The sequence below is a fragment of the Phodopus roborovskii genome, unplaced genomic scaffold (genome assembly GCF_943737965.1).
Source record: "Phodopus roborovskii unplaced genomic scaffold, PHOROB, whole genome shotgun sequence".
Taxonomy (NCBI): domain Eukaryota; kingdom Metazoa; phylum Chordata; class Mammalia; order Rodentia; family Cricetidae; genus Phodopus; species Phodopus roborovskii.
The window spans coordinates 1-122647 of NW_026126198.1; the positions used below are offsets into that span (position 1 = coordinate 1).

At 43.2% G+C, this 122647-nt stretch overlaps 2 protein-coding genes, 3 non-coding genes and 1 pseudogene across 6 annotated transcripts; 3 read left to right on the top strand and 3 right to left on the bottom strand.

Annotated features, from left to right (window-relative positions):
* Nucleotides 1–26141: 26141 nt before the first annotated feature.
* Nucleotides 26142–26217, bottom strand: Trnak-cuu (transfer RNA lysine (anticodon CUU)). Its single transcript has one exon. It is a non-coding gene; the product is annotated as a tRNA-Lys (tRNA).
* Nucleotides 26218–42485: 16268 nt separating this feature from the next.
* Fgd1 (FYVE, RhoGEF and PH domain containing 1) lies at nt 42486–84082 on the top strand. The gene is made up of 18 exons (XM_051179608.1): nt 42486–42958; nt 61240–61413; nt 61977–62154; nt 62281–62722; nt 64171–64260; nt 64912–65060; nt 67437–67593; nt 67694–67832; nt 74332–74390; nt 74537–74683; nt 75053–75145; nt 75300–75379; nt 80112–80142; nt 80613–80714; nt 81044–81169; nt 81344–81505; nt 82542–82685; nt 83175–84082. The coding sequence occupies exons 1-18, from the start codon at nt 42652–42654 to the stop codon at nt 83478–83480; spliced, it is 2886 nt and encodes a 961-aa protein (XP_051035565.1). The 5' UTR covers nt 42486–42651; the 3' UTR covers nt 83481–84082.
* LOC127218601 (U6 spliceosomal RNA) lies at nt 47467–47573 on the top strand. Its single transcript, XR_007834209.1, has one exon. It is a non-coding gene; the product is annotated as a U6 spliceosomal RNA (small nuclear RNA).
* Nucleotides 81701–90177, bottom strand: Tsr2 (TSR2 ribosome maturation factor). Of its 2 annotated transcripts, none has more exons than XM_051179610.1 (5): nt 90012–90177; nt 89754–89844; nt 86240–86331; nt 85198–85371; nt 81701–84989 (listed from the first exon to the last, which is right to left on the bottom strand). In XM_051179610.1, the coding sequence occupies exons 1-5, from the start codon at nt 90093–90095 to the stop codon at nt 84855–84857; spliced, it is 576 nt and encodes a 191-aa protein (XP_051035567.1). In that variant the 5' UTR covers nt 90096–90177; the 3' UTR covers nt 81701–84854. The 2 variants fall into 2 exon arrangements, with proteins under 2 accessions (XP_051035567.1, XP_051035566.1); XM_051179609.1 differs by having other exon boundaries at nt 85189–85371.
* Nucleotides 90178–100574: 10397 nt separating this feature from the next.
* On the top strand, nt 100575–100679 carry LOC127218600 (U6 spliceosomal RNA). The gene has a single exon (XR_007834208.1). It is a non-coding gene; the product is annotated as a U6 spliceosomal RNA (small nuclear RNA).
* An 18978-nt stretch (nt 100680–119657) lies between these two features.
* LOC127218599 (ATP synthase F(0) complex subunit C2, mitochondrial-like) lies at nt 119658–120086 on the bottom strand (annotated as a pseudogene).
* Nucleotides 120087–122647: the final 2561 nt, after the last annotated feature.

The window sequence follows — 122647 nt, forward strand, 5'->3', positions numbered from 1 at the left end:
AAGTCCCTAAACATTTGGATATGAAGGCTGACTGTGTTGCTCAGTTTACTCTGCAGAAAAAGGGTGGACACTGAAAGGGCAAGTCTCTCCATCAAGAGCTCTTTTCCTCTAGGTAATATACATTTCTGAGCTCCTTTATACCAGTATGGAAGTAGACAAGGAGATGCCTCGATGAAGATCTGTGCCTTAATAAGCCAGAAGTCTGTACTGTTCAGCCTTATATTGTAAATTATTTTCTTATATGGCAGGGATGATGTCACCCCCACCGGTTGTCAATGCAAATATAAACGTAATAGATCTGCTCCTACATGGAAGGGGGCGTCTGTCTAGAGGCAGTAATGCGAAATGACGCCAACTATCCTGAAAGGCGGAAGGCAGCCGACATTTTGTCTCACGCATGTGCCTCTCTACATGTCCAGGGTGCATCTTAGTAGTCTCTCTCTGGGGTCGCCAGAATGCAGTTCAGCACATCTCCACACGTGGAGCTATCTGTATCCCTCTTCCGGGCCCTTCTACCCGAGAAGCAAGCCAGCTGTTCACCTCTGTATTCCAGGATGACAAGCAACTCTGGTTTCACCTTTAAAAAACGATCCTCACTGCACTGCTGGCTAAGTAAGCGCTCGCCACTAAAAAAAAAAAAAAGGACAGTAGTCTCTTACCTACACTTCCGGCAGAGACCTCCGAGAGCTGCTAGAAGCACAACCACACGGACAGAAGGGAACCGCGCAGCTAGGCTCCGCCCGGACTTCCGGATCCCCGCCCAGATAGTTGCTCCGCCTGCTTTGCGTACTGCGCAGGGGCGGTGTTTTGAGGTAATAGCTGCTCCGCGCAGTCCCACCGGCTCCCACGTTGGCCCCGCCTCCTGGCTGCCCGCCCATAAAGAAATAGCGAAGAGGGGGCGATGGTGAAGGCGGGGTGTGTGTGTGGGGGGGGGTGTGTTTGTGTGTGGGTGTGTGTGTATGTGTACTCGTATTCTTGTGGCCACAAAAGCTATTTGCAAAACGAACTCTTTTGTGCGGCTTCCTGGCTAGAGTTAACATACATGTTCTCCAGTCTCAGTCATCAAAGTAATCACTGACGGCATTAGAAGAGGGTAGGGGGCAATCGTTTGTACTCCTGGAAGATGGCGATGGTGACAAGCCGGGTGCGAGAAAATGGCCGCCGGGATCACGTGTCTGTCTGCATGAGTGTTTCCCACCTGAAGTGAGTTAACTGTTCTCAGCAGCCTTCCAGTCTCACAGAGCCCTGAAGCATAGCAAGGATCCCCCCCCCCAAAAAAAAAAAGCAGGAACCGAAACTATTGGAATTTTCATTAACCGATTTACCCTCTCCCTCGTGTGTGATTTCTGTGTCTGCAGAAAATAATTTATAAAGCGAGGGTAGGTAAGTATGCATTTTAAAAGCGTTTCAAGAGACTCCTGACTTGACTGGGGAGTGAGATGTCCCTCCAAAAAGCGTTATTAATTTAAATATTTCCTGATCATTTAATTGCAGTCTTTTCTCCTCAAAGCTAAACCTTAGGGGTGGGGTTAGGTTAGGTAAGGCAACACCCTAAAGGAGTGTTTCTTCACTTTCAACACATCTCGGCTGAAAGTAACCCCTTTTGCCTTCCTTCTCCTTACCATATAGGATTCACTGCTATCCTTTCCCTAGACGTCAATTCCTCTGGACCCCCAAAGTAGTCACAACATTTGCAGGTTCTATTCTCTACAACCTAACTCTTGTCACTTAGATGATGTTTCTATACAATTGTTTTTATGACACTTTCCCCTGATTCCCAGTTGAGTAAGAATCACAACAGTCCTTGCCTTTACCTGTCTGGGATTTATAACAATACTACACTATAGTAATCTTTTATTAAAGTTTTTTATAGATTTGTTTTACAGATTTGTGTGTGTTTTGCCTTTATGTATGTATGTGTACCACATACATGCCTGAGGAGATAAGAAAGCATTTGATTCCCTGAAGCTGGAGTTGCAGATGGTTGTGAGCCACCATATGAATGCTTAGAATTGAACCCAGGTCCTCAGAGCAAGAAGTGCTCCAAACCACTAAGCCATCTTTCCAGTCCCTATACTGTAATCCTTAATGTGGTTTCATCACTACAGGGGAGAGGACTCCTCAGACCAGAGACAATTTGTCTTTGAACTCTCTAAGAGACCCAATACAACACTGGCTTCAAGCAAATTCGTTAAGTGAATTAAGACCTGCATCACAAATCTGTGGGGATTGAACAATTTAGTAGATAGCATTGGAAAAACTGGATCAAGATAAAGAGAAAAATAAATGCCAGGTATGTTAGTGCATACCTGTAATCCCAAAGGCTACAGTGTCTAAGACAGGAGGACCAGGAATTCAAGATCAGCCTGTTTTGCAGTCAGAAGATCTTCAAACAGAAATTCTTGATTTTGAGACAGAATATCTTGTAGCCCAGGATGGCCTCAGAATCTGTGTAGCAAGGATGACCTTGAACTCTTGATCCTTCTCCATGCACCTCTGAAGTAATAAGATTATGAACATGTACCACCATACTCAATTTAACTTTGTGTAAGCACTCTGTCATCTGAAATACATCTCTACTTCATCAAGTATCTTGAATGGTTGTCCCTAAGAGGAACATGAAAAGTGCAGAGTCCAGATGAAAGTGAGTTTATGATACAACAAAACCTGTACAGTAATACATGTTTCTCAGGTACATGAAAAACACAGAAACTTAAGGATACATTTTGCAAAAAAAAAAAAAAGAAAAAATAAATCTCATGTTTTTCCATTAGCAGTTATCAAAATGTGGTACTTGGACTGTGAGAAGACGTGATCATTTGGGAACTTGTTGGAAATGTAAATTTGTGAGTCAAACCTAATTTTCTTAACTAAAATTCTGGCCATAGGGCCCTACAATTAATATTATAATAAGCCAGCCTGATTACTCTGATGCTAGGCAAAATTAGAAAGCTTTTTGTCTGGCTGGTTTTAATTTTGTGGAGGGTTTGGTTGGTTGGTTGGTTTGGGATTTTTGTCAACTTGACACAAGCTGGAGTAGTCTGAAATGAGGGAACCACAGTTGAAAAAAATGCCTCCACAAGATTGGCCTGTGGGTGTGTGGGAGGGGGTATTTCTAATTAGTGATTGTTGTGGAGAACTCAGCCCATTGTGAGTGGTGCCACTCCTGGACAGATGATACAAGGTTTGCTTGGGTAGGAATAATAAGAAAAAAGGCTGAGCAAGCAAGCCAGTGAACAAGCCAGTAAGCATCACTCGATCCTACTTGGTCTGTGCTTCAGCAGCTGCCACCAGGTTCCTGCCCTATTTGAGTTCCTGCCCTGACTTTCCTCAGTGATAGACTGTTACTTGAAAGTGTAACCTGAAATAAACCCTTTCAGTTTATAACTTAGTTTTGGTTATGGTGTTTTATCATAGCAATAGAAACCCTAACTAGCCAGGCAGTGGTGGCCCATGCCTTTAATCCCAGCATTCCAGAGGCAGAGGCAGGTGGATCTATGTGAGTTTGAAGCCAGCCTGGTCCATAGAGTGAGTTCCAGGACAGTCAAGGCTACAAAGAGAAATGCTATCTTGAAACCTCCCCTCCAAAAAATCCCTCATAAGCTACTACAGATAAATTTAATTATTGGGTTAGAGATTGCTCAGCCAGTAAAGGCTAGGCTCACAACCAAAAATATAAATCTATTATTAATACTTTGTTGTATATGTTTGTCTTTTAAAACTTATAAATAAAAATATGAATTATTTAAGGCCAAACCACTGAAAATGTATAGCAAGTACCCACATATTTATTATCCAGTTTATAAGATAAAATATGAGACAAAAAAATTAAACTTCCTGTGTATTTCTAGAAATAATCAACATCCTGTGTTTGTTCTCTCCTGACTTTTTGGGCTTTTTTTTTTTTGAGACAGGGTTTCCCTGTGTAGCTTTTGAGCCATTCCTGGTACTCATTCTGTAGACCAGGCTGGCCTTGAATTCACAGAGATCCACCTGCTTCTGCCTCCCAAGTGCTGGGATTAAAGGCGTGCCCCACCACCGCCCAGCCTCTCCTGATTTTTTTAAACAGGCTACTATTACTGTGATGAGTCACCATGACTAAATGCAAGTTAGGGGAGAAAAGGGTTTATTTGGCTTACACTTCCATATCACAGTTTATCACTGAAGAAAGTCAGGACAGGACAGGATCCTGAAGGCAGGATGCAGAGGTCATGGAGGGGTTCTGCTTATTGGCTTGCTCCCCATGGCTTGCTCAGCTTGCTTTCCTATGGAACCCAGGACCACCAGCTCAGGGATGGCATCACCACAATGGACTGGGCCCTCCCACATCAATCATTAATTAAGAAAATGACCTAGAGGCTTGCCTAAATCCTGATGTATTGTTTTGTTTTGTTTTTCAAGACAGGGTTTCTCTGTATAGTTTTGGTGCCTGTCTTGGAACTGGATCAGTAGACCAGGCTGACCTCTAACTCACAGAGATCTACCTGCCTCTACCTCCCGAGTGGTGGGATTAAAGGCGTGTGCCGCCACTGTCGACACCACCGGGCCCTACAGTCTGATATAAGGGGCGTTTATTCTTTTTTTCTTTTCTTTTTACTGTTTTTTGGTTTTGGTTTCTGACTTTTTTTTTTTTTTTTTTTTTTTTTTTTTTTGAGACAGGGTTTAATAGTCCTTGCTGTCCTGGAACGCTCTCTGTGGACCAGGCTAGCCTTGAACTCAGAGTTCAGCCCGCCTCTGCCTCTCAAGTGCTAGATTTAAAGAGTGCTAGGTTAAAGACGTGTGTCACCACACCCGGATTGAGGCATTTTCTTAATTGATGTTCCCTCCTACTAGATAGATGACTTCAGCTTATGTCAAATTGACATAAACTAGCCACCATTTTTTATGTTGCCCAGGCTGGCCTCTTGCTTGATCACCCTTGACTCAGCCTTTTGAGTGCTGGGATTGCAAGTAGATGACATTATGCCTGGCTGGAGGTTCTTCTTTAAAGATATATATATATATATATCATGTTATGTTTTCTAGATTTTTAAATTATACATTGAGGCACAAAGATTGCCATGAGTTTAAAGCTAGCTATATAGTGACCAGCCTGTGCTACAGTGAGACCTTGTTTCAAAAAAGTTCTCATATTTCATATATCCTTTTACAACTTGTACTATTTAATTTTATTGTTTTAAATTTTTTTTTTTTTTTTTTTTTTTTTTTGGTTTTTCAGGACAGGATTTCTCTATGTAACAACCTGGCTGTCCCATTACTCACTTTGTTGACCAGACTGGCCTCGAACTCACAGAGATCCACCTACTTCTACCTTGTAAATGCTGGGTACACTACCACTAGCCAGCTTATTTTAAATTTTTTAATTGAAATACAATTATATCACATTCCTCCTTCCTTTCCTCCCTCCAGCCCCTCTCAGCTACCTTGCCTCAAAACTATCCCATTTTCCCCAACTTTCAAGTTGAGATCCCCTTTCTCTTTGATAATTATTGTTACATATATGTTTGTATTATAAATATAGTCAGCTGAGTCCATTTTTATTTTTTGTGTATATATGGTTTCAGGCCTGACCACTGTGCATTGGACAATCAGTGAGAGAGCTCAACCCTGGGAGAGACTAATTCTTCTCCTAGAATTAGCTACCTATACTTCTTTGTTCAGGGTGGGACCCTGAGAAATATCCCCCCTTCCATGTTAACATGTCCATTGATGAATTCCTGTTGTTATGGTCTTGTTTATGCAGCCATTTCTAGGAGAGACTGTCTCGTAGCAGACTTCATGGTATTCTGGCTCTCACAAACCTTCTGCCCAACTTCTGCAATGTTCCTTGAACCATAAATGCTGGAGCTGTGTATCCAATGGGTCTAGGTTCTCCACAATCTATTGGTCTCCACATTGTGTCCAATTGTGGTTTTGTGTGATGGTCTCAATTTGCTGTAGAGAGAGGCTTCTTTGATGAGGGGTGGTGGCTACATTTATCTGTGGGTTTAGGATAAGATTCAGAATGTAGTAAGGGATTATGGTGGTCTAACAAGGTAGCAGTAATAGATTCTTTTCTAAGGTCCATGACCTCACTAACCTGGGATGCTGTCTGTGTTTCTAGTGCCATACATGATTTCCCTCCTGTTGAATGGGTCTTAGACAGCTGTTGGTTGCCACCAACATTTAAGTGCCACATATGCATGACTTGTCATGCTGTCAAGTGTGATACATATATGTAATGCTATTCAGCTGTAAAGAAAAATGAAATCAGCTAGGTGTTGGTGGCACATGCCTTTAATCCCAGCACTCCACTCGGGAGGCAGAGGCAGGTGGATCTCTGTGAGTTTGAGGCCAGCCTGGTCTATAAGAGCTAGTTCCAGGACAGTCTCCAAAGCCACAGAAAAACCCTGTCTTGAAAAAGAAAACAAAACAAAAAAGAAAGGAAGGAAGGAAAGAAAGAAAAGAGAAAAATGAAATCATGAATTTTTCAGGTAAATTGATCGATGTAGAAAAGATTATATTTCATGAAATGGCATAGACCTGGACAAATGCTGTATTTTTCTCTCACTGTTGGTTCCTAGATCCAAAGCCTGAGATGTATACAACATGGAGCAAGAAACCAAGAAAGTATAAAAGGACCAAGGGTAGGCATGGAGATGGGCTTGGGAGGGTAAAAGCAGGAAGCAGATGATACAAAGTGAGGAAAGGAAGAAAGGGAAGGGACTGCTCCTGGGGATGGAAGAGGGAAGTCAATACAGGAGAAGAAGGACAATGGACAAGGTTATTTGATAAAGCATCCAGGAGTTATTGTTTTATAATTACCTAAAATTACTATATATATAATCTTAAACGAAATTAAGCCACTTAAGCTGACAATGCTTCCCACAAAAACCATAGACTAACAAAACCCCAGTGCCATCCCAAACACATGAAAACTACTTTCAAATTATTGGCCAGGGTAGTACAAATGAGTCTGAAAACAATAAAGATTGTTGATGTAGCTCTGGGTTGCCTCTCAGAACTTGAGGATAAGCCCCTATTACTGAAGACACTGTACACTTTGGACATACTCATATGGTTCGAGCTGGGTCTGAACTGAAATCCTCTTTCCTATGGTCTAGCTTCCATGCTTCCAGAAAATACTAAATAAGCTACCAAGAGAGGGAAGCAATTAAACAGCTCTACCCAGCTGCAACACCTATGAGCCACTATAATTACCAGTATTTTTAATTGTATTTATTTGTGTGTGTGTGTGTGTGTGTGTGTGTGTGTGTGTGTGTGTGTATGTATAGGTGTTTTCTTTTTGTTTTTGTTTTTGTTTTGTTTTTGTTTTTTGGAGGGGTTGGTTTTGTGAGACATGATTTCTTTGTGTAACAGTCCTGGCTGTCCTGGAACTTGGTTTGTAGACCAGGCTGGCCTCAAATTCACAGAAATCTGTATACACCATCATTCCTAGATGCTTTTCTTTTCTTTCTTTTCCTTTTTTCTTTTCTTTCTTTTTTTTGGGGGTTGCCTTAGTGTATGTTTGTGTACCATGTGTGTACCTAGTGTCCAAAGAAGCCAGAAGAGGGGGTCAATTCCCCTGAAACTTGAGTTATTCAGTTGTAAGCCACCTTATGAGTACAGGAAATTGAACCTGAATCCTCTAAAAAAAATTACCAGTAATCTTAACTGGTGAGCTAAATCTGGTCCCTTGTACTATTGGTTCATAAATAGACCTTAATGCATGTTTACAAGCAATCTACCACTAAGCTAACTTCACCCCTAGTCCTGCAGTGGGAGCTACAGAGTGAGTTCAAGACCACACTGGGCAACTGAATGAGACCCTGTCTCAAATATATAAAAAAAAAAAAAAGTTAAAAAGCAGGCTGATGGCAGAACTCTGTAAAAGAGTACTTGTCTAGCATAGGTAGGCCTAGAGTCCAATCCCTAATACTATAGATAACCCACTAATTTACACTTAAATATGGTCCAGAACTGGGTTATAACTCAGTGGCAGAATATTTACCTACCATGCACAAATGCTGCCCCAAAAAAGTTAATTCAAATTAATGTATGTATCTAATGCATGGATAGATTCTCATCATACACATATATGTATGTCACATTCTCAGATTACCCAGTTATCCTCCAAATGGTTTTGTTGTTGTTTTGAGTCAGGGTTTCTCTGTGTAGGTTTGGAGTCTGTCCTGGTACTCATTCTGTAGAACAGGCTGGCCTTGAACTCACAGAGATCCACCTGCCTCTGCCTCCTGAGTGCTGGGATTAAAGGCGTGTGCACCACCACCACCACCACCACCACCACCACCGCCACCACCACATGGCTTGAACTCCTGATTCTTCTGCCTCTACCTCCTAACTACTGAAATTACAGATATGTCTCACCATTCTCAGTTGTTGTTTTGAATATATTGATAGTTTTGAAGAGTCCAGACTACTTGTTTTACAGAATGTTCCAAATTTAGAGGTATATTCCTGTTCTATGTGATTATATTAAGATTAAATATTTTCAGCAAGATAGTACATAGGAGCATATAGGGAATATCCTTTGCATCTAACTGCTGTTGGCAACTACAGTGACCCTTCACTGCATTTTCTTTGCAGATTTAATTGGAAATTTTATTTTTAAAGTAGTTCCCTTGTAAGTTGCAAAGGTATTCTCCTTTTTTTCTGTTAACATGGTTTTAATGGTTAAATTTATATTTCTATGTATGTGGGATCCACATTTTTGTTTTGAGATAAGGTCTCACTATGGAGTTCTCTGTCCCGAGTAGCTCGGAACGCAGAAAGATCCACCTGCCTCTACTTCCTAAGTCCTGGGATTAAAAGCCTGTGCCACTATTCCTATTATGTTAGAATCCAATCTTATAAGTAGTAATAGGTAGGAATACAGTTTTCTTCCTTTTCATTAATGATCCAGATTTCCTGCCATCAAATATAAAATGATTTCTCCTTTTTCCATTAACTTACCATACCATATTTACCATTCATATATACATATACTATGTTATGTAGGTATACATATATATGTTTATGTGTATGCATTCATAATATATACATACATACATACTTATGTATAGTGACACACACATAGAGGTCTATGTTCTACTAATGTCACTTTGATTTTAAGGTTTTATATTGTAACTTAGTTTCTGATGGGGCAGGTCCTTCTCTCTTGTCTCTTTAAAGATGATTTTATGTAATAGCATATAAATTTCAAAACTCCAGTAGGGGTTTTTCGGGGAGTTTTGCTGAATGTATGAATTATTTTCAGAGTATTGAAGGCTGAAGAAATGACTCAGTTGGTTGCTGTGTAAGTATAAAGACCTGAGTCTAGATCCCTAGCTGTGCCTATAACCCTCTGGGGCTCATCAGCCAGCCAGCCTAACTGACTCTGTGAGCTCAAGCCTCATTAGAAGACCCTGTCTCAAAAAATAAGGTGGGGGCCAAGCATTAGTGGTGCACGCCTTTAATCCCAGCATGTGGGAGGCAGAGACAGACAGATTTCTGTGAGTTCAAGGACACCTTGATCTATAGAGAGTTCCATGACAGGCTACAAAGTAAACCTGTCTTGAAAAACAAACAAATTTATTAATTAATTAAAGTGGGGAGAAATAGAGGAAGTCTCCTGATGTTGACCTCTGGTACACACACACACACACCAACCATATACCAAAAAACAAAAACAAACTACTCAACATCATTGTAACAACTCACTCCATCTAAGAGCAATGACTATGAACTGTTCAATACACCTTTAACCAACTCTGTTCTTTATTAGACTTTAACATTTCTCTATAGATTAGTTCAGCCACTAATTTGTATGAAAACCACTATGGAGCTGGGCATGGTAGTGCACACCCTTTTATTTTCTTTTTGGTTTTTCAAGACAGGGTTTCTCTATGTAGTTCTGGCTGTCCTGGAACTCACTCTGTAGACCAAGCTTGGCCTCAAAACTCACAGAGATCTGATTGCTTCTGCCTCTTGAGTGCCAGAATTAAAGGCAGGTGCCACTACCTCATGGCATGAGACTGGAAATTCTTAAAGAGACCATGGGGAAAAGAGCATAATGTACTTCATGTTCATCCAGTGTTTCTAGTAAGGCATCCAGTAAGGCAGGATCTTACTGGTTAGCCCTGGCTGGCCTGATTCTCACTATGTAGCCCAGGGTGGCCTCAAACACACATTGAGTCTTCCCAAACTCTAATTTTTTAAAATAGCTTTGGTATTTAAAGAAGTATGTTATACATAAAGGATAAAGTACAACAATGATGAAAACTAATGAAATTATAAATCATTATACAAGAGTTCTTTTTTTTTTTCTGAGACAGGGTTCAGTCTGTAGTCCAGGCTGGCCATGACTATTGCTGCACTAAATAGGCATGTACAGGTACCTCTGTACTGTGCCAATTTAAATTCATGTGGCATCGGTGGTGCAGCCTTTAATCCCAGCACTTGTAAGGCAGAGGCAGGTAGATGTCTGTGAGTTCAAAGCCAGCCTGATCTTCAGAACAAGTTCCAGGATATCCAGGGTTACACAGAGAAACCCTGTCTCAAAAAAAGAGAAAAAGAAAAAAAAAAGGAAATAAAATTGGTATGGTAGTTCATCAAAACAAACAAACAAACAAACAACAACAACAAAACTAAAAAACTAAAACTACATCTGGGCAGAGGTAGAGAATCCCTTTAATCCTAGTACTTGTGAGGCAGAGGCATGCAGATCTCAATGAATTCAAGGCCAACCTGGTCTACCAAGTGAGTTCCAGGACAATTGCACAGAGAAACCCAGTCTCAGAGTCTCAGAAAACTAACAAATTTAAAATAAAAAAACTAGCCAGTGGTGGGGGGAATGCTTTTAATCCCAGTACTTGGTGGATTTCTGTGAATTTGAGTCCAGTGTGGTCTACAAAGCAAGTTCCAGGACATCCAAGGCTGTTACACAGAGAAACTGTCTTGAAAAAGAAAAAAAAAAAAAAGTAAAACTAAAATTTATCCAAAGCTACACAGAGAAACCATGTCTCAAAAGAAAACATAACCAAAAGTAAAATAAAATGCAACTACCATAAAGTCTACTATACCACTCCTGGAAATACACCAAAGGTATCTAAGTTGGCACAGTATTTGCACATCCATGTTTAGTTTAGTGCAGCAATAGTCATGGCCAGCTTGGGCTACAGAACCTGTCTCAAAAGAAAAAATTCCCTCTTATATAATGATTTATAGTTGCATTAAAGTTTTCATAATTGTTGTACTTTCTTCTTTATGTATAACATACATCTTTAGCCAGGTGCTGGTGGCACACACCTTTAATCCCAGCACTCAGGAAGCAGAGGCAGGCAGATCTCTGTGTTCAAGGCCATCCTGGGCTACATATTGAGAATCAGGCCAGCCAAGGCTACACAGTGAGATCCTGCCTCACTGGATGCCTCACTAGAAACACTGGATGAACATGAAGTACATTATGCTCCTTTCCTCATGATCTCCTTTGTCATTGTTATAGCATGCATAGTATGTGTGTGCGTATACATATATGATCCTAAATACAACCTGCTTAGTCTGTCTAACAATACTTACATGTATGTTTTCAGGACTGACCATTTGGTATTAGATAACCAATTGTTGTGCCCTTCCCTGGGGAAGACTATTTCTCCCACTCTCAGAATTCCTTAGTTGCCTGCAGTTCTTTGTGTAGGCTTGAGACCTTGTGGTTTTTCCCATCGACTTTGGTATGTCTATTACTGTTGTCCTTGTTCAGCTCATGCTTAGGCAGTCATATTGCTGATAAAAAAATCACTTCTTAAATTTAATTTTGTTGGCCATTCTGGTCTTAAACTTCAGGATTTAGGCAATGCCTCCATAGCCTCCAGATTAGCAGGGACTATAGGCATGTACTACTGAGCTTGGCTTCTGTATTAACTCAGTGTAAGTCTGTTAGAATACCAATTTGGGGCCAGTGAGATAGCTTAGCAGGCAAAAATACTTACTTGCCTTGAAAGCCTGGTGACTTGAACAGGGTCCCCAGAACCAACAAAAAAATAGGAGGACAGGAAATGGCTCCACAGATTAGTTCTCTGGCCCCTCGCATGACCCATGGCATACATATGGCTTCATTTTCACACCCAAAATAATAAATAAAAGTTAATAATCTATCTTTAAAAAGAGAGATACCAATCTGTCTTTTTCTGAAAGCAAGCAGACAAGCTAACCCTAAATTCGTATGGAAAACAAGAAAGTGCAGGCAGAATGAGTCAGAAAAGAATGAAAAAGTGATTCCTGTCACTATAATACTTTGTAAAAATCTGAAATAAGTCTGGGGGCCCATGAGTCCTTTTGTGCACCAGGGATACATCCTGGTTCCACTATCAGAAGTCCCTTAGACTGCCCAGGCATTCTAAATTCTAACTCAGGGTGTCTGAGTAAGTCCGATGCTGGTTTCCCAGCTGTCAGTCTGGGGATCCATGAGCTCCCCCTCGTTCAGGTCAGCTGTCTCTGTGGGTTTATCCAGCCTGGTCTTGACCCCTTTTGTTATCACTCCTCCCTCTCTGCAACTGGATTCCAGGGGTTCAGCTCAGTGTTTAGCTGTGGGTGTCTGCTTCTGTTTCCATCAGCTACTGGATGAAGGCTCTAGGATGGCAGATAAATTAGTTATCAATCTCATTTTCAGGGACAGGCATTTAAGGTAGCCTTTCTACTATTGCTCAGATTGCTAGTCGGGGTCATCCTTGTAGGTCTCTGGTCATTTCTCTAGTGCCAGATTTCTCTTCAAACCAATAATGGCTCCCTTTCTTATGGTATCTCTCTCTTTTTTACCTCTTGTCTATTCGTCCCCCAACTCAATCTTTCTAGTCCCACATGATCTCCTCTCCTCCCCTTCTTTTAATCCTAACTCCCTCTCCACTCACAGCCCTCCTACCCACTCCCAATATGCTCAGGAGATCTTGCTCCTTTCCCCTTCTGTGAGAGACCTTGCATGAATCTCTTAGGTTCCTCCTTGTATCCTAGTTGCTCTGGTGGTGTGAATTATAGGCTATTGATCCTTTCCTCTATGTCTAAAATCCATATATGAGTGAATACATACTATGTTCCTCTTTTTGTGACTGGGTCACCTCACTCAAGATAGTTTCTTCAAGTTCCATCCATTTGCCTGCAAATTTCAAGATTTCATTGTTTTTTGGACTGACTCAGACCCCCTGAACATGGGTCTCAGAAGGCCTGAGCAATCTAAGGGACCTCTGACAGTGGAACCAGGATGTATCCCTGGTGCATGAAAGGACTTTGGGAGCACATTTCCCATGGAGGGATACTCCCTTAGCCTAGAGGCAGGAGGGAGGGCCTAGTCCCTCTCCAAATGACTTGACAGAGTTTGATGATCCCTCCTGGAGGGCATAACCCTCCCTATGGAGTGGGTGGGTGAGTGAAGTGGGAGGGGGGTCAGGGGCATGAGAGGGAACTGGGATCAATATGTAAAATAAGAAAAATTATACATATCTATATATACATATACATACATACATACATACACACATACATACATACATATATATATTTCTGAAATAAGGGCAGAAGAAATGGCTTTGCAGTTAAAAGTGCATACACTTATTGCAGGCGACCAGACTTCAATTCTCAGCACCCATGAAGTGTCTCAACAACTACCTGTAACTCCAACCCCAGGAAATCCAATGTCTGTGGCCTCTGCAGGTCCTAGCACTTATGTGCACATACCCCGAAACAGAGACCCACCCTCATACACATAGTTAAAAATAAAACTTAAAAAAGTTAAAGGAAGAGCTGTGCAGTGGTGGCACACCTTTAATTCCAGCACTTGGGAGAGAAAGGCAGGTGGATCTCTACATTGAAGATCAGCCTGGTCTATAGAAAGAGTTTCAGGATAGTCAGGTCTATATAGAAAAAAAATCTATCTCAAATAAACAAATAAGTAAATAAAAATAAGCTGAAATGAATATTTATGTATCAAACTTAGCGTCTGGGTCAGTGAGAAGTTTCTATGCATTGAATCAGGCTCTGCTCATTTCAACTGGGCTAACTCATGTTTGTACTCCATTGGCTGTGCTACAGATTGGGTCTTGTAGAACACATAAACTGGGATGTCTACACTTTCTATTATCCTATAGTGGTCTAGCCTGGGTATAGCCTCACAGCTTTGGCTGATGTCCAAAAGAGAAAGGAAAATATCCAAAAGCTTTTTGAAATTTCTTTTTTAAAGATTTATTTATGTATTTTATGTATATGAGTGCTCTACTTGCATGTCTGCCTGCATGACAGAAGAAGGCACCAGATCTCATTACAGATGGTTGTGAGGCACCATGTGGTTGCTGGGCATTGACCACAGAACTTCTGGAAGAGCAACCAGTGCTCTTAACCACTGAGCAATCTCCCAAGCTCTGAAATTTCTTTTTATATTAAGTTTTCTACTAGTATTCTATTGGTAGAGCAAATCACATGGCTAAACTCAGTCAGTGTTAGAGGGTATTACCAAGCATTGTGAATACATAGATAGATGGGAAATGGGGGTCATTCATGAAAGCAGGGAGGGGGTGTCTTAGTTACTTTCCAATTTCTATAACAAAACACCATGACCAAGGCAACTAGAAAGCATTTGTTAGAGGCTAACAGTTCCAGAAAGTGAGTCCATGACCATCATGGTAGGGAGCATGGCAGCAGGCAAGCAGGCATGATGGTAGAGCAGTAGTTGAGAGCTTACAAGCATGAAGCATAAAGAGCTAACTGGGAGTGGTATCTCCTTTTAAAAAGTCCACTCCCAACGTCTCACCTCCTTCAAGAATACCACACTCCCAATCCCTAACAATTCTAATAACTGGGGAACAAGTATTCACATATATGAACCTTTGGGAGACATTCTCATTCAAACCATCCACAAGGGGCTACTGGAGAAAGTAAAGGAATTGGCAAGGAGCTGGGCAGTGGTGGTGCACGCCTTTAATCCCAGCACTTGGGAGGCAGAGGCAGGTAGATCTCTGAGTTTAAAGCCAACCTGGTCTACAGAGTGAGTTCCAGGACAGCCAGAGCTATAACAAAGAAAACCTGTCTTGGAAAAAAAAAATGATTGCAAACAGTCATTAGCAAAGGAAAAAGAAAATGACAACCAAAAAGTATGGGCACCAGTAAGCACAGCATTTGGGAGGTAGAGGCAGGAGCATGAGGAGTTCAAGGTGACCCTTAGCTACCTAGGAAGTTCCAGGACAGCCTGAGTACATATACACAACTCTACCTCAAAAAATAAAACCAAAATTTACAACTATGATCACTGACAAGTGTTTTCTTTCTAGGTATTTAGAAGTGAAAGAAAAGCCAACGACTCCAACAGAAAAAGGGAAAGAAGATAGTTAATTCAAGGACAAAGATGAGTTCTTTCTACATTTTTTTTTGATTCACACAATCTATTTTGATCATTTGGCATTTGTGTTTTGTTTTGGTTTATTCATGTTTATTTTTGTTTTGTTTTGCTTTTTTGAGACAGGGTTTCCCTGTAGCTTTGGAGCCTGTCCTGGAACTTGCTCTGTAGACCAGGCTGGCCTCAAACTCACAGATGTCTGCTGGGATTAAAGGCGTGTGCCACCACCGCCTGGCTCACATGGCATTCTTATAATCGTGAGTCTCCTTGTCTAAGCACATGGGACACCTTTCTGTTTGTTACTTTGGGGTGTTAAATGAATGTTTCTCATAAAGATTTTGGGCATTTATTTTTAAAGTTTGTTTCTAGATTTTTTTTGTTTGTATTGCCATAATAAATGTAGCCTTCTCTTCGATATATCTCCTAACTGAATAGTTTACATAATTTGTCATACCTTACCAGGTTTTCTGATTTTAATAGTCTATTGATTTGGTCATATTTTCTGACTATATAATCTTATGATCTATAAATAGTGATAGCTTTACTTTCTGTATTCCAATTGAAAATTTTTACTTTTCTTCTTTCTTGTTCATTTTTTATTCTTTTTAATATTTACTATTTTTCAGTGTGTGTGTGTGCATGCGAGTGCATGTGGTTATATGCACATGATTGCAGGTCCTGCAGATGCAGAGGCATGAATTCCTTGAAGCAGAAATTATAGGTGGTGGTGAGCAATCTGACATGGGTTCAGGAAATCAAAACCAGGTCTTTTGCAAAAGCAAAAAGTATTCTTTTTTATTTTTTAATTTAATTTATTATTTTACATGTCGATCCCAGTTCCCTCTCCCTCTCTCCCTCCTTCTCCCCTCTCTCCCTTTTACCCTCTCTGCCCCCTCAATGCAACCTGACTACCCTCACCTCCCATCCCCCCACCCCAATTCCACATGTAGGGCAATGACATCCAGGTGGGGTCATGTAGATCTGTCAGGTCATTTGAAGTAGGAATTAGGACTTCTCTCCTATCTCTAGGTTAAGGCAGTATCCCTCCATGAGGGATGTGTTCGCAAGGTCCTTTTGTGCACCAGGAATACATCCTGGCTCCACTGTCTGAGGTCCCTTAGACTGCTCAGTCCTTCTGGCTGAGACCCATATTCAGGGAGGCCTGAGTCAGTCCCATGCTGGATTCCCAGCTATCAGTCTGGGGGCCTGTTAGCTCCTCCTTGTTCAGGTCAACTGTCTCTATGTGTTTCTGCAACCTGGTATTGTCCTCTCCGTATGCATCTGGGTTCTAGTTCGACTCAGTGTTTAGGTATGGGTGTTTGCTTCTGTTTCCAACTGGTATTAGATGAGGGCTCCATGGATAAGTTAGTTGTTGATCTCACTATCCAGGAAGGGCATTTATGGTAGCCTTTCCACGGATGCTCAAATTGTTAGTTGGCAGCAGTCTTGTAGGTCTCTAGACCTTTCTTTAGGTTCAGTTTTCCCCTCAAACCAATATTGGCTCCCTCTTTTATGTTATCTATCTATCTATCAATCTATCTATCTATCTATCCTGACTTCTATTCCTACCCTGACTCAATCTTCCTAGTCGCACGTGCTTTCCTCTCCTCCCCCTCTCTTTCTCCTACTTCTCTCTCCATTCACTGCCCCCCCCACTTCCCCTGAGCTCTGGGGGACTTGTCCCTTCCCGGTTCTGTGAGGGACTTTATATGAATCTCTTAGAATACACCTTGTATCCTAGTTCCTCTGGTGGTGTGAATTATAGGCTGGTGATCCTTTGATCTAGGTCTAAAATCCATATATGAGTGAGTACATACCATGTTCCTCTTTTGTGACTGGGTTACCTCATTCAGGATGGTTTCTTCAAGTGCCATCTATTTGCCTGCAAATTTCAAGATTCCATTATTTTTTTCTGCAGAGTAGTATTCCATTGTGTAGAAGTGCCACATCTTCTTTATCCATACTTCAATTGAGGGGCATCTAGGTTGCTTCCAGGTTCTTGATATCACAAATAATGCTGCTATGAACATAGTTGAACAGATGTCTTTGTTGCATGGATGTGGATCATTTGGGTATATGCCAAAGAGGGGGATTGCTGGGTCCTGCGGTAAACTGATTCCCATTTTCCTGAGGAACCGCCATACTGATTTCCAAAATGGCTGTACGAGTTTGCACTCCCACCAGCAGTGGAGGAGTGTTCCCCTTTCTCCACATCCTCTCCAGCATGAGTTGTCATTGGTGTTTCTAATTTTAGCCATTCTGGCAGGAGTAAGATGGTATCTCAAAGTTGTTTTGATTTACATTTCCATGATAGGTAAGGATGTTGAGCACTTTCTTAAGTGTCTTTCAGCCTTTTTGATTTCTTCTATTGAGAATTCTTTCTTCAATTCTGTACCCCATTTTTAAATAGGGTTGTTTGGTGTTTTGTTGACTAGTTTCTTGAGTTCTTTGTATATTTTGGAGATCAGCCCTTTGTCAGATATAGGATTGGTGAAAATCTTTTCCCAGTCTGCGGGCTGCTGTTTGGTCTTGTCCACTGTGTCCTTTGCCTTACAAAAGCTTCTAAGTTTGAAGAGGTTCCATTTATTAATTATTGCTCTCAGTGTCTGTACCCCTGGAGTTATGTTCAGGAAGAAGTCTCCTATACCAATTTGTTCAAGGGTTCCTCCTACTTTCTCTTCTAAGAGGTTCAATGTGGCTGGATTGATGTTGAGGTCTTTGATCCATTTGAACTTGAGTTTTGTGCATGGTGACAGTCATGGGTCTATCTGCGGTCTTCTACACACCATCATCCAATTGTGCCAGCACCATTTGTTGAAGATGCTGTCCTCACCCCATTGTATTCTTTGAGCTGTTTTGTAGAAAATCAGGTGTTCATAGGTGTGTGGGTTAATATCAGGATTTTCAATTCGATTCCATTGGTCTACCTGTCTATTTTTGTGCCAATACCAGGCTGTTTTCAGAACTATAGCTCTGTAGTAGAGCTTAAAGTCAGGGATGGTGATACCTCCTGAAGTTCTTTTATTGTATAGGGTTGTTTTGGCTATCCTGGGTCTTTTCTTTTTCCATAGAAAGTTGATTATTACCCTTTCAAGGTCAGTGAAGAATTGTGGTGGGATTTTAATGGGAATTGCATTGACTCTGTAGATTGCTTTTGGAAAGATTGCCAATTTTAAGGAGCAATTAGTTCATTCTATCTTTGCTGAGGACTGTCTCCATCTCTGACTCCTACAGTAGCACATTTAAAGAGGGAGAGCAGACAGACACAAGCAGGGTTTGAAGCAATGGAAAAGAAAGTACAGAATTCTTTCTTGGTTTCTTGACTATTTGGTCCAAGGAATACTGAGGCCAGGCTTGACTTGAAAGGAGTGGTCAGTGAGTCTGCAAAAGACATCGCAATGGGAGTAAGGAGGTGTATGTCACAGTTCCCAAGGCTGAGGCAGAGGAAAATTGAGTGGGCAAAAGCAGAGAAAGAAGATCCAAAGGTCTAACTACATTGGCAACCTAGGGATCCAGGGAGATCAGAGTGAGTGGACACAAGCTGTTGTCATGAAAGTAGAGGGGCCAAGGGCGCTGAGACTGAGACACAGTCACCTGGTACCAGGATTTTGAGAAAAGCCAGAAGGCAAGAAGACTATGCTCAAGAAAGGAAGCCTCACAGCCAGGGAAATGGCCAGAGGAAGATAACATCACTAGAGACCCAATTGTTGGTTTTTAAGGGAAGACAAAGCCATCATTGAACAAGAAATCAGATTTGTTACAGGTGGAAGACAGCCATTGTTTTGAGGGTGTAGCAGGTAGGTAGGGCCCCAGTGTGAAGTAATAACCTTTGGGTGGGTCCTGCCCCTAAGCAAGCATGCTGCATGCAATAGAGTTAGTTTAAGAGGTTTATTGGGGGAGAGGGGATCATTGGTGGAATGTTGCAAAGGTCCCGTTAAATGTGGGGATATATAGAGTGCTTGATATGTAAGCGGTATTGAAACCAGGTCTGAATGCAAAGTTGGATTCAGTTCCCATGAGTGAGGTGGAGAAGTAAGATCTAAGAGTCTGCAATTCCTAATGTCCCAGGAATTCAGAGAGGATCCGATTAAATAGGCACAGACTGTCCTGTGCATGTGGTCATGCAAAGATCAGGGCCAAGGACTCCAAGCCCAAGAGAGCCATGGTTCCCTGGTACCAGGATTTGAGATGCCAAAAGTCAAGAAAATGCGCTTGAGAGTCCTCACTCATAGGAAATGGCTAGAGGTGGAAAAGGGGTAGGCTCCCTAATCACGCCGGTATTGATTGGAAGGGCCCAGTGATCTGTTAGTTGGACAAGCAAGCCTATCATCATATATGGACCAGGTTCCAGGGGCCTGGCATGCCTCAGACTGCCTGCAGGCATGAGGAAATGCCAAGACAGCCACCAGAGCCTTGGCACTAATGTTATAAATTTTTTAAATGGTGGGAAAGTGTCAAGCCATACCACAGTGCTCACATGAGAGATTTATTGGAAGGGGACAGAGAAGGAGCAACCAGTCTGAGGACAAGAGAGGAGAAGCAGGAGGAAGTGGGGAGGTGAGCAAAGGCTACCTTTTATAAGCACAGGTGGTGCTCTTAGTGGTTGCAGCTGAGGACATATCCCAAGACTATAAGGGCAAGCCAGTACAGATGCCTGAGTACTAACACCCTCTTAATTTATTTTATGTACATTGGTGTGGGAGTGTCAGATGCTCTGGAACTGGAGTTATAGACAGTTGTAAGCTGTTGTGCAGATGCTGGGAATTGAACCAGGATCCTCCGAAAGATCCTCTTAACCATTGAACCATCTCTCCAGCCCCTACTTTTGTTTCTTGAGATATGGTCTTATTCTATAGCCCAGGCTATCCTGGAACTCAACATATAGCCTGGACTTGCCTTAAACTCCTGGTAATTTTCTTGTATCACCCTCCCATCAGCACTGGGATGTTAAATTTGAATCACACACCACATTTATTTTTGTTTGTGTTTTTGAGGAATGGTCTCAATCTGCCATACAGGCTAAACTGAAGCTATATAGTCCATGTTAGCCTTGAACTCATGGTATTGTTCCTGTCCCAGACCCCCAAGTACTGGAATTACGAATTCTAGGTGTACCATGTCTGGCTTCTGATCTCTCTCTCTCTCTCTCTCTCTCTCTCTCTCTCTCTCTCTCTCTCTCTTTCTCTCTCATTCTCTCTCTGGTTTTTTGAGACAGGGTTCTTTGTGTAACAGCTCTGGCTATCCTGGAACTCACTACTCTGTCGACCAGGCTGGCCTCAAACTCACAGAGATCTGCCTACCTCTACCTCCCAAGTGCTGGGATTAAAGGCATGCACCACCATTGCCTGGCTGATGTCTCTTTTCTAATTTCCAATGATTGTTATTGACAATCAAATTGTAAATTATAATGGAAAAAGTAGATTCCTTTACTTTCTTTGTGATTTTTTTTAACACTGGTGTTACTTGGTATTTCCTAATTAAATAAAATGTATGATTTGAACAATCTATATCGAGAGGAAGCATTACATCATGGCAGAATATATATATATATATATATATATATATATACACATATACATACATACATACATACATGCATACATATATATATATATACATACATACATGCATGCATACATATATATATATATATATATATATATATATATATATATATATGTTCCTGGAATTCAAGATCATAGTAACCAATATAGACTACACAGGCTGTAATATAGCCCACAACTATTTCACTCTAAGAATAATACTCAGAGAACTACATACCCCACCATAGAGATATTTGTACCCTCATATTTATTGCTGCTTTATTCACTTAGCACCACCAACACCTGGCTTAAAACATATAATTTTAAGTAAAGTTACATAGACTCAGACTCTCTAATATGTGGAATTTAGCTGATAGTGTGTGTGTGTTTGTCTGTCTGTCTGTCTGTTTCTCTGTAAACAAATGTGCATGTGGGTACAGTATAACATGAAAGAGAAAAAGTAATTAGGGTATGAGGGAGGACTGAATGCAGGTAATGGACAACATTATCAAAGATAATATAAAGCCAATTGCTTTTCTAGGGTTTTTGTTGTTGTTGATTTGGGTTTTCAAGACAAGGTTTCACTATGTAGCCCTGGTTATCCTGGAACTCTGAAGATGAGGCTGGCCTTGAACTTACAACTCAGAGATCCTTCTGACCCTGCCTCCCAAGTGTTGGGATTAAAGGTGAGTGCCACTACCACCTGCTGTTTTTCTAGTTCTATTTCTGCTGTGGATTTTGTTTGTTTGCTTTAGTAATAGACTAGTTTAAAATATATTTGATATTGGAAGTGTAAATTTGACGTTAGTGAAGCACCACAGCTTCTATTCCAAATGCCTATTCTTTTTTAATAATATTTTCATAGTTTCTGTAGCTTTTTAATTTTCATTGGTGTTTTGCCTTTATGTTTGTCTGTGTGAGGATGTGAGTAGACCATCCTGGAACTGAGCCTGGGTCCTCTGGAAGAGCAGCCAGTGCTCTTAATCTCTGAGCCATCTCTCCAGCCCCATACAAATGAGTATTCTAACTGTATATAAGTTCATTGAGTTGTATAGTCTTTGGGTCTGATTGGTGTTTGATTTGCAAGTTTTTTTAATAATAAAATTTTAAAAGGAAGAAGCCATATATGCCTCTTTTGTTGAATTTTTAGAGACTATTTTTGTTTTATGCATATGAGAGTTGTACCTGCATGTGTGTATGTGTGCCATATGCATGCCTGGTGTCAATGGAGGCCAGTAGAGGGTGTCAGATCCTTTGGAACTAGAGTTAAGGATTGTTTGAGCCACCATGTGGTTGCTGGGAACTGAATCCAGCTCCTCTTCAAGAACAGCAAGAACTCTTAACTACCCTCACATCTTTTCAATGCCTTTAATTAAATTTTTTATTGGATTTTTTGAGATACTTTTTTTTTGTTTTTTGGGTTTGTTTGTTTGTTTTCTTTTACCTTCTTTGGTTTTTCATGACAGGGTTTCTTTGTAGACCAGGCTGGCCATGAACTCACAGAAATACTCCTGCTTCTGCCACCCCGGTGCTGAGATTACAGGTATTCATCACCACCACCAGTTGAGACAAGGTCTTATTATGTATCCTACTCCTTCCTTGAACTCCAAACAGACACTCAGCTTCCCAAATGGAGGGTTTATGTGTTTTGGGTTTTGTTTTCAAATCACTCTTTTACTCTATTAGGATTTCCTAGTATTGAAATGATTCTTACACTCCTGGAATAAACTCCACAAATCATGTATTCTATTATTTAGGATTCTGCACCATTAATCATATGTAAGGCTAGGTCTACTTTTACTCATGGGATCATTGTCAGATATTGTTGTCAGTGTTATATTGATTTACTTCATACAATGATTTAAAAGTTGTGGGCAGTGCTGGCACATGTCTTTAACCTCGGCACTCAGGGAGGCTGAGGCAGACAGATCTCTGTGAGCTTGAGGCCAGCCTGTTCTACAGAGAGTTCCAGGACAACCAGAGATACACAAACAAAAGACTTAAAACTGTCCCTTGGGCTATGGATGCAACTTAGTGACAAAATATTTTCCCAAAATGAATAAGGCCCAGGGCTTGATTCCCTACATGGCCACATAGAACAAAATCCATTCCTTCTTTAGGCTCAGAAAAATCAAACCAGCATTGGGATTATCTGCTTTTTTGTGCTAATGCCCCCCAACCCCCACTGTGAAAAGATTTTTTTTAGACTGGTACTTTTGGAGGCAGACAGCTCCTTATAACATCTCTGTGTCTTCCAAGGACTTTGTTCCATGTGGAATTTATGTCTTTTTAAGGCCAGTTTTGGTAAGTGACATTTTCCTGTGACATTATCCTTTCTTCCTGCCCTTTAAACCCTTTTGCACAGTGTTATGTAAAGGCTTCCACATTTCCGTAATCCCAGAATGCAGAAGTCTCAGGCTGGAAAGTCTGAGCTTGTTCAAACCTGCTTGGACGACATAGCAAGTTTGAGGCCAGCCATAGGAAGATGTTCTAAAAAAAAAAAAAAAAACCTTCATGATGTTCAAAACATCCTCTTACTATAGCTCCATCCAAACTTTTTTTTTTTGAGACAGGGTTTCTCTGTGTAGCTTTGAAGCTTGTCCTAGTGCTCTCTCTGTAGATCAGGCTGGCCTTGAATTTATAGAGATTCACTTGCCTCTGCCTCCCAAGTGTTGGGATTAAAGGTATGCACCATCTATGAGTTCCAGGCCAGCAATTTCAGAACAGCCAGAGCTGTTACACGAGAAGCCCTATCTCAAAAAAAAAAAAAAAAAAAATTAAAGAATTAAATAAACTCTTTACCTTTCTTAATTCTTTGTCTCCCTTAATTTTTTTCCTGTAACATTGTAAGTCTAATATTTGTTCACATCACTTTTTCTTTTTTATTCAGTACTGGGCAAACAGATTACTATTGAGCTATATCTCCAGCATTCCTTAATTTTCTTTGTTTTGAAACAAGATCTCACTAAGTTTCCCAGGCTGTCCTTGAACTTGAAATCTTCCTCATGCCTCATCCTCCCAGGCCTGGCTTTCCTGGTTTTGAATTTAAGTGTGTATAGGACCACTCATTTAGTTGTATCTATCAGTTCTGATACTGACCTGATACTGACAGTTTTATTAGTTACTTGTCTGTGGCTGTGATGAAATACCACGACTTAGAGGAGAGGAGAAAGAAGTTATTTGGTCTTATGGTTCCAGAAGGATAAGATTTCATCATGGCCAGGAGGCATAGCAACAAGCCACAGCATGGCAGCAGAGGCAGGAAGCTGAGAACTTCATCCTCTATTTAGAGCAGAGGGGGCAAACTTACAGTAGAGCTTAGGGAGAGGCTTTTATCTCTCAAATCCAACCCCTGGCAATGCACCCCCCCAGCAAAGCCATATTTCCTAAACTCCCAAAACTGCCAACTGGGGGGGGCAAGTATTTAAATACTGGAACCTATGGCAGGGTGTTTCTAATTCAAACCTACCACAGTACTGTTTCCCTATCATTGTCTAGAAATTCAGCATTTTAGTTAGATTTCTCCTTTGGCTCAAGAATTGAGTTTCTTTCGTATTCAAATGAAAGATACATTTGGTATTGATTGCTTGTTTTATCCAGTTGTGAGCAAAGAAAAGTGTCTGTCTTAGTGTTGCTTTTTGGAACGCACTGAGATTTTCTTATGTGTTAGTATTGATTTGTGGTTTAGGTTTTCTGTATTGTTGCTGTCATGTGACTTTTCCTGGAGAGACATGAATAATATCTATTGTACACCAGATCGGGCACCAACAAGAAACCAAAGAAATGATTCTACCCAAGTCTAGCTTAGTGAACCAGTGAGTTTATCAAGGTAACTTAAAGGAACATGGGTGACTCCAAGGCAGCTGCCACACTGAAAAACTTAGGGCAGTAGCCACACAAATGAGGGCATATTCCCATCCCTTGCTGACAGGCATACGGCGATTTATGTGCTTGTCCCATCAGGGCCTCCATCTGTGAAGGCTATAATCAGGATATATTGTATGTATATTTGGAATCTATCATAGCAGGAAAGGTATGGCATGGTGTCAGGAACAGGAAGCAGGCCCATCACATTTTCATCCACACACAGGAAATGGGGGTGGGGAGTTGGCCGAGGTTCAAACCCTCAAATCCTGCCCCCAGTGACTTATATACTTCCTCTAGCAAGGCTCAACCTCCCAAAGGTTCCAAAGTCTCCTCAAACAGCACCACTAACTGATCAAGTATTTAAACATTGAGCCTATTTGGACAATTTCTCATTTAAACCACCACAGCAACCATGTCCCGTTATTGCCCCTACTTATACCATCTATGTACAATACAGGAATGTGTGATGTCCCTTCCAAAATTGTATCAGCCTTAGTTATTGGTCAGTTATTGGAGAAGGTTTGGTATCTTGAAATGGCACTACTCTCAGCACAGTCTGTATGGCATTGATGACAGGGCTTGCAGACACTACACATAGGTTGCTATAAATATACATGCCGCCTTTGCAGAGTTTAGTTCTGTGCCACCTGTCTTAGTGTTATCATCGCTGTAATGAAACAAACACCAAAGCCAACTTGGGGAGGAAAGGGTTTATTTCACTCCCAGTTCTGTATAACAGTTCACCATCAAAAACTGTGAGGGCAGGACTCATGCTGGGCAGGAACCTGAAGGCAGAAGCTGATGCAGAAGCAATTGAGGAATGTTACCAGCTTGCTCTCCAGGGCTTGCCCAACCTGCTTTCTTATGGAAACCAGGACCACCAGCTCAGGGAAGTTTTTTTGTTTGTGTGTTTGTTTTTGTTTGGTTTTTTTTTTTTTTTTGTCTCTGATTACTCTAGTTTTTGTCAAGTTGACATAAAACTAGCCAGGAAACCACCCCCAGAAAAGAGGCTTTGATGGGAGATGTCATTCTGTATATGTTTCTCATACTGGTTAATAATAAAGCACTGTTGGCCAATAGGAAAAGAAGATAGGAGGGACTAGGAGACAAGGAGGAAATAGGAAGTAGGAAGGAGGAGTCAAGATGGGGGAGTCTGGAGAGAGCTGGACGCCAGCCGCCTCCCCGGTAAGAGAAGGCCATGTGAAGATACATAGAAATGGGTTAATAATTAAAGGCAGAGCTAGCCGATAAGTAACAAGTAACCGGGCCAACAGTATTGTATCAAATACAGAGTCTGTGTATTATTTGGGGCTGGTGGCGCAACAGCAGGACAAGACCGGGCGGCGGCGGGCAGAAAAACCGATAGTCGTTACAAATGGCGCCCAACGTGGGGCACGAACCCACGACCCTGAGATTAAGAGTCTCATGCTCTACCGACTGAGCTAGCCTGTCAGCAGGAAGTAGTTTGGAAAGAACGACGCCCAAATTCCCAAACATTGTTTATAAATGTTTGTTTTCATGTAAATGGACTTGGTTATAAATGGTTAATGATCACAGCCAGTTCTTTTTAAAGGTAAAAAGGGAATTATGGTATAGATATGAATACTTTGTTTTGGAATCGATTTTCATTTATTGATACAATTTAATGTCAATTTTGTGAGATGTGTATTTCTCCTCTTGTTTAGGTATTGTGTTTATATAGAAATATAATGTAGTACAGATTATAGATAATTACCTATGATAGTCAAAGCTTAGAGTTAAGTTAGTTAGGTTTTTCAAGATACACAGAGATGTATTTGAGATGGATAGGAATTCTTCAAACCTTTCAAAGACCTACAGAATATGGCATTTAAAGTGGTTTAGGGTTTTTGTGACAGAGAGACATAATTGCTCTTGGCAATACCACCTGCAACACAAAGGAAGATGGACATTGAAGAAACTCATTATGGAGTTTGCTTTCAATATGGCAAGACTAGCCATGTGGACAAGATACTGCTCTTGTCTGGACTGTTTGACTTTATGCTGTATAAAGTGGACATGCAGGACCCACAGAAAAGTGACTGCTGATTCAAGATGGACATTGCTACAGAGTTCCTGCTTCATGGAAGAGTCTTCGAGACAGTATGCAGGACACGGAGAAAAGTGACTGACAAACTGCCAATAAAGAAGACAGTTTAAAGTTTTCTGCTTTACTGGAGAGTCTGTCAGACATACTATGGCCTATGGGCTGAAGATGGAAGATTACAGAAGAACTTCGGGTGACTGAAAAGGCAAGATGTCTCTGTCATTTCTAGAGTTTATATACTATCCTTCTGTGGTCTTTGAAGGAGTTGAAGACAGATAGTTATAGTTATAGTTTTCCTTAGTATTAAAGATAAGTTACTTTAGACACACAAAGATAGGATAGATGATGAAATATTTTCTTCAAATCTTGCTAAATGTTAATGGACTAAATAGTGTTAACTGTGATTATTTGATAACTGTTATGTGATATATTCTGCTATATTAAGGTTAAAACCCTTCTTTTTATTTAAACAGAAAAGAGGAGATGATGGGAGATGTCATTCTGTATATGTTTCTCATACTGGTTAATAATAAAGCACTGTTGGCCAATAGGAAAAGAAGATAGGAGGGACTAGGAGACAAGGAGGAAATAGGAAGTAGGAAGGAGGAGTCAAGATGGGGAGTCTGGAGAGAGCTGGACGCCAGCCGCCTCCCCGGTAAGAGAAGGCCATGTGAAGATACATAGAAATGGGTTAATAATTAAAGGCAGAGCTAGCCGATAAGTAACAAGTAACCGGGCCAACAGTATTGTATCAAATACAGAGTCTGTGTATTATTTGGGGCTGGTGGCGCAACAGCAGGACAAGACCGGGCGGCGGCGGGCAGAAAAACCGATAGTCGTTACAAGGCTTGACTAAATGGCCTCCAATTCAACCTTTAATTGGATGAACTGTTTTAACTGTTTCAAAGTGGAACCAGTGAGGGACTCCACCTGTTGCAATTCTCCTCCAGTACTAGCAATTGTTGTCCTAAAGTTGTAAACTGCACTCCTGGCCATTTCCACAACTGGAACCAAAACTCCATTGGGATCATTTTTTCAGGTTGGTTTTTGTTTGTTTGTTTTATTCTGTTTTGTTTTGAGACAATGTCTCATTATATAGCCCCGGCTAGTCTAGAACTCACTATGTAGCCCAGAATGACCTCAAATTCATAGAGATCTACCTGACTCTGGCTCCTACATGAATTCAGTGGCCCACATTCACCCACACACATATTTACACAGTACACATATACACCATACACCCCTAAACATAAAACAATTCATTAAAAATAAAGAGAATTGGAAAGAGTATAACACAGTGTGAACATCATTGCCTAGTAGCCTAATGTGCAAGAGGCCTTGCATATGAGGCCCTCAATGTCTAGCCCCACACAAAAGAAAATAATGAAGTGTTTCTTGAAAGTCTACTGCAAAACACCTGTAAAAACACTGGAGCCTGTGTTGATGGAGAAGGAAGGTTCCCAACTACCATTTTAGATTAGATTTTTTTTTTTTTGAGATATCCTCTCATGTACTTTATGCTGACCTTGAACTCCCTATTTGCCAAGGATGTCCGTGAACTCCTGATTCTTCTGCTTACACCTCCCAAAGGCTAAGATCATCGGCATGAACCACAAACTCAAAGCATGGTACATGCTGGGCAAACATTCTACTGAGTTATATCCCTAGCTCAAGAGTTACATTTCAATTTTGTTAATTCTTGGTGATCTTCTCAAGTTCTTTTTATAATACTTTATAACATTTTTATTATTTTCTATTTCTCTATCTTATCCAAATTTTCAGATTATTTCTGTCTATTTCCTAAAAGTCAGGTTTTCTGGCTGGAATGCTTGGCAGTGGCTTCACAAAAGCAGGGTGGGAGCCAGCAATGGTGGCACATGCCTTTAATACCAGCACTTGGAAGGCAGAGGCAGGTGAATCTCAGTGAGTTCGAGGTCAGCCTGGTCTACAAAGTGAGTTCCAGGACAACCTGAACTGTTACACAGGGAAACCCTGTCTCCAAAAACAAAGCAAGAAAGCAGAGTGGGGCCACCATAGGGAACTGCCTTGTATTTTCCAAAATTGGCTATGTGTAATTCCATGACTTTGAATATGTATAACTCCATGATTGCATATCCTCGTCTATGGCCGTGTGTGTTTATACATGATGTTCTGTTGTCCTTCTGAGTATATAGAAATATAAGACTAGAAGAGTTTTCAGAGACAAGTCAGTGGGATGACTCTGTGCAGCTATTCCTCTGTATCAGTTTGCACAGGTCTCTGAGCTGGAGGAGCAATTCCATGGGTTTTCAATGTCCCTGCGTATTCTTGCATCTCTGCCAGCAAATGATTAATTCTGTGTGCTTTACCAAGCCTCTGAGTATGCATCTATCCAAGTTAGTGATTCTGAGTCTTGTGATGTCTCTACATGTGTGTGGGTCACTAATAATGGTGGGTTCCAAATGCGTCTCTGAATTCCATTGTAGATATATGTGTAAGGAGTGCACATGCTACATGGCAAGTTTAGACTCTCCATGTCTGGAAGAAACATTACAACAGGAAATACTCTAGATTCCAGCTTCCGGATGGAATTTCACTCTGAAAAAATACCCCTTCCCAGTCCTCTCAATAAATGCAGCATTCTTTGTCTTTCTTCAAGAGGCTGAGTTGAGGGGTTTATGCTAACCTTGACCTCAGAGGCCATGCCTTTCAGGAGGTTTTGGCAGAACCATGAAATTCCACACCCTGCCACTTGCCTCTTGCCAGACCTACTTCTTCCTCCTGAACCCTTTTATAGCCTCACATTATCTACCAGACTAATTCCAGTCTACACTGTTTAGAGTGGCCAGATGAAGACACAGGAAGATGGGACAAGTGAACAGACCCAGGTTTCTGTTTCAAATTTTTTTTCTAGTACATACTTATAACTAGAGAGGGACAAGGAACAGACAGATAGAAATGGAACAGAGACCAAGAAAATGGGGTTTGAAAGACTGGTGCAGACAGTCAGAAATGGAGAGCAAAACAATAGACAGGTGGAGAAAGACACACAGAGAGATAAAGTTTGTGTGAAAGAGGACCAGCATAGAGGAGACTAAATGTAAGAAGGGACCCATCCAGAGGGATGAACACAGACTGTAGTCAGAAGATCAGCTCCATTAAAATGAGAACAGAGTGGCTAGGTGTGATGATGCATACCTTTAATCCCAGCACTCAGGAGACAGAGGCAGGTAGATCACTGTGAGTTCCAGGCCAGCCTGGTCTACAGAGAGAGTTCCAGGACAGGCTCCAAAGCCTCACAGAGAAGCCCTGTCTTGAAACCCACCCCCCCCAAAAAAAAAGCTGGACATGGTGTGTCTTTTACCTATAATCCCAACATTCATGAGACTGGAGCAGATTGATTATTATGAGTTTGAGGTCCACTTGAACTACATAGTGAGTTACAGTACAGTCTGGGCTTCAGTGTAAGAAAATGCCTTATCTAAAAGAGAAATAAGAGGGCTGGAGAGATGGCCCAGTGATTAAAAGTACTTCCTGATCTTGCAGTGTCCTCTTCTGGGGCCTTCTTGTATACTGCATACATGTGGTGCTCATGTATACATGCAGACAAAACATTCATACACACAATATAAAAATAAACCATTTCTAAGGAAAGAAATAAAAGGTAAGAAAGGTACTTTGAGAGGGATAAGTGTAATTAAACAAAGATGGCTATAGGGTGATGACAATAAGTTTGTTGAACATTTGTTCTTTCTGAAGTATTGTTCTACCAGTTATCCATATATTAACTGGTTAGCTCCACAGTAACATATGAAACATTACTCTTATTCTATAGATAAGGACTTCACAGCAAGGCAGTGACACTGCTGAGATTGAATCCATACAATCTAGCACAGGGAACATGCATTTAACTATTCTGTCATGTTCATGCCATGAACACGTTGATAGGGACAAAGAATGTGAACGGGGTGGGTGGAGGTGGAGACAGAATTGAAATCAGAACAGAAAAGTTAAAATACAGAAAGATAAGAGGAAATAAGTGGATGAATGTTGCAACACAATTAGGAAGATGAATTGGTGATAACTGGAGGGAAGATAAATGAGAACAAAGTATAGGGACAGGATGTGAAAGACGCCAAGGAACCAATGGAAACTGAAAGAGAACCAAACCAGAAATTCTGGAATGCAGATGAGGGAAAGCAATGTAGTCTGTGTATAAGGACAGAGAGACAGACCTAGATAAAGCCATGTGTTATGGACATGACATAGACCAGTGGCCTAAAACATAGCTAAAGAAAATGAGAAAGAACAAGATGGGGAAAGAATCTTGGAAAAAAGAGCAGGGGTTCCGGGAAGATGGCTCCGAGGTTAAGAGCACTAGCTGCTCTTCCAGAGGACCTGGGTTCCATTCCCAGCACACCCATGGCAGCTCACAACTGTCTGTACCTCCAGTTCCAGGGGATCCAGCACTCTCTTTGGCTTCCCTGAGCAACAAACATGCATATAGTGCACAGACATACATGTAGGTAAAACACCTACACACAAAAAAATAAAATAAAGAGATCTAAATTTGCCAGGTAGTGGTGCATGCCTTTAATCCCAGCACAGAGGAGGCAGAGGCAGGCAGAGCTCTGTAAATTCGAGGCCAGCCTGGTCTATAGAGTGAGTTCCAGGACAGCCAGAGCTACACAGAGAAACCCTGTGCTGTTTCAAAAGGATGAGGTCATTTCAATCAATCATTTACAAGTCTGTCAGCTGTATCACAGTTAACACTGATCTGTATAGAGCCCACTGTTATATTAACTGAAATCAGGCAGGAGCCTGTTACTCAAGGCTGTGTCCTCCATCCATATAGTAGAGTAGCAATTATGGGAAGAGATCTCATTTTTAGAACTGGGGACTGTACGTGCATTTATTTTTTGTCATTGTCTTAGGAAACCATTTCATTGGAGCTAGTTTACATTATCATCATGGTGGGAAGTGTGGCAGTATGTAGGTATGCAGGCAGACATGGTGTTGGAGAGGTAGCTGAGAGTTCTAACATCTGTTTTGTTTTTGTTGTTGTTGTTTTCAAGGCAGGATTTCTGTATAGCTTTGGAGCCTGTCCTGGAACTCATTCTGTAGGGCTGGCCTTGAACTCACAGAGATTTGCCTGCCTCTACCTCCCAAGTGCTGAGATTAAAGGTGTGAGCCACCACTGATCTTCAAGTTCTACATCTGGAACCATAGGCAACTGGAAGAGAGAGAGACTGGGCCTTGTATGAACATCTGAGACCTCAAAGTTAGAATCTCCTCCAATAAAGTCAAACCTATTCCAACAAAGCCATTCCTAATAGTTCCACTCCCATGGACCTCTGGGGCAATTTTCCTTCAACCCACCACAATCATTAAATCCTCATAACTGGTATAGAGGGTATTATTATCATCTATAGATGCAGAAACTGACACTCTAAATGATGAATAAGTGCTAAAGGTCACTAGGTATAAAAAGCCAGATTCCAGTCATCCTGCTTTCTGAGGTGTCCATGTTTGACCAGTGCACTCTGTTTCAATGAAGGCTTGTTGGACATAGCAGGGCCCCCGCGGCAAGTAGTCTTGGTTCTCTGGTGCTTTCACTATCTACTAGAAAGACAGGCCTAATTACACTAGGGGGGGGGGAAGTCCTATGAATTGCAGAAATAACCCACTGTGAGATAAAGTTGACCTTGAGAAAGCAAAGAAAGCTTCCTCAAGTAGGATAGTTGTGGGGCAGATTCCCATGAAAATTAGGGGCCTCTTATTTCCATAGATCTCTTCGGGGCTTTGAGTAATGAACAGTGAAACATCTAGAGTACTAATTTATCTTACAAGCAAAGTAAAATCTCAGGACTGGAGAGGTAGCTCAGGGGTTAAGAGCATTGTCTGCTCTTCCAGAGGACCCAGGTTCAATTCCCAGCATCCACATGGGGGCTCACAAGTGTCTGTAACTCTAGTTCCAGAGGCGATGATACCCTCTTCTGTTCCACAGGATCCTGTAAGTATGTGGGGCACATAAGCTCACACAACCACATACACATAAAAATAAAAGACATAAAAGTAATTTAAAAAAAGAAAAGTAAAATCTCAGCTGGTCAAGGGAGGTCAATCTCAGTACCTGGGAGAGTCAGGAGAGAAGGATCTCCACAAGTTCAAATCCAGCCATGGGTACATAGTAAGCAAGACTCTGCCTCAAAAATAGATTGAAATGCCCCAAAATCTTATACTTCATATGTAAAAGAAACAAAACAAGTTCCATCAAATTTGACACCAGTTCTAAAATGTACAGATTTCTATTGTAAAACTGAAACCTTCTTGTTCTATTTTGTTTTTTGAGACAGGGGTTCTCTGTGTAGTTCTGGCTGTCCTGAAACTCACTCTGTAGACCAAGCTGGCCTCAAACTCAGAGATCCGCCTGCCTCTGCTTCCCAAGTGCTGGGATTAAAGGCGTGGGCCACCACTGCCCAGAATGACACAAACTTTTTAAATTACCAATATTAAACAAATGTCTGGGATCAATGAGGGGGTCCAGCCACCAGTGTGAGGATCTGGTGGGCTTCATGGTGGAAGGAAAGAACTGACTCCTGCAATGTGTTCCCTGACCTCCACTCATATACTATGGCAGCCCACCTCTAGCCACTCCCCCCACATAAAAGTAAAGCTTAAAAATGAGCCAGGCAACAGTGTGAGTTCAAGACCACCTGGTCTTGAAGATTTCCTAGACAGTCAGGGCTACATAGAGAGACTCTGTCTCAAAAAAAAAAAAAAAAGTTACAGGACCTTCATCTTCCCACAATCTCCTGTTTGTTTGCTTGCTCGTTTGTTTGTTTTAACTATCTCATCCTTACATTTATTGCCTGCTTTAAATCTTTTTGCCCAAAGTGATAATCTTCATAGAAACACTCACCTGATCCTCTCATGTCTGAAAGTTATTCTCTGGGGTCCTCTCTGGATTGGAGTAACAAGTACTTACTTGTCCCATTGTTCCTCTGGTCCAGGCCAGGCTTCATGGGGGCCTCAAAGAAGAATTAGATATGGAGTTGCCCTCCCAATCAAGAGCCCTTCTGATTGGGAGAAAAGACTAGGAAAAGATGCCCCAAGGGATAAAGTGTTCTGAGAATTTAGGGGTGAGGAAGATGACTTGAACTTTCAACTTTAACCACATGCTGCCTTCCAACATGTCTTGTATTATTTTGTAGGGCCTTGATTTCAGTGATGGACGACAGCTGCCCCCTCTCCAAGAGCTCCTTTGAGACAGGGCTAGAAACCCCTTGGGTATGTAGCAGAAGCTATGCTCCACAGGCTTCAGCATTCAGTTTTGCAAGATGAGGAAGTCCAGGATAAAATCAGACAGCTTGATTGGTGAGTGAGGGTCTGCTCTCTACTTGCAAGCTGGTCCCTTCAACGATGAATTCCCTCTGGAGAAGATGAACAAGTCTTAGCATGGCAACAGGTGGAAGAGTAAAAGATCTTGATTTTCTTCCTGAAGCTGAAGACATCTACAGCTGCCCAGGAGGAGGGAGATGAAAGAAAAAGATAAAGAGACAAAGTTATGCTTTTGAAGCTAGAAGTCAAGAAAGCAGTCAGGCTCAACAGTAGAAGTTTGAGAGTTGCTGCAAAGGGGACATGCCTTCAGAGAGAATGAGGTGTCCTGGAGGGAGCTAAGGCTCAGTTAGAACTCAGAAAGTCTGCAGGCTTAGCAGTGAATCTACAGGTAATTGCTAACTCCATTAATTTGCATGGTAATCCCTCTTCTGGAACTAGGGCAAGTGGGCCAAGAACAGAGAGAGTGTGATTCTCTTTTCTTAAGCCCAGTGCCCCAGATCCAAGCCCCCTCACTCACATCAAGCCCAGTGCCCCAGATCCCAGCCTCCACTCTTTCTCCCACTCCCCACCCCACCCAGGATGTCAAGTAGTCTGGGCTGGCCTCAAGCTCCCTATATAGCTGTCTCTACCTCCTTAGTGCAGATTAGAGGCATGAACCACCACACCAAGTTTTTGCAGTGCTGGGGACCAAACACAGAGCATTGTGCACACTAAGCAAATACTCTCCCAAGTGAGCTACATCCCCGGTCCCATTTCTCTTTCTTTCTACTGGATCAGTCCCAGCCCAAAGCATTCTAGCATCTCCTATCTTAGAAAAACACCATTCTTGCTGTGCATGCTGGCTCATACTTTTAATCTTAACACTCAGGAGGAAGAAGCAGGCAGGCAGGCAGAGAAGACAGAAGCAAGTTTGAGGCCAGCCTACACTGAGTTCCAGGGTAGCCAAGGTTACATAGTGGACCCTGTCTCAAAAATAGATAGATAGATAGATAGATAGATAGATAGATAGATAGATAGATAGATAGATAGATAGATCATTTTTGAGTTGGGCATATTACAATACTCAGGAGGCTGAAATTGGGAGATTGTGAAGTCAAGGCTAGCCTGATCTACATAGTGAGACCCTGGCAGACACTGAAGAAATAATTATTTACCCATCTTGTAGGATAACCTTGTTTCTTGACTCTGTTTTCTTTCACAGCCTAGTTTCTGGGGGGGGGGTTGTCTACATACCTAGCCCCACTTCAGTGAGGAGGAGGGTAGGGGTTCTGTTTCTTTGACCTCAGTGAGAGTTCTGTGTCAAGTTTCAGTTCAACAAGCACTCCAGTCCATTAGGCCTGTCTTTTAAAATATATTGCATATTAAACTAGCTGTGGTAGCACACAACTTTAATCCCAGCACTTGGGAGGCAAAAACAGACAGATCTCTACAAATTCAAGGCCAGCCTGATCTACACAGTAAATTCCAGGCCAGCAAAGACTACATTTGTTTTTCATGATATGCATTATAAAGTTTAGAATACTATTTTGCATACAGTTTGAATACCCAATAAAACAATTATCTGTAGTGAGATACTCACTTTGTCTGCATCTGTGGCACTGACCATGATCATTGGGGGGGTGGAGACAATGCAAGGAAGTTACCAGGGGGAGCTAGATCTGAGGAGGGGCCCAGGAGCACTCTCTTGCTTGCTGCAAGAGAAGGGGAAGGGAGAGAGCATCCAGAGGCATCCTAGGAACCAGGAACCTGCTGGTGCTCACCTATCTATGTTGTAAGTAATTTCTCCCTGAATAAACATCTCTTCAGCCTATTTGTTTCTCCTGATCCTTATTAAACCACGTTACCTGTGTACCCTTCCCACCAAGCTTCAAAAACAGATTATTTACTAATGACAAAACCCCTTATGGAACCTTTCCCAATTGCATCTTTCTCTCCTATTTGAAAGGTAACTACTGTCCTGGAATTTCCCTTTTTCCTTCCTCTTTTGTATGCTTTTAGAACATATTGCTGCATCCATGAATGGTTTAATTTGCATGTATTTCTTTAAATATATTTCCAGTAACTGTTTTAAAATCAGCATTAGATTTCCAAATCTTGCCAATGTTGGTACATGTAGCTACATTTCATTATTTTTTTATTTTCCTTTCCATGTTCTAATATATTAAAGTGTCTCACTGTATTCATTTATTCATTTTGTACTTGCCTTCCAGTTTCTTGCTGTTATAAATAGGTGTTTGTGAACCTTATTATGTACTCTCAGTATGTATGTGCAAAGAGTACTCTAAGAAGGGACAGTTCTCAAACTCTTGGTCCCTAGACTCACTTCCCAGTTTTGAGACTTGGCTTTGCTTTGCTGTCCATATTGGCATGGAACTCCTGGGCTAAACTGATCTGCCTATCTCTAGATAGGTGGGACATTGTGTATCACTATGTCTGACTTGCATTTTTAAATAGATTTGTATTTATTTGTTTGTATGCCTATGTGTGTGTGTGGGTGCCACACAAGTGAAGGAGGCTGAAGGTATGGAATCTGCTAGAACCAGTTACAGGCCGATGTGAGCTGTCATAGAGAGCTGGGAACTGAATTCAAGTCCTCTGAAAGAGCAGCAAGCACTCATAACTGCTAAGCTATCTCTCCAGTCTCCTGGTTTACATTTACATTTTTTCTTTTACTTTTTTGGTTTTTCAAGATAGGGTTTTACTGTGTAACAGCCCCAGCTATTCTGGAACTCACTCACATTGTGAGTCAGTTTGAAGCTGGCCTCAAACTCACAGGGATACACACCTGCCACTACCACAGCTAAATTATTGATCTCCCCTTCAAAACCTATTTCTCTTTTTATTTTATTTCAAAGACTGAATAATAATAATAATAATAATAATAATAATAATAATAATAATAAATCAGCTGGGTGTGGTGGCACATGGTTTTGACCCTACCTAGTATGAAGGAGGCAGAGGCAAGGTGGATCTATTTGAGTTCAATTCCAACCTTTTCTACATAGTGAGTTCTAGGCCAGCCAGGGCTACAATAGAAAGACCCCATGTCAACAAAACAAAGTAACAAATGAAAGTAAATAGTAAAAATTAATTTTCCATAAAAAACTATGATATACTACCTCATTTTCTTTGGGCTTGTGTTTGTTTCTAGGTACTATAGATTGAACTCAATGCCTTAGACATTCTAGGTAGCCATTACCATCTATTTTTACTTTTTACTTATTGAGACAAGATTTTACTAAATGGTACAAGCTGGCCTTGAACTGTACATAACTCAGGTAGGCCTCATACTTGGGATCTTTCTACCTCAGCTTCCCCAGAAATAAAGATTACAGGCATGTGCCATTACAGGCCTAGCTCCACTATATTTTCTACTCACCTCTCAGATTGGCTTTAGTAATTTTCCATAACTAAAATTACTACTTCATGGGCCAGGGATGGTAAAAGTTCATGCGACACAAGCTTGATGATGACCTCAGTTTGATCCATAAAACTCACATAAAGGTAGGAGGAGACCAACTTTCACACACAGAGAAATATTAGTATTACTGTTATTATACAATGAATTAGGGGATAGGAAGATGGCTCAGTGCTTAAGAGCACTGGCTGCTCTTCTAGAGGACCCGGGTTCAATTCCCAGTACCCACAGGGCAGCTCCCAACTGTTTGTAACTCCACTTCCAGGGGATCAGACATCCTCATACAGACATATTTGCAGGCAAAATAGCAATGCACATGAACTAAAAATAAATAATTAGCCTGGCTTTGGTAGCGCACACCTTTCTTTAATCCCAGCCCTCAGGAGGCAGAGGCAGGTGGATCTCTGTGAGTTTGAGACAGCCTGGTCTACAGAGATAGTTCCAGGATAGGTTCCAAAACAGTACAGAGAAACCCTGACTCAAAAAACCAAAACAGAGAGAGAGAGAGAGAGAGAGATCCTGTATTGAAAAACCATAAATAAATAAATCCACAAAAATTAATTTGGAAATTTAATTTAAAATAAATCACTACTTTAATCATCTCTACTGTTTTTAGAATAGAATGCATTGTCCCTAGCATGGTCTAAAAAGCCCTACATAACTGACTTCTGTCTACTTTGACCTCATATCCTAATACTCTCCCTTTGACTCACTACCCTGTAGCCTTCCCATGACTCTGAACTAAAGTTGTCCCTTGACATCCTTGGGAAATTGGTTACAGGACACACATCCAGTCAATAGAAAACTCTGTAGATACTAAGTCCCTTATACAAAATGTTGTAGTCTGAAAAAAAATGACATAGTCTGTGCTACAAAGCATGAGTCCATCTCCAAAAAGCAAAAAAATGTTAATAGCATTTGTAACTAAACTAAACATATCATCCTATGTGCTTTTTCTTCTCTAGAGGACTTACAAAACTCAATACAATGTGAGGCTCTGCAAATACTTTTTATAGTGTGTTGTTTAGGGAATGATGACAAGAAAATAATCTGTGCATATTTAATACAGTTTTGTTGTTGTTGTTTTGTTACTTTTTTAGTTTTCTCAAGTCAGGGTTTCTTTGTTTAATAGCTCTGTCTGTTCCGGAACTAGCTCTGTAGACCAGGCTGGCCTCAAACTCACAGAGATCAGCCAGCCTCTGCCTCCTGAGTGCTGGGATTAAAGGTATGCACCACCATTGCCTTACTTTATTGCTCTTTTTGATACAGGGTTTCCCTGTGTAGCTATGGCTGGAACTTGCTAGCCTCTGACTCCCAAGGACTAGGATTAAAGTCATGTGCTACCATACCCAGCCTCTTTACAAGTCTTTTTGACTTGAGGTTGGTTGAATCAGTGAGTGCCAGTTCTCCACAGGTTCTTTTTACTCACTGAACCCTTCTCAGGGGACATTTTCATCTCCTTTTTTCAATTGTTGATTCCCATTCTTTCAGTCTTACCTTCAATTTCAAGCTTTGTCAGACCCCTAAAACTAAACACCAATCTCCAAATTCTTTTCCTGTCACTCTGTTCTCATTCACAGCCTTTTGTAGTTTATAATTGTGCATGTTTATGTGTTGTAATCTTATGTTCATTCATGTCATGTCCTCTTAAGTGCTGGACTGTTCATTGTGAGGGTGGAGTTTGTTCAACACTATCTGGTTTGTGATTCTTATTGCTGCATAGCTATTGCCTCACATGGAGCCTAGTCTACATGCTCAAAAGACATTCATGGAGTCAGCTGAAACTTAGATAAATGAAATGGAATTAGGGAAAAGTGAAGAGAGGTTCATGCAAAGGCAACAAAACGTGCAAAATCTCAGCTGTAATTCCAACACTCAGGAGCCTGGAGCAAGAGGATTGATGCAAGTCCAAGGTCAACCTGGCCTGCAGAGTGAGTGAGGCTCTGTCTCCAAAAGCCAAAGAAGCAAAACAAAACAACCAAAGACCTTCAGAGGTTATATACATGTATGGAATTGTCAAATAATTTTTTAAAAGGAAAAACAAAATAAAACAAAGCAAAAAACCTCCAGAGGCTCAATAGACCAAGCAACAGTCTTAGAATTTTTCAACTTTGACTCAACCATTGGGGTTTTGAAAAGCTGATAGAGAGCCAGCTCATAAAGAGCCCTGCTAAACCTTCCATGTTAAGAAAGGTAAATTTTCTTTTGAAGCCATGGCAACTGGAAAGATATATCAAAAAATATAGACTGGCCAGGTGTAGTGGCACATGTCTTTAACTCAACACCCAGGAAGCAGCTTCAGAAGAATCACAAGTTCAAGGCCTATCTGGGCTACAAAAAGTTGTGTGTGTGTGTGTGTGTGGGGGAGGTCTCTGCTGAAGAGATGACTCAGCAGTTAAGAGCACTGGCTGCTCTTCCAGAGCTCCTGAGTTCAAATCCAAGCACCCACTTGGTGGCTCACAACCATTTGTAATGAAATCTGGTGCTCTCTTCTGCCATGCAGGCATACATACAAATAGAGCATTTATATCCATAAAATACATGAATAAATAAATCTAGAAAAAAAATACAGACTGCATACAATATAGAGAGTAGATTCCAGGACTCACTTGCCTTACAAGTGAGTGCATTTCGCCTAGCTTGCATGAGACCCTTGGTTTGATGCCCAAAGATGAAAAAATAATTAAGAATAGATTCCAGAGAACAAGAGTGAAACAGGGAAACTGTGACGGTAATACAGATTAGTAATACAGAAGGTAATACACTGCCTAAACCAGGGCAGTGACAATGGGAATCAAGAGACTGTATAAATAGACAGGACTGTAAATGACAGGACTTGGTCATTGCATGGGGGGTATAGAAGAGACAGAAAAGAGCCAGGTTTCTACTTTGACCTAGATCCTTCACTCAAGATAGCTACAAAAACACAAGTGCATTGAGAGGAGGATAGCTTAAGTTGGTGAAGAACTGAGATTTTATGTTTCTCTAGGATATTCAAGCAATAATGGGCTCAGTGTCTGGGCTAGGAGAAATGTCTGGATTTGAATTATTTTAGAATTCTCAGCAAAGAACTGATAACCAAAGCCGTGGAAGTAAATGAGACACTGAGAGAAAGACCAGAGAGTACAAGTGAAGACAAGAGAGCTCAGGCCAATGATCCCAAGAGACAAGGAAGAACCTGAAAAGGAAGAAAGGGCAAAAATAAACATTGTGTTATGTCATAGGGAAGAAATTTCAGGAGGAAGAAGTGGTCACTAGTGCTACCCAAATGCTACCCAAAAGCCAAGAAGGATGACCTCTGAAAAGATACTTTTGGATTTAGTGACATATAAACTATGGCAGACCTTGATAAGAAAGCAGTTTGGGGTTAGTAGTGGAGGTGAGTTGGAACAGGGTTAAAGATAAGTGGGAGGTAGGAAATGAGGCAGCTGAGTGTGAGCAAGTCCTGAGTCATTTGTGAAAAAAAAAGGAGAGAATTTTTGGTGATTGTTTTTTAGATGAAAGATACCTGAGGTGTATTTAAAGTCGAGAAGGAACGCAGGACAAATTCAGAGGTTTGGTGGCAAGAATGCAAGACAAAACCTCTTCTCTGGTGTCTTCTGTTTACTCCATGTAGTCAGAGGTAGGTCTATTTGTTAAGTACTGGGGGCAAATTTAAGATGCTGGGGAGACTAGATTTGAAATGGCCACTGTAGGTGAGACTTAACTAGGGAATGGTGGGGAAATGGAAGAGAAAGTTGACTACTAGTAGGACGATGGGTCAGTTCTGAGGGACTTGTAGAAGTTGGGAAATGAAGGTTTATCATGATACAAATCTAGAAAATTGTAGTATTATCCAGTAGTGTTCAGCTGTCTGGGCACAAGTATTGGGGAGGAAAGGCAAACAGTTGGACGGACTCAGGATTGGGTTGTTGCCAGTCGGTAACGGACAAAACAAGGAACTAAGGCTGAAAGAGTGGGAAAGTAAAGGACCATGAGATCTGGTCCAAGGAAATGAAGAATAGCAAATGATCACTAAGAGCCAAGCCTAGCTTAACTCTGAAATACGTGGAAAGGCGTCTGGGAAGGAGAGTGACGGGAGAGCGGAAGAAGACATGAGATGCGATGGAAGGGTAGATTTTGGAAACTGAGCTTGGAGACTTGCATATGTGGGACCAGGGAAAGATGGGAAAGAAAGCTGAAGGGAAGTTCAGGGCCAGCAGAAGGAGGGCCTTAAGCTCCTGCTAGAGGTGAAACTGGCCCTAGCGAGGGGGCGTGGCCAAGCTCAAATCCTGACGAGGGGGCGGGACTCTAGTAACTGGGTCCCAGCGCCGCGGTGGCTGCGGCAGTCTCAGCAACGGCTCGCGCCTCCCCATCCCCCCCAGTTCCCAGGACTCTTCCCGCCCGCCGCGGTGGAGACCCAGGCCGAAGGCGGAGAAGCCCGATCCGGTCCATTCCTCTGTCCGCACCGCTGGAGCATCGTCCTGGAGGACTGCCCGAAGGCAAGCCTCGCAGCCAGCCGGAGAGCGCGGCGCACACGCGCGCCTCCTGGCCACGGCCGTCCTCTCTTCCCTCCTTCCTCTCCTCTCTCCCCTCCCCTCTCCTCCGCCCCCAGCCTCCGCTGCGGCGGGAGGAAGAACCCTTCCCGACCAGCCCAGAGAACCCAGGTCGATTCTCATTCCGGGAGAAAGGAGAGACCCCCCGCGCTGGGATCCGGCTGGCCGCTCGCCCACGGCCACGGAAGTGACTGGCTGTCCATCGGGAGAGCCCGCGCCTAGCGCAGCCCCCCGACCCTCGCCCAGCCGCATAGACAGCGCTCCCCAGCGGGCCCCCGGCCCCGCCGAGCCCACTCCCCGCTTGGGGCCAGGGCCGGCGATGCCTGGCGCAGCAACGGCGGTGGCCGCGGCTACTGCTGCTGCCGCCACGGCTGCTGGCCGGAGCCCGGGTCGGGGGCTCGAGTCTCCGCAGTGGGGCTGAGCCCGCAGCCCCGCCCCCCGAGCCTGAGGCCGCTGCTCCGCCGGGCGCCGGGCCTTCTCCGCCCGCGCCTCCGCCCCAGGAACTGGAGCCAAGCGGGGAGCCCGGGCCCCGCGCCCAGGCCCGGACCATGCATGGCCACCGAGTCCCGGGGGGCCCTGGGCCTTCGGATCCCGAACGCTTGGCGGCGAATACCCCTGGCGCCGCTCCACTGGCCTGTGCCGACTCGGACCCTGGAGCCTTGGAACCCGGACTGCCGGTGCGCAGGGGCTCAGGCTCGGCTCTTGGAGGCCCTTTGGATCCTCAGTTTGTGGGACCCTCGGACGCCAGCCTGGGAGCTCCTCCAAGCTCCCGGGTCTTGCCCTGCGGCCCTAGTCCACAGCACCACCGGGCCCTGCGCTTCTCCTACCACCTGGAGGGTTCGCAGCCTCGGCCTGGTGAGTGATCCAGACAGCATGGGAACCTGGGCCACGGGCCTGGTACTGGGAACCGGTTCTTGTTCTAGGACTTGTGGCCGACATGCTCACCCTAACCCCTTAAGCCCCCTCAAAACCTATACACCCCCCCTTTCCCGCAGCCTTCCGTCCAGTTCTTTCTGTCTTTGCTCCTTGCTCTTCTCTGTCCCTTGCGCCCTCAATCCATAAGAGTCCTTTCTCTTCTAACTGCTGAGGCTTACAGGAGAGGAAGCACTCCCAAGAAAAGGGGGCAGGATTTCAAGGCAGCAATGGGGATGAGGTTGGGGGAATAGGAGAAAAGAAGACTCCCCTTAGCTAAGTGTCTACATTTGTGCATGGCACTGAACTGGGTACTTTTACAAGGGTTCTTGTTTCAGCTTCAGGAGCCATCTGAAGTGAATATCATCAACCACATTTTGAGGGGTACAGACCAAGGCTCTGACAAGTAACTTGTCCAAGGTCACACTGTCATTATGGAGCCTGGATTCAAAGTCAGAGCAGAGTCCAAAATCTGTGGTCTTTCTGCTCCCCCGAACTGAAGCTGGAGATAATGCTAAGCTTTCTACTTATGTGATTTCCCCCCCCCCCATACTATTCAGTAGCCCTGAAGTGTGAGAAAAAGGGATAGAAATGGTGGACTTATCCTAGGTGGTGCTTTTGCTAGGTGTTTGTGGCCAGAGTACAAGGGAAGGGAGAAGTAAGAGGTACTGATGAGAGAGAAAGGTGGAGATGAGCCTGAAGGAAAGGGCTCAAGGGGCTGGTAGGTAGGAAGACAGCAGAAAGGTCAGAAGGGAGAGCTGCAGGGCCAGCAGATTGTTTGGAAAGATAATCAGGATGGTCGTTGCTTGGGTTTGCAGTGGTGGGACAACTCTAGGTCAGACGGGCCACAGACCTGGATGGGCCTTTTCATAGCCTGAGTATCTGAGCAGCATAGCAGAGCCTCTAGGATATTCTCAAGTGGGCCTTAGTCCAGGAGCTTTGAAGGAAAAGCAGTAGATATCTGCCCTGCCTTCATTGGGACTGAAGGAGGTGGTGAGCAAGCATCTAGGTGCTTTCAGGGTTCCTATCTCAGCTTCCACAGGTCTCTAGTACTATGGCTCGGTAACAGTAACAGTTAGTGAAGCATACATAAAACGTGGGTGGGATGCACCTCTCACTGCTGTCTATTCTTTGGATAGTTATAGAACCTCTGGGAGATTTTAGGCATCTCCCCCCCCTTGTGAACTGGAGATAACCAGCTGACACCCTTTAATGCCCTGCCCTGCTCATTGCTTCTGCTGGCTTTCCAAACTCCCCTGGACACATGCTGCGTAGAGGGGGGCTAATCAGACATACTTATTTTATTTTAGCTCTTCTCTGCAGATTCCCCAGACACCCACAACTCTCCCACTATAGAGCCTTTGCATTTGCTTTGCCTTCTGCCTGCTAGCCCTTCACTCAGCCTTCCACCTGGCTTGCTCCTCATCTTTCTGGTCTCAGCTCAAATGTCCCCTCTGAGAGACCTTCCCTGACCACTTTTAAGCATGGCCTCTTGTGAGTCTCCATCACAGCTGCCAGTGTGTGTCTGTTCTTTCACTTAATACAGTCTGAAAGTACCCTGTTGTATGTGTCTGCTTGGTTATTGCTGCTCTGAAGCTGCTAGGATATGTGCTCCTTGAGGGCAAGGGGTTTGTATCTGTTTTGTTCAGTATTGTATACCTAAGGAACCAGTGTACTGCCTAGAACGTGGCAGGTATTCAATACATTCTTGTTCAACAAATGTCTGAATAGATGGTAAGGGAACACACAGTAGGCCCTCTGTAACTATTGCCTAAGAGGACACTGAGTTCCCACCCAGCAAATACTCTTTGTCTGGGAGTCAGTAGCTAGGAAGGTCTTGACCCTTGGTCTCTGCCCTCTCTAGTCAACATAGGGTTGATACTGAGCTTGCTTTTCCACTCCACCAGTTCTTCCAAATTCCAAAGCACAGTACCTTTCCCAAACCATTCTCTTCTCCCCAAATCAATAGTATTTTCAGGGTCCTTTCCCCCAGTTAAGTCCTTGCTTCTATAATAGCATGATGGGTGTCTTAATTTTTTTTACACTTTTTTTTTTTTTTTGGTTTTTCGAAACCGAGTTTCTCAATGTAGCCCTGGCTGGCCTGAAACTAGCTCTGTAGCCCAGGTTGGCCTTGAACTCACAGAGATCTGCCTGCCTCTGCCTTCTGAGCACTAGAGATTGGTCACCACTGTCCAGTGGGAGTTTTTTATTTTAATAAAAAGGAAAGATTAGGAATGAAAAGGATGTCAGGGAGAGCCAGTCTACCATCCAGCCATTCCTTACTGTGTGACCCTGGATGAATGGTTCCAGTTCTCCTCATCTAGAGAATGATATCTAGGAATCTGTAAGATTCCTGTTTGCAAAGCCCTCAGCCACTGGGGACTTAAAGAATAAAGTATGGAGAGAGAAACCCTTCTGAAGAAGAGGCAGAGGAATTTCTCAAGTCCTGACAAGGCAGGCACTGGGCCCTGTGATTCACAGTAGCATGGGTTGTGAGAGGCCCGCCCCCCCCCCCCACTGCATAGCCAGCCCTGGGCTTGGCACAAGTGACTTGCTTCCCTCTCTATAGGACTTGCCTATAATTGTCTCAAAATGGACAGGATTGGTGGTTAGAGTGTGTGTATATGAGAGGGAAAGCAGGAAGGAGGGACAGAGAGACACAGAGAGACAGAGACCTGAATTTCAGTTAACATAGGTAGAGACATTTTAGACCACATGTTAAGATACTCATGTGCCTGCTAACTTCCTCCTTCAGACTCTTGAGGCTTTTATTGAATCACAAGCCTTTGGTCCCAGTGGCATAATCCCAGTGCAGCAGGGGGTGGGTGGTGTGAAAATAATAATTATGTTTTATCCATGTGAAGAGCTCTGAATTACCTCCGGGCCTTTTTCTTTTTTCTTTTCTTTTTTTCTTTTTTCTTTTTTCTTTTTTTCTTTTTTTTGTTATTCTGTCTAGTTCCTTGTGGAGACTGTTATGCTCATTTTCTAGGCTGATAAAGCCCTTGGGTCACTTGGGTAACCCAGTGAGATACTGGAGATGGCATGGAGAGCGTTAGTGGAGGGCTTCCAAGTGAGGGTTTATATATATAGGGGTTTGGGAGACCTCTTGCAATCCTCAAGGCTGAGGCCTAGAATGTCTTCGCACATGGTGAGGGTTGGAGAGATTTTGGGGCTTGACTCAGCCAAAAGAATAGGACATGATGTTAGAGCTGTTTTTTTGTTTGTTTGTTTGTTTGTTTGATTGTTTCTGTTGTATTTGGTTTGATTTTTTGTTTTTCGAGACAGGGTTTGGTTTCTCTGTGTAATAGTCCTGGCTGTCCTAGAATTCACTCTGTAGACAAGACTGGCTTCGAACTTAGAGAGATCTGCCTGCCTCTGTCTCCCCGTGCCAGGATCAGCTGTTTTGTGGGGAGTAAGAACAGCCAATGAAAGTAGCAGTAGGGGCGGATTTGTTCTTACTTGGTTACAACTTTAGAGACTCGAAGAGTTAAGTGTTGCAAAAGTCCCTAGACACTGGCCGGTTCTGGGTTTCTTACCTTCAGTAAGCATTAAAATCCTTCATTGACCTTAAAAAAAATTTCCTTCTCAGACTCCAACTCAGAGCTCCAGAGTCTTGGAGTTAGAACCCAGGAATCTGGTTTCAAAAAGATTCCCAGACAAGGGACAGGTGTAGTGGTGTGCACCTTTAATCCTGGGCAGAGGCAGGAGGATCTTTAGGTTACAGGACAGCCAGGACTGCATAGTGAGATCCTGTCTCAACAACAGCAACAGAAGATTCCCAGGTGATTTCAGTGTATAGCCTAGGGTAGAAGCCAGCTCATTTTTGCAGTTGAGTCAATGGAGACCCAGAGAGGTAGTGATTCAGCCATGGTTCTATATGAGTGAGCATTGTCTCTAAAGTCTTCTTCCCAGAGTCATATACGAATGTCCCTCAACTCACTCCAGACTTAGAAGGGAAGCATGGGCTGTAAGAAAGTGAGTTAATCCCTTGCCCCCATACACACAAACACTGGGTGCCTCAGTTTACATTTTCCCGTTTTTGTGTTGGCTGTCATTTGACTATTTTAAGTTGGAAGACAGTTACAATTCTGGAACTCTAGGCATGGGAAATGCAATATTAGCAGTGCCAAATTCAAGGCCCCATCCTTTCCCAAGGGAAAGGACTTATAAGTAAATCTACTAAGGCTCATAGACCTAGAAAACATGAGGTTAGTTCAGCTAGGTCTGGTCTCAGCAAAGACATGCAAACAGATACTGATTAGGGCCAGGTACTGGGAGAGAGTAGAGGAATAAGGCTAACCAAGGGACTGTTCTGAAGGCAAGAAGGATCCATCAGGGGTGTATTCACAGGGAAGTGATGTGCTCAGGTGCTAGTGTTTTAAAGCTTTCATAGGTGCACATGGAAAATGGATGATGGAAAATGGATGAAAGGGATTAAAGAGTTGAAGGATGTGCTTGCTTCTGCAGCACACATACTAAAACTGGAATGATACAGAGAAGATTAGCATGGCCCCTGTACGAGGATGACATGTAAATTCGTGAAGAATTAAGCCAGGCAGTGGTGGCACATGCCTTTAGTCCCAGAATTCTGGGTCTGTGAGTTTGAGGCTAGCCTGTTTCACACGTCCAGTTCCAGGACAACCAGGGCTATACAGAGAAACCCTGCCTCAAAACAAAACAAAACAAACAAACACCCCAAAACTAAACAACAACAAAAAAAGTGGAAGTGAAAAGTGAATGGAGGGACTGAACTTGTGGGTGTTAGATACATTTTGTGAAAGGTAATGGCAGCTTAGGTTAAAGTTGTAGCAGATGGATTAGAACAATTACGTGCCAGCATGGACAAGCCTTGGTAAGGTAATGAATGGCTCTAGAGGCCAAGGTAGGTGGAAAAATCCTGGATGGTTTTGGATAGTTTTCTGAAACTAGCTATAGTGACCTTGTGGATGATAATGGAAGAGTCATTTAGGGGAAGGTGATGAGTTGTGTTTGAGGCCTAGGAGGATAGCAAGGTAGTGATAGTTAGCAGACATTTGGGTTTACGATTATAAATCTCCAGAAAGATTTCTGTGTGAGAGATGTTTAGAAGTGTTCACCACCAACATATACCATAGACCACAAGGTGGCTCTTATGCAGGGTATGTGCAGTTCTGAGGATTTGTTGCATCCTTGAAGACATGTGCTGAAGTCAGTAAGCCACATTCTGTTAAGTCTCTGTGTGTGTGTGGCAGCTTTAAAAACATTTGCAAGGAGCTGAGGCCTACCTCACACATATTGATGATAGCTGGCTTTTGCAAAGAACTCCTGAAAGGTAAATCAAATGTTACCAGAAAAAATATTTGTGTATCTTCTTCCTTGTTTTCCATGGTGATGGCATCTGAGAGGCCTCAGGAGGTTTGGTTTGGTTTGGTTTCCTGGAGGGGTCTCAGTCTAGGAACAGTGGTGAGCTAGGTGGTGAGGTTTTGCAGGATTTTTGGAGAGCCGGGTAGGTTTGGGAAACAGCTTAGATTCAGTTCCTAGTCAGCTGGAGCTTTTCAGTAGAACAACAAAATGTCAAGTCTAGATAGGTGGGCAAAGGGGCTTTGCCCAGATTAAAGGAATTGAAGGTTTCAAATGTAGCTACATGGCACCCCACTCCAGCTCTTTCATATGTCCTATCCAAGTAGGGCCCAGCTAGGACTCCCATCCCCCTCTAGTATGAGTGACAGCTAACAGTACCCTACACAGACATAAGCAGTGGCTTTCTGTAGCCAGTTAGCTAAATGCCTTAGGCAGATGTGGTGCTGGCCAGACACTGGCTGGGTGGGGCTAGGACCTGTCTGGAATGAGGGCAGGAAGTATAGACTGTCATTGGCTAGCCACTTGGATTTAAGTTCCTTAATGCAGAGAGAACAGACACCCTTGGAGCCACAAATCCAGCCCTGCAGGGCTCTAGTGTCCAGTTCCTTGAACCTGGAAGGCATGTTATACCTCCAGAACAGTGAGAGTCACGGTTATATAGGGCATCCACTGAATGAACCTCAGCACTCCTGGATCGGCCATTAGTTCATTGTACTCCCAGGCCTCACTTCCCATCTCAGGGCTTTAGTCTCCCCATTTCTAATATTGCTTATCCCATTTGCCTGGGATATAATATGACAAGCATAAATACGTTGTTTCCTTAACATGTCTATTGTGTGCCTACAAGTGTGCTCAGCTTTGTGATATGTACTGAGCTATGTCCCTATCCTCATGGCACTCATTGCTAGCAGGAAAGATACACTGCAAGTCATTGCTAGCCCAGATGTTGCAGGGACACATGAAGTGGAGGCAGATTAGACATTAATTTTCAAACCTGAAGGATAAATAGATGTTCAGAGGTGAGGATATGTGGAAAAAGAGTTAAGGCTGCAGGAAAGACATGTGCCAAAGCCCCAGGCGGAAGAAAGCACTTTCGAGGAATAGACAAGAGGCCATTGTGGCTCAAGGATGGGTGTGGGGCAGTGTACATGAGCTTAGGGCTTTCTTGTTCTTATCCTCTGGAGCTGAGAGTTCACCCCAAGGCTAGAATAAGCCTGGCTGGACTATGGAGAGTGCCTTGGAGAGGGCCCTCAGGAGGGAGGGAGTCAGTTCAAGGCTGGAAGTGAACCTTGTATGGATTCTAGGGCTACTAAAGGGTCCTGTCTGCAGGACTTGTGAGTTGGTTGGTTGTGTGAGTTAAAGTGGAGAGGAATGGTGGAGAAAGGCCAGTCTGTGACTTGGACAGCCTGGGTCAATGGAGGTGCTTGCTGTTCCTGGAGTGGGTAAGGCAAGAGGAGGGGCTAACTGTTGGCAGGGGTAGGGATGTTTGTTATTTTTAGGATACACGGAGTCTTAGACGCCCCAGTGTAAGACATCTAGAACACAGCACACAATAGGCAACAGCTGTATCTTCCTGGGCCCCAAAGTACCGACAGGATGGTGAGGTCACAGGTGTGTGACCAGAGCTGCCAGAGCTCAGTGGGCTATTCTGCCTTTTCCCTTTCAGTTGTCTGCTTCACTTCCTGTGTTATGCTTCATAGTGGCCCTGAAAGGGAAAGGGTTAAGTCGCTGAGCAAAAGACTGCTCTGGAAAGTGGGAAAGGCGGGACTGGCAGAGCTGGCCCCTGGGAGCTGCAGCTGGCATAGAAGCCCTTCCGCTAGCCCATAAGTCCAGCGCTGCTGCTGCAGCCGCCCACGCGGCCTCCTTTGCTTTGCCTTCACCTTCTCTGCTCCCCCTCCAGCTTCTTCCTGGCTCCCCTAGTCTGGGCCTCCCTACCTAATACATTCCAGGTGTAGGTGCAGCCCCTCTCACACTGCAGGACAGCAGGGGAGGGAGGTAGGGAAGGTGGAAGTCTTTTTTACTGTGCCTGGCATGTCTTTTAGGTTGAGTTTCCCAGTCTCTGGGACTTTCCTTCTCTGGAGAATTCCTCCTGCAGTGATGGGGAGAGGCCCCCTCCCAGACCCATGGCTGCCACCTTGGAAAGTTTCATGTGATCTTGCTTCTCTGTGGATTAGTTTCCATTAACTATAAAATGCCTTGTAACTCCCACCTCTTAGGGCTATTGTAAGGATTGAACGCCATAGGCAAAGCCCATTGTAGCGTGTTCAACAGGTGGCCTTGGCCTGCCATTTTGCCTTCCTCCCTCAGTGACTTCCATGCCCCATGCAGACCACCCTATGAGCCTCTCTATTCTGACTTGTCGCATTTTCTGTCTCTCCTCTTATATCTGTCTGAGTTTCTGAAGGTTTCCTGCTTTCTGCTTCCTTGTTTTTCTCGAAGAATCTTTATTAAGGTTTGTTTGTTTTTGTAGTCCAAGCTGGCCTTAAACTTAACTATGTAGTGGGGCTGGCTTTGAACCCTTGGTCCTTCTGCCTCTTGTCTCCCAGGTGCTAGGATTAAAGCTATTTACCCCCATGTCCAGCTTTCTATAAAAGGCCTTTTCTCTCATAATTCCTCTGTATATGCAATTCTCAGATTTGACCAGGCTCTTAGTGGGTGGGAGGGTCGGTGCATTGGTTTTAGGGGGACAACCCAGGGGTCAAGACGGAGGTCAGAGGGAGCATCCCTCCAGTGCCTTTGTCCTCATTGGGAGGGTAATTCTAGCCAGCGTGGCAGCCCTAGCACTGGGTAATTACTGTCCCCAGTGCTCCCAGCTGCAGCTCCACTCCCTTCCCTTCCTGTCCTCTGAAGTCTCCAACTCCTCCCAGGGGTGGAGCTACCACCCTCTGTCCCTTTCTGGCCTCTGGTCCAGGGAAGACCAGAGGAGGTGGCCAGGCCTTCATAGCAATCAAGCAGATAGAAAAGGGACGGGCCACTTGTGCTCTTCAGCAGCAGTGGTCTCTCTCCTCTCTCTTTCTCTCTCTCTGCGTGTGTGTGTGTGTGTGTGTGTGTGTGTGTGTGTGTGTGTGTGTGTGTGTGTAGGCATATGTGCAGGCGTGTGTGTATGCTTGAGTGCCTGTAGTCTTTGTCCACACGTTCTTTCTGGATGCTTATATGCATATTTGTCTTTGCATCACTGTGTGTTGTATGGTTATGTCGTTTGGCTCAGTCTTAGCCCTGGAAGTGTCTAGCTGCTTCTCTGTGTGGGTCTGGCTGTTTTATCTGTTTCTGTTTCTGTCATTATGTCCCCTTAAGTCAGTGTCCTAAGAATGGTGGCAGATAGGGGTGCCTACCTGCATCTTTTGTCATTTCCTGCCAGTTCTTCCTATTCTAGAACCTTCTTGCAAACTCAACACACTGTGTCCTTTACACACCTTTCCAGGTATCTATACTTTTGTTCATTTTTCTTCTCTTGTCTGTAGGACCATCCTGAGACCATTTATGTATGAAATAAAAACACACCATATTTGGGACAGCTCAACGTAAAATCACCTCCTGTAGAAAGTTGTCTTCTTTCCACTTATGATTTCTTCCCCGACTTAGTAAATTCACACGAAATGTGCTCTGCAACTACACCCAAACACATGTAGGATCCAGCTGTAGCTCAGTTATTCTAGCTGTGTAGCCTCAAGTCAGCTATTTCGCTGTTTTATGCCTCCCTTTCATTTCTTTCCTTCCTTTCCTCCCTCCCTCCTTCCTTTCCTCCTTCCCTTTCCTTTTCTGTTATTATTATTATTTTTTTTTCATGTTGACACTTTCTCACTGTGTAGCCTTGGCTACCCTAGAACTCTTCATATAGACCAAACTGGCCTTCAACTCTCAGAGATCCACCTGCCTCTGCCTCTCTTGAGTGCTGGGATTAAAGGCATGTGCCACCACCACACCTGGCTGTACCTGTTTCTTATGTACAAAATGGAATTAACACCTCATAGAGTCATTAGGAGCATGCCACAGGTAAGTGTTGCCACATTGCCTGACCTAGAATAAGTGTTCAATAAGCAGTTTGGATTTCCATACCTCATATAATCTATTAAAAAGTAACAGCTTAGTGTGGAGGATGTAGCTCCATTGGTACCGTGTTTGCTTAGTGTACTTGATTAGCAGGCACAAAGCTCTGTGATGGGTCCCCCCCCAACACCGCATAAACCACAAACACTGGTGCATATCTGCAGTCCTAGAACTCTGGAGGTGGATACAAGAGGGTCAGTATGATTTCAGCCCCAGCCTGGACTACATAGTGAGTTCCAGGCTAGCCTAGGCTACAAAGTGAGACCTTGTGAGGAGAGGAACAGGAGGAGAAGGCTGAGGAGGCTGAGGAAGAGGGCCCTGCTGCAAGGTCAGACATGTACTATGTAGATAGAGACAGAGAGATCCTAAATTCAAGGTCATTCTGGACTACATAAGGATTTTGAGATCAGTCTAGGCTAGAGTCCCTGTCTTTGAAAAAAAAAAAAAAAAAAAAAAAAACAAAAAAAAAAACCAAAAAAACGACAGTTTAAATTCTAGAGAATTTTATATATTCTTCATTCCTCAAAGACAGATTTCAATTCAGGGACTGCCTGACAAATATTATATGAAATAACTTCCTTGGCATTCTAGGTCCAGAAGAGGCTTGGCTTTTTCAAGTGGTGGGACAAGGGGCCTCCAAGGCTGCTACCCAAGGGCCAGAGCATATCAGTATAGCATAAACAGCAGGGCTGGCAAGGTGTTTTAGTGGGTAAGGACACTTGCCTTGATAGCCTATTGACCTGAGTTCAATCCCCAGAACCCATGTAAAGGTGGGTGGAAGGAGAGAACTAACTTCACAGAGTTGTCCTCTGACCTCCTCAATAATAATAATAATAATAATAATAATAATAATAATAATAATAAAAGATTAACAAATTAGAAAGGTAAACAGCGAAGGTATAAGAGACCTAAATAACTACTTAACATGAGAACCCACAAGTTTGCCTTTCAATCTTTTTTCAATTGGCCTGCTCACTTTTTTGGTTTTTCAAGACAGGTTTTCTGTGTAACAGCTCTGGCTGTCCTAGAATTCATTCTGTAGACCAGGCTGACCTTGAATTCACAGAGATCCACCTGCTTCTGCCTCCCCAGTGCTGGGATTAAAGGTGTGCGCTACCACAGCCTGGCAGCCTGATTACTCTTAAAATTAGGGGATTCCACATAAAACTCTTGAAATATTGGAGGCTCTAAAATACAGGGCACTATTGCTGTGAGAATGGAGGGCATGTGCTCTATAGTTTACCTAGTCTATTTCTTATTCCTTATCACTGTTCCCTGTTCCTCTATCCTGTCTTATTCTACAGAAAGCTCCTCATATCACACAAGAATGCACACTTTATAGAAAGGCCCTTCCCTTTACAAGAAAAAAAGTTCCTCTGTTTCATGGACAAGTATTCTCCTTTGTCAATTTTCACTTACTGACCGGCTTTATAATGGGTTTCTGTAGAACTCTCCTCCCTTAGAAAAATCCCTCAATTTGAAGAAATCTATTGTACCAAAATTCTTCCTTTTACAGAGGAACTTTAAAAACAACAAAAACAAGGAGGTGGAAGCAGAAAGATCAGGAGTTCAAGTTTGTTCTCACTTAAGTTTGAGGCCAGTCTGGGCTATATGAGATCCTGTTTCAAAAAGCAAACAAAAAGTTGAAAGAGGGCAGCAGTATACAATTCTAAACCCAGTGTTTGGGAGCCTGAAGCAGGGGAATTACTGTGAGTTTGAGGTCAACCTAGGCTACCAAGTAAGTTCTAAACCAGCCTGAGCTATATTAATGAGACCTGTCTCATAAAAACAAACCAAAACTAAAAATCAAAGAGACCTTTTACAGGAACCTGTTTTGCAGGAGGGTGCAGTCCTTAGGAAGCTCCTTGCTTGCCAGATGTTTCCCACTTTCTGAAAGTATCTTTACACTCCTGAAATGACCCTAGTTTTTTATAGGACCCTTATAGTCAGGAGACAAATAGACTTTGTGAGAAGGAACTGCTGGGCTCCCCTTGGGTTTCCTGTAAAGAACACATTTCAGATTTCACAGAGCCTTTTTTCAAGGGAACATCTGCTAGGCAAAGCAAGGTCTGCTTGCAGTGTTCCTCTGACAGTAGACTGAGACAGTGGAGCTGAAGCCCATTCGTGTTCAAGAGGCCTGTGGGAAGAGTTGGAGCAGCTGTGCCTTCAGCCTCCCCTTTTCTCTCAAGCTGAGAGTCTCTTCCTTCTCACAAAGGCCTGGTTTCCCAAAGAGTGCTTTCCTTTTTGCTGTTGTTCTTTTTCTCCACTCCCTCTGTTCTGTTTCACTAGCCAGCTCCAACCTCAGAAATTCCAGCTGTCTCCAAGCAGCACCTCTTAGCTGGGAAAGACAAAATTTGTGGAGCTATAAAGAGGATTTGCATCATCTTTGAGGAGACCCAACTGCAGGGCTTATCTATTGCTCTTCTTAGTTCTCACCAGTTTCTCACAATGAGCAACACACACACATACTGTCCCCAGTTTGCATATGGGAAAGTGAATCCAGAGCCGTGGAGCTATTTGTCCCAGGTTATCAGAGAGTTAACAGCCAAGGCCCAGTCTGCAGCTCTAATAGTTGTCTTGAGATTAAGCCAAGGCTACAGCTGGGAGAAAGGAGACAGGATGCTGCTGGCCAGGGAAGGAGGGAGAGCTGGCAGCTGAACTTTCCAGAAAGAGATGCGGGAGAGGCAGGGTCAGGTTCCAGGGAGAATGGGCCAGAGGAGGAGTCTTTGTCCTCGAATTCAGCTAGAAGCTAACCTGCTCTGCCATATAAAGCCAGAAACATGTCCTAAGGGCACCTGCCAAACAGGCACATGCCGAAACCCTAACCAATATTTGGAATATTTTGCTATTTTTTCCTGTTCTTTACAGATTTCATACAGTGTGTTTTGATTATACTCACCCCTCTCCCCTGGCTCCTCCCAGAGCAACCCCCCCTTCCACACTCACCCTGCTCTCGGTCCTTTTTGGTTAACCCCATCAAGTCCAATTTGTTCTGGATATGTGGCCTTCCACTGCAGTATGGTTGATCTGTGTGACTACACTCTAATAAAAGAAAACGGATTCTCCCTTTCCCAGCAGCTATCAAATTGCCAATAGCTATGGGATGGGACTTGGGCCTTTGTGCCCACCTTCCCTCTCCATGATGGGATTTTATCTGACTTGACCTTGTGCAGGTCTTATGCATGTTGTTGAGTTCATATGTATATCTTTCCTTCTGTGTACAGGCAAACAATGTTTTCTTATGATTAATCACTACTTCTGGCTCTTTTTTCTCGTTGTTTTTGTTCTTTTGTTTTCAAACCAGGGTTTCCCTGTGTAACAGCCCTTGCTGTCCTGAAACTCACTATGTAGACCAGCCTATCCTTGAAGTCACAGAGTGACCCACACTATCAGGGTTCATAGGTGCAATAATCTGGGTACATTGACACGGACTTGGGAATCAGTTTAATGTCATGTTGAATTATTCCCTCCTATGCCCTGCCATCCCATCCCCAATCCTAATTTAAGCCTTCATCTTCCATTATTCCCCTTTAACCTTTTATATCACTAAGTTCTGTCTCTCATTGAAAGCCCCCCCTACCATAGCCTCTTACTAACTTCCTGACCAATATGGGTATTCCAAATGAAACACACATATCTGAAAATTCAAAGCTAACACTCAGAAGTGAGAGAAAGCATTCAATGTTTGTCTTTTTGACTTTGAGTTATCTCATAATGCTTTTCTAGCTCCAATCATTTACCTGTGAATTTCACTTTTCTTAACAGCTGAATTGTAAATCTACTACATTTTCTTTATTCATTCATCAGCTGATGGACATCTAGGCTGCTTCCATTTCCTGGCTATTATACAGCAGCAATGAGCATGGATGAGCAGGTATCTCTAGAGTAAGGTATAGAATAGAACCCTTTGGGTATGTGTCTGAGAGTGATATAGCTGGATCATATAGTTGATCTATTTCTAGGTTTTCGAGGGGCCTCCACAATGATTTCCATACTGGCCTCATCAGTTTGTTCTTCCACCATCGGTGAACTAGTATTCCCCCTTCCCCATATCCATGCCAGCAGATTAGGATCCAGTTTCATTCTTTTACATGTATCTATCCAGTTTGACTATTCTGTCTTTTCTTGAGTATGTATTGTTGGACTCGACTCTTTGTAGGAGTGTGGGTTTTTATGTGGGTGCTCAATGCCAGTACCATGCTGTTTTTATTACTATACTTTTAGGTATAGTAATATACTTGAAGGGTAAGAGTCAGTATTGCTATTTCTTGAGCTGGAGCTCAGTGGTAAAGCTCTTTCCTAGTGTGTGTAGATTACAACACACACACACACACACACACACACACACACACACACACACACACACAGGAACCAAAAAAAATACTGCCCTTATAGCCAGTTGAAGGCCTAGAGGTGGTAAAGGTAAAGAAAGAGAATGTATATCCCACTTTCACAGCTGAGCTTAGGAGTATGTGGGCAGCTGAGGATGCTTGGGTGTACTTCCTGTCATTTCTAGGAGATACAGGAGCACAGTAGTGATTGTGTGATTCAAGTTGTGCTGAGCACACTGCACACTGAAAGGATACATGGGGTGCCTCTGTGATTCTCTTTGGGTCTTAGATGGCTATGCAGAGTTGGCATATGGTATGGGGTGTTATGAGATTTATGATGACTTTATGTGTGTGAGAAACAGTGGAGACTCTGGCAGAACCAGAGGTGGAAGGAGCAGCTCTCCCTGGTAGAGAGCCTTAATGGGGTTGTGGATGTAGGTATATGTGTGTTAGCGAGTGTTGTAAATTATCGGCCATAAGAAAAATAGTCTGCAGAACACCAAATTAGGTTCTAAGTGGGTGGGATGGATGGGGAAGTAGGAAGCACTGTGGTTTTGAGAAAGGAAGTGGGCCCTACTTTAGTAGCTCCCCTGAGGGCAGGAATGAGATTTTCGCAGTCTCAGCGTAGAGCTGTGAAATAGTTGGCTTACTCAACCAAACTGGGGGAAGCCAGAGAGTTGAGCAGGGCCACCAAGGGCCACAGCAATCTGGTGAAGCTGCTTATATTTTCCCATGGGTAGAAAGTTATGGAAAGTTCTGCCAGTAGGTTGTGTAAGAAGATGCCACCAAGAAAGAGCAAGCCCTGGGACAAAGGTGACCACTGAGTGAAAAACAGGAGAAGCTGAGAAGGAGGAGTCTACAGAAGTAGAAGACAGGGATCTTAAGTCTTTTTGTCCTCAGTGGGACCTCACCTTGGCCATACTGAGACTCACGAACTGATAATCTGCTGTCCTGTAGACAGGGCTAGGGGTATTCCTTTTAGTAGCCACACTGCTTTTCTATAATACTAGGGCCCTCTCATGTCCCCCTGTGACCTTGGCGAGCAAGGTTGGGAAAAGAACCCAGTCCAAATGCAGTCGTCCTTAAAGTCAGCTATTACCTTGTTGTGTGACCTTGGGTTAGTCACCATGTCTTTCTTTGTCTTCATCTCTACACAAGAAATTGAACCAAAATTCACTGCCTCCCTCACCTGGGACTCCAGAGTATTCCTGAGTCTGCATTTCATCCAGCAGTCTGTTCTCTAGGACTTCTTACAAGGAGGCACAGAATGGAGAGGCAGCCTGTGCAGCTCACATGGAGAATGATAGACCACCCCACTCTGAGAAGCAGCAGGGAAACATAAGGGGAGAAGCCCCACAGCACCCAGCTGCTGGCTGCCTGGGGAGGACTTGCCCAGGCCAGCTCACCTGCTTTGAGGTGTTAAGATCTAGGAATCAGATGGAGAGCCCCTGGTGTGTATATATATCTATAAAAGTCTGTGTAGCAATATAGTTGGACTTTTTTTGGGGGCTGCCAGCTCACAAATAATGAATGGAGACTTATTATTAATCATGAAAACGTGCCCTTTAGCTTAAACTTTCCACCAACTAGCTGTTACAACTTAAATAACTCATATTTTAAAATCTATGTTCTGTCATACCTTTCCTCAGTATGGCATGCCAGACTTCTTCTGAGTCTTGCTGGTATCTCCCACATGCTAGATTCATCTCTCCTTCTTCTCTCTCCCCAGAAACCCTGCCTATTCTTTCTTGCCTGGTTGTTAACCATTCAGCTCTTTATTGAATCAATTAGCAGGCCAATCATATTAAACCAGTCATATAGCTCACAATGTGGCAGTATGTTTGGATTTGTTCATTAGCTCTCTGACCATCATCATCACTTTATCTGGCCATATTTCTTTGCAACCATGTCTACACCTGTGCCACCCTGTGGGTGATTCGTCTTCTTCAACCCTATGCCCAGAGAGAGGACAGGGCAGGGCCAAGCAAGATGTGCTGAACTGGGCAGGATAAGCCACTCTACTGGGCCAGAGGTGAGGAGGAGAATACTCTTTCTATACAGGCTGGGCCCTGCCTGCTCAGGTGGGAAGGCACAGATAGAAAATTCCCCCAAAGCCAGGTACAAGGTGGAAGAAACCCACTGGAACCAGGATCTAGAGCACATGTTCCCTCAGGCTGCGAAGGTTCCATGATTCCCTGGCCATCCTGTGGCTGGGCTAAGGTCAAGAGCTCAAGGAAGCTGTGATAGAACCCAGGGTTCCCTCCAACACTAAGTGACCTAAAATCCCCTGCCACTCTGTCTGCTTGTGTGACCTTGTAAGGAAGGGTCTGGATGTCTCAGGGTGTAAAGACAGCATGGGTCACTTTATTTAGAGCTGGAAGAGACAAAGTCCTGTGTTTTGTGTGTATGTTTGTATATATCCCTGAGCTAAGACCCTTAGATACCATGGGCATGTTTGTTGCAAGAATGCAACCTAGTAAGTTATGAAATGTGTCTGATTTGTGTCCATGTTTCTGGGGATGTAGTGGTTTATGACCTTAGTTAGGCTGTTTGGCTGGTGCGTGCGGTTTTCTGACTTTGTATAATGGATCCCATGTGGCTATTATATTTGTTTGTAACTATGTAGGTATTCAAAGGTACATTAATGATATATATGAAACTCCATGATCCTGTAATGTAAATGGCACAGTACCTTTGTAACTTGGTGAAACTGCTTGAGTAACATATAGTGCTATATAAAGTTATATGATAGCATGTGGTTAAGCGTTTTTTTGTGTGTGTGTGTGAGATGATAGGACTGCCATTGTGTCTTTGTTATATGTCTTTGCAACTGTGCTTGATCTTATTATTGTTAATTCCATAAAGCTGTGTGTTCATATATGGAATTGTAGCTGCTAATCTGTGAAATCGTATGTGCCCAGGCTTTCAGGAGGGTGAGAACATGTGTTTGGATGTTTAAATCTGTGTGACCTGGCAGTTGTGTAAAGCACTGGAAATTCCATGTGCCATTATGACTTAGTGGACCCACTTAGGAGACTGGACTGTGACACAGGCTAAAATGCTTGAGATGAGATGCCAGGGGGCTGTGGCACAGTGTATCTCCCACTGTGTGCTGGTTGTAGCTGTGGAAACTTGTTTGCTTGCTTGCTTGGTTTCAGTTGGGTTTTCAGTATGTAGCCCAGGCTGGCTTTGAACTCACCATCCTTCTGCTTCAGCTTCCCAAGTGCTGGGCTCATAGGCATGTGCTACTGTGCCTGATGTTCCAGGAGCTCTTGACTAGTGCTCACTCCCTTGTCCTCACACCTGATTACACGTTTCTCTCCCTGCCTCACTGCACAGTGCTTTTCATGGCCCCCTTCACCACAGGGAAAAAACAAAAAACAAAACAAGCTGCTCTTCATTCTGTCATCCAAGACTTTCCCATTCATCTCTAGCCCTACCTGACTTCTCTATCATCTCTGAGGCAGCCCCCATAGTCTCCTACCCAGCCACAACCACACAAATCTTATACTCTTTCACTTGGGACATGGGGATTGTGTGTGTGTGTGGGGGGGGGTCCATCATTGTTCCCCAGGCCTAAATCTTTTCTTGTAAGTGTGATCATCATATCCTCTAGGTCCCCTAACAAGTATACTTAGGGGTCCTATGAAGGAGAAAGTGAGAAAAGGATTCCTTTCTTTCTGAACTTGTTACTTGCTGCTTTCAAGCTATGTTTGTACCTGCATTCTGGATGCTGGGGGTTGGGTGGGGTGAGGTGGGTGTTGAAATAGAGGATGATGAAACAAACTGATAAGACCCTGAGATTTTAAGAAGCAAGATGTTTGCTTATGGAATACCTGTGTGCGTGTGTGCTGGAGTGCGTGCATACGTGCAGTGAAACTGGAACCCAGGCCTTGCAATGCTATGCAGGTGTTCCATACATAGCTAACTCCTTTGTTCCCAGTTTCATCATTTTAAAGACACTTAGCCCTACAAAATTGTAGAGAAGAAAGTTCAGATATTCTCAGGGCATTAAGAAATGGAACAAAGAAAACAAGAATGGTAGTTTATGTCTATAATTCCAGCACTTGTGAGGCAGAAGCAAGATTGTTATGTATTTGAATCCAGCCTGGGCTATACAATGAGATCCTGTCTCAAAAAAAATTAATAGAATGAAGAATGGCTATATAAACAAGAGATCTAGTCATGTACATAAACTTCAGGAGTACTTCTACTCTCTACCCGGTTAAATGCCTGAGTTTGTTTTAAGTCCTCCATTATCTACAGATATGCATGGAGTCGGTATGCTAATCACAGAGAAGTATTATTTCTTGATGAAAATAGCCAGTCTCCACCTTGGGCCTGGTTCTCTGTCTCAGGCCTGGAAGAAGGGCTTCCTGGCAAAACAGTGTGTCCAGTAAAGGGCTCAGAGGAGTCTAGTACTAGATACCTGCTAAGATATGCTACTTCCTATTCTCCCTTGGGGTAAAACCAGCCACTTCATGGTCAGTTTCTCCCTTTCTACAGGGCTGCACCAGGGAAACCGGATCCTAGTTAAAAGTTTGTCCCTTGACCCTGGCCAGAGTCTTGAGCCTCATCCAGAAGGCCCCCAACGGCTTCGTTCAGATCCAGGCCCTCCCACTGAAACCCCTGGCCCACGTCCTTCACCATTGAAGCGGGCACCAGGCCCAAAGCCACAGGGTAAGTGCTTTCATTAAGAGCAGAGAAATGCACCAGAGAGGTGTACAAAAGGAAAGGAGAAATTAATGGGTGGCAGAACAATAGGGAAGTGCCCTTATCTCAAGGGCTAGGTGAGAGATACCTATCTAATGGGCAGAAAGGTGTTACCTGTGGCTAACATATCCTACTGGGAATTTACCTCAGTCCTGCTCTGTGCCTACCTCGGGCAAAAGAAAATAAAGTGATGGCAGCACATTCCTGTACTCTCAGCACTCAGGAGGTTGAGACAGGATCGTTGCTGTGACTTTAAGGTCAGTCAGGGCTATGTTATTAGTACCATTAGTACCAGGCAAGCAGGGCTTTATACCAAGACTGTCTCAAAAGACCAACCTAAGAAATAAAAATTGGCAGGGGATAGAGCTTAATGGAAAAGTTTACCTGGCGTGCACAAGACCGTGGGCTTGATCTCTAGCAAAGAAAAGAAAATTCTAGAGTTTGAGAAATTAGGTATAGGCTGGCTGTGATAACCACCTGTAAATCCAGTTCAGTGACATCTCTCCTTTCTTCCCCATCTACCACTTCAGTTCCCCCAAAGCCCAGCTACTTGCAAATGCCTCGGATGCTTCCTCCACCTGAGCCCATTCCTCCGCCACCATCACGCCCTCTGCCTGCAGACCCTAGAGTGGCCAAGGGTCTTGCCCCCAGAGCTGAGGCCAGCACCAGTTCCGCAGCAGTGTCATCGTTGATTGAGAAATTTGAAAGGTGAGTCTGATCCCTATAGGACCCTGTGAAGGAAGGGTGGACATGGGACAGGAAGGGATAGTTGTAGGTGAGGTCTCTTGGTCAAACTCATGCCCTGCCTCCATGTGTGTCCATCACCCACCTCAGAGAGCCTGTGATTGTCGCTTCGGATAGGCCAGCCCCTGGCCCCTGCCCCGTTCCCCCAGAGCCAGCCATGTTGCCACAGCCACCCCCACAGCCAACAGTGTCCCAGCTCCCTGAGGGTGAGGCTTCTCGCTGCCTGTTCCTGCTGGCTCCTGGGCCCCGGGATGGTGAGAAGGTACCTAACCGGGACAGCGGCATTGACAGCATCAGCTCGCCATCCAACAGTGAAGAGACCTGCTTCGTCAGTGATGACGGGCCCCCCAGCCACAGCCTCTGTCCTGGGCCCCCTGCCCTGGCTAGTATGCCAGTTGCTTTGGCCGATCCCCACCGGCCTGGCTCCCAGGAGGTTGACAGTGACCTGGAAGAGGAAGACGAGGAGGAAGAGGAGGAAGAGAAGGAAAGAGAAATTCCAGTGCCCCCACTGGAGAGACAGGAGTCTGTGGAGGTACTGACCTATGTTACCCAAGAGGGAGGACCATTCAGAGAAAGCAAGAGCCTGACATTTGTGCTTGGTTATTCCCCCAGCCTGGTATTTCTCAAAACAGGGCATTGCTTCTATTTAGTCTGCTTAGCACCCCTGGTTTTCCAGTACGGAACACCAGTAGCAAAACCCTGCTCCTCTCCCAAATGACTATTACCACTAAAATGGCTATGCCTCATTCTAAATGCCCATTAGGAAGGTAGTTCCACTTTCATCAGAGAAACACTAATGGACCTCAGGTTTTTCATGACCCAGTGTGTGACACTGGGGATGTCTCTTTCCTTTCCACCCCTCATTGCAAGCCTCAGTTTCCTTGTTTGTAAAACAGAAACCCTCTCATGCCAGAGAGTCTTCTTGGCAACTGAAAGAGGGGTGCAGAGCCAGAGTTCCAAGGTGGCCTGGAACTCTTGGTGGGTAGGAACTCTTTCCATGCCCTGTCTACTTAATGTTTCTTCAGAAGGCATTCTTGCACTCAAGTTAGGTCTCAGCCAGAACACCTGCTTTGCCAGAACTAAGCTCAAGTGTTGGGCCAGGGAATGCTGAGATGAAATGACACTCAGCAAGTGTGTAGCCTTGCAAACCAGAAAGTGAGCGGACAGGCATAATCTTAGACATTTTTATATTTCTGTGCCTTTCTCACACCCCACATATTCAGCAAGCCTTTGCTGACAGTGAACTCATTGAGTGAATAAATAGCTGATATTTAGAGACTGTAATCTGCAGTCTGTTCTGTTTTTATTTATAGGAAATCTCTTAGGGTTTGGGAGTGTGGCTTAGTATAGAACATTTGCCTAGCATGCATGAGGCCCCAAGTTTAATCCCTAACATTGAAATAATTAAATTAAAATAAATGAAACCATCTCTATTACAAATGGACATAGGCTCTATCATTATGTCTTTATAATAGGACTCAAATACAGAAATAGTAAGAAAACTTATGCATGCAAGTGAATGGTAGACTAGGATTTGAACCCAGAAGCTCTACTTCCTAGTTCTCACATTTACCCACCAAACTATGCTCAATGAGAAAGCAATTGAGTGGGTATGTGAGTGTCTGCATGAGAGAGTTCATGTGTTCAGAATTGAGGGGCAAGCTTTGTGACTGACTTGGAGTCAGGGATGAAGCGACAGGAATGCTTCATAAAGATGCATCATATTTGGGTTATCACAGGGTGGCACTAAGGTTAGAGCACCATGTGCACTCTTTTAGGGGAGCCAGGCATGATGACATTGCCTGTAGTCCAGCTACTGGGGAAACTCATGTAAGAGGATCACTTAGGTCCAAGAGTTTGAGGACACATAGCAATACCTAATAAGTGAGTGAAAAAAATGGGAAAGGAGGGAAGAAAATGGGTAGAAAGTGCCGTGGTTAGGGTAGAGATGATGTTTCAAGGGTCACTTCTCCTTTCCAGTTGACTGTGCAGCAGAAGGTGTTCCATATTGCCAATGAGCTTCTGCAAACCGAGAAGGCCTATGTTTCTAGGCTCCATCTCCTGGATCAGGTAAATGGCCCCTCTGGGGTCTCAAGACCTTAGGATGTGGTAGGTGGTTCCACAGAGGAAATGTTAGGGCCTGAATCTAACTCCACCCTTAGGACCAGAATCCAGAAGTGGAAAGGTGACCTTGAAGCCAATTCTTACTATGTTCACAAGTTTAATCCTCACTCCTCTTAACAGACATGTACAAGTCCTGTGATTATGAGTCTGTCACTGCTTACTCTTTCCCCGATCTTGAATTTACCCCTCTTCATGGACCTCATTCTAACTCTTGACTCTCTTCTTGACCCTGCATCCACTGGAATCCCTGAGGGTAGGGATCTTTTTTTTACTAATCCATCCTAGCCTCCAAGACAGTACTTTACACAGTACATACACACATACAAATATTTGTTAAAATAAAGGGTTCTAATTTCCACTTTCTCTCTGAACCTGGATGGGCTTCTGACCTTGCTCCAGGTCCTACCTTGGCATCATTTCAGTTCCTAACTCCAGGTCCTAATCTTGGTGACCTGCAGATGGCTCCATTCTTACTGTTCTCAGTCTCAAGATCAGTATTGATCTCAGAAATGCAGAGCTGGCCTTAACTGCTAGCTCCCCTTTCCCCAGCTAAACTCTAATTTCAGTTGGGCTGAGCACATCTGCCTTGATCCACAGGTGTTCTGTGCCCGGCTGCTGGAAGAAGCTCGGAATCGAAGTTCCTTCCCTGCTGATGTTGTCCATGGCATCTTCTCTAACATATGCTCCATCTATTGCTTCCACCAGCAATTCCTGCTGCCTGAGCTAGAGAAGCGCATGGAGGAATGGTGAGGGGCTCCAGAGCCAGTCTGCTTATTGGGGCATCAATTTGCATGCTAAACCCAAATGTATACATAGGATTTCATTCCTGGGATGGGGATGTAGTTCAGTGGCAGAATTCTTGCCTAAAATATGCAAGACCCTGGATTCCATTCCCAGCATCATAAAAATAAGTTCATTCTTTGTTTTGTGGTGTGGGGGATTGTTTCTATACAGGTTTCTTTCTGTGTATCCCTGGCTCTCCTGGAACTAGCCCTAAAGACCTGGCTGGCCTGGAACTAAGAGAGATCTGCCTGCTTCTGCCTCCCAAATGCTTGAATTAAAGGCATATACCACCACCCTTTGAAAATAAGTTCATTCTTACCTGTCTTCTTTTCTGGAAAAAAAAGGCCCAACCTCTGCCTTCTAGGCTTTCACAATCTAATGTGGACATAGACCAGGACCTAGAATGCTACAGTTGAATAGCAGACCCCTTAAAAGAATATGAGATGACTCAAGTTGGGCAGTGGTGGTACAAGCCTTGAATCACAGCACTTGGGAGGCAGAGGCAGGTGGATCTCTGTGAGTTTGAGGCCAGCCTGGTCTACATAGCAAGTTCCAGGACAGGCTCCAAAGTCACAGAGAAACCCTGTCTCAAACAAACAAACAAACAAACAAAAAAGAGTATGTGAAGATTCATGAGATGGCTGAGTTTGTAGAGCTGCTTGCTGCTGGCAACTGGAGTTCAAGCCCTGGAACCCACATAAAGATGGAAGGAAATAAATGACTCCACAGAGTTGTCCTTTGACCTCCACACATATGCTGTGTGAGCCCATATTCACTGTCTCTCTCACATGTGCACATGTGTACACACACGCATTCACACCACACACATACACACATCATACCCACTCATCATCAAACTTAAGACCAAAAACACAGTGTTGGGATTTAGCTGTTATGGTGTTGTATGCCTATAATCCCAGCATTAAGGAGTCTGGCAGAGCAATGAATTTGAAGCCAACGTAGACTACATAGTGAGACTCTGTATCAAATAAATAAATAAATAAATAAATAAATAAATAAATAAATAACAAATAAAAAACCAGAAAGAGTGAGTTCAAGAGCTAAATTGATAATCCCAGCAGAGGCAGAGGCAGGCAGATCTCCGTGAGTTTGAGGCCAGCCTGGTCTACAAATAGAGTTCCAGGACTGCCAGGGCTAAACAGAGAAACCCTGTCTTGAAAAACAAGCAAAAAGAGCTAAAATGAGCCCTGCATGGTGGCATAAGCTTTCATTTCCAGCACTGGGAAATAGAGATAGGTGGCTCTCTGAGTTCAAGGCCAGCATGGTCTATAGAGGGAGTTCCAGGATAGCTAGAGCTACACAGAGAAACCCTGACTTGAAATAACAAACAATTAAGCTGGGTGTTGTCGGTGCATACCTTTAATCCTAGCACTGGGGAGGCAGAGGCAGGTGGATCTCTGTGAATACGAGACCAGCCTGGTCTACAGAGCTAGTTCCAGGACAGGCTCTAAAAGCTACACAGAAAAACCCTGCCTCGAAAAGCCAAGAAAAAGGAAAAAATAAACAACTAAGAGCTAAAATGGCTAGGTTCAAGTTCCACCTCTGCTACTAAATTTAAGCAAGTTTCTAAAGATGCTGTACCTTGGCTTCCTCATCTTTATGTATTTTTGTTTTTTTATTTGTTTGTTTTTTTCATAGTGTTAAGGATTAAATTTAAGGCCTTGTACATGCTCGGCAAGTGCTTTACCATGAGCTGTACTCAAGCCTTCCTGGTCTTTAAAATGAGGACAAAAAATAATATCCTACCTTGTAGGGTTATTTTAAGAATTGCCACTACCTGCTTAAAATTGTCTCCATGTTCCCCCCACTCACAGGCTAAAGTGTGCCTCTTTTACAAAACTGTGGCTAACAGAAAGCCTACTTCCCACATACACCTTACCATCCTGTTACCTGAAATCTGCTTTGTCTCTCACATCACACTGTGGCTAGCAAGAGTTCAACAAGACCTGGTTACTTTTCCTACCCTACAAGACAGTAACATTCTCAGGGCTTGACTGGGTATGGCTCAGCACTGTGTGTCCTACTACCCAGCTCAAGACTGGACACGAATATCAATGATCAATGTGTAAGTGCCTTTACAGTATGGCAAGAGTGAGTGTTCCAGGGTGGTATAATTTCTGGTACCTAAGCAGAACAGTTGGGCCAGGTGTTTCCCAGGCTGCAGCCAGGTACCAAACCGAGTCTCTCAGCCTCATTGGCCTATAATATAAGCAGCATTGCCAAAGAAGTAAGCCAGTTGAAAAAATGGCTTTCTTCCTGAGGCTGGAGACTTTGTGGGAGGATCAGCAGGACTATGTCAGCCCCTGCTTCTACTCTAGGGACCGCTACCCACGCATTGGTGACATCCTTCAGAAGTTGGCACCCTTTCTCAAGATGTATGGCGAGTATGTGAAAAACTTTGACCGGGCTGTAGAGCTGGTTAACACATGGACAGAGCGTTCTACCCAATTTAAAGTCATCATCCATGAAGTGCAGGTAAGAGCTGAAACTGGATGAAACATGTTACAGGAGGAAATGTCTACAGGGACATGGGGAGGTCTTTAGCCAGACCTGAGCTTTTCTGCTTCTGTCACAGAAGGAGGAAGCCTGTGGCAACCTGACCTTGCAGCACCACATGCTGGAGCCCGTGCAGCGTATCCCCCGCTATGAGCTTCTTCTCAAGGACTATCTGTTAAAGCTGCCTCATGGCTCCCCGGACAGCAAGGATGCCCAGAGTGAGTGTGTGCCCCTAGGCCCTCCCCACTTGCCCACACTGGTAGCTGTAGCCCAGACATCTGAGGCAGGACTCCATATTTCATTCACAGGGTTGGTCTTCCAACATTTGTAATTAAAATCCCAGAATAGAAGCTCTAGACTGAGGGGCCTACCTTAAGACTCTGTGATTAGATGTCAGGATGAACCTCCAAGATCATTACCCCACCGTATTACCTAGAAAGAATCCAGTTAGGGACTTCTGACTGGAACTATACAGTCTAAGGGGCATAACTAGTATGATCCTCTCAGAAGGTCATGCATTTCTTAGGCTGAACTAAAGATTCATCTCTGGATAAAGTAGTGACGAAGTACAAAATGATGAAAGGGCGCTTAAATCTCCAGGTCCTGAGCCTTTGGGCTCAGAGGCTAGTCTGAATCCTTCAGGTCAAGCCCATTTCACTAATTCTCCATGGCTGAGCTCCTGAGGAATAGCCCCATATAGCCAGACTTTTAATTTGCCATCCTCCAGACTTAGCACTCCACACGTTGCCCACTGGCCAAGAATGAACCTCCCTGAAGGGTTTTAAGACTGACCAGAAGCCCCGTGTGGCCTTTCTAGTACTGATTGTTCCAGACTTCGTGTCCCCATGTTTTATGCCTCTCAGATTTGGATCTATAGGTTGAGATACTTCCTCCTCCTCAGACTGAGTCTTCATTCAGTGAACAACTAGAAAAGTATTTGGTTTAGATTCCTTCCATTTTCACCCCATCTGTATAGAGCCAGACCCCAGTTAGAGCTCTTGAGTCTATCCCACTGGATCTCCCTTAAACTCATATTTTCATTTATTCATCATTAATGTAACAGCTAAGTGTTTGTGCATTGTTCCAGGCACTGGGACTAGGAAGCTGAGCCAAATAGATGAGGTCTTTGACTTAGGGAGTATGTATTCTATTTGGAGAGACCCAATAAAAAATATGACAAGTACACAGGAAAATATTTGCCAGGTGCTAAGGATGACTTAGAGAAGTAGAAGACAATGATGTAACAGCGACTGGGCAGTCTTCTTTAAATGGCTGACTTCTATGCAGGGAAGATGGTTGAACCAAAACCTGAATAACAAGAAAGTTGCCATGGGCCAAAGGGAGGGAAATGTTCCACGCAGCTGTAGTAGCAAATGTAGAGTTCCCAAAGCAGGGGGAGATGGGCAAACGGGTAGAGGTGGGTGTATCTCTATGACAACAAGAGGGCCAGTATGACCTGAGCTTGACAAGGGAAGGCAGAATGATAGTTAGAAGAGAGGTTGGCAGAGAAAAGCTTTGGAGGCTGAGATGAGGTGATTGATTTATCCTGAGTACAGTGGATAGTCATGGTTAGGATTAACTGAAGAGTAAAAGAAAGAGGCAGGGGATCTATAAAAAGGGCTTTGCAATAATCTTAAGTGATGAAAGCTGGCTTAAATGAAGATAGTAGCAGCAGAAGTAATGAGGAATGGTTTCATTCAGGATGTATTCTATTGGGAAGTGGCACTGAAAAGTCTAGGATACTACAGATAATGGAGATTGGTAGAATTGAGAATGATGGTTCTTGGGGCTAGAGAGATAGCTCTGTGGTTAAGAGCATATACCGCCTTATATAGCCAAGTTCAGTTTCTAGCACCCACACCCAGGCAGCTCACTAGCTCCAGAAGGATCAGATGCCCTCTTCTGGACTCCTTGGGCACTTACACACACACACACACACACACACACACACACACACACACACACACACAATTTAAAAATAAATCATAAAACAGAATGATGGTTCTTGCTGGGTGTGGTGATGCAGCTGGGAGGCAGAGGCAGGAGGATCATAAGTTTGAGACCAACTTAGGTAGCATCATGAGAGCTGTTTGAATGACAGTTCTTGAGATACGCTGTTCCATGAGCTGCCAGTTTAGAGAGATGAGTCTAGAATTCCAGGGAGGGATTTGAATGTCATTGATCCCCACTTAGTATTCAAAGCCATGGTGCAAGTGGGACTTGCCAACGGGAGTGAAATATAAATTGAAGGGAAAATGGGAGGCTAAGTTTCAAAGTCCAGGAAGGTGGGATCAGCAAAGGAGGTAAAGAAGCAACCTGGAAGGGAGCAGAAAAACAGAAAGTCTGCATGTCACAGGGATGTGGAGCAAACTGTGTTAAGCACGCTTCCCAAACCCTTTACCCAACCAGATGATAGCACTTTGCTACCCAGCCTAGATCTCTCAATAGAGCTAGACCTCTAGGAAGTTTGGAAAGTAAGCTCTGCAAACAGACAGCTAGCTGAATACTAAGTACCATATTCTTCTCCCAAATACAAGCAAGCCATAAAACCTAAACCTCAGGGCTGGAGAGATGGCTTAGTGCTTTTGAGCACTGACTGCTCTTCCAGAAGACCTGGGTTCAATTTCCAGCATCCACATGGCAACTCACACCTGTCTGTAACTCCAATATCTGACACTCACATACAGGTATACATGCAGGCCAGACACCAATGCACATAAAATAAAAATAAATTATTAAAAAACAAAAAACTAAGCCTCAAGAAAGTGTTTTCCAGCTGGGTGGTGGTAGTGCGCACCTTTAATCCCAGTACTTGGGAAGCAGAGGCAGGTGTTATGAGTTCAAGGCCAGCCTAGTCTACCAATTGAGTTACAGGACAGCCAGAGCAGGGAAACAAAGAAACTTATGTTTTGGAGAACAAACAAACAAAACCCAAAACAAATAAAGTGACTTCTAAGTCAGGTACCTTGGTGGCTCATGTCTGTAATCTTCTACTATGGAGGCCAAGGCAGGAGGATTGACTACCTGGGCTATAAGGTAAATCCAAACGTTACCTGGGGAACTTAAACTTATTAAGGAAAAAAGTGGGGGGCAGGCATGTAATTTAGCAGTGAACCACTTAGCTAGCATGAAGCCCCAGGTTAATTCTCTAGTACTTCAACTTAAAAAAAAAAAAAAACCCCAAACCCAGCTGAACATGGTGGTACACACCTTTAGGTTCGAGACCAGCCTAGGCTACAGAGTGAATTCCAGGAGAGCAGGATTGCACAGAAAACCCGTCTTGAAAGGAAAAACAAAAACTTAACCTCCTCAAATAAACCAACAATACAACATAAAAGCATGGGTGTTTTCCAGCAAGCTGCCCATCTTCAGCCTTGGTTGTCTCATAACCTTTCTCACAATAGGAATGATAATGTTGCTTACCTCATAGAATTGTTTTGAGATACTAAATTAAATAGTCAAGTTGAAACTTTGAGCACACTGCCTGGCATAAGGCAAAGACTCTATAAACAGTTTTGTTTTTCAAGACAAGGTTTCTGTATGTAGCTTTGGAGCAAGTCCTGAAATTCACTCTGTAAACCAGGATGGCCTCAAGCTCACAGAGATCCATCTGCCTCTGCCTCTGCCTCTGCCTCTGCCTCTGCCTCTGCCTCTGCCTCTGCCTCTGCCTCTGCCTCTGCCTCTGCCTCTGCCTCTGCCTCCTGAGTGTTGGAATTAAAAGCATGTGCCACCACCCCCCTACAACATTAGCTAATTTTGATGGCTAATGACATCCGTACTATATTAGCCACCAGGTTGAGTTTATTGACTTCAGCTTCCTGGTTTTTGGTTCTTGCCAGCCTCAAACTTATCTGAGTCTCCAGAGCAGATGTCAGTGTTCCCTATGTGAGTCCCCTCTGCCCCCCACACACAAATAAGCTTCGTAGGATGGTTTTGGGGGCTGCTTTGATCGAGAACCTCTAACTGAGAGCCAGCTAAGATTTGCCCACTGTGCTCCCTGCCTTTTATGTCTCAAAGTAAAATCCATAAACTGAGACCCACTGAATCATCTTTCTGGTTCTTCTGATTGACTCACCTCCTTTTTAGCTCCCAGACTAAACTCCAGAACCTGGATTCAATTCACAAACTTCAGACTGCTGCCCTCAGCTAACTACTTACACTAAACCCAAGACTGAACTCTAAACTGAGACCCCAGACTGTCAAGCCCAGCCTAGGCCCTACTAAAGCTTCTAACTTTAGATTAACATCCCCACAACAAACTCCCAGAGACTATATGCATGGGATTCGCAGTAAGGTCAATCTGTTTCCTGCATGGTATATCACTAGAGGTTCTGACAGCAAACACAGCCTCCAGTCTGAGCCCAGCCACCTATCAGGCCTAAGTTTATGTGCCCCTAATTTGCCAGTCTTCTTGTTCCTTTGGACTCTACTGGGGTGTGAAAGATGTAGCATATATAGGAGAAAAAGCAGCTCTCATGGCAACTTCCACCTTCCAGTTGTAAAATCACCTGGTTGCATCTTGGTTTTGTCCTCAGCTAAATGGGGCATAGTAACACTTGTCTTCAAAGGTTCTATTTATTGGAGGAGCTAATTTATACTAAGCATTCAGTTTGGAATCCGGAGGAAGGTAGTGGAAATTCGGCCCTGTCCTAGGATGCTTCTTGTGTACTGAGAGATTCAGATGAAGTGAGTACTAAGCACAGTATGACTAGTGAGGCAGAAGGAACAAGGACAGTGTCCCAACTCATCCTTGGAACATAGGGAAGGCTGCTAGACGCCGTGAGCTGAATCCAGAAGATTGGCAGTTGGCCAGATGAAGCAAGACAGGACATGTTTAGGGAAGTGCATGAGGAGGAAGCCACAAAGATCAATAGAAGCCAGTCACCAAGGGCTTTGAATGCTAGACAAAAGGGCTGGGTCTTTGCTGTGCTGGCACAGAGTGAAACATTGACAGATTTAAGCAGAGGGGAATCAGTAAACTGTGTGCAAGAAAGCTCCTTCTGGCCGCCAGGGCTGAAGAAGAGTTGGAGAAAGGCCCAACACCTGAAAAGCATATGGAGACTTGAGCTGGAGCAGTGGCCACAGATCTGTCTTGAGTACCAGAATGTGCTCATTTTAGGAAACGGCTTGGCTTGCCATCCATGTGGACATGTGCTTCTCTGATCCAGGCATAAATTCTGACTAGGGAATCCATTGTGTAGAGGGGGAGGGGGCATGAAGCTGCAGCCAGTGTAAGCAGAGGTAGGTTTGTTTAACATGTAGAGGAGATTTGTTTCAGTTTTTTCATGATAAATCCTGGTCACTGTATGCAATATGGAAATTATAGAAAACAGAAATAGGGGGCCAAGAAGCCACCTGTGACCTGAGTCCTTTGTTTAGACATACATACTTTGTAGATGATGTATGTATTTGCAAGAATGCAAGAATTAGATTATTTTATAATATTTAAGTTTGTATCCTTTTCTTTCTTTCTTTTTTTTTTTTTTTTTTTTTTTTTTTTTTTTTTTGGGGTTTTTCGAGACAGGGTTTCTCTGTGGTTGTAGAGCTTGTCCTGGAACTAGCTCTTGTAGACCAGGTTGAACTTACAGAGATTTGCCTGCCTCTGCCTCCCAAGTGCTGGGATCAAAGGCGTGTACCACCACCACCCTGATTGTATCTTTTTCTTAAAACTCTCAAAAGATTTCTCATATTATTAAAAACCCTACACAAGCATCACTGGGAAAGCCAGATACTCTATTATATGAACATGCTGTAAGCGATCTAACTGAGTGCCTATGGTTGGACATTTTTAAGTTTAGTATTGTTAAAACACCACTGCACTGAAAGTGTATTTGTGCATAGGACATATGCTATAATCAGAATCAGGAAGACAAGCAATAGAATCCCTTCCTTCTTCCCTTACTGGTGTGCTAGAATTGAATGTAGGGCTTCTAACATATAAGACAAGTGCTCTACTAACAAGTCTGCCACCCCTTGTCTTTATCATCATCTTCATCTTCATTTTCGTGCGTGTGTGTGTGTGTGTGTGTGTGTGTGTGTGTGTGTGTGTGTGTGTGTGTTTGTGTTTGAGATAGGGTCTTATTATCATAGGCTGACCTCAGACTTGCTGTGTACCTAAGGATGACCATGAATTTCTGATCCTACTACCTCTACCTCCTGAGTGCTAGGATTATAGGCACACACCAACACACCCAGTTTATGCGGTGCTAGGGATGGACTCCGGGACCTTCCACATGCTAAGTAGACACCATACCAACTGAGGTGCATCCCCAGCCCTCTTTAGTTTTAATCTTTGTTGTTGTTGCTGCTGCTGCTGCTGTTTTGGTTTGGTTTGTTATCACCCAAGGAAATATGGCAAGATTCTGTCTCAAAAAAAGCAAAACAAAACAAAACAAAACAAACAAGAACTATCTGTAGTCCCAATAGCCAGAAACAACTGTCCAAATATAACCAGGTTTTCTGCCAGTGAATGGTCATAATCATTTTACCAAGGTTACATTTTATTGGCTGCCAGCTATCCCATATTTCTGCTACTGTGATGTTAGTCTGGACAGTTTCTGATTTGAAATGATGAGGCCATGAGCATCTTTTGAGGCTGGCATTTGCTGGGAAAGGGAGAATGTAGTCAGGCCAGGAGGAGATATTCAAGGAGGAGAAAAGTCCCCACAGCTTCCTCTCTGCTCAACCCCCATCTAATCATTCTTCTCTGTGTCATAGAGTCTTTGGAGCTGATAGCCACAGCAGCAGAACACTCTAATGCTGCCATCCGAAAAATGGTAAGTGGCCCTTCTAGCCCTGCCCTTCCTTGGCCATCCTTCCATGGTAGCTCTGTTCTGGGACTCTGGGGGTGGTAGCTTATAAGTTGATGACATCCAAGGGGAGGTGTTGCCCATCCCAAATTTTACCTTGTTCTCACTGCCAGGAACGAATGCACAAGCTGCTGAAGGTCTATGAGCTGCTAGGGGGTGAGGAGGACATTGTCAGTCCCACCAAAGAGCTCATAAAAGAAGGCCATATCCTTAAGCTGTCAGCAAAGAATGGGACCACTCAAGATCGATACCTCATATTAGTAAGTGCCAGGTGTGGGCTTGTGGGTGGGCATGCCCTCTCTTAATACATAGATGACCTGATAGTCATTCAAGAATAGACCTCTAGCCAGCTGTCCTTTCTTCCATTTTATTTTCACTATGTGAGCTAGAATTTTCCTTTTTGCTTTTATGGATTATGTAACTACAATTTAGACGTGACTTGACCAGGTTACCCACTAGGAAGTGACTCCCATGACATGTCTTTGTAACTTCCTTGCTCTTTCTTCATTATTACTATATCCAGTTTGTAGTCTCTCCTCCATTTGTTGCCGTAGATCCTTAGTAGGGTGGGGAGACTCACCATCCACACTAAGCCCCTACATTTGCATCCCAAATCTTTTTCTTCCTAGTTCAACGACCGCCTCCTTTACTGCGTGCCCAGGCTGCGGCTCCTTGGCCAGAAGTTTAGCGTGCGGGCACGCATTGATGTTGATGGCATGGAGGTGAGCGCCATAAAGTGAGAAATGGAAATGTGGGGTGTGAGGCATTGGTATTGGGAAGAACATGCCTACTTTGACCTCAGTCTGTTTTGTGCATATGTGCAGGGCCCTGTGGAGCTCTGTAGGCTTCACCATGATCCTTCCCTCCCCCATTTAGCTAAAAGAGAGCTCCAACCTCAACATGCCTCGGACCTTTCTGGTGTCAGGAAAGCAGCGCTCTCTGGAACTCCAGGCCAGGTACCTGTCCTTACCAATGCCTTCCCTCCAGCTCAGTCTTTACTTCAGATATGCTTAGACATTCCAGGCCTAGAGATCTTTGCAGAGAAAGAGTGAACACCTTTCCCCAATGATGTGGACTTGTTCTTCAGCTATGTGTTCTTGGGATCCTGAAGACTACTCACTTGGTTGCATGGTGTGGGGAAAGGGTGGCACTTCCATCAAGAAAGCTTGTTGGAGAAAGAACAAGCAGCATAGAGTGGGTTATTTACCCTATCATGAATAACAGAATTAAAACTGGCTATCACCACACCTGGCTACCATCAGTCCATTTTGATGCTGAAGAAATTGAGGTACCTTGCCCTACATCTAGCTAGCAAGGATCAGAGCTGAAATTGGAGCTTAGGACACCTCAGCACGGCACATGGGCTCTTAGGCACTGTCCATACTGGTTTTTAGTTTGTTTTTGTTGTTGTTGTTTTTCGAGACAAGGTTTCAGGGTTTCTCTATATTGCTTTGGAGCCTGACCTGAAGTTGCTCTGTAGACCAGGCTGGCCTCGAACTCACAGAGATCCACCTGCCTCTGCTTCCCAAGTGCTGGGATTAAAGGTGCTTGCTGTCACTGTCTGGCTCTTAAAACGTGTTTAAAGGTTTGATTACTTTCAAATGTTTCATATGTGTGTGTCTGTCCAGGGGTGTGTACATGTGAATGCAGGTGATTCTGGAGTTACAGGAAGTTGTAAACTGCAGGACATAGGTGCTGAGAACTGAACCTGAGCCCTCTGCAAGAACAGTACACACTCCTTTTTTTCTTGAGAAAGGGTCTTACTATGTAGGCTGACAGGCTTGCTGATGTAGAACAGGCTGGCCTCACACTCACAGAGATTCACTTTTGTCTGCCTCCACAGAGTGCTGAGATTAAAAGTGTGCAGTACCACACCTAGATCCATTATGTTTTTTTAATTTATTTTTTATATATGCAGTATTCTGCCTGCATGTATGTCTGCAAGCCAGTAGAGGGCACCAGATCTCATTGCAGATGGTTGTGAGCCGCCATGTGGTTGCTGGGAATTGAACTCAGGACCTCTGGAAGAGCAGCAGTGCTCTTAACCTCTGACTCATCTCTCCATCCCATCATTAATTATTTTTTTAAGTTACTTGATTGTTGTATTTATTAAATTTTTAAAAACTCTTTATGGGTGTTTTGCCTGTATGTATGTCTGACATTATGTACATGCCTGGTGCCTGAGGAGTCCAGAAGACCTTGGAACTAGAGTTACATATGGTTGTGAAGTGGGTGCAGAGAATTGAGTCAGGGTCCTTTAGAAGAATAACATGTGCTCTTAACTGCTGAGCCATCTCTCCAGCCACTTAAATAATTTTTAATGAAAAATTTCAGCCTCTTGCGATGGCTTCTACCTGTAATCCCACCACTTGAGAGGCTGAGAAAAGGAGATGGCCAGAAGTTCAAGGCAAGACTGAGATACAGTGTGAGACCTTGCCTGAAAAAAATAGTACACTAAGCACCCATAGTCTTAGACATAGCTTAGCTGATTCTCATCTTGACAATTTTTGGAATCGGCTGAGTGCTTAAAAAAATATTTGGATCTCTGTGAGTTCAAGGCCAGCCTGGTCTACAGGATGAGTTCCAGGACAGCCAGTGCTATTATTACGCAGAGAAAGCCTGTCTCAAAAAACAGCAACAACACCAACAAAAAAAAAAAAACCAAACAACAAACAAACAAAAAACATACTGATGTCTGGGTTCCATCCCCAAAGATTCTGATTTAATTGCTTGTATTCTCAACAAAGCTCCTCAGGTGATTTGATATGTGTACCATAACTTAGAACCATTGATTTAAGAGCCAATAGCTAGGGATAGGCGCAGAGAACTTGCTTAGCATGTATAAGGACCTGTGTTCCATCTTCAGAATCTCTCCCCTTCTACATACAGGAGCCAATTACTGACATTTTACCAGATCTTTTTTGGTTTGGCTTTGTTTGGGACTTTTTCCCCCAGGCCATCCTTGGAAATCCTGAGTTTAAATGGTCTTCCTACCTTAGTCTCCCAAGTAAGTGGGACTAACAAATAGGAACTTCATCCTTATACACTTTATTCCTGGCCACAAATTCCATCATAAGTCTTAAAAACCAAAAGCAACATGTGTGCACTGATAAGAAAAATATAAACAAATCTTTGTGTGAATATAGTCAGAATAAACCCGTCTATGCTGGGTTTACAGATATTTGCCACAATTTCTAGCTTTTGTATGGATATTGGGGATTGAGCTCAGGTCTTTATGCTTGCATAACAAACACTTTATCAACTGAGCCGTTTTCCTAATATGTGCTGCCACACTTTATTATGAACATTTTCCAAAATACAGAAAAGTTGAAAGAATTCCAGTGAACACTAATAAACTCACCATTTAGTCTATAAGGGTTCAGATGGAACTATATTTAGTTTCTCACATATCTATCTCTTTAGCCACCCACCAGTCCAATGACTTTCATGTGTGTGTGTGTGTGTGTGTGTGTGTGTGTGTGTGTGTGTGTGTCAGGGTTTCTCTGCGTAGTTCTGGATGTCCTGGAACTCACTCTGTATACCAGGCTGTCCTTGAACTCACAGAGATTTGCCTGCCTCTACCTCTCTAGTGCTGGGATTAAAGGCATATTTTCATTCAAATATGTATATCTTGTATTTAGACCATACTTTCCAGACACTCCCTTTGCTTCTCCCTGTCCTTTCCCCCAACAGTCTTGCTTCTACTTTGATGTCATATGTATAAATGATTTTATGTACAGTAAGATCTAAAGCCCACAAATGAGATAAAACACATGGTATTTGTTTTTCAGCATCTGCCTTATTTCACTGAATATAATGATCTGTAGTTGCATCCATTTTATGGCAAATGACATTTTATTCCTTATGGAATAAAAACTCCATAATATACACACACACACATATTTTCGTTTCTGCTTGTCATTTGTCATAACCCAGGGCTGCTTTCATAGTGGCTATTGTGAATAGTGATACAATAAACACAGATGGGCATGTAGTCTCTGTGGTATGCTAACTGGAATCTTTCATGTATATACCTAGGGGTTGCGTCAATATTTGAAGTATTACCAACTTGATTTCAACGTATACTACAGAGCCATAACTAAATAACATGGAGTCGACACAAAAAACAGACATGTAGATTGATGGAATAGAATATAGGACCTAGAAATAAACACACACAGTCACACCCAACTAATTTGATTACTTTTTCTTTTTTGTTTTGTTTTGTTTGAGACAGGGTCTATGTAGAACAAGATAGCCTTGAACTCCTGACCATGTCTCTGTCACCTTAGTGCTGGGTTTACAGATGTGCCATCATGCTTTACTTAGTCACTTGATTTTCAACAAAGATGCTAAAAATATACATTGTAGAAAAGACAGATGGTGCCGACAAACTGAATATCCAATGACTTTTTTAAAATGTATTTTTAATTAGTTGTATGAGTGTGTATCTGTGTATGGGTTTGTGCATGTGAGTGCAATTGCCTGCAGAGATCAGAGGCACTGGATCACCTTGGAATTAGAGTTTACAGGTGGTAGGAGATACTCTGTGGATGCTAGGAACTGAACTATGCAAGATGTCATGCCCTCAACCACTAAGCCCTTTCAATGAGTTTTTAATACATTTCAAAATAAGTTGCAGGCTTTATCATACATCACCTTCCTCAAGAGTTTGGCATGAAGACCATTAACTAGAGGTTAGTACTTGTTTCAGTACCACCACCACACCCATTTCTTAGCAGATTCTTCATAGTAAAATGCACAGGTCGTAAGTGTACCACAGATGAGCTTTGACAAACATTTGATCACAGTGAAATTCATCAGGGTGTGTGTGTGTGTGTGTGTATGTGTGTGTGTATGTGTGTGTGTGTTGCAAGTGCTGGAGACCTCACATGATAGGTAAGCACTCAGCCACTAACCTACATCCCCACATCCCTCAATATTGACTCACATCCTAACTTTTTCACATCCTTACTTTTTCATACAGTGGTCTTAATGGTGCAGTAAGATTTTCATATTAGGAAAATAAATTTAAAGCTTAGAATATAGATGTGGAAGGAAAATAACAGAGTCCAGATGGAAGAGGGCACCTAATAGGTGGTTGATAAGTTTGCACCAAGGTGGAAGAACCAAGGAAGAGCAGAGGACATCAAACCATGTATTGTAGCAGAAACCATGCTGGGCACTTTACACATCCTGTTAGTGATGCTCAGAACAGAGTGATAAACATCTTCATGGAAGAAAAAAAACCCTGCCCTTTGCAAAGTTCACATGTTAGCAGGCATTGATATAGTTTCATGTGTGTTCCTTATTCACATACACTTCACTTCTTTTGTCTGAGGCCTAGCACCTCCCTTTGGAAACCTTCCTTAAAAGCTGAGGCAGATCCCTCGCTCCAGACTCTGAGTTTTTGCTGCACACTACTCTCACACAGATTTCCATGTTGTCCCTGTTGTCTCTATTGCACCATGAGCTCCTCAAGGGCATGGACTTCTATGAGGCCTCAGTTCCTAGTACTGGGATCTGGAAGACATTGTTGAATAAAAAAAGCTTATGCAACTTGTCCGAGGCTACATAATCTTAAGTGAAGAAGTGAAGTCAAACCTAGGTCCTGTAACTCTAAAACACTACTCTGATTGTCTTTTGTTAACCTGCCTAATCCAATACCTTTTTTTTCTCCCCTACAAGGACTGAGGAAGAGAAGAAAGACTGGGTCCAGGTAACAACTAAGGCTTTGTGGTAGGGGTGTGGAAGGATATGATCAGGTCTCTTAGGGGCTGTTATACTTTCCCTTAAAACTGTCTAAACAGAATGGGCCTGGACACCAGCCTTCCAGCAGAGGCTATCATTATCCCCTTACAGATAAGCAAGCTCAAATTCTGAAGTCAGATATAGACATTCTTTTAAAAAGCTAGCTCCTCCAAATCAGGCTTCATAAAAGCTTGCACCTAACCAGCAGCCAGGAAGATCATCTGAGGTTTCCAGCTACCACTCCCCTCTCCACATTTTATCATTACCAGATGTAGACCTGGATTTAGGGAGGGATTTTCTCAGTCATATGAATGTGTCAGGGGCAGAGCTGGGTCTAGAACTCCAGGCTAAGGCATTAGGAAGGTGTGGTGAGGGTAGAGATAAGTAGGTGTCTTATGGAATGATCTGACCTCTCATTTCTCACACCCTCTTCGCCAGGCCATCAACTCCACTCTCCTGAAGCATGAACAGACCCTGGAGACTTTCAAATTATTGAACTCAACAAACAGAGAAGATGAAGATACTCCCCCTAACTCTCCAGTAAGTCTTACTCTCCCCCAAGTACTGGGATCCCTTTGAGGCTCTACATTCCCACGTTCCCTTGATCTTTTTTTTTCTCAGAAAATTGGGAGTAGAGAGGCAGTACAGACCCCTACAAGCAGTCTTCTGCTGGTAGGGCTGCAGAGATTGTACCCAAGAAAATAAAATAACTTACCTCTGATAGCAGCGTGGTTGGGGCAGAGCCTGACCTTCTGTATGTGTGTGCTCCCTAACCTTATGATGAATCACACCTTGGAGCAGAGGCAAGGAGGGCTGGATGGACTGGGCTGAGAAGCTGTCTCTGACCCAGGACCTAACCCTCCCCTTAGAACGTGGATCTTGGGAAGAGGGCACCTACGCCTATCCGGGAAAAGGAAGTCACCATGTGCATGCGCTGCCAGGAGCCCTTCAATTCCATCACCAAACGCAGGCATCACTGCAAGGCCTGTGGGCATGTGAGTGCTGGGAGGCAGGGGCAGAGCTAAGGTGGGGGCAGGCTGACAGCCTAGAAGCCCACTTGATTGGGTACCCTCTGAGAAGGAGGAGGCTGCAAGTTGGCTGTGGTAGTTGGTACACTGAAGGTAAAAGCCCAAGGTAATTAGGCTGTTCTTGCCCACATGCTGTCTCAGGTGGTTTGTGGGAAATGCTCTGAGTTCCGGGCCCGCCTCATCTATGACAACAACCGTTCCAACCGTGTATGCACTGATTGCTATGTGGCCTTGCATGGAGCACCTGGGAGCAGTCCAGCCTGTAGCCAGCATACACCCCAGCGCAGGAGGTCCATTCTAGAGGTGAGAGTTCCTAACCACAATCCCCTAAGTGTGCCCTCCCTCCAGTTACTGACCTGGTGTGGTTGAAGTCTGAATATGTCTTAGACAACAGGGTGCTGTATGTACTCGCTAATCAGGTGATTCAGGCTTGAGACAAGGACAATGAATATAAGGGTTAAAAGTAATTTTTATTAAAGAATTATACACATACAACACTCACAGTAACTGATCAACCCATATTTTTATTCTTAATTTACACATGAACAAATACTAAAGCCCAGAGAGGGTATTTGGCTAGGCTGCACAGACAGAATAACACTGCTAGGTTTTGTTTTATCTGAGACAAAGTCTCACTGCATCGCCAAAACTGGGTTTGAATTTGCAATTCTCCTGCCTCAGTCTATAAGATTTTCTTAAAGAACCAGTTACCCTTTTATTATATAAGAAATAGGATATAACACAACATAAAAAAAGATATATTCCTTTACCCAGAAGGTGCCACTGTTAATACTGATGCTTCCTATCTTTCTAGGACAATTTGGGGTAATTGTTTCTTAAATCAAGGTATCCCAAATGTAAGGGAGCTTACTCTGCCCAGGACTTTAAATTGCCTTGTTTATGCTAATTTAAATCTCATAAACAGTCTCTGTGCTCTTCTCACAAGTCTTGCATTTTCATCTATTGTTAGGATTCTGGGACAGATGGTGGTAACCACCCACTCATCCCTTTCTTCATCACAGTGTTAGAAGGACTTTCTCAGAGCAGGCAATGCGTATATAATGAAAGATGAAAAAGGTTAGCTGGGAATGTCACTTAGACTGTAGAGTGCCTGGCCTGCATCTCAGTGCCCCCATTATGGTCTGCACATCCCTTCCACTAGCTGTTAGAGGCAGCAGCCATACCTAGCTTTGCTTACTTAAGTGACAAAGGCTAAATCATTTCTGCTACATACGCTTTGCTACCTTTGTCTGAGACATAGTCCATATGCTATGGGGCTGTTTAAGCCAAGAGCAAAGTCTTCTGTCAACATTGATGTATCCTGTGTCTCTGATCACAGAAACAAGCCTCAGTGGCTGCTGAGAACAGCGTCATCTGCAGCTTCCTGCACTACATGGAGAAGGGTGGGAAAGGATGGCACAAGGCATGGTTTGTGGTTCCTGAGAATGAACCCTTGGTGCTGTACATCTATGGAGCCCCTCAGGTGTGCATCCCACCCCTTCAGGTTTTTCCAACCATCTAATAAAGCCAGGCTGCCCCTCCCCTGTATGCCTTGTTCTCTGAGGACAGGGTGATCCTAGCAAAGGGAAAAATCAAAACCCCCATCCTTATGTGATAGTATGTAGAGGCAAGTGTTCAGAGGCTAATGTATGGAGGGAAAATGAGGGTAAGGTGGGAAGTCTAGCTTTGTGGGGAAAACTGGAGTGGAGACCAGCACCTTTAGGTCTGACTGTGCAGATAGAGGAAATAACCAAAGACCTGAACCTATAATAGTTAAGACTAGCAGTTGGTTTGGGCATGGAAGCAGACAGATATGTAAACCAGCCTGCTTTCTAGTCCTAATTCAGACATCTTCCTGTTCATTACAGTGAAGACAGGGGTCTTCAGCAGAGGAAACAACAAAACTAAGTTGTTTGGGCAGAGGGCACATTCCAGCCCCCTAGATGACACTAGCTCTGTCCCTCCTCCCCAGGATGTGAAAGCCCAGCGCAGCCTGCCTCTCATCGGCTTTGAGGTGGGTCCTCCTGAGGCAGGGGAACGGCCTGACAGGAGGCATGTCTTCAAGATCACCCAGAGCCACCTAAGCTGGTACTTCAGCCCAGAGACAGAAGAACTCCAGCGGCGCTGGATGGCTGTGCTTGGCAGGGCGGGCCGTGGGGACACATTCTGCCCAGGGCCCACACTGTCTGAGGACAGGGAGATGGAGGAGGCACCAGTGGCAGCTGCAGGAGCCACTGCTGAACCTCCTGAAGCCTCCCAGACCCGAGACAAGACCTAGAGGGTTTGGGGGGAACTGGAAACTCCTGCCCCACACTCCAGCTGCCCATGTTCAATTGGGGGCTCCAGCCCACTCCCAATACAGTCAATACTTGAATTCCCACCACGGGCACTTTCAATCCCGAATGCTGGGTCTTGGGTTTTTTAATTCATCTTTTCACAAAATGTGGGCTTTTTAAAAACTATTCCTACATTGATGTTCATTTTTTTAAGTCCGTGTCCCCAGGGAGGGCAGGAGCTAATTGCTAGACTCACTTGAATTAGGCTGTTTCCTCCCAATACCCCACAGATCCTACTTCTACCCAGTTCCCCACAGAAGCACCAGAGGCAGGAGACCAAGTGCCAGCTGTTACTGACCCTGGAACCCCAACCCACCCTTGCCTCCTCAGCCAGGGTCTTCATATGTATGACTTTACATGGGGTGGTGACCAGACCCTTCTTGCCTTTCCCATGGCTTATAGCTTCTACCTAGCCCCAAAGCAATCCAGTATTTTATCGTCCACACCCATGGCGGGGCCACTGGGCAGGACGGGAATGGGAGGGGGGAGGACAATGGATACTGTTTTTTAAAGAAAAATACAGTTTATTTCAGGCTTACAGTAACTTTCAGAGCACTGCTATGGTCCGTCCGTTTGTCCAAAGTCCCAGGCTACTAGGGGATGGGGTGGGGTGGGGGAATGGTGGTGCAGAAACTGCTCTTTCACTGAAATCTGAAGCTCAGCTCTCAGAAAGCTGATGCCAAGGTTAAGTCATGGATTAAACAAGAAGGTGTTATGTTATTAAGGTCTTAAGCCTCATCCCTGGACTTAAAACAGCCCAACTTTCCCAAGTTCACCACTTAGTCAAGTCCTTCAAACTCACAAGAGTATCAGGGTGGGAACATTCACAGGAGGATGCAAGTTCTGGGCAGTAAGAGTTGCTTTGTGGGAGGCTGGGGTAGGGACATTGGGGAGGTACCACACTTACATCTACTCTTTTCATCCAACTGCATGTTTATCCCACTATTCCCAATCCAGCCAGCCTCCCACTGTGGAATTCTCATTTCCACAAATGTACCTGCCTACTGTCCACAAGTCTGGATTCTACTCCAACCACAGCCACACTTATCACCCACTTCATCTTCACTGCACCTAAGAGGCACTATGCTGGGAAACCTGATCTCTCTCATATGGTACCTTAAGGTTCAAGGGGCTGAAATAGGTCCCATCAACACAACCAAGGATCCTAGGGCTTTTCTTCCCTAGTAGGAATATGGTTATCAGAACAAGGTAGGAATATGGTTATCAGGACAGAGGTGTATAGCCCTCCAAAACAGCCCCTATAACTCTTTCATTAACACTCAACAAACAAGGGCCCAAGCCATGTACTGCCCTATTCATTTCTTTCTCCGGACAATGGTCCAACCATCTTCTACTATATCCTCTTCCTTAATAGTCTGGGGGTCTGGATTAGAGGATTGAGGCTGGGGGCAGACCACATCGGTTGTGGCCCCATCATTTGTAGCTGTCACCTGGAAGGAAAATATAAGAGAGAGCACTAAGTAATTACCCATGCTCTGCTCCCAACTTTCCCATTGCCTATGTGAACTATCTTGATACTATGACCACCACCTACAACCATCATCACTTCCCTGGGAATCTAGCTACTCTTCCAAAAAATGTAAGATTAGAGACACCCCTGCCCACAAACACACACACAGAGAGAGGCACCTCTTTCACCTCCATTTCTTCCACGCTGTCCACATCTTCATCCACACCAGTTTCTTTGGCTGTCTTAAGTGGGGTAGCCGTGACTTTGCACTTTTTTTGGTTGATATGAGAGGTCATCTCCTGCAGAGCAGCCCCATCACCCTTCTGGAAGTGGTGGAACATGGTCTGTAGCTGCTGACTCACCTACCAAGGAAATATCCAATCAGTGTGGAGTTTTCAGACAATCTACCATAAAACCAGCCTCTGTTTACATCAGAGTAGAAAGGGGCTTGGGACTTTCCAGAAAAAAATGGGGCTCTTTTCTCCCTGAAAAGTTTATACAAGCAGCTGGGAACCGTGGAGGATGCATATAATGTGGGGGGGGGGGCTCTGAAGCAGGACTGTGAGTTTAAGGTAGACATTGTCAAAATAAAACAGCTAATGGTAGTGGTACATGCCTTTAATTCCAGCACGTAGGAGGTATGAGTTCAAGGCCAGTCTGGTCTACATAGCAAGCTCCAGGCCACTCGGGACAACATAGTGAGACCCTATCACAAAAAATAAAGCAACAACAAAGTCCAGTGGAGCAACCACAATTCAAGGGCTTGTGTGAAGGTATGAACCCTTGAATGAGGGCCTCCTGGAAGAGAAGGTACTAGAATTGCACACCTATAATCCCAGTACTTGGGAGGCTGCGGCAGGATGACTACTATGGATTTGAGGTTGGCCTGGGATACACAGTATATTGCAAGCTGCCTAAGCTAAAGAATAAAACATTGTCTCAAAAAAAGAAAGAAAGAAAAAGAGGGAGAGATGATGCAAATGGAAGAGACTCTCACCAGGGTGAGCAGTGTTAATCATAACAGGGATGAAATTAGATCTGGCCCAACTTGTGCTATGTGGGGCAAATTCCTGGTTGAGAATGATCTAATGAGAAATAAAGGTAATATTTGACAATGCAATAGGGACTCTTGTCTCTGCCTGAAGAAAAGAATGGTCAGAACCAAGAACCTTGTCCCAGACAGTAGGGAGAACAAGCAGGTGGGGCTGACAGCTGTCTGCACATGCTCACCTGGGGCAGGCTCCCATCTTCCACAACTGTATCAAACTCAGTGGTCATTAGCTCTCCAAGGAAATCTTCCACTTCTTCCAGATCCAAGTCAGCTAAATAGGAAAGAATAGGACTCTTTAGTCAAAGACCAACATCCTCAGCCCTGTCTGCTATGTCTGGTTGGTAGGTAAAGGTGCAGTGAGACTTTATTCACTGAAAACACCCACTTTCACCTTGCCTATTCTAACCAAACTCAACTTGGGTTGACCTTGAAATAGCATCAGAGCCTTTGATTTTTCATTTCTAAAGAGAGGCTAATGGAAGCCTCCCTTGATGTCTGTTAGGAGGACTCATCTAACAATGCAACGCTTGGCACTAGGGAGATGAGATGCCTAATATTAATTTGTATCACTTCATTAACTGAAGTATTGAAGTATAAAGACCCTTCACAGCTGTGGCTCCACTAATACAGTAGTCTAGAGAGTCAAGGGCCATTAAGTAAGAAGAAATGGATGTGTGTGTGTGTGTGTGTGTGTGTGTGTGTGTGTACTGGGGATCAACCCCAGGGCCTGGCACATGCTGGGCAAATACTCAACCACTGAACTACTCTCAGCACTACTTTTAAAAATGAAATCATAACCTTAATAACCACCATCAAACTGAAATCTAATAGCTTCCAAATTTCTCTTCTACTCAGGCTAATTATGTATCCAAATGTTAGACAGGCGCCTCAAGTTCCCATATCCAAAGCCAAATTTCTTATCTTGCCTTCCAAACAGCATCTCATCCTCCAAGGTCCCTCTAGCCAATGGAACTTTTCTAATCTACCCTGCCACTCATCACAAATCTGTCTTTTCCCTAACCCCGTTTAGACCAAAATAGCTTCTTATAAGTGTTTCTTTCTCATGGTCTACACAAACTACGTTCTGAATTTTCTAGCTGACAGACACCATCCTACTATCTTAGAACCTGATCATGAATTTTATTACCTATTGTGAAGCTTGCCTTTGAGAAATAGTCTGCTGAGTTTAAGGGGCTGTTTTGTTTTTGTTACAGGTTATCATGTAGCCCAGGCTAGCATTCAATGGTATAGCCCAAGGGTAGCCTAGAAAGCCTAGTGACTGATGGTCCCCCTGCCTTCATCTTCTTGATGCTAAGATTACAAGCATGAATCACCATGCCTAATTAATGTGGCTCTTGGGATTGAAACCAGTGCCTCTTACATGTTAGGCATCTCTCTACCAATTGAGCTACATCCCCAGCTCAATTTTGCTGAGTTTTAATGAGGATTTCCATAGAAAACTAATGGAAAACAAAGCCAGGATCAATGGCACACACTTGTAATCCCTGCATGCAGGAAAATGAAGCAGGAGGAAAATGAATCCCACAACAACCTGGATTATAAAAGGAGATACTGTCCCCAATTACTACTACTACTACTACTACTACTACTACTACTACTAATAATAATAATAATAATAATAATGATAATAATAATAATAAATATCAGCTGGGAAAAAAGCTTATGTAATTTGACTGGAGAAACCTTTTCTGTATTGAGTATCTTAATTGGACAAGTCTTCTATAGCTTGAATTTTATAAACACTGGTACACACACACGCACATACACACACACATAATCAAAGGCACATAAGGCCTCCCATCCTTTACCCTTTAGGGTGTCTTTGTACATGCACACTCCATTCCCTTACTACAATGCAGCAGGGCCTTTCAAAATACACCACTTATCTCAATTCCTTTGAGTGTGCTTTATGCCTCTACCTAGTTCACTACTTTTCATTCCTTTAAGACCCACACCAATCACTACTCTGTCAAAGGCTGAAAAAAATAAAAACAATAACAAAACAAAGGAAGCTGCCAGCCTGGTCTACAGATTGAGTTCTAGGATAGCCAGGGCCATACAGAGAAACCTGTCTCAAAAAAACATAATCAAACAAAAAACAAAAGGCTTCTCCTTAGGCTCAGATAACTCAAGAACTCTGAGTACCTCTTTATCATAACACTTCATCCAGTAAATCTAGGACAGCAATGGAGACATTTATGAAATCGCAGCATGTAATATTCCTACTAGGTCCTTTTGTTCTTTCATTCCCCACAAAGACAAAAGGAAGATGTAGATCTTTGCTGTAGAAGTAGCCATGTGTGGTCACTGAGCACAGGCATTTGAAATGTGACTAGTTCATTAAGCCCATTAAGACCTTTAAAATTCTAGGTTGTCAAATTTAATTCTAAAAATGTGTAAAATGCTGAATTTTATGACACACTGAAATATTTTGGAAGAGGATTTTGCCTGTGCATTATGTGCATGCCTGGTGCTCACAGAGGACAGAAGATGATGTCAGATTCCCTGGAACTAGAGTTACAGTTATGAGTCAACATGTGGATGCTGAGAACTGAACTCGGGTCCTCTGCAAGAACAAATGCTGAGCCATCTTTCCAGCTGCATTTTACTTATTTATTATGTGTAGGTGCACATGTGTACAGATGAAGATGACTTTGGATCCTCTGGAGCTGGAGTTACAGGAGCTCCAGACATGGGTGCTGGGAACCAAACTTACGTCCTCTGGAAGAGCAGGAAGCAGAGCATCTCCTCCAGCACCTTCTTTTATTTTAAGGACAAGTTCTGGGTATGTAGCCAAGGCTGGCTTCAAACTCAGAGCAGTTCTCCTACCTCAGTCTCCCTAGTGCTAGAATTGCAAGCATGGCCCATATGCTAGGTTGGATGTGAATTTAATACTATTATATTTGCTTCTTTCATTCCTTTACTTATTCATTCATTTGTGGCAGGCAGCAGGGTGTGGAGGGTTGAAGCTAGAGTCTCACAGTAGTAGGTAAGCACTTCCACAAGCCTATATCCCCAACTCATAATAGAGGGATGTAGCTCAATAAGACAAAGTCATGGTAAAGTCGATCAGACTTACAGGCCTGCACCACAGGGCCTGGCCTTTTATTTTATTAGAGGTTCCTGCTGTTAATTTTGGTGGGTCTAGGGATGGAACCCAGAAACATAAATGCTAGATAAGTGCTCAACCACTGGACTACACTCCTCACACAACAATTTTAAAATTATGTTTACTTGTGTAGGAGGAGTCAGTGGACATCTTAAGTGACTCAGTTATCTCCTTCCACGTAATCCCATCTATCAAATTCGAATCGTTATGCTTGTCGGCTTTTGCCCACGGAGCCATCTTTCCCTCCCCTGATGCAGCATTTTGTTTGTTTGTTTTTTCGAGACAGCAATTTTTTTTAAGATACATGACATGGCTTGCACAGGTCTATTAGTCGGATCTTTTCATAACCATTTTAGGAACTAAGAAAGTGGCTCTTTGGAAGGTAAAAATGTGTTGTTCAGGATCGTAACACTATTCAGTGTCATTGCCTGCAAAGCACTAGAAACGCACGATTCTGATTCCAACGTCACCATTCATTCGACGAGAATGTGCGGGCTCCCTAGGATGAGACTCCGCAGCTCCAAAACAAGACAGACAGACAGCGATGTCTCACACTCACTCACCATTGGCGATGAAGTAATCCTCCACTGCACCCCCCAGCCACTCGGCCTTCTCCTGGCTGTGTACGCCCCCGAAGCCATTCTCCACAGCGATCTGTGAACACAGGCCCAAGCCAACCATGACAGCATGGAAATCGGAGTGGCGTGGCCTGCCCTGGCAGTCTGTCGCCTACGCCGACCAGCCGAGGCTCTGGCGCCTCGCCCTTCCAGCTCCTGTTTTGCCCCAGCCCTAATTGTGACCCCCGCCGTAGCCTCACTCACCTGTAAAGCAGGCCAAGCCTCAAGAGCCGCGCGGATGGCTGCTCCGAAGAGCGCTCGCACATCTTCTGCTGCGCCCGCCATCATCCGTTTGGATCACGTGGTTCCCAGGAAGCCCAGTCGCGCCTCCGACCTCGTCAGGCAAAACGAGCCAAAAGCCGATTCTCAGACCGCACTCTTTTTTTGCTGACCTGACGGCAAGACCAGAAGAGTCAAAATCCTAATAATTAAAGTTGAACCTGGAGCAGAGGGCTTAGGGAGCATAGCCCTAAGAAAGAGGGAGGAGAAATGAGGAGGTGGGAGAGAGGAAAGGAGAGGGAAAGGAGAGAGAGAGAACTTACAATTGATGACTCCTAAGAGGCTCAATGAATAAAGGCAACTGCCCCTATGCCTGATGACCTGAGTTCGATTCCTAAGCCCCACAAGATGGGAACATAGAATCAATTCCTGCAGTTTCCCCTTTGCCGTCTATGTCGTTTGTGTCATGAACAGGCACATGTGCTCACACACAATAAATAAATGTAATTTTTAAAATTTAAAAGTACATTTCAAACAGCATCATAACACGTGTATAGAAAACTACTGCCAGCTGCAACAGAATACACATTTTTGTCTTATTAATACAGTTTTGTCTTCTTTCTTAAACCCTGAAACAACTACTTCCCCCAGACTTCCTGGCAAAGTACAGGTAAAGGAACTGTTAATCCCAAAGATGGGAGGTGAAAGACCACTGACCCAAATCATCATGGCCAAATTAATTAAAGCAAGCAATTAATTAAAACAAACTTTTTTATTTTTGCACATGGGCTGCCTCCCCTTACAGTGGGGTTTAAGAAGACCACATTGGATGTGAGGAAGATAAAAAGTTTTTATAGTTCAGGGAAAGGGGATTTCCAAATGGGGGGAAATAGGTGGAGTTACAGGAACAGAACATAACCATAACAGGTTACTCATAACCACCTCCTGAAACATACATGATTGCTGGGTGGTCATAAAGTAGTCATAACAACAGGTAATCATAACAACCTTTTGAAACAAAGATAGGATTGCAAGATGGTTATAAACAACTTTTTGAAACAAAGGCATGGTTTCTGCTTCCTGGAACAGGCAGTACAGAACCATTTGTAGTTAAGATTATAGGTGGGGCACAGCCCAATCCTTGAGAAACAGATTTGATCATGAACAGGAATGAGCTTAGTTTGCCTTTACTATAAGAATTTTAAACCTAAAGTGGAGTCTGGTGGTGGTGGCACACGCCTTTAATCCCAGCATCTGTTTTGCTCTGTGTGCTTGCTGTGTGTGCTTCATCACCCCTAACAAAGGCTTTTCTTCACCAGGCTGCTTTGGCCTGCTGCATTTGAGAATTTCCCAGCTGTTGACTGTCGAGCCTGAGATTCTTCCTACTTTTTACTTCTTTAAGCGACAGAGAAAACAAACCCAATCAAAATCCCAGATGGTAACAGGACAGCTGCTGTTTCAGGAGAGGGTTCCCAGCATAACTCTCTAACACAGACCCAATTCCAGCCGCAGAGCCAAGTCCAATGGGGGCTGGGACACCCGTACAGCCAACTGCTGATGTCCCAGCCCCCATTGGACTTGGCTGGCTGGATGTCCTTTGAAATAGCTTCGGTTTGGAAGCCACAGCTACAGACAAATGAGGTCAAGGGATGTGGGACTGCCAAGCTGTCAAGGTTCTCATTTGTCACGGTCTCTTGTTCAGTGCCACTGGAGGTAGCAGTAGGTGCAGTAGCTAAGAGGTGCTCCTCACCAAGGAGCCCGAAGGGAGGAACTTGGAGTAGGCATGTTTTCAGAGGTGACCGGCTGAAGTAACAAGCTGCTCCCAGACAGAGAACTAGAATGCACATTTTAACAGGAGAACACACACACACATACACACACACACAGTTTTCTTTTTTAAAAATTATTTTATTTACATATTATGTTTACAGTGGTCTTTCTGCATGTATCCCTGCAGGCCAGAAGAGGGCACCAGATCTCATTACAGATGGTTGTGAGCTATCATGTGGTTGCTGAGAAATGAACTCAGGACCTCTGGAAGACCAGCTAGTGTTCCTAACCACTGGGCCATCTGTCCAGCTCACAAACATATTTTTCACTTATCTCTCTCTCTCTCTCTCTCTGTGTGTGTGTGTGTGTGTGTGTGTGTGTGTGTGTGTGTGTGTGTGTGTGTGTGCGCATTTCTCTCCTTTCACCAAGTGAGTTCACAATGGAAATCAGGTCGAGTCTCAGGCTTGTGGCAGATGCTTGCACTCCCTAACATTTTCTCTGCCTTCTCTTCTTCTTTCCCCCCCACTTCTTCTTTCAGAGGCATGCTATTATCAACACAAAACATTACTCTCACCTCAAAGGCAACAAAAGGCAGTTCATTCTTGTGTCAAGTATGAGTGACCATGGCCAGGATTCAGGCTGCCCAGAAACATAATTTCTTCTGTGTTAGTGTTTAAATTACATTTTAGTGATATGGACCATAGGTAATGGGGTGAGGGAAATTCTGCATAGGTTTCAGTTACTGTCTGATGACAGTCTTGTTTTGTTTTTTATTTTTCCAAACAAGGTTTGGAGGTCCCACCAAGACTGGGAAAGAAAGGATCGCCTAAGAGATTGCCCTTGGAGGCCGGCCAGCAAAGTAAATGAATGAGAGTGTATTGAAGGATGGGTACCAGTAACTCTAAGGAAATGCTCAGTGGGCAATTAGTGGCCCTATTGAAAAGACAGGGCACTGGAATTAAAACATGACAGCTAAAGAATTCATTGCCATAAAGTAAAAGAAAAAATGGCAGAGATGATTAGGATGTTTGAGGAAGTACAAGATTTAGAATCTGGGAAAACTATCAGAACAAGAGGGATCTCAACTAAGAGATGATATAGTTCTACTGTAACTGATGAAAAAGATAATTTGGAAGCAGAATTTAAACAATTAAAACAAAAAATTTCTAAAGCTTATGAGCACAAATGCCATCTTGTATGTATGTATGTTCTGTATGTATGGTGTGGCCACACAAACGGGTGTATGAAGTGTGATTATGAATGTGTGAATCCTAACAAAATGTACTATTTGAATTGCTTGGAATATAAAAAAAAAAAAAAAGACATCAGGTCAGTGTCTTAATTGGAAGAGTTAGCGATCTGTGCCCCCCCACAGCTGGCCTCCAGAGCTGGTTGGTGAGAAATGGCCAAAGCCAGCATGGCCTAAGAGCCAAAGGAATCTGTATGGATGATTCGCTAGCCTTTAGTAGAGGAGTGAGAACTGCTATGGCTCTAGAATGTAGTACTCAGCTTCTTAAATGGTCAGATGATGAAGGACATACAGGTCTTTTTCAACCTTTTGTGTTGAGTCATATTCCTGTTAATCTTTGGGGAAGAGATGTGCTTCAGGCCATGGAAGCTGTCCTTACTACTGAGCCTGTTAAAAATATGCTAGCTGACAAGGAAGAGGGCTGGGTAAATTCCTCCAAGGTGACCCTCAGTCTGTTGCATCCAAAAATTTAATTATAAAAAGAGCCGGAGATCGCTCTGGGCTGGGAAAGTTTCCTTAGGGGCTATTACTGTACAGCCTGTTCCAATTCCTATTATCTGGAAAACTGATCACCTAGTATGGGTGGAGCAATGGCCCTTATCTATTGAGAAATTACAGGCTTGTACAGGAACAATTAGAGGCAGGACATATTGTTCCTTCCACTTCTCCATGGAATATGCCAATTTTTGTTGTAAAGAAAAAAATCTGGAAGATGGAGACTCCTACAAGATCAAGCTGTTAAGCATTCCCTTGCATCCTCAGGATAGTGAATGATTTGCATTTAGCATCACTTCTATTAATTTTAAAGAGCCCTACAAGAAATATCAATGGGTGGTGTTGCCTCAAGAATAGTTCCACTATTGGCCATTGCCCCCATTAGGGAGAAATTTCAATCCCTGTATATTATACATTATATGGACGATATTCTTCTTTTAGCCAGCCCAGATCCTAAGGAAGTGAATGAGGCATTTGGGGAACTGCAACACATAATCTTCAGCTAGCTGGCTTAAGAATAGCCCCAGAAAAGTACAATAAGAATTTCCCTATCAATATCTGGGTCATCAATTGTTATATTCTGGTATCTGTTCTCAAAAGATTACTTTAAGGCTGGATAGACTGATCACCCTTAATGATTTTCAAAAATTATTGAGAGATATAAATTGAGTTATATCTAGTTTGGCTTCCTAAGAAACTGTTGCTTATATAGCTCCGATCTCTCGTGTACAGGAACATTTACTAGCCATACAAAGCCTACTATGGAGACACTCTCATCCAATTTTTGTAGGACATCTCCGAGCCCATTCTGATTTTCCTGGCTCTTTGAGTGAAGGAAATGCCATTGCCGACTTTAATACTAAAACAGATAGTGCCATAATGATGATGAGAGAGTCTGGTTATGAAGCAGTCTGCAAAGCTCATACAACCTTCTACCTTAATGCAAGGACACATCAATTCCATTTTAAAATTACTAGAGACCAAGCTATTAATATAGTTAAGAATTGTCCCCTATGTGCAGAGTTCTTAACCTGTTCCACACCTTGGAGTTAACCCTTAGGGTGTCATGCCTAATGATATCTGGCAGATGGATGTTACCCATGTTCCTCCTTTGGCCAACTACAATTTGTTCATGTATCTGTAGATACGCATTTTCATCTTATATTTGCCTCTGCTCATACTGGAGAAAGGCTTAAGGATGCTAAGAGCCATTGTTTACAAGCCTTTGCTTACATGAGGATGTCCAGACAATTAAAAACTGATAATGGCCCTGTTATACTAGTCAGGGTTTCAACTCTTTTTACAATTTTTTTTTAATCTCAAAAAAGATGGGTATCTCTTACAATCCTCAGGATCAGGCCATGGTGGAGCATGCACATTGCACAATTAAAGCCTATCTTCATAAAAAAAAAAAAAAAAAAAAGGGGACGTTTACAGGGTCTCCTCATAATCACCTTTCTCTTGTCCTTTATATTTTAAATTTTTAACTATTAATGGTGCTGCTCGATCTGCAGCCGACAGGCATTGGCACTCTCGGTCATCTGACTATGGAAGAATGTCACTACTGGACAATGGTGCGGCCCCAACCCAATTCTAGTATGGGCCCAAGAGTTAGTTTGTGTCTTTCCACAAGATGCAGATAACCTTGTTTGGGTGCCTGAGTGTCTGATTCGCCATATGGAGAGGAACCATGATTGTAGCAGCAAACGAGATGGTCTGATGGGCCTTCATCAGAATCTACTCATTCTGATGCCTGTGGGTCTGAGAAGCCCTATGTGGCCCTTTTTCCTGACCATTAATTATAATTTGGGCAAAGCAGCTATAAATTTACACTTATCCAAAGGATTAGAATTTCACCTTCATTTCAGGCACTTGTGTTCTGGTTCCCTTCTTTTTTGTTGTAACTAATGCTACTAATTTTGGAGGAAGTCTCAATTGTTCTCAGAAGGCCTGCTGACTGGTTAGCTGCTGAAAAGAGTTTCAGGATGAGGCAGTGTTACCATATGATCATCCAGTGTTCTATGATTGTTATTATGACATGGTCATTATGATATATAATAAGCAAAGTTAGCACTGATTCAACTACAGGCATTTAGAGGGAGGAACACTTAGGAAAGGAAGAGTTTGTTCTGCCGAAGACAACAACAAAATAATTCCTAATGACATTCTGCTATCTTCATAGATCAGTGTCTCACTCAGTTATCACCAGAAAAGCTTCCTTTTGCAGTAAGTAGATGGGAACAAGTATAGGGGTCCCTGACTGGATAATGTGTACAGAGTGGGTGAGTTTTGAACACCTGATCCATTTTTTTTTCAAGATGGGGTTTCTCTGACTGTCCTGGAACTACCTCTGTAGACCAAGCTGGCCTTAAACTCACAGAGATTCACCTGCCTCTGCCTCTACTTCTGCCTCCTGATTGCTGGGTTTAAAGGCATGCACCACCACACCTAGCTTGGAACACTCAGTCTTAAGTGGAATGTCTTTGTTAAACCCCTCTTCAGAACTCCGCAGAAGAGGAGGCAAAAAAAAATTGAAAGAGGCATAAGGATGGAGGACATCACAGAGATAAGACCTTCTAAACACAGGAGGACTGATACACATCTGAAATTGCAAACTGGGGCAGCATTTGTGGGGCCTGCAGGTGTCTCAGCCAGATGTGGTTCCATTGTTTAGAGAATACACACAAGCCCCTGCCCCCAATCAAGAGGGTATCTCCAACTGCCTCTGCCTACTAAATGCTGGGATTAAAGGTGTGCACCACCAACGCCCAGTTCTTTTATTTATTTTTAAAGATATATTTTTATCTCCACCCCTCTCTCTCTTCTGCTCTCTGGTGATTACAAACCACTCAGCCTGAGTACTGGGAACTCAGGTCCTCTGGAAGAACAGTAAGTTCTCTCTGGCTCCTCTTTTATTTTTAATTAAAAAAAAATTAAATTTATCTAATTTTGTAGGTGTGTGGAGGATTACTGTGGCCCTGCTATCCACTTCTACCATGTGGGTTGTGAGGATCAGACTCAGGTCATCAGGCCATAAAGTGCTCTCACTGGCTAAACCACCTCAGCAGCCCTCACTTTTCCCCCTGTCGACTCTTGGATTCTTATCATTCCTCTCAGGCCACGTAATTGTTTCCACTGTATTCTGTAGAGCTGGCTTAGAGGTCATAAATTCTTTATCGTGGTAAATCTCTCTTCCCCCTCCCCACAACTTCAATTATGCCAGATAGTTTTGCTGGGAATACTCAGGATTGGCAGTTGTGGTCCTTTAGAACTTGATGCACATCATCCCAATTCCTACTGGCTCTTACATTTCTATTGAGAAATCAGCCATTGTTCCTTTTGTTTGTTTGGTTGGTTGGTCTTGGTTTTTGTTTTTTTCAAGACAGGATTTCTCTGTGTGGCTTTGGAACCTGTCCTGCCACTTGCTCTGTAGACCAGGCTGGACTTGAACTCACAGAGATCTGCCTGTCTTTGACTCCCAAGTGCTGGGATTAAAGGCATGAGCCATCACTGCCCAGCTGAGAAATCAGCCATTGTTCTTATGAGCCTGCCTCTGCATGACTTGGTCTCTCTCTCTCTCTCTCTCTCTCTCTCTCTCTCTCTCTCTCTCTCTCTCTCTCTCTCTCTCTCTCTCTCACACATACACACACACACACACACACAGACACTTTCCCTCTCTTCCTCTCTCTCAACTATTATTCTTCTCTCATACATTACATCTGGACTGCCATTTCCCTTCGCCTCCCTCCACATTTCCAAGTCCCTTCTCATCTGCCTCCCCCAGATCAACTCCTCCTGTTTCCCTTAAAAAAATATCAAGCCTCCCAGGGATGTCTACCAAACATGGCCTAACAAGATACGATAAGACTGGACACAAACCCTCATATCACGGCTGGATGTAGCAACCCAGAAGGAGGAAAAGGATACCAAATACAGGCACTCACCCACTCTACTCCCACTGTTAGGAGTCCCTCAAGAACACCAAACTACACAACCATAATGTATATGCAGAGGACCTGGCTCAGACCTGTATAGGGTCTATGCTTTTTGCTTCAGTCTCTGTGAATCCCTATGAGCACTTCTTAGTTGATTCTGTTGCCCTAATTCTCAGAATGTCCTTGACCCCTCTGGCTCCTGCAATCCTCCCCAGCCCCTGCACTGGTATTTTTCTCTTGCAGTTTTTAATACACTATTTTTTTTGGTATGGCTAGTGTTTTATTATGATATGATGTGGGAAGGTTCTTTTCTAGTCATCCTATTTGTCTATTTGGTGTTCTATAGTAGGGTTAAGGTATAATTTTCCCTTGTTATACTTGTATTTAGCACACCAGGCTCTATCTCCCCCCCCCATCCAGCGAGCTGGAATATTGTCTCTGACAACAGTTACTATTCAGGGATAGACCCACTAAAAACAGAAGAATAGTCAACTACAAAACATCCTTTAAGTGACATTCATTTTAGGCAGTAAGAGACAGTGGTAGTACTGTGTGGACTTATTGGCTATTGTGGGAAAGATTCAAAAGAAAATATAAAAAGAAGACAGTATGACAAGTGATTAGTACTGAGTTGATAAAAGTAGAATATAGAAAGGAGAACTGTGAGAGCAAAGGGGACAAGAGATAAGGCTGTTTGAGGTAAAAGTAGCCTGAAAAGGGACAGTTAAAGATATGTTATCAGACAATGTGGTACTGTCCCCATCTCTCAGGAGGCTGAGCCGAATTGGTCCTGCAAACCATGCCAATCTTTGTTCTTTGGGAGAAGAAAGAGAAGGAAACATTAGGGAGGGGGGAGAACTATTGGGTGAGAACTGAGCAGGGTCATACTGGTGTGCTGATTTGATACTCATTTAAATAGAGCAGAAATGTATGTGAAGGACAGGCAGAGAGCTACGTGGACACACAGGACTGACTGGCCTGATGACTGGATTCTTTCTGTATTCTCTTGTGTTCTTTTCCTGGTTCCTAGAATCTGGTCTTACTGATCCAAGCTCTTTTGCAATGGTTCCATTTTCTTCTTTGAATCTTGCTTTGGATGAGTGAATTATAATGCTGTCCCAGCCTATGAGCAGTGCTCTACAGGTAAAATTTCAGATGATGGTGCCACCTCCACAAGTGCCACCATGGTCCTGGTGGCCAGTGCTGACATTACCCCATGCAGTTTTTCCCAGTGCCCCATGAACTGATTGGACTCTGTGCAACAGCTCTGCTGTTGCCTTCAATTCCCACCGAGTTTTCAGCTCGCTGAATACTGTGGGGATCTGATTCAATGCTTCTTTTCCACAGCCCCATGACCCTTGTTCTGAATTTCTCAAGAGCATGCTTCACAGAAGGCCTTGGGCTGTCCAGCTGCTGACACAGCAGAAGTCATTTTGATAATGGCATCTTGTTTTTCTCCATTAGTTGCCTAGTGCCAGACACTCAGTGCCAAGGGGAGGAGGCCCCCCTACCCTTCTCCTTCTGCTAATGTGTCTGCTGCTGCCCTGGGAATGGCCTTTTGTCCAGCTGCAGAGTGTGTGTTACTCTTTTGATAGCTATTTTTCAGCTTTCCCCAGATTATTCCATGGGTACGATGCTGGCAGACCATGAGTATGCATCACTGCTATTTCAATTTTTTTCTTTCTTCCTTTTTATTCAGTCTAGAACCCAAGCCCATGGAATGGTGATGCCCACATCTAGGGCATGTCTTTCTACCTCAAGTAACCTGCTCTAGAAAATTCTTCATAGACCTGCCAAAAGTTCTGTCTCCTAGGTGATTCTATACACTGCCAAGCCGACAATATTAATCAGCACAAAGTCACCACTTGTCCATTTGACACCCAAACATATTGCTTTTAGGTGGCAACCTCCCACCCTTAGTTTCCTATGGTCGTTTTTAAATGCAACATGCATTCAATCCAAAGTCACAAGTTATTAACAGTTTCAGGACTGTTCAAAAGTGCAAGTGCAGCGCCTCTTTTAAGGCTCCCACAACTTTTTTTTTAAGATTTATTTATTTATTTTTGGGAGGTGGTGGCGCATGCACACCTGCCTTAGTCCCAGCACTCGGGAGGCAGCAGACGGATCTCTGGGAATTCAAGGCCAGCCTAGTCTACAAGAGCTAGTTCCAGGACAGCCTCCAAAACCACAGAGAACCCCTGTCTCGAAAAACCAAAACCAAAAAAAGAAAAAAAAATATTCATTCTATTTATTTATTATGTATACAGTGTTCTGTCTCCATGTGTCCCTGCAGGCCAGAAGAGGGCAGCAGATGGTTGTGAGTCATCATGTACACTAAGCCATCTCTCCAGGCCCATTGTCAGCCAGCCTCTTAACTGTGATCCCCTACAACATGAAAATTTTGCTTGAGCTAGGATGGATGGTGGCTTAGTTAGTAGAGTGCTTGCCTTGTAAGCAGGAAGACCTAAGTTTGCCCAAGAGCTCACATTTAGAAAACAAACATACACCAGATACTGGTGTCACACGCCTTTAATCCCAGCACTCTGGAGGCAGAGACAGGTGGATCTCTGTAAGTTCGAGACCAGCCAGGACTGTTCCACAGAGAAGTCCTGGCACACATATGCACACACGCACGCGCGCACACACAACCCAAACCTCAAACAAAACCCAGTTGTGGTGGTCCATGACTGTACTCCCAACTCTGGGGAGGCAGATACTTAGGGCTCTCTGGCCAGCCAGACAACATTATTAGGAGAGGTTCAGACTAATATGAAGACTCGTTCCAAGAAAAGTAGGTAATTTCTAAGGACAGACGGACACCCAAGGCTGACCTTTGAGTACTAACACACACACACACACACACACACGTGTACACACACACCAAGTTACATATTTTCAACATAAAATGGTTGGAGATGCTTGGATGGTTAAGAGCACTGACTGCTCTTCCAGAGGACCTAGGTTCAGTTCCCAGCACCCACATGGCAGCTCATAACTGTCTGTAACTCCAAGATCTGACACCCTCACACAGACAAACTTACAGGCAAAACACCAATGCAAATAAAATAAAAATAAATTATTAAAAAAAGAAATGGGTGCTTGCTTTGCTCGTACATATATACTAAAATTGAAATGATATAAAGAAGATTAGCAGGGCCCCTGTGCAAGGATGACATGCAAATTCATGAAGCATTCCATATTTTTTATTAAAAAAGTAATGGGAAATCTTCAAGGAAATATCAAACCACAATAAGAAAAAACCCAGCAGGGAAACACCAAGTCCTGCAGCTCCATGTTGGGCATCTGGGGTTGGCAATGGAATTAGCTGGTCTACTAAGGGCTTTGGGAACACTGCACAATCAGCCATGGTTCCTGCAACACACATAGCCTCTGTCTTGAGCCAGCTCTATTCAATGCCTATAGGTTTCCTCACTAGATATCCCACAGTCCTGGCATAACTAATATTCTGAGGTCTCTATTGAAATATAGGCTTTATATTCACAACTTTACTCAATGGCCTCTTAGGGCCTCCTTGAAGGAAATCCAATCCTGAGTTACACGGGTTGGCCTCCATAGTCTTCTGGAAACTGGAAACAAGCCTCCATGTCCCCCTCACTCTTGCATCTATCATCCCTTAAACCAACAAGTACCATGTGTGTGGATAGAGCTGGCAAATTCTGCTACCAGTTTGAGATATAACCTACCATACCCTTGGACCACAGCCTCTAGGCTGGCCCTGGGCAAAACGTTTCTAAGTGGTTGTTTTCCTTGACAGCATTTGTTATTCAAATTTCACAAGAGTCTCATAAGATGGAGCTTCAGGGCATCTTTCTTATTATCTTAGGACACAGCATTCTCTCTCTTTTAAAATCTCCCTCTCTGAAACTGACTAACTAACCCTAACCCTTCATCTAGTAGCTGATGGAAACAGAAACAGACACCCACAGCTAAATACTGAGCCGAACTCCTGGAATCCAGTTGCAGAGAGGGAGGAGTGATAAGAAAAAGAGTCAAGACCAGGCAAAACCCCACAGAGACAGCTGACCTGAACAAGGGGGAGCTCATGGACCCCCAGACTGATAGCTGGGAATCCAGCCTTGGACCGACTCAGACCCCCTGAACATAGATCTCAGTTAGAAGGCTTGGACAGTCTACGGGATCTCAGACAATGGAACTAGGATGTATTCCTGGTGCACAAAAGGACTTTGGGAGCACATTCCCCATGGAGGGATACTCCTGTAACCTAGAGGTAGGAAGGAGGACCTAGTCCCTAATCCAAATGACTTGACAGATTTTGATGATCCCAACTGGAAGGCCTCAACCTCCCTGTGGAGTGAGGGGGATGGGATGGGAGAGGGGGATCAGGGGACATGGGAGGGTGGGAGGGAGAGGGAACTGGGATGGATATGTAAGAATATTAAAATATATTTAAATTTAAAATGACATAAAAAAATCTCCCTGTCTGGCTGGGCTGTAATGGCACATGCCTTTAATTCCAGCACTCAGGAGGCAGAGGCAGGTGGATCTCTGAATTCAATGCCAGGTTAGTCTACAGAGCTAGTTCCAGGACAGCTGGGTTGTTACACAGAGAAACCCTGTCTCAAACAAACAAATAACAAAAAAGAAGCTCTTTCCTTGTTCCTCTAAAGAGGCAGTCAGGTCTTTACCTCTCTCCCTTTTTCTCCTTCTCTATCTGTCTCTTTCTCTTTCCCCTTCTCCCTTCCCTTATTCTCTTCTCCCAATAAAACTTTCCACATAACACCTCCACCCCCAGTGTGATGTGTGTGTGTGTGTGTGTATGTGTGTGTGTGTTTGTGCACACACGTGTGTGTGTGCCCATCAATGCAGGTACTTGTGGAATACAGAAGAAGGTATGTCAGATCCCTTGCATCTGGAGTTACAAGTGGCTGTGAGCCTCCTGACATGGATGCTGAGAACTGAGGTCCTATCCTTCAGAAGACCAATATGGGCTCTTAACCACTGACTCATTTCTCCAGCCCCCAGGGGGGTTCTGTTAATGTGTTCACCTCCCTGTCTGTCTGCCTGTCTATTTCCATCTCTCTTAGATTTTCATTATTTTTTCCTTTTAGATTTAAGTTTTTGTTTTTGAGATTATAGTTTCCCTTTCTCGTTTCCCTTTTCTCCTGCCAATCTCTCCCATATACCCCTTTATACTCTTCTTCAAATTCATGGCCTCTTTTTTCACTAATTGTTACTGCATGCATGGATGTTTGTGTATATACATATATTTCCTAACTATATCCTGTTCAGTCCATATAATGCTGGTAGTATGCATATTTTGGGGTTTGACTATTTGCTGACCTCTTTAGCAGTTACAATGTACTTTCTCAGGATCCATCTTGACTGTACCTATAAACTTTCTCTTTTCCACACCAACCATCATATTTTCCTATCTTTTTGTTCCACCTGTTTCTCTAACATTAGGCCTGGACATTCAGTGACAATGACACAGCCCAAATACTTCATCCAGATCTCCTCCACTAAACAAATTAGTCTATTACTTTTGAATTCAGCTTCATTCCAGTTCCTAGGATACATGTAGTATTAAGCCGGATTCTTTGCTAAAACACAGCTTCAATGATCTGATTCCTGGTAGAGGTCTTTAAAAAAAAAAAAAACTTATTATGCAATGTTCTCCCTGCATGTATGCCTTCAGACCAGAAGAGGGTGCTAGATCTTATCACAGATGGTTGTGAGCCACGAGACACTTGCTGGGAATTGAACTAAGGACCTCTGGAAGAGGTCTTAACCACGGAGCCTTCTCTCCAGGCTCCTGCCCCTGATAGAGGTCTTATTCCCTTTCAAAACATCATGTGCTGGGCCTGTACTGTCTGGATTTTTCTCAGTATTCTTGCCTTCCAATCTTCCGTAAGAATGTCCCATTAGGGACCTCAGACAGTGGAGCCAGGATGTATCCCTGGTGCACAAAAGGACTTTGTGAACATATCCCCCATGGAGGGATAACTGCCTTAATCTAGAGACAGGAGAGAAGCCCTAGTCCCTACTTCACAGGACCTGTCAGATCTACATGCCCCCAACTGGATGGCATTCCCCTACATATGGAATTGGGGTGGGGGGATGGGAGGGGAGGGTGTTTAGAGTGCATGTGAGAGGGCAGAGAGGGTAAAAGGGAGGGAAGGAGGGAGGGAGGGTTGGAGGGAGGGAGGGAGGGAGGGAGGGAGAGGGAACTGGGATCGACACGTAAAACAATAAATTAAATTAAAAAAATGTTTTGACTCCAAAATTTAAGTTGAAGGACAAGTTACTGGGGAAAAGGATTTCTATTTTTATTTCCACAGAAAATGAAAAGATGTGGATTCCTTCCAGACTAATGAGGTTTGATCACGCCAGACCGCCTGAAACAGAGTACAAGCTAATCCTACATTCAAAACAGCTAGACAAAACAGCCCTACAGACTACAGCCAGGATATCTGAATCTTCTTCGAATCCCACCAAGACAGCGCCCCTTACCAGCAGGAAGTAGCTTGGAAAGAACGACGCCCAAATTCTCAAATATTGTGTATAAATGTTTGTTTTCATTTAATTGGACTTTGTTATATAAAAATTAAATAAAATAAAAAAAATAAATATTAAAAAAAAGAATGTCCCATTAGGCTCTACTTAACAGCATTCTCAGGCTTTTTTAGTCCACAACCACAAACTCTTTCATGTTTCATTCACAAACCAGCTCCAACAGTCTAAGAAATATACAGTTAGTATCCTAGTTTGTTTTCTATTGTTGTGATGAAGACCAAGACCAAAAGGAACTTGAGAAAGAAAAGATTTAGTTGGCTTACACTTCTTGTCACAGTCCATCCCTGGGGGTTTACTCAGACCTTTGTGAACTTTCTTCCAAGTTCAGTTTTGGACTTGATCTGGAAAGCCATGAAATCTATGGAGCTGTATCTTAGGATCTGTTTGAGGGTTCCAGATGAAAGTTCACAGGGCTCTTCTGGATATTTAAGTCTTAGCTAAATTAACTTAGCCAAGTTAACCTCTCACTGCTGTGATGACATCTGAGCCCTTGTTCTCAGCAAAATGGACCATCTCCTCAAATTGCAGTTCAAGCATACTAATTCTCGAATCATTTCCTGGTCCTCTAGTCAACTTACCTGTTCTATAAAGAAAAAAGAATCTTGTTCAAGTCACATTTGCTCCTGTAACTGGTCATATGAAAGACAGCTCCCAGGATTTGAGGGTGTTATCTCTATACCTACAATTATGTGACCTTGAAAGAAGACCCACATGCCATACAAGATTGTAGCCTGAGCCTGGTATGGTAGCGCATGTCTTTAACCCCAGCACTTGGAAGGCAGAGGTAGGCTGATCTCTGTGAGTTCAAGACCAGTCTGGTCTACAAGAGCTAGTTCCAGGACAGCTTCCAAAACCACAGAGAAACCCTGTCTCAAAAAACCAAAACCAAAACCAAAACAAAACAAGAATGAAGAGAAGCCAGGGCTTCTTGACTCTCTAACTCTTATCCATAGTGGTATCCATTACTCCAAGTTCTAGCTCTAAGAACTTTATATGAGGCTTTAATCAAAGATTAATGCCCATTGAGCTATGACTGTTTCTTTTTTATTTATTGGAAGAACTTTCTGAAATAATCATATCAATGGTAGCAATCTGTTACAGCCTGATATTTGAAGTTAGAAGACCACGTTTGAGTCAAAAAAAAAAAAAAAAAAAAAAAAAAAAAAAAAAACTCTCATTGCCTCTTAAATATACCTCCATCAAGCCCTTAGTAAATTACTGCATTTTTAATGTTTTGAACATGGACTTCCAGTGACTGGAACAACAACAACATTAATAATCCTTGACAGGGTCTTATGTAGCCCAGGCTGGTCTCAAACTTGGTATGTAACTAAGGATAACCTTGAATTCTGTTTGGTCTTTATGCCTCTACCAGCCAAGTGTTGGGAGGAATGTGCTATCAAGTGTTTGGTTTGGTTTGGTTTCTGTCTCCCGAGTTCTGGGATTAAAGGTGTGTACCACCACACCTGGCTCAAGTGTTTGTTTTTGAGACAGGGTCTCATTCTGTAGCCCAGGCTGGTCTGAAACTCAATACTAGACCAGGCTTGAATTCGCAGCAATTTTGCCACTATCTCTCATGTAGTTGGATTACAGGTGTGAGCCACTAAACATGGCTATTTGGTGTTTTACACACACACACACACACACACACACACACACACACACACACACACACAGTTTACAGAATGAAACAGAAGACTGAAAAATGTGGTTTTTAGGTTGTTGTGGTTGGATGAAGGCACACTAGCTATTGTTCACTCCCTATTTACTTGAGAGATGATGTGTGGGCAGCAGCATTAGGATCACCTGGGAGCTTTAGAAGGACTAAAGGCTCTCAGGTTTTAGTAAGATTCCAGGGTAATTGGTATGCTCATTAGAATTTGGAGATGTACTTACTACCTAAATCTAAACTGGCTTGGAACATGCATCCATCTTTCACTAGAGGGCAGGATACCACAGCTGACAATCCTAACAGATTATATCCGATAGGAAGAAATTATCATTTAAATATATACTAATTAAGGTCTGGGGGTGTAGATCAATGGTAGAACACCCACCTATCACACACAAAGCTCTGGATTCCATCCCCAGCACCAGAGACTAAGACAGTCTTTCACCAGAGTTGGTGGTTTGCACATAATTCTGGAACTCGAGGGGTGGAGGCAGGAGAATCTCCAGTTTCAGGCCAGCCTGCGGTAGACAGTAGAAACCTGTCTTGAAAACAAATTTCCCCAAACATGATTCCGTTATCAAAAAAAAAAAAAAAAAAAAAAAAAATAGTGAGTGAATGCTGAGTGACCAAGTACCACAGAAAGGACCTCACCCTTGTTCTCATTTGTGTGAATGAGGTTTGGGAGATATTTTTTTCTGAATGAAAAATTAAAAGCAACAACAACAATACCCCTGTGTATTCATCCAATATGGACTCTCCCCATATTGTTGGAGACAAGTAAGTCTTTTCCTCAGTACTCGGGATTTCAGGGATTGGACGATAATGCCCCTCTACTCTAGGAGTGTACCCTAGAGACCGGGAAGTGTGAGGGTTTATTACAGGCAGGGCAAACACCTTCCAGTGCTACAGAGCAGATAACGTCTCTTAAGGAGAAAAGCAGTATGCTAGGAAAGGTTGCCTGCTAGGCCAGCAGCATTGGATGGAAGCTGACTAGTGGTAAACAGCGACACATTGTGGCAATGATATACAATGACAGTCGTGGCAATAGACCATCCCTCAGTCCACACCCCTTTGTATCTGGGCAGCCTCCTTTTGCACAGTGTATAGATTGCTGGATACATCAGAGGAAGACGTCCAAGAGCATGGAAATAAACAGATGGTTAATCTGGTGAACAAAAGTCCAATCACGTTGCTGGTTTTCATTTAACTTGAGAAATGTGAAATCATGAATACATCATCAAAAATTGAAGAACTGTTCCTCAGCCTACACATCCATGTAATTGTTAGTTCTCTTTTCCCAATCAGAATACATGAAGAGTACAGGGGTCCAGTTCATCTTATTTATGCCCACCATCTGAGAACCTAGCTCATGGTAGACGTTCGAAAAATGTTTTGAATTTGTTTGCTTGACATTTTACAAAATTTTGTTGCATGTGTATGGGTGTTTTGCCTGCATGAGTGTAGGAAGCCCAGAGTGGCCTGGAACTGGAGGCAGTCTTACTGCATGAGGCACCACCAGTTAAAAAAACACATGTTAAATGAATTTGAAATATTCTAAGAAGTAACATAAGACATGGCCAAATATGCAATCCAAAACTAGCCAAAAGTATAGTCTAATGTGTCCTTTCACTCTGTTACTGCAGTAGCAGATTGTCTCCACTGGGGGCTTCCTTGAGCTGCCACCAACACTGCTCCGGACTGTTTCCCTGCTCCTGCCCCTTTTCATGATCCCCTCATCCAACACTGTTTTCTTTTTTCAATACAATTTTCCTAAAAATCCTTGACTTCCTGCAGTGCCACTGTCACTATTCTTAACTCTCCCTAACCATATCCAGCGGTCCTTAAATAGTTCCTGTAAAGCGAAGAGCCTCCAAAGCGACATTTATTTTCCTTTTCTCTCCTCCCAACCTTTCGTATACTGTGCTATGGTTTACTCAAGGATTTGCCTTCATTTCAGAAACACAGTATCATATAGCTCATGCTAGCCTGGAATTATTTATGTAGCCCAGGCTGGCCTTAAAATCCTGCTGATCTTGCTTCTGACTCCCTAGTCATGTGGTTAAAGGTGTGTGCCACTATACCTGGCAAGAATTTATTTATTTTCACTCTGAGTACTGTTGGTTTCCCCATATCCACAAGTATAACATTTGAGAATTTGATTAACTGTACATCAAAAATACTCATTTTGAGGAGGGAGAGATGAGAAAAAGAAAGGTGAGGGGTAAAGGGGGAAATGCTCAAATGACACTTTGTCTCAAAACACAAGAACCAAATAAAAGAAAAGAAAAATCAGCAGTTGCAGATACATGCAATGTAATCAAGACTCCCAGTGGCTGATTTACTCTAGCCAGGTAGGCTAACTGCAGACCTCTCTCTCTCTCTGCTCCTCTAAATCCAACCCACCCCCAGTCTCATCACCAGCTCTGCTGCAGAACACCTGCTGCAGCCTCCCTTCCCCCCCACACTATCTCCAGGGGATCACACATATTTTCACTCTCTAAACTCCTTACCTGCAATCATCTCATCACTTTGTCCCAGCCCCCAACTCCAGCAGGCACTGCCACAGGCCATGGCAGAGTGGGAAGCCAGTAGGTTAACAGCACATCTTCACCTTTCCCTCCATTCCTCCAAGTCCATCCCCCATACTTATCCCCAGCTCTGTAACAGACATTTTGGTGTGGCCTCTCCTCACTGCTGTGGCCTTTTCATTCTCCGCCATCATTCCCAGGCGACTAAGTGGATCCTACTGGAACATCCTGCTTTCCTCCCTCCTGTGAGCCACCAACCCCATCCCCAGGTCATCCCCATCCCAAAATGTCAGCTTCAAATTCCTAGAAACATGTTTCATCTGGAACCACCAGTGGCCATACTTATCAGGACCCCAATGAGTTGCTTGTTAGGCAACACACAGCGACCACACTCTCCTAAGAGCCACAGAAAACAGACACCAAGGAACCAAACACCCTCCCAACAAAGAGTGACCAGATATCAACACCTAAATTTGTATTATGCACATTCCTAGATGCCCTAGACACTAGTATAAAGCATAATCAATTATAGCCAATAAAATATGTCACCACTGGAGCTCAGCAACCCTACCACAGCAGGCCCTGAATATTCCAACACAGCTGAAGTACAAGAAACAGACCTTAAAACACACTTTATGAATAGGATAGAGGTTCTTTAAGAGGAAATTAATAAATCCCTTACAGAGATCGATGAGAACACAAACAGTGGAAGGAAATGAATACAACCGTTCATGACCTAAAAATGGAAATAGAATCAATAAAGAAAAGCCAAACTGAGGGAAATCTGGAAATCAAAATTTAGGAACTCGATCAGGAATGGGAGAGGCAAGCTTCATTAAAAGAATATAAGACATGGAAGAGAGAATCATATGCGTTGAAGACTGGTAGATGAAATGGATACTTTGGACACAGAAAATATTAAGTCTAAAAATCTCCTGACATAAAACATCCAGGAAAACTAGGACACAATGAAAAAACTAAATCTAAGAATAATAGAGTAGAGGAAGGGTCAAAGGCCCAGAAGATATTTTCAATAAAATCATAAAACAAAATTTCTGTAACCTAAAGAAGATGAAGGGGAGATGGTAGGAAAACATGAGGATTAGGAAGGTTGAGTTGTGGAAAGGACAGAGAAGAAGAGCAAGGAAAGAGATACCTTAATAGAGGGAGATATTATGGGGTTAACAAGAAACCTGGCACTAGGGAAATCTCCAGGAATGCACAAGGATGACCCCAACTAAGAATCTAAGCAATAGTGGAGAGGCTACCTTAAATGCCTTCCCCTATAATGAGAATAATGTCTACCTTATCTGCCATCTTAGAGCCCTCATCCAGTAGCTGATGGAAAGAGAAGCAGACACCCACAGCTAAACAATGAGCCAAACTCCTGGAATCCAGTTGCAGAGAGGGAGATGTGATGAGCAAAGGGGTCAAGAAGAAACCCACAGAAACAGCTGACCTCAGCAAGTGGGAGCGCATGGACTCCAGACTGACAGCTGGGTAACCAGCATAAGACTGAACCAGGCCACCTGAATGTGGGTGTCAGTTGGGGGGCTTGAGCAGTCTATGGGGACTCTGGCAGTGGAACCAGTATTTATCCCTGGTGCATCAACTAGCTTTTTGGAGCCCATTCTGTATGGAGGGATACTCTCTCAACCTAGATACAGGAGGGAAGACCTTAATCCTACCCCAAAAGATGTGACAGACATTGATGATCCTCCATGGGAGGCCTCACCCTCCCTGGGGGTTGGATGGGGGGTTGGTAGGGGGCATGGGAGGACAAAGAACTGGGATTGGTATGTAAAATAAAATATAAGATTGTTTTTAATTTAAATTAAAAAAATTCAACAGATGCCTGTCAATGTACAAGAAGCATACAGAACACCAAGTCCATCCCCCAGTCTCATTGTGTGATATTGGCTAACACCTGTAAACCCAGAACTTGGTAGGCAGAGACAGACAGATCTCTGTGACTTCAAGGCCAGTTTGGTCTACAGAGCAACTTCCAGGACAGCCTCCAAAGCTAGAAAGAGAAACCCTGTCTTGAAAAACCTTAAAACAAAACAAAACAAAGAACTGCTAACTGACATTTCTGAACATAAAGGGTCTCAATATTATAATAGAAAGATGCAATATTGTGGCTCTAAAGAAAGAAATTAAAGAAGATACCAGAAAATGGAAAGACCTCCCATGTTCTTGGATAGGTAGGATAGACATAGTAAAAATGGCAATCTTGCCAAAAGCAACCTACAGATTCAATGCAATCCCCATTAAAATCCCACCATAATTCTTCACTGACCTTGAAAGGATAATAATCAACTTTCTATGGAAAAACAAAAGACCCAGGATAGACAAAACAACTCTATACAATAAAAGAAGGCATCATCAGGAGGCATCACCATCCCTGACTTTAAGCTCTACTACAGAGCTATAGTTCTGAAAACAGGTAGACCAATGGAATCGAATTGAATTGAAAATCCTGATGTTAACCCACGCACCTATGAACACCTGATTTTTTGACAGAACAGTTAAAAGAATATAATGGGGAGAGGAAAGCATCTTCAACAAATGGTGCTGGCACAATTGGATGATGGTGTGTAGAAGACCACAGATAGACCCATGTCTGTCGCCATGCACAAAACTCAACTCCAAATGGATCAAAGACCTCAACATCAATCCAGCTACACTGACCCTCTTAGAAGAGAAAGTAGGAGGTACCCTTAAACAAATCGGTGTAGGAGACTGCTTCCTGAACATAACTCCAGGAGCACAGACACTGAGATCAACAATTAATAAAATGGGACCTCTTCAAACTTAGAAGCTTCTGTAAAGCAAAGGACACAGTGGACAAGACCAAACGGCAGCCCACAGACTGGGAAAAGATTTTCACCAATCCTATATCTGACAAAGGGCTGATCTCCAAAATATACAAAGAACTCAAGAAACTAGTCAACAAAACGCCAAAAAACCCTATTAAAAAATTGGGTACAGAACTGAAGAAAGAATTCTCAATAGAGGAAATAAAAAAGGCTGAAAGACACTTAAGAAAGTGCTCAACATCCTTAGCTATCAGGGAAATGCCAATCAAAACAACTTTGAGATACTATCTTACTCCTGCCAGAATGGCTAAAATTAGAAACACCAATGATGACTCATGTTGGAGAGGATGTGGAGAAAGGGGAACACTCCTCCACTGCTGGTTGGAGTGCAAACTCATACAGCCATTTTGGAGATCAATATGGCGGTTCCTCAGGAAAATGGGAATTAGTTTACCACAGGACCTGGCAATCCCCCTCTTAGTCATATACCCAAATGATCCACATCCATGCAACAAAGACATGTGCTCAACTATGTTCATAGTAGCATTATTTGTAATAGCAAGAACTTGGAAGCAATGTAGATGCCCCTCAATTGAAGAATGGATAAAGAAGATGTGGCACATCTACACAATGGAATACTACTCTGCAGAAAAAAATAATGGAATCTTGAAATTCACAGGCAAGAGGATGGCACTTGAAGAAACAATCCTGAATGAGGTAACCCAGTTACAAAAAAGAGGAACATGGTATGTACTCACTCATATATGGATTTTAGACCTAGAGCAAAGGATCAACAGCCTATAATTCACACCACCAGAGGAACTAGGATACAAGGTGTATTCTAAGAGATTCATATAAAGTCCCTCACAGAACCAGGAAGGGACAAGTCCCCCAGAGCACATGGGGAGTGGGGGGGGGGCAGTGAATGGAGAGAAGTAGGAGAAAGAGAAGGGGAGGAGAGGAAAGTACGTGCGACTAGGAAGATTGAGTCAGGGTAGGAATAGAAGACAGAAGAGAGAGAGAGACAGAGAGACAGAGAGACAGAGAGAGAGAGAGAACATAAAATCGGGAGCCATTATTGGTTTGAAGAGAAAACTGAACTTAAAGAAAGGTCTAGAGACTTACAAAAAACAATTTGAGCAACTGTGGAAAGGCTACCATAAATGTCCTTCCCGGATAGTGAGATCAACAACTAACCCTAACCCACCATCATGAAGCAAACACCCATACCTAAACACTGAGTCGAACTAGAACCCAGATGCATACAGAGAGGACAAGACCAGGTTGCAGAAACACATAGAGACAGCTGACCTGAACAAGGAGGAGCTAATGAGCGTCCAGAGTGATAGCTGGGAATCCAGCATGGGACTGACTCAGGCCTCCCTGAATATGGGTCTCAGCCAGAAGGACTGAGCAGTCTAAGGGACCTCAGACAGTGTAACCAGGATGTATCCCTGGTGCACAAAAGGACCTTGCGGACACATCCCCCGTGGAGGGATAACTGCCTTAACCTAGAGACAGGAGAGAAGTCCTAGTCCCTACTTCAAATGACTTGACAGATCTACATGACCCCACCTGGATGGCATTGCCCTACATGTGGAATTGGGGTGGGGGGATGGGAGGTGAGGGTGGTCAGGGTGCATGTGAGGGAGCAGAGAGGATAAGAGCAAGGGAAGGAGAGCGGGAGTGAGGCAGGGAGGGAGAGGGAACTGGGATCGACATGCAAAATAAAAAAAATAAATAAATTTTAAAAAATAGAAGAAGAAAAAAAACAATAAAGATGCAGACTACCAGAATGGATGGAAAGACAGAATCCACCCTTCCACAGTAGTCAAGAAACACACCTCAACATCCAGAATAGATATTACCTCAGGATAAAAGGATGGAAAAATATTCCAAGTAAATAACCGGAGAAACAAGATGATGTTGCTGTAGCCATTTCCTTCCTTCCTTTTTTGTTTTTGTTTTTTTCGAGCCATTTTCATATCTCACAAAATAGTTTTCAAACGAAAACTATTCAGAAGAGATAGGGAAGGACACTACATACTCAAAGGGAAAATCCATCAAGAAGACATTGATGCCTCAGCTGGGCGGTAGTGGTGCACGCCTTTTATCCCAATACTTGGAAGTCAGAGGCAGGCGGATCTCTGTGAGATCCAGGCCAACCTGGTCTACAGAACTAGTTCTGAGACAGCCAGAGCTGTTACACGGAGAAACCCTATCTCAAAAAAAAAAAAAAAAAAAAAAAAAAAAAAACTAAAATAATTAAGTAAATAAAATTGATGCCTCAAACAAAAGGGCACACAAGTTGTAAAAGAAACAGAACTACAGCTTCAATCACACATTGGCCCTCACACAGTGATAGTAGGAGACTTCAACACCCATTCTCACCAATGGATAGACTATCCACACAACAAATAAACAGAAATGCTGGAGCTAACTGATTTTATAAAATAAACCAAGTTACCTAAGGGATATTTACAGAATACTCCACCCAAATATAAAAGAATATACCTTCTTCTCAACAACTCATGGAATATTCTTCAAAAGTGACAATATACTTGAACATAAAACGAGTTTCAACAGATACAAAAAAATTGAAATAATACCTTGCATCCTATAGTATCATGAATTAAAGCTGGATATCAACGACTACAAAAACAGAAAGCTAATAATGGGGGAGAGCGAGCCCCAACTGGCCATCTCTTGTCATCAAATGAAGCTTCCAGGACCAGTATTGGTTTACATCTGCATTGTTGGCCAAAGCAGACCCATGGGAACCTCCAAACAATCCAGGCTATCTCCAAACTGACAGCAAGTCCCTATTGCTGGAGATAATACTTACACAACTCATTGAACTTGGAGATGTTGAACTAGTGCCTACAAGGAGCCTTTGCTCCTAAGTGCTAGAATCTTCAATATGAAAAGATACTACACATGCTATCAAAACAGAAAAGTAATCACTAAGCCAGCCACAAATCTTTTTATCTGCAATGGTGGCAAAGGCTTGTGAGAGTAACCAACAAATATCAGATTTGACTTAAAGCCCACTCTATGAGATGGAACCCATACCTGTAATGATGAAATGACTCCTAATGATATGCTGCCATACTCATAGATAGGTACCTTGCTCAATCATAATCAGAGAAGCTTCTTCCTGCAGCAGATGAGAGCAAACACATTCAGAGTGAGAGAGAGACCTTGGAATACTTAGCCTTAAATGATATGTCTCCATCAAATCCCTTCCCTCAGAGCTCAGGGAACACAGAGGAAGAGGAGGTAGAAAGAGTGGGGGTAACATACTCATTTGGGAAGCAGAGGCAGGTAGATCTCTGTGAGATCCTGGCTAGCCTGGTCTACAGAGTGAGTTCCAGGACAGCTAGAGTGACACAGAGAAACCTTGTTTCAAAATACAAGAAGAAAAAAAGAGTATAAGAGCCAGAGGGGTGGAGGACACCAGAACAAGGCTTCTAAACATGAGCAAAGCTCATATGCACACACAGAGACAGAAGCACCATGTTCAGGGCCTGCACCAGATCTTCTGTGTATATGTTATGGTTTCTAGGTTAATGTTTTTGTTGTATGTTTTGTGCTTATTTGTTTTTGTTTGTTTGTTTTTTCAAGACAGGGTTTCTCTGTGTAGCCCTGGCTATCCCAGAACTAGCTCTGTAGATCACGCTGGCTTCAAACTCATAGAGATCCTCCTGTCTCTGCCTCCTGAGTGCTGGGATTAAATTGTATGATGCCATTTCCATTTCCTGGCCCAGTTCAGAGTTTTTAATGGGACTCCTGAGTATGTGAACTAATGGGTCTCTGATTCTTGTGCCTTCCCTAGGGCTCATTTCCTTCTGTTACTTTGGCTTGTCGAATGCTGATGTGATTATTTTGTGATTTTATACACACACACACACACACACACACACACACACACACATATATATATATATATATATATATATCACTTCATAAAATGAATCTATATCTGACACTGTCAATGAGTCCAAGAATCTGAGAAAAGATAGGTAATTGGCTCTAGGGGAAAACTTACTACAATTATCCTACTAAAGGAACATAGGAATTCTGCTAATGACATATTGCTATACCCATAGATCAGTGCATCACTCAACTCTCATAAAAGATTTTTCTTGCAATAGATGGTAATTAATACAAAGATCAGCCAGGTAGTGGTGGCCCATGCCTTTCATCCCAGAACTCTGGAGGCAGAGACGGTCGATCTCTGTGAGTTCGAGGCCAGCCTGGTCCACAGAGTGAGTTCCAAGACAGCCAGGGCTATACATAAAAACTGTCTCTTGAGAAACCAAAAAAAAAAAATCACAAAGACCAATAACTCGACAACATAGAAAGTGAGACTATGTATGGCCCAGTCCTAAATCTCTCTCTTTTCCCCTTAAGGCTTAGGGATCTACCCAGAAAAAAAGAAGTGGAAAGATTTTAAGAGCCAGATAGTGGAGGACTCCAAGGACACAGCATTTTCCAAACTCAGCAGGGATGGTGCACATATGAATTTACAGAAATTGCAACAGCATGCATCAATATGTTGACCTGATAAGGTTAAACAACAGCAATAAAAAAATTCCTAGCAATGGAGAAGGGGAAATGAGCACAAAGCTCCATTCCCACCAAGAAGCTATTTGCAATTGATAGCTGCTGCAGGAGGGCAAATCACTGTTTCTTTAATGAAGATGACAATGACAGGGGACACAACAACCACACCCGAATCTCAGGACTAGCTAGCCAACACAAACTCCATTGGGTTTTATTTGTATTTTTTTCTGGGGGATTTGTTTTGGGGTGTGTGTGTGTGTGTGTTTATTTTTTTTCTTTAGTTTCATTTTATTTATTGGTTATTTGAGACAGGGTTTCTTTATGTAGCCTTGGCTGCTTTGGATTTGATCTGTAGACTAGGCTGGCCTGGAACTCATAGAGACCCAATTACTTCTGCCTCCTGAGGGCTGGGATTAAAGGCGTGTGCCACCACCACGTGATTTGTTTGCTTGCTTTCTTTTTTCTTTCTTTCTTTTTTTTTTAGAGAGAGAGAGAATAAATATGAAGTGGACGGGTAGGATCTGTGAGAAGTTGGTGGGGGGAATATGATCAAAATATATGAAAAAGTTTTTCAATTGAAAATAAAATAAAATATTGACAGATATAATATTTTTAAAATACAACATATATATATATATATATATATATATATATATATATATATATATATCAGGTTATTAAGCCAACACTTAAAAATTTTTAATTGTGCCAAGCGGTGGTGGCACATTCCTTTAATCCCAGCACTTGGGAGGCAGAGAGGCAGGTGGATCTCTGTGAGTTCGAGACCAGCCTGGTCTACAAGAGCTAGTTCCAGGACACCCTCCAAAGCCACAGAAAAACCCTGTCTCGAAAAAAAAATTTTTTTTTTAGTTGTAAATTGCATGGAAAAATTTGCAAAAATCTTCTCAAGAAAACTTTTTATTGCTGGGCATTGATGGTGCACACCTTTAATCCCAGCACTCAGGAGGCAGAGGCAGGTGGATCTCTGTGAGTTAAAGACCAGCCTGGTCTAAGAGAGCTAGTTCTAGGACAGCCTCCAAAGTCACAGAGAAATCCTGTTTTGAAAAAACAAACAAACAAGAGGAAAATTTTGTACTTAAATATAGAATATACCAGGGGCTGGAGAGATGACTCAGTAGTTAATAGCACTGGTTATTCTTCTAGAGAATCTGGGTTCAATGCCCAGCACCAACAGGGCACCTGACAACTGTGTGTAACTCCATTTCTTAAGGGGCTGGATACCTTCATACCAATGTACACAAAACAGTTAAATTATTTTTTAAGATATAGAATACACGGGGGGCAGGGAGTCCAAGCCTTTAATCTCAGCACTTGGGAGGCAGAGGCAAGCGAATCTCTGTGAGTTCCAGGCCAACCTGATCTATAGAGTGAGTTCCAGGACAGGCTCCAAAACTACAGAGAAATCATGTCTTGAAACAAACAAACAAACAAACAAACGATACATAAAATATGCATGGTGGCACATACTTTTAATCCCAGCACTCAGGAAGCAGAGGCAGGTGGATCTCTGTGAGTCCTCAGATAGCCAGGACTATTAGAAAGAGAAACTCTGTCTTGAAAAACCAAAACAAATAAAAAAATAATATAAAAATGAGTATGTATGTAGAAAATGGGCTGGAGCTGGGCAGTGGTGGCACACACATTTAATTCCAGTGCTCTGGAGGCAGGGGCAGGTGGATCTCTGTGAGCACAAGGCCAGGGTGGTCTACAAAGTGAGTTCCAAGACAGGCTTCAAGTTATACAGAAAAAACCTGTCTCAAAAACTCTCCCCTCTCCCAAAAAAAAAAAAGAAAGAAAAAAATGGGCTGGAAAAGGTATACACCAAAATTTTACTATGACTTATTTTGTAGCAATACATTATATTCCTTTTCTACTTTTGTATGTCAGTGTTTTTCAAATTTTCTGTAATAAAACATTGATTTTTTAAAATATAAAAATGAATACATCGTTATCTTGGTGATATATACAGATGATAAATGGGTTGAAAAAGAATCAGGGAAACATCAACCTTCACAAGAGCCACAAACACCATAAAATAACTTGGAGTAACTCTAACCAAACAAATGAAAGACCTCTATGACAAGAACTTTAAATCTTTGAAGAAAGAAATTAAAGAAGATTCCAGAAAATGGAAAGCTACCCCAAGCTCTCTGATAGGATTAAGATAATAAAAAAATGGCAATATTACCAAAAGCAAACTACAGATTCAATGAAATCCCCATCAAAATCCCAGCACCGGTCTTCACGGACCTTGAAAGAACAATACTCAACTTCATATCAGGGGGAAAAAAAAAAACAACAAGGATAGCCAAAACAGAGACATCTCATAAAGGAACTACTGGAGGCATCACCATCCCTGAGTTCAAGCTCTACTATAAATCTATAGTTTTGAAAACATCTTGGTATTGGCACAAAAGCAGGCAGATAGATCAATGGAATTAATCCACATACCCGATTTTTGGCAAAGAAGTTAAAACTATAAATTGGAAAAAAGAAAGCATCTTCAACAAATGGTGCTGACATAACTGGATATCCACATGTAGAAGAATGCAAATAGATACATATTCATTGGCATGTACAAGACTCCAGTTCAAATGGATCAAAGACTTCAACACAAAACCAAACATACTGAACCTTGTAGAAGATAAACTGGAAAGTAGCTTTGAATGCACTGGCACAAGAGACCACTTCCTAAATATAACAGCAGCAACACAAACTCTGTCTGAGAGCAACAATCAATAAATGAGACCTCCTGAAACTGAGACACTTCTGCAAAGCAAAGGACACGGTCAACAAGACAAAACAGCATCCTACAGAATGGGAAAAGATCTTCACCAGCCCCACATCTGACAGAGGGCTGACCTCCAAAATACACAAAGAACTCAAGAATCTAGACACCAAAATACAAAATAATCCAATAAAAAATGGGGTACAGATCTAAACAGAGAACTATCAACAGAGGAATCTCAAATTGCTGAAAGACATTTAAGAAAATGCTCAACATTCTTAGCCATCAGGGAAATACAAATCAAAACCACTCTGAGATTCCATCTATACCTATCAGAATGGCCAAGATCGAAAGCAATGATGACAGCTTATGCTGGAGAGGATGTGGAGGAAGGGGAACACTCCTCCATTGCTGGTGGGAGTGCAAACTTGTACAGCTGCTTTGGAAATCAGTATGGCAAGTCTCTCAGAAAATTTGGAATCAATTTACCACAAGACCCAGCAATACCAGTTTTGGGCATATACCCAAAGGATACATACTCACACCAAAAAGATATTTGTTCTACTATGTTCATAGCAGCATTATTCCTAATAGCTAGAACCTGGTAGAAACCTAGATGCACCTCAACCAAAGAATAGATGAAGAAAATGTACATTTACACAATGGAGTACTACTCAGCCATAAAAATAATGACATCTTGAAAATTGCAGGCAAATAGAGAGAACTAGAAAAAAAAAACCAATAAATAAATAAATAAATAAATAAATAAATAAATAAATACATCCTAAGTGGGGTAAAACCCAGACCCAGAAAGACAAACATGGTATGGTGCTCAGTCATAAGTGGATGTTAGACATAGAGCAAATGATAGCTAGCATACAGCCAACAACCCCAGAGAAACTAGGTAACAAAGAAGACCCTAAGAGAGACACACATGGATCTGCCTAGGTAGGGGAAAAAACAAAATCTCCAGAGTAAAGTGGAAGCATGGGGAGAATGGGGAAGGATGGAAGAGGAGAAAGGAGAAGGGAAAGGGAGTGAAGAAAAATGTATAGCTCAATAAAAACAAGTTAAAAAATAAATACAGCATCCACATTATGTTAGTAATCTAGGAATGGTTGGCTGAGATTTTGTTTTGTTTTTTCTTATTAATACAGTATTTATTTGTCTTCTCTCTGTCAAATCCTGAGCCAAACACTTTTCCCAGACTTCCTGGGTAGGTGCAGGGAAAGGAACATACAGAGCAGACCGGACACGAAAGAACTATGGGAGGTGGAAGGGGAGACAGTTTCTTTACATGGCGAAGAGGATGAGAAAGGCCACCATCAAGCAGAAAAGCCCCATGGCCTCTGAGAGGGCAAAGCCCAGAATCGCGTAGGAGAAGAGCTGCTGCTTCAGAGAAGGATTCCTGGCATAACTAATGATGAGGCTCCCAAAAATAGTCCCAATTCCAGCCCCAGAGAAATCCACCCCAACTGTAGCAGCCCCAGCCCCAATGTACTTGGCGGCTATGTTGATGTCCCTGGAAATGATGCTGGTTTGGAAGGTGCAGCTAGGGATGAGTGAGGTCAGAGGACGAAGGGCTGCCAAGCTGCTGAAGCCCTCATCTGTCCAAGACTGTGATCAATTCAACTCCACTGCAGACAGGGGATGACCACTCAGCAGCTGAGCAGGTGGAGATGAAATGAACTTGGAGCAGGCATACATTTTCAGGGGTGAGGGGCCAAGGCAGGAGAGTTGCTCCCAGTGTAGAGAAGACAGAGAGGGCCTTGTTTTGTTTTCTACACAAGATCTCACTATGTAGCCCTGGCTTCCCTGGAGCTCACTCTGTAGACCAGACTGGACTTCAAACTTGGAGATCCTTCTGCCTGCCTCTGCCTCCTGAGTACTGGGATTAAAGGCATGGGCCACCACTGCTTGGGAAATGATTGAGATTTTTTTATTTTTTATTTTTCGAGACCTCTGTATTGCTTTGGAGCCTGTCCTTGAACAAGCTCTGTAGACCAACCAGGCTGGCCTTGAATTCACAGAGATCTGCTTGCCTCTGCCTCCCGAGTGCTGGGATTAAAGGGATGCACCACCAACGCCGGGCTGATTGAGATTTTTTAAATTAATTTTTTTTACATTCCAATCCCAGCTCCCCCTTGATATCTCTCCTTGAACTCTCCCCTCCTTCCCCCAGCCAACCTCCCCTTTACCCTCCCCTGTTCCTTAGAGAAGGTAAACCCTCCCCTAGAATGTCGTCTAAGTCTGTCCCACCACCTCTTTGAGTCAGGACCAAGGTGACACGCCTTCCCAACCCATTGTTAGACCAAGCAAGGTTTCTCTTCATAGAAAATGGGCTCCACAAAGTCAGTTTATGCATTATGGTTAGATCTTGGTCCCTCTATTAGTGGCCTCATGTACTGCCCAAGCAATACCATTGTCACCTGTATTCAGGGGGCATAGTTCAGTCCTATGCCAGTTTCCCAGTTGACAGTGTAGAGTCAGTGATCTCTCACTAGCTTGAGTCAGCTGATTCTGTGGGTTTTCCCATGATGGTCTTGACTCCTTTGTTCATGTTATCACACCTCCATCACTTCAATTGTACTCCAGGAGCTTGGCCCAGTGGTTAGTTATACATCTCTGCATCTGCTTCCATGTATTTCTGGAAGAGGGCTCTAGCTTCTCAGGGGTTGATTGAGATTTTTTTGAAACCTTGTTTCTGGAGCTCACTATATAGCCAAGTGTGATCTCAAATCCTTGGCAGTTCTCTTGGGATGACAAGTATGATCCACCACACTTGGGTCATCTAGATTCTTGAAAATGTAGGAGATGGGGCCTAAGACTCAAACATAGCAGTGGAGTTCTTTTCTAACAGACTTAAGGTCCTGGATTTGATCCTCAGGGCCACGATACAGGCACATTTCATGCTAAATGTATCTTGTCAAAGTTAAAACAGGCATGGTCTACAGAGCCGCTTCTGGTCCCTGCCATATGGGACCTCGTTTGCACTTCTCTTCCCCTTTTCCTGTTTTCCTAGCATATCATCTCTGGAGCTTGATAAGACACTGTTTTCTCTGCCTGGAACTTTCCTCCCTAATGTTCAATGTACCTTTCACGCGACCAACTTTCCCTGACAGTAAAGAGCTGTTTGGAACCAGCTGTCCATGCTGAAGCTTACCTTGCACTTTTTCTTTCCAATGTTTGTCACAGTTAAATACTTGTGGTATTGATTAACGCTTGTATCACCAACTAGAATGTCAGTTCTACAAAGACAGATTCTCTGCTCTGTTTACTACTGCAGGCCTTATCCTAAAGCGGTTAGATAATAAATATTTGCTCATTGTCTGAATGGGTGACCTGCTTTGCTGATTCAAGGGTTTCAGACTCAGGGGCTGGACACGAAGCTCAGTTAATGGAGTGTTTATCTAGTATGAGCAAAGCTTTGGGTTCCATCTCCGGCACTGACGTAAATGGGGTCTTCATATCTAAGACCTATTAACCTCAGCCCAGAAACCCGACTTTGAAAGCATGGTGGGTGCATGCTTATAATCCTGAGGATAGGCAGGGTTGCAAATTGCAAGTCAGCCTGATATGCATACTGAGACTGTCTCAAATTTAAACAAAACAACACACAAAACCTCAGAGCTAGGTGATAAGCAAGCTATAAACTCAAATATGCCACCAAACCAAAAAGTGCTGTTTAATTAATTTATAGAGTGGCTACATGGTTGATTAAAGAAAACAGCTAAGAGAGATGGAACATTCTAAGTGATATTTGATGATAAAACACAGAGCTTTTCTCCCTTCCTGCCTCCCTCCTCCCCTCTTCCTCTGCCTTCTTTCCCTCCTTCTCTCCTTCCTTTCTCTCCTCCCTCCTCCCCTCCATCCTTTTTTTTTCTTTATTTCAGAGAGACTAACGGAGCCCAGACTGCCCTTAGACTCATTGCCCTCCCTCACTGTTCTGAGTGCTGGGGTTAGTCCTGTGCAATTTCTCCAGGCTCTAGAGAACACTTCTTAGTAATGTGAATATTTCTGTCTCTGACCCTGCATCTGCTCACGTCCTTACTTCTGAACAGCAGAAATCTAGTCAGATAGTTACTGAATGACTTTTTTCCTTCTCTTTTCTTTGCTTTGTTTTGATACAGGGTTTCTCTGTGGCTTTTGAGGCTGGTCTCGAACTCACAGAGATCCGCTTGCCTCTGCCTCCCGAGTGCTGGGATCAAAGGCGTGCGCCAGCAACACCAGCTACTGAATGACTTTCAAGTGCTTTGTAGCCCCTGTGTGTGAGATCTGCAACA

Coding starts and splice junctions, on each gene's coding strand:
- Fgd1 (XM_051179608.1), top strand. CDS start 42,652: ATGCATGGCCACCGAGTCCCGGGGGGCCCTGGGCCTTCGGATCCCGAA. Junction 62,155..62,280: donor TTGATTGAGAAATTTGAAAG/GTGAGTCTGATC, acceptor CACCCACCTCAG/AGAGCCTGTGATTGTCGCTT. Junction 65,061..67,436: donor GAGAAGCGCATGGAGGAATG/GTGAGGGGCTCC, acceptor CTTCTACTCTAG/GGACCGCTACCCACGCATTG.
- Tsr2 (XM_051179609.1), bottom strand. CDS start 90,095: ATGATGGCGGGCGCAGCAGAAGATGTGCGAGCGCTCTTCGGAGCAGCC. Junction 86,332..89,753: donor GGATTACTTCATCGCCAATG/GTGAGTGAGTGT, acceptor TTTCCTATTTAG/CTGACTTGGATCTGGAAGAA. Junction 84,990..85,188: donor AAGAAATGGAGGTGAAAGAG/GTGCCTCTCTCT, acceptor TTTTCCTTCCAG/GTGACAGCTACAAATGATGG.